Source organism: Phyllobates terribilis, unplaced genomic scaffold (assembly GCF_046119375.1).
Source record: "Phyllobates terribilis strain yellow unplaced genomic scaffold, ASM4611937v1 Scaffold_1__5_contigs__length_1240528914, whole genome shotgun sequence".
Classification (NCBI taxonomy): Eukaryota; Metazoa; Chordata; class Amphibia; order Anura; family Dendrobatidae; genus Phyllobates; species Phyllobates terribilis.
This window is the reverse complement of record NW_027362761.1, coordinates 1,157,451,995-1,157,565,935: the sequence shown is the minus strand read 5'-3', so window position 1 is coordinate 1,157,565,935 and position 113,941 is coordinate 1,157,451,995. Positions and strand designations below refer to the sequence as shown.

Here is a 113,941-nt window from a genome sequence, read left to right as displayed (position 1 = left end):
TGTCATAACAAAACCCAGAAAACAATGGTGGACTGGTGTTTTTTTTTCACCTCACTTGGATTTTTTTTCATGTTTTTCAGTACATCATATAGTAATATGAGTAAAACTACAACTAGTCCTGCAAAAAAAACAAACCCTCAAATGGCTACTTTGATGGAAAAGTTCTGTTTCTTGGGATAAGGGGAGGTAAAAATGAAGGCCCAAATGAAAAAGCGTTAAAGGGGTTGTTCAGGTCTATAGTCACTCTATATGACTGCAGACTTGTGAATCCTCTGCAGACTTGTGAATCCTCTGCGTACAGTGCACGCTGTCAGGATTTGTCGGTGCTGGGAGCGGGCTGGCGCGTGAGTGCAAGTAAGTGATTTGCATACATGTGGTCACGTGCCGACTAGTCGTGCACAGCCTCACTCAATACAAGGCCGGGCTCGTCTAGTCGAAATGTGGACGGTGAGTACCATCTGCTCCCAGCGAATCGTGACAGCGCACACTGTGCGAGCTGTGAGGGTTCACAAGTCTGCAGTCACACAGAGTGACTACAAACCAGAGCCCCACGTCTGGACAACCCCTTTAAGAGTGGGCGGTCTCAAAATGGCCAATTACAGGGCAATTGATGTTACACATTAATATAATATCACATTTTTAATTCAATATACAAACTACATCTTCCTATTTTAAAACCAACTTTATTAACACCTAATTCAGGAAAAAAACAAACAGGACAGAACCACGTGTTCCTACTTTCACCAATCACCGTCCTCTATATTTTCCGGTTGCTAGGGCGGCGATCAAACATAAGGATAGTAACCAGGCCGAGTTGCACTCTGGGAATAGTAGTTTTTCTCTTAGCAGAGAACCATTTTAGAACTGCTGCGCTGTTAACATTAGGACTACAATACCCAGCAGTCATCGCGCTGCATTAGAAACCGCTGTTGAAACTACTATTGGACTGTTCTGAGCTCCTAAAGAAGCAGGGAATGTCGCAGAAGGTAAGTGACTGCTTTACTGAAGACTAGGCTGCATTCTCCACATCATCCACGGGCATCAGATGCAGGGCTCACCACAGTGGGGTCTACTTCTGGGAAAGCTGGGTGACAAACAGTATCACTCTTCCTTATTGCACTTGTCACTCAGCTTTCCTATTATTCCTACATCTGCATAAGAAGCAAATTAAGAATGTGTTGATTTGCATAGAAAAAAACCCTCTTAAACTTGATGAGGCTGGTGTATTTACTTTGGGAAAAAATCCAGCTCACAATGGCTGTGTAGTCCTCTTTGGAAAGTTCTGCCCCATTCATATCCATATAGTCATATCCAGTTCTTAGCCTTTATCATACCATGAAGATTATACAGGCCATTCAGAAATGGGATTTTTCAAAGTAAATACACCAGTCTCATCAGGTCTAAGATCTTTTTAATAAATTATGCAGATCACCTTCCAAAAGGATCATTTTTGGCAGGATAATGTCACTTATTTCCATAGCAGAGCAAAAAATAAAAAAATCCAATTTTATGAGCGGGTCTGCTAAAAAAATGGCGGAAAAAGCGCTAAGAAAACAATCAAAACACTGATCCTCTTAATTTGTGCGGGAAAAATGACGTTCTGTCCGTATGTCCGGGCTTCCAAAAGGCGCCAAAGCGTTTAAAGAAGTGACGTCCGGCGGCTCCACGCCGATCCTCAGATTCTTCAGGTGTTTTCTGCCGAGAAGTCACTCGATATTTCACAGATGAAGTCAATGGGAAGGATAAGATGGCGCCCGGGCGTCTTATTGAACATTCTGTCAGCGTTTTGGCTTCATTGTCTTCATCGTTTTGTAGAATTTTAAAAAACGTCTGGAAAATATCAGTAAAGAGAAGCTTCAATTTTTTTTTAAAATAAATAACGACAGCGAAAATAAAACCCTGAAAAAGTGCTGAGGAAATGACTAAAAAACTCCAAAGAAAGGGGACAATTCCTGGAGCATCTTCTGCTTGAAAAAGGACCTGCGGAAAAAGACGCGGTGTGAATCTACCCTTAGGGTATGTGCACACGGTGCGTTTTTTATGCAGTAAATCCGTGCGGAATTGGCCCCAAAAACGCATTGGAAACCTTATCCCAGCATTTTCTATGAGATTTTGCAAGATCTGTACACATGATCAGGATTTTTCCTAACAGAATTTCATGTTCGGAAGCAGCATGTCCTTTCTTTGGGCGTTTTTGCTTGTCTTTTTCCTATACAATGCATTGGAAAAAACGCATGGCAAAAAACGCATTAAAAAAACGCTGCAGAAATTTCTGCAAAGCAAATCCTGATTGTGTGCACATACCCTAAGGCTATGATCTTTTGATGAGTTTTGTATGTTGCACTATTTGTGCTCCATTTCTGCACCTAGTATTTAGGTTACTTGTGTTTTCTTAGGGTGCAGACAGATGGCCGTATAACATGGACGAGGATTACATCGCAATGCTCGGACTGGCCGGCGGCTCTTCTGACCCGAGCGTGACAGCGTCATGTATTTCTATGCAGCTGTCACTCTCCGGTCAGTGATGCAAAAATATACAGCGTCAAAAACGCACCAAAAGCTCAGCGTGGGAACATAGCCTGAGGCTATGTTCACACATTGCATTTTTGCTTTTTTTTTTTGCTGCTTTTTTTTATGCAAATGTTCAGCTGCATTTTACAGTACCAGCAAAAGCTATGAGATTTCAGAAATCTCCAGCACACCACACACATTGTTTTTTTTTTTTTTTTTCTGACTGACTTGGAAAACTGCTGCGTTTTTGCAAAATGCAGCATGTCACTTCTTTCAGCATTTTTTCACCCATAGGAAGCAATAAATAAGTGCAAAATGCAGAAAAAAACGCAGGTATCAGGTTTTGCTGTGTTTTCGGTGCAGAAAACCTAAGGAAGTTGCATCATCTTTTTTTAGGGGGAACAAGGGACAAAAAAAAAAAAGTGCAGCAAAACCTGCTTTTTGTAAGCAGCTTCTTTCCTGCCAAGAGAGCAGGTTTTGCCTGCAGAAAAAAACTGCAGTAAAAATGCAACGTGTGAACATAGCCTTACTGGTACAAAATGTTGCAGTGCAGAAATAGACAAATTTCCTAAGCAGTAGAGTGGAAAATGTAGGATATGAGGACATGTTCCGTTCCGTCGCGTGAACTGATGCAGTCAGAAGGGGAGGAGCCCACTAATTCTTATGGGGGCCGCCTGGGTTCCATTAAAGGTGTTGTTATCACCTATGCACAGGATAGCATGCTGATCGCTGGGGTCTGACCTCTCGGACCCGCACTGATCGGCAGAAGAGGGATCTTTATGTCCCCGTTAGAATGGAGCATCAATGCCCATGTGCGACCGCCGCTCCATTTATTCCATATGGGGCTGCCAAGCCTTGTGTTCGGCTTTTTCGGCAGCCCCATAGAGCATGAGCGAAGCATCCAACTTGCTGCTCCATTTTGTAATAAAATTCCCCCCATCTAGGATAAATCTTCCCTGTTCTGCTGAATATTGCCGGTCCCAGCAGTCACATCCCCCTAAACAATCAGCAAGTTATCATCTATCCCATGGAAAGGTATTTCTTGTTTTTGATGGGTCGTTCCCTTTAAATGTCAGGTTTTTTTTGGAACAGAAGAAAAAAAATTCTGCATGTTGTGCTTTTATTCCTTTCTAAAAAAACGGACACTAAGGCTATGTTCACACTTGGCGTTTTTTCAGCGTTTTTTTTCTGCAGCAAAACTTGATCTCTTGGCAGGAAAGAAGCTGCGTCAAAATCACAGGTTTTGGTGCGTTTTTCTGGATCCCTTCCACCACAGAAGCATGAACACAGGTCACCAATGCAAGACATATGTGAAACCATATTAACCAGAATTACAAATGTAACAGTGGGGGGAGGTGTATTGGTCAGTATGGCCACAAGCCCACTATCAGTATTTGGTCAGTATTCGTTCAGTATTTTTTCTCAGGAGTGGGTGATAAATGTAGAATTGGTGACTTGTTTCTATTATACCTTTTCTCTGATTGTTCCTCACCTGGTTTTGGCTCCCACTCCTGAGAAAAAATATTGACCAAATACTGATAGTGGGACCATGGCCAACTAGTTTACCTAAGACACTGGCAGTGCATTGAGTTTGTAGGACACCATTTACTTTCACACTATGGTCTGCCATTGGGTTGCTCAGGCATTGTTCAATTTCACACCTCCCTGGGCCACAGGTATTGTTCAATCTCACACCTTGCTCAGCCATTGTTTACACTATACACATCTCTAATTTAATTACACTGTACTAATCCAAACTGCCATCTCACGTGACAAAGACAAGATGGTAAAATGACAAAAATAAATGAGTTTCACATACTGCTCTCCTTTTTTTTTTTTTTTTTTTTTACTAAAAAGGCACCAAAACCTGATAGCTATGTTCACTCTAGGCATTTTTTTCACCACTTATTACTTTCAATGGGTAAAAAGCTCTGAAAAAAATGCAGAAAAAAACGCTTAAAGACGTGACATGTTCTATTCTGCAAAATAACATGCAAAGCACAAAATACTGATCAAACAAAAACCAATGTCTGTGCAGGAGATTTCTGAAATCTCATCGACTTTGCTGGTACTGTAAAACGCAGCAGAAAATTTGCATTAAAAAAAAGCAGCAAAAAAAATGTTGAAAAAACACCTAGTGTGAACATAGCCTTAGTGGTCTGTTTCATTGGTACAGTAGTCATTTGCATCATTGCCAGTTGTCTACAAATTCCTGCACAGTCTGGAAAACTTCCCGATCACTGAGGGTCCGACCGCTCGGACCTCCACAGGTCCCGGGAACAAGGGCTCTTCACCCGATTGAAAAGAGCGGTGGTCGATCATGCGCTCTGTTGCTCAATTAATTCTTAATGGGAACGTCAGAGATAGCTGAGCACAGGAAGATTAGAGCGCTGATCGACCCACTCACAAGGGGCTCTCGCCATAGGTGGGAGTCCTAGTGGTCAGAGCCCCAGGGATCTGGACATTATTCACTATACCACGGTTAGGTGACGACTTCCAAACTTGGGAATACACCCTTAAAGAGAACGAGGTCAAAAGTGGGCAGTTTATTCCTGAGCATTTTTTTTTAATCTGCCATACTGTTACAGAGATATGGGCCTTTTTATTTAGTGCTCATTTTTATGGTCTTTTACTAAGGGGGTGTGGCCAACAGGCTAATTATGCAGAGCAAACTGAAGACACGCCCCCGAGGATCCTGTGAGCCGCGCCTCCTTGTAAAGGCCATAAAAATTAGCATTAAATAAAAAGGGCCATATCTCTGGAACCGTATGACGGAATAAAAATAATAATAATCAGGGGAGTAGAGGGAATAAAATTAGATCAAAAACTGGTCCCATTTCACCTGGTAACAAGTCCGTTAAGGCTGGGGCGACATTGAGATCGTGGTGCCACGCTGCGATATTACACCTAATGATTCCCTACGGTGTTACATTGTGACCAGTGACGTACCACAACATAAAGTCCAAAATGTTTCCAAAAGTGTTTGATCTTCAGTTTCTGGTCGCATGCGACTCACCATATACTAAACCCTTTACCGACATATGACGTACAGTTACGGTTATGTCATATGCCGCCTACCTTACTTTGACGCGGGCTCGCAAGCTGAGCCTGCATCTTTCCCGGCAAATGATGTCTGAATTATTCAGCCATCATCTGCCGCTAACAGCCGCGGATAGTTAATAAAAATATGCAAAAAATAAATAAATAAATAAAAAATATATATATATAAGTTCAAATCTCACCCTATTAAAAAAACCCACATATTTGGTATCGATGCCTTTCGTAAAAGCCCGATCTATTGAAATATAAAATAAATTAACCCAATCGGTGAACGGTGGAATGAGAAATTGGATCGAAACGGCAGAATTACTTTTTTTTTACAACATTGCAATAAAATGCAATTGAAACATCGTATCTACCCCAAAATGGTAACAGTAAAAGCGTCAGCTCAGGGTGCAAAAAAATAAGCCCTCACACTGCCCCAGATCCCGCAAAAAATTACAAAATTACGGTTTTGGACAAAGGCTTAACTAAAAAAAAAAAAACTATATGTGTTTAGTATCTGACCTGGAGAATCAGATTGCAAGGTCAATTTTACATGTAGTGAAAATGGTGAATAAAAATTAAAAAAAGATTTTTTTTTTTTACTATTTCGCCGCACTTGGAAGTTTTTTCCCACTTTCCAGGACTCACACAATAAAATGATGATTTCATTCAAAAGTACAACTCGTCCCACAACAAAAAAAACAAGCCCTAGTGCGCATTGTGGAAGACGGGGAGGAAAAAAGAAAGCGCAAAAAGAGATGGGGGGCACCGAAATATCAGTGCCTTCTGTAGAGAACTCCTTACACGCTGGGAAGACGATACCCTGGCAGCTTAGAGCGGGACAGACAGCGTGTGGGCAGCACGTGGGCACAATGCCAGCAAGGGAGAGATCAGATGTCACGCTGGTTGTCTGATACAATAGAAAGACACAAAACCAAACAGAGACCCCACAATACCGGTATAAGCGGGGTCAGAAACGCAACGGGAAGTCAGCGAAGAGGAATCATTAGATTGTGTGCACATCTATCGGGGTAAGAATTGCTAATGCAACTATATATATATCTCACTAAATTAGAATATCATCAAAAAGTTCATTTATTCAGTTCTTCAACACAAAAGTGAAACTCCTATATTATATAGAGTCATTACACACAGAGGGATCTATTATATAGAGTCATTACACACAGAGGGATCTATTATATAGAGTCATTACACACAGAGGGATCTATTATATAGAGTCATTACACACAGAGGGATCTATTATATAGAGTCATTACACACAGAGGGATCTATTATATAGAGTCATTACACACAGAGTGATCTATTATATAGAGTCATTACACACAGATGGGATCTATTATATAGAGTATTACACACAGAGGGATCTATTATATAGAGTCATTACACACAGAGGGATCTATTATATAGAGTCATTACACACAGAGGGATCTATTATATAGAGTCATTACACACAGAGGGATTCTATTATATAGAGTCATTACACACAGAGGGATCTATTATATAGAGTCATTACAGACAGAGGGATCTATTATTTAGAGTCATTACACAGAGGGATCTATTATATAGAGTCATTACACACAGAGGGATCTATTATATAGAGTCATTACACACAGAGGGATCTATTATATAGAGTCATTACACACAGAGGGATCTATTATATAGAGTCATTACACACAGAGGGATCTATTATTTAGAGTCATTACCACAGAGGGATCTATTATTTAGAGTCATTACACACAGAGGGATCTATTATATAGAGTCATACACACAGAGTGATCTATTTCAAGTGTTTATTTCTGTTAATGTTGATGATTATGGCTTACAGCCAATGAAAACACAAAAGTCATTTATCTCAGTAAATTAGAATACTTTATAACACCAGCTTGAAAAATGTTTTTAAAATCTGAAATGTATGTTCAGTAAATGCATCAATACTTGGTCGGGGCTCTTTGCCACATTGATGCAGTAATCGATGCGGCAATGTGGCATGGAGGCGATCAGCCTGTGGCACTGCTGAGGTGTTATGGAGCCCAGGTGGCTTTGATAGCAGCCTTCAGCTCGTCTGCATTGTTGGGTCTGGGGTCTCTCATCTTCCTCTTGACAATACCCCATAGATTCTCTATAATAGATTCTCTATGGGGTTAAGGTCAGGCGAGTTTGCTGCCAATCAAGCACAGTGATACTGTTGTGTAAACCAGGTATTGGTACTTTGGCAGTGTGGACAGGGGCCAAGTCCTGCTGGAGAATGACATTTCCATCTCCCAAAAAGCTTGTCGGCAGAGGTAAGCACGAACTGCTCTAAAATGTCCTGGTAGACGGCTGCGCTGACTTTGGTCTTGATAAACACAGTGGATCTACACCAGCAGATGACATGGCTCCCCAAACCATCACTGATTGTGGAAACTTCACACTAGACCTCCAGCAGCTTGGATTGTGGCTCTCCACTCTTCCTCCAGACTCTGGGACCTTGTGGAGTGTGTCAATGACTGCCTTCTGGACATCTGTCAAGTCAGCAGTCTTCCCCATGATTGTGGAGCCTACTGAAACAGACTAAGGGAACATTTTAAACGTTTAGGAAACCTTTGCAGGTGTTTTTTTGTTAATTATTTTAATTTACTGAGATAATGACTTTTGTGTTTTCATTGGCTGTAAGCCATAATCATCAACATTAACAGAAATAAACACTTGGAATAGATCCCTCTGTGTGTAATGACTCTATATAATAGATCCCTCTGTGTGTAATGACTTTATATAATAGATCCCTCTGTGTGTAATGACTCTATATAATATAAGAGGTTCACTTTTTGTATTGAAAGAACTGAAATAAATTTACTTTTTGATGATATTCTAATTTAGTGAGATGCACCTGTATATGGTGAAAGACAAATAATAATTCTGTAAAGGGAAAAAATCATTTGCTTTGTGTCATGTCATTTTCCAAGACCTTAGTAACTTTTGTACTTTTTGGTTGATTGAGGTGTGAGAGAGGTTTTTTTTTTTTTTTTTTTTTTTTTGCGCCCATTGGCACCATTTTGGGCTAGATACGCTTTTTTTGATTTTTTTATCACTTTTTATTTTATCTTTTCTAAGAATTGCAGCAAACAAAAAGGAACAATTCTGTAGTTGTGAGATTTTTTTTTGGTGATAGTACAAGCTGAAATAATTTTGATTTTAATAAATGGACACAAAGTTACGGATATGTTTATTTTTATTTGACTTATGACCTGGGAAAACTTTTTCTGTTGTTTAAACATTTATGCCATTATATGTATAATATAATATATATACAGTACAGACCAAAAGTTTGGACACACCTCATTAAAAGAAGTTTTTCTGTATTTTCATGACTATGAAAATTGTACATTCACACTGAAGGCATCAAAACTATGAATTAACACATGTGGAATTATATACTTAACAAAAAAGTGTGAAACAACTGAAAATATGTCTTATATTCTAGGTTCTTCAAAGTAGCCACCTTTTGCTTTGATGACTGCTTTGCACACTCTTGGCATTCTCTTGATGAGCTTCAAGAGGTAGTCACCGGAAATGGTCTTCCAACAATCTTGAAGGAGTTCCCAGAGATGCTTAGCACTTGTTGGCCCTTTTGCCTTCACTCTGCGGTCCAGCTCACCCCAAACTATCTCGATTGGGTTCAGGTCTGGTGACTTTGGAGGCCAGGTCATCTGGCGTAGCACCCCATCACTCTCCTTCTTGGTCAAATAGCCCTTACACAGCCTGGAGGTGTGTTTGGGGTCATTGTCCTGTTGAAAATAAATGATGGTCCAACTCAAACCGGATGGAATAGCATACCGCTGCAAGATGCTGTGGTAGCCATGCTGTTCAGTATGCCTTCAATTTTGAATAAATCCCCAACCGTATCACCAGCAAAGCACCCCCCACACCATCACACCTCCTCCTCCATGCTTCACGGTGGGAACCAGGCATGTAGAGTCCATCCGTTTCACCTTTCCTGTGTCGCACAAAGACACGGTTGTTGGAACCAAAGATCTCAAATTTGGACTCATCAGACCAAAGCACAGATTTCCACTAGTCTAATGTCCATTCCTTGTGTTCTTTAGCCCAAACAAGTCTCTTCTGCTTGTTGCCTGTCCTTAGCAGTGGTTTCCTAGCAGCTATTTTACCATGAAGGCCTGCTGCACAAAGTCTCCTCTTAACAGTTGTTGTAGAGATGTGTCTGCTGCTAGAACTCTGTGTGGCATTGACCTGGTCTCTAATCTGAGCTGCTCTTAACCTGTGATTTCTGAGGCTGGTGACTCGGATAAACTTATCCTCAGAAGCAGAGGTGACTCTTGGTCTTCCTTTCCTGGGGCAGTCCTCATGTGAGCCAGTTTCTTTGTAGCGCTTGATGGTTTTTGCAACTGCACTTGGGGACGCTTTCAAAGTTTGCCCAATTTTTCGAACTGACTGACCTTCATTTCTTAAAGTAATGATGGCCACTCGTTTTTATTTACTTAGCTGGTTTTTTCTTGCCATAATACAAATTCTAACAGTCTATTCAGTAGGACTATCAGCTGTGTATCCACCTGACTTCTGCACAACACAACTGATGGTCCCAACCCCATTTATAGGGCAAGAAATCCCACTTATTAAACCTGACAGGGCACACCTGTGAAGTGAAAACCATTTCCGGTGACTACCTCTTGAAGCTCATCAAGAGAATGCCAAGAGTGTGCAAAGCAGTCATCAAAGCAAAAGGTGGCTACTTTGAAGAACCTAGAATATAAGACATATTTTCAGTTGTTTCACACTTTTTTGTTAAGTATATAATTCCACATGTGTTAATTCATAGTTTTGATGCCTTCAGTGTGAATGTACAATTTTCATAGTCATGAAAATACAGAAAAATCTTTAAATGAGGTGCGTCCAAACTTTTGGTCTGTACTATATATATGTTACACACACACACACACACACACACACACACACACACACACACACACACACACACACACACACACACACACTATAAACCTTTTCCTGCTCTCCCATTTTAGGTCAATTAGGATTACCATCATTTTAATATTTGCCAAATGCCAGAATAATGAGAGAGAGAATGTTTTAAGGCATTTTTATTACTTACTGCAAAGTCAAGTTTCCATACATTTCATTACTATTTAGTACCGTTGCCCTTAATGACTTGGGTCACATGTTTGGGATATCCTTCCACAAGCTTCTCACAATATTTGGTCGGAATTTGGACCCATTCCTCCTCACAAAACTGATGTAACTGATCCAGGTTTGTAGCTCGCTTTGCTCGCAGCCTTTTCAGCTTTGCCCAATTTTCAATAGGATTGAGATCAGGGCTCTGTGATGGCCACTTCAAAACATTGACTTTGTTATCCTTAAGCCACTTTGGTACCATTTTGGCAGTTTGCTTCGGGTCATTGTCCATTTGGAAGACTAATTTCTGCCCAAGCTTTAACTTCCTGGCTGATGTTTTGAGATGTTGCTTCAGTATTGCCACATAATCTTCTTTTCTCATGATGCCATCTATTTTGTGAAGTACACCAGTCCCTCCTGCAGCAAAACAACCCCACAACATGATGCTGCCACCCCCATGTTTCACAGTTGGGATGGTGTTCTTAGGCTTCCAAGCTTCTCCCTTTCTCCTCCAAACGTAACGATGGTCTTTATGCCCAAAAAGTTCAATTTTTGTTTCATCAGACCACAGTAGATGTCTCCAAAAATTAAGGTCTGTGTTCCTGTGTGCATTTGCAAACATTAATCTGTCTTTTTTATGTTTCTTTTGGAGTAATGGCTTCTTCCTGGCAGAGTGGCCTTTCAGCCCATGTTGATACAGTACTCGTTTCATTGTGGATATTGACACAATCTTACCAGTTTCTGCCATCATCTTCACAAGGTCTTTTGCTTTTGTCCTTGGGTTGATATGCACATGTCGGACCAAAGCACGTTCATCTATTGGGACACAGAACCCGTCTCCTTCTTGAGCGGTATGATGGCTGGACATTCCCATCTTGTTTGTACTTGCGTATAATTGTTTGTACAGATGAACGAGGCTCCTTCAGGTATCTGGAAATTGTACCCAAGGATGAGCCAGACTTGTGCAAGTCCACAATTCTCTTCCTGATTTCTTTAGACTTTCCCATGATGCTACAAAAGAAGCAGTGTGTTTCAGGTGTGCATTAAAATACATCCACAGGTGTGTCTCTAACTCAGATGTTGCCAAAAAACCTATCAGAAGCTTCCAAACACATGACATCAATCATATGAGCAGTCCAGAATTCTTTAAAGGCATAGTAATCTTAGTGTATGGAAACTTTTGACTTTGCAGTAAGTTATAAAAATGCCTTAAAACATTTTCTCTCTCTCTCTCTCTCTCTCTCTCTCTCTCTCTCTCTCTCTCTCTCTCTCTCTCTCTCTCACTATTCTGGCATTTGGCAAATATTGAAAATTCTGGTAATCCTAAATGATCTAAAACAGGAAAGGTTTATTCTTATTCCATGTTAGATATTGAGATAAACCTGCAGATGTGTCTTTTTATATAGTGTGTGGAGACTTCTGCTTTCAGCTGTACCTGTTAAATATAGTGGTGCGAATTTTAAAGTCTGCAGCTTGTCAGCACTTTTTGTGGATTTAGCGCGGATTTCACCCTTTCATATGAAAAGGAATCTCTATATTTTACATATTTGGATGTGTATTTTTTAGCAGTGCATCTGCAGCCTATGGCCGTGTGCACACGTTGAGTATTTGCAGCAGATTTTTCTGCACCAAAAACCAGAGTGTAACAAAAATAACCTGAGTAAAATAAGTGCCTTTTATACTTGTTATGTGCATGTCTTATATATTTTTCCCCATTTATTTGAATAGGTGAAAAACGCTGAAAGAATTGACGTGCTGCAGATTTGATGGTTTAAATCCGCAAGAAAAAAAATAAGCAGCGGGTGCATGAGATTTCACAAAGGCATTTTTTACCTTTGAAAAATACACTGGAAAAAAAGCAGCGCGTGAACAAATCCTATATGCAGTAATATTCCCGCGGGTTTTCTTGTGGACTTGTTGCAGATTTCACTCTTTCCATTGTAAGGAGACTTATAGGCCTTGCAATGCTCCTTTTGGAAATTAAATATGCAAATTACAACTTCTAGTAGGTGGCACTAGAGTTCCTTTCTGAAGAGGCAATTTGCATATTTAATTCCCCAGAGGAGCATTGCATGGCCTATAAGTCTCCTTACACCAGTATGTCACTCTCCATAAGGAGAGATGTTACCCATCAGACTCCATTGTAATTGGTGAAATCCACTTGAATCTACACAAAAATATGACCTGCTGCAGATTTCAATATCCAAACCGCAGGTCAATTTCCTTGCAGAAATTCCCAGCAATGTGTAGATGAGGTTTGTTGTGATTTCTTCTACGTACAGTATATTACGCTCCCATTATTCTTTATATTCGCAGACACTTCCCTGTACGTTTGCAGGGTCTGGATAGTCACTACCTGAACATATGACAGCCTGAGCTATTTCACAAGGCGGAGGAAATGATGAAATGTCTTCATGGGTTCAACACAGTCACTTCATTGCAATTTGCTATGTGGTCACACGGGTCCATCTGCACCGCCAATTATTGCAGGTGTGGCGCCATTACTCACTTGCCGTTAAGTGTTTCATTCATGATCACGCCGTTCTGCAGTCTTATTAGCTGCCGTCCAGTATTCACAAGCAAACAGACACTTGGAAAATGCTCAAACTTCAGACTGGATCAGCAGCCGTGGCAGTCCTCATAGGTTAGGACTGTCATATTTACTGTGGACAGGAAGAGATGGAGTCTAATTAGACCATTGAGGACATCACGCTCAGTAGTGCGGAAAAACTCACTTATGTCAAACAGCCATAGAAGACACAAATCCTGCATAGGTTTTATACATATCACTTATTAAAGGCATGTGCCCACGGCGGCGTCTAGATGCCGGCGTACCCACAGAACTTTTGCAGTGGAAGACGTTATAGGAAAACTGTGAAGACCCGGGGTCTTCCGTGTGTGTAATACTACTCAGACAACACAGGGCGAGGGTAAAACTGTGCGGCAATACTTTATTGCACCACAAAACTGACAAAAAACACATAGAACAGTCCCAGCTAATACCCAAGATGGTACAACATTACACAGGCTCACCATTCCGCTGGCCCGCCTGGGATACAACAGCTGCGACTTTGGGACTTCCAGGGCCAACTACCTCAACCAGTGGCCCCCCGATTCTGGTAGGCCCCCACCGAGAGAAGATAGCGGCAAGCTTAGGAAGCTAGCAGTCCAGCGAGGTACAAGGCATGGAGACCCGGGAGTCCCACCCTGGCCTGTCCGAGAGTTTCCATGGAGCCAAATGACCAGCTGGTCCCAATCTGGCTTCTCCGAATGTCTCCATGAGTTCCAGGCGACCGGAGGGTCCCACCTGGCAACCCCAAAGAACATATCCATGGGGCCAGGTGACTTCATCGTCCCAACCTGGTCTCCCCAAATGTATCCATGGGATCTCTGATGGTCAATGGAGCAGATCCGGATCTTTCCAGTCTAGGCTATATACCCTTAGGCCAAAATCATGTAGAATCCAAATCTGTGTCTCTTTGGATGGAGCCGCCATGCTATCCATCTACTGTCCTGAAGGATGTCTCTCATTCTCCTTGTAAAGTCTTTCTGATTCTCCTTGATTCTGCTTGCAGCACTACAGACATCCTTGTTTACATTTACATCTGTGTAAGGTCATCAGTTACAGGTTGGGGGGAAAGGTAAAGTGCTCAGGTCTCATTGTTCGAGCATTTAATGAATTTACATAGTTTGTCCTCCTGTTTTGTGAGTCAACAAGCCACAGGGTCCACACAATGGTTAATCAACATATTTAGCAAACATTCATGGTTCACCGAACCAAGAGGAGACAACAGTCAGGGTTATACAAATAGTATGACCTTTTTGATGAACCACAGAAATACTCATACATTTACAAGTCAACATAAACACAATGGTGTATTTCTCTTGGCTTAACAATTCTAGACGTCTGGCTGATTAAGATTATAAGCTATGTCGTAACAAAAACGCTGGCTGTGTTTTTATTGAAGAAAGTCTTTGGCATTTTTCTTGTCTTGACTTTTCTTGTTTTCTTTATTTTGTATATAATCTTCTGGAAGCCGCCTGAAGAATCGCCGGGTCACTTTTAGCTGCTTTACGGCTTTCGAAGCTCAAAAAGACGGAACACGAGCGAGGAAGTCTTTTGACATTGCTGTGCCGTATGTTCGTTCTTTTTGCTGTTTTCTTTTAGGGCTTTTTGAGGCGAGATCAGAGCGGAATCTGCTTGAAAAAAGTCGTCATGTTCACATACCTGAAGAGTAAAAATAAAAAGGCCTATTAATGTGTGGCCCATGTTTTTCGGGTCCGATGCCCTAATGAAATATTGGCTAGGGATATTAGTCAGACAAAAGAAAACTGTGGCATGTTCCATCAGACTGAGGATTTCATGCTTCTGGGTAATGGGCTTGTTCACACAATGTGTTTTTTATATATTTTTCGTCCATTTTTTTGGACAGAAAAAAATGCAGCGTTTTACAATAGGGGAATCTGCACACGGACAGTATTTGGAGAATAAAAATCAGCTGGCAATACTGGAATGTTGGAAGGAAAAATATGTGCATTTTTGATGTGTTTTTTCTCTTGAATGGGTGAAAAGCGCTGCAGAAAACAGTGAAAAATAGAGGTTCATAAAAGGCCTTGATGCTTCAAATCTACAAGGAAAGAAATAGGCTATGTATGAGATTTCAGAAATCTCATTCACTGTGCTGGTACTATACTTTTTTTTTTTTTCCTGCAAATAAAAAAATGCAATGTGTGAACAAGCCCTAACAGAAAAATGAATGAAATTTCTGAAATCTCATGCAAACTTGTTTTTCCAAACAATTTTATATACCGTATGTAACATAAACAGAGCAGGCAGTCACCCTCCCAAATTGAACACAGGACATGACGGATTCACATGAAATCCACCTGAAAAAGCTCTTAATAAAATGCAATAAAAAATGAACATATAAATAACAATGTAAAAACGACTTGCTGTGCACATAGTCAGTCTTTTTGGAGCTTCTTTCTGGCTTCAAAATCCATGAAGCTGTTAAAAGAAGTAACTGGTCCATTCTTCTGGGGGCTTCTACTTGGAAGCCGCTCACTAGTTTATACAGTTAAAGAAAAAAAAAAAGAAAAAATTACCAAAAGGAAATGTTTGTACTGATACATACCTCAGCTCCGCTATTTCTCTACACAGTAACTGCGGAGATCAGTGAGGAGGGTGTGTTCTTTTCTCCCTTGTTTATTGTTGCCTGCTTGATTCGTCAGCCTCATGCAGGGGAAGAAGTACACGCCCCCAGAGGCAAAAACGAGCAAAAGGAAGTGAAATGTTTGTACTGATAAATAACTCAGCTCCGCTATTACTCTACACAGTAGCTGCGGAGATCAGTGAGGAGGGTGTGTTCTTTTCTCCCTTGTTTATTGTTGCCTGCTTGATTCGTCAGCCTCATGCAGGGGAAGAAGTACACACCCCCAGAGGCAAAAACGAGCAAAAGGAAGTGAAGTGTTTGTACTGATACATAACTCAGTCACACTATTTCTCTACATAGTTGCTGCGGAAATCAGTGAAGAGGAGGGTGTGTTCTTTTCTCCCTTGTGTATTGTTGCCTGCTTATGATTGGTCGACTTCATACAGGGGAAGAAGTACACGCCCCCAGAGACATCTATGGTAACGCTTAGTTGAACTACATGAATTACAACCTAAACTTTACACACTAATATCTCCGTAACGGAGAGGAGAAATTAAACAATAAAAACTACATTTTACTCAGCTCTGCAGCCGCTATTCTATGATGTGGCCCTCTTAACTGGTGAAATGTCCCCTTTAAGTGCTTTTGAATCTTTTTTTTTTCTCCGTTCATGTTTTTTTGCAGCCTTTTGATTGGATAGTGCTTAGTTTGGAGCGTTTTCTATCAGGACCCACTGACATGCATTTTCTTTTTTTTTTACTGCCAGGTGTTTTTCAAAATCTGAAAGCGCTAAAAAAAACACGCAATGTCATCAGAAAAGGGTTTTTTGTGTGATTTTTTTTTTTTTTTTTGCTGGACCTGCTCTAATAAACTCCTCAAAATGCTCAGTGAGCACAAACTTTTTAAGACCTAAACCCCAGGTGTTCGCCTCGTTGTGATGGTTGCAGCTACTTTTCTTAGTACCTACATAATATAATATCCGGGGGGGATGCGTTTAGCAGGGACTGTATTGTGTCACTGACAAGGTAAATGCATCCGTACTTTCTGTGATAATAGTGATTATAATGACTGCAATTATGTTATTACAATAAAAAGTGTGAAGACGTTATAGTAAAGTGTCACGTATCACGTAGAAAAAGATAGGAGTAATCACGTGTTTTAGTGTCCTGACGTCATAGCTTTCTTGTCGGACTTGTATGGTTACAGATGACTCATTATGGAAGATGCCTCAGCCTGATAATCCAGCTCCATAGCAAGTATAATCCGGAGGATCGGAGCCTGGAGCACTTCCTAGAAGAATCTATGGAGGACTTTCAGGTAAGAGAATGTGCTTAGTTATGCCTAATACTCATACATGCCAGAAATAGGGGAGACCTCACAGCTCACCTCCTCCCCCTCCTGCACAATGACTGATAACACCTCTATATACAGTAGATAACACAGGATCCACCATTCACACTATGTGATGTCACAGCTCACCTCCTCCTCCTCCTGTACAATGACTGATAACACCTCTATATATAGTAGATAACACAGGATCCACCATTCACAATAGGGGATGTCACAGCTCACCTCCTCCTCCTGTACAGTCATGGCCAAAAGTATTGAGAATGAGACAAATAGTAATTTTTCAAAAGTTTACTGCTTCATTTTTTGTAATGGCAATTTGCATATACTCCTGAATGTCAAAGAGTGATCAGGTTAACAGCAATTACTGTACTTGCAAAGTCAATATTTGCCCAGAAAATGAACTTTAACCCCCAAAACACATTTCAACATCATTGCAGTCCTGCCTTAAAAGGAGCAGCTAACATCGTTTTAGTGATTGATCCATTAACACAGGTGTGGGTGTTGATGAGGACAGGGCTGGCGATCAATCAGTCATGATTAAGTAAGAATGACATCACTGGACACTTTAAAAGGAGTCTGGTTCTTGGTATCATTGTTTCTCTTCAGTTAACCATGGTTATCTCTAAAGAAACACATGCAGCCATCATTGCACTGCACAAAAATGGCCTAACAGGGAAGAGTATCGCAGCTACAAAGATTGCACCTCAGTCAACAATCTATCGCATCATCAAGAACTTCAAGGAGAGAGCTTCCATTGTTGTCAGAAAGGCTCCAGGGCGCCCAAAAAAGACCAGCAAGCGCCAGGACCGTATCTTAAAACTGTTTCAGCTGCGGGATCGGACTACCAGCAGTGCCGAGCATGCTCAGGAATGGCAGCAGGCTGGTGTGAGTGCTTCTGCACGCACTGTGAGGCGGAGACTCTTTGAGCAAGGGCTGGTTTCAAGGAGGGCAGCAAAGAAGCCACTTCTCTCCAGAAAAAACATCAGGGACCGACTGATATTCTGCAAAAGGTACAGGGAGTGGACTGCTGAGGACTGGGGCAAAGTCATTTTCTCTGATGAATCCCCTTTTTGATTGTTTGGGACATCTGGAAAACAGCTTATTCGGAGAAGAAGAAGTGAGCGCTACCACCAGTCTTGTCTCATGCCAACTGTAAAGCATCCTGAAACCATTCATGTGTGGGGTTGCTTCTCAGCCAAGGGAATCGGCTCACTCACAGTCTTGCCTAAAAACACAGCCATGAATAAAGAATGGTACTAGAATGTCCTCCAAGAGCAACTTCTCCCAACCGTCCAAGAGCAGTTTGGCGCCCAACAATGCCTTTTCCAGCATGATGGAGCATCTTGCCATAAAGCAAAGGTGATAACTAAATGGCTCATGGAACAAAACATAGAGATTTTGGGTCCATGGCCTGGAAACTCCCCAGATCTTAATCCCATTGAGAACTTGTGGTCAATCATCAAGAGACGGGTGGACAAACAAAAACCAACAAATTCTGGCAAAATACAAGCATTGATTATGCAAGAATGGACTGCTATCAGTCAGGATTTGGTCCAAAAGTTGATTGAGAGCATGCCAGGGAGAATTACAGAGGTCTTGAAGAAGAAGGGGCAACACTGCAAATATTGACTTGCTGCATTAACTCATTCTAACTGTCAATATAACCTATTGGTGCTCATAATATGATTGCAATTATATTTCTGTATGTGATATAAACATCAGACAAACACTAATAAAAACCAGAGGCCAGCAGATCATGTGAAAATATAATTTTGGTGTCATTCTCAAAACTTTTGGCCATGACTGTACAATGACTGATAACACCTCTATATACAGTAGATAACACAGGATCCACCATTCACACTATGTGATGTCACAGCTCACCTCCTCCCCCTCTGATCGCAGTGACCTTTGCCCAGATGAGAGAATGCTTATTACATGGTGAGACAGAGCTAAGCTAATGTCCATGTAGCTTTCCTGAATGAACAGGAAGTGTGAATTGTAAATGAGGCCTAGTGGCCACTGTGAAAATTGCTTTCAATTTGAAATATGTGAAAAATAACAAGAAAAAACCTGCAAAAAAATTGCCCATCATTTTTGAAATAATACATTAAAAATAAAAACCTGATTTGGACAATCAGAAGAAGAGCAAAGATATAAAATGTAAAAACTACCCACAATCATTTAATCTGTGCTAACAGTTTAGTAGAAGCTTCACTACAGCCTCTCCAGGACCTTTCATACACTGATTTCTCAGAGCAGTTCATTAGCTCTTAGGAGGATGGCAATCAGAAGCAACCTGCGTTAAAGGGTTTGTCCATACTGGAGATTATTCGTTATTAGTCCTGGTGGTGGGACCTTCAACTTCAAGTGACAATTCCAAAAGGACACCATGATATTCACCACAAGGTCCCCAATGGATCTACTAAGTGGAGGTGCTGATATCCGGTTAAAGAGGCTGGAGAAAGGTATAAAACAGCGCTTGCCTGTAGTCTCTCTGACCTGACTCACTGTTTTATGCCTGCTTTCATCTGTGTAATCCAACGCAAAGACGTTGCCAAAAAAGGAGAAGCTTCACTACAGCCCCTCCAGGTCCTTCCACACAGAGATTTCTCAGGTTAGCAGATCATTGACTCTATGGAGTGTGACTATTAGATGCAACCCCCATTAATGTAATGCATGGAAGGGGACCTCCAGTTTTGGGCAGCCTCGTGTTCTGCTGTCCTTTGATACTGGTTCTGCTTCTGTTTTAATTACTGTGAGAAGCTGAAGGTAAAGGGACTGTAGATATTATTAATGACTTATTGATAAGGGAAAATACACATAAATTACCTTTGGTTTCAACAATGCTATGTGGTAATGAAAATTACACTCCTAAACATTCCATTAAAAATGAGGCTGACTATCGTTCCTTATCCCTTCACACAAGACGTGCAAAAATGCACAGTCTTGCTGCCCTCATCACCAAGGAGTTAAAATTTATTTTTGTTGTCATACCGGTCTAATATGTCCAGGATCTACCCCAGTTCTTATACTCTGTAAGTTGCCATCCACTCTTTTTTTTTGTGGTCAGTTTGTCATCATCAGCATTCTACCAGCACTTTAGATCCTGGGACTTCCTTTTTCTCACTTCTGAGCATGCATTGTGCCTGATACCTGCTTTGCCCCCAGGCTATGTGCCCACGATACAGAATTGATGTGGATTTTTCCTGAGAGTTTCTGCCTCTCCCTGGCAGAAAAAACACATGTGGTTTGTACATGCTTTTTTCTGCCAGGGAGAAGCGTTTTTTAAGCATTTCTGCATGCGTTTTTTCAAGCGCTTTACCAAGCAATTTTGAGCATCACTTGGAAAAGTGCTTGACAAGTTGGTCACACAATATTAATCCATGCGACCGGCATATATAGTGTGTGACCAACTTATGCTGCTTTAAATGCAGCATCAATTGTCTGTCCTCGGCGTCCGTGTTCTGAAAGGACCTTCCATGACGTCATTTAGTCAGCTGACAGGTCACGCGACCGCCGACGTCAGCGGTCGCGTGACCATCACATGACTAAATGACGTCAATGCAGGTCCCTTCAGAACACTGCGGGACGCCGAGGACAGAGGATGCCATCGGAGAGGAGACCGGGGGCCACCGGATAGGTACGTATAATGTTTTTTTTTTTACTTTTTAATTCTTTTTTTACTAATGGTACCCGGGTCGGATGAGAGTCTCCTCTTCTCCAGACCTGGGTACCATCCGCGCATTGAAACTCATAACATCCGCATACAGACATGTATACATACGGATGTTATGCGGTTCAATGCAAGTCAATGGCGGCGATTTTGCCGCGATTACGCACAAGAAATGGTTGTGCTGCGGATTTTTCCGCAATGATAATCAGCAGCGGAAATTTGCGCAGCATGTGCACAGCACATGCGGATTATCATTGGGAAACATGGCAGACAACTTAACAAGCGTTTTTAATGCGTTTTCGCGGCGGAAACGCATTAAATTCGCATCGTGGGCACACAGCCTTAGAGTAAACCCTACGTCTCTCATGACTATCTGCAGTTTCACAGACGGGAGAGCAGGAGCCGAGACACAAAGACTCGCTCCCAGCTTCCTGTCATTTGTCTCAGTGTCTCTGCTAACACTGATGAATTGCAACAGGCAGAGTTACGGCCCCACTATCAGTATTTGGTCAGTATTCGGTCAGTATTTTATCTCAGGAGTGGGAACCAAAACCAGGTGAGGAACAATCAGAGAAAAGGTAAAATAGAAACAAGTCACCAATTCTGCATTCATCACCCACTCCTGGTTTTGGCTCCCACTCCTGAGAAAAAAGACTGATCAAATACTGATAGTGGGGCCGTGGCCTAACAAGTTAGATAGCACAGTTTACTTAAATTGCATTTTGTTTCTTAGGTTTTATCCAGAATAAATGCTATAATTGAGTATTGGTATTACCAGTTAGTATTTAAAGGGCTTTTCCGTGATTTTATATTGATGACTTCTACTTCAGTTAGCTCTTTGTCATGCTAGGTGAGAGAAGGACCAAGTGTATGATGATGGGAAAAGGGGGAGAAGGCCAGCAACTAGGGAAAGGGAGAGTGGAGACCCCTAGGCAGAGCTTACAACACCCTGACTCCCCTATCGTCCCTAAATAGGTTCCGCATCTATCGCCGAGCAGGAAGCCTAATCCCTGACTGCCCCTAGCGATAGGCCCTAGGTAGGGAGGGGGGGTGAGCACCAGTCAGCCCCACTGCAACTAAAGACAAACAAGGGAAACAGACAAGGGGATACTCTTAGCTTGAGAGGACACCAGAGAGAAGACGACAATAATCCACCAAGAAACTTCAAGAAGACACTAGCCGACTGCTAGTACCCCAGGCCTGAGCAGGGGAAATAGTACTATCACCGGTGACTCTCTGGAGGCAATGAGGGTTTTTCTGTATCAAGCAAGGGTGTGTCAATTAGCAGCAGAAGATGGGTCCTAGCGAAAGAAGCATACCACTACACTCCAGAGATGAAAGGATCAAGAAGGTGTCTGAAAAGCCAAGCGCAGCGACCTTCTACAGCTGGATCCAGAACGACTGTCAAACCTGATACATCAGTGACACTGTTGGTTGAATGCTTGATTGGCCAAAAGTTATCCCTCCTGACTTCCATGTACACATACAGTACAGACCATAATTTGTATTATGGAAAGAAAAAAGCAACTAACAGTCTATTCAGTAGGACTATCAGCTGTGTATCCACCTGACTTCTGCACAACACAACTGATGGTCCCAACCCCATTTATAAGGCAAGAAATCCCACTTATTAAACCTGGCAGGCCACACCTGTGAAGTGAAAACCATTTCCGGTGACTACCTCTTGAAGCTCATCAAGAGAATGCCAAGAGTGTGCAAAGCAGTCATCAAAGCAAACGATGGCTACTTTGAAGAACCTAGAATATAAGACATAGTTTCAGTTTTTTCACACTTTTTTGTTAAGTATATAATTCCACATGTGTTAATTCATAGTTTTGATGCCTTCAGTGTGAATGTACAATTTTCATAGTCATGAAAATACAGGAAAATCTTTAAATGAGAAGGTGTGTCCAAACTTTTGGTCTGTACTGTATACTGAGCCGAGCTTCATGTATTCTCTAAAGGAAGGCGGCCATTGCTAGACGCCTCTGATGGTTTATCTGCATTAATAATAAAACAGTCATACAGGTTCACGTCCAGCATGCCCAATCCTTCATTAACCCAAAATGATGAGAAAAGTCTGAAGGCCCCCCACATACATTGGTCTTGCTAAAATCAGCATGCATGGCTGTGATTCATTTAATGTATATGGCCACCGTTAGTATAGGCCATCAACCAAACCCTCACTGAACTGCAGAATAAAGTAATTTCTGCAGACTAGACTTGCAGTTTGTGTGTGCACAGCAATCTAGGTGCGGGCTGGAGGACGTCTCCTGTAGATCAGCAGCTTTTAGTGCTTCTTCCTACTTGTCTGCAGCTTTTAGTGACTCCGGAGTTCTGCTGGCTACCTGTCCCTGGGTCTTCTGGACCTCTTCTCTGTGTACACTTGTTGTTTTCAGGACGTCTTCCTGGCTGTGTACGGCTTCAGTTGCTGACTTTCCCGTTACTCCAGAGGGTTACTGCTAAATGCCTGCAGTCTCCTGCACTCCACCTGCTTGCCTACGGTTTCCAAAAGTACTCCGCCTACTTGTGGTTTTCTGAACGCCACCTGCCTGCAGTTTCCTGATCTCCATCTACTTGGCTGCGTTTTCCTGAAGTCGTCCGCCTGCTTGCAGTTTCCTGCATTCCACCTGTTTGCCTGCGGTTTCCTGCACTCCACCTGTTTGCCTGCGGTTTCCTGAGGTCCCTGCTTGCCTGCGGTTTCCTGACGTCTCTGCTTGCCTGTGGTTTCTTGACGTCCTCTGCTTGCTGGCGGTTTCCTGTCGTCCTCTGCTTGCCTGCGGTTTATTGACGTCCCTGCTTGCCTGCGATTTTTGACATCCTCTGCTTGCCTTCTGTTTCCTGTCGTCCTTTGCTTGTCTGCGGTTTCCTGACGTCCTCTGCCTGCCTGCGGTTTCCTGACTTCCTCTGCTTGCCTGCGGTTTCCTGACGTCCTCTGCTTGCCTGCGGTTTCCTGACGTCCTCTGCTTGCCTGCGGTTTCCTGACGTCCTCTGCTTGCCTGCGGTTTCCTGACATCCCTGCTTGCCTGCGGTTTCCTGAGTCGGCATGTAAAGCCAGGCAGTATCATGCCACAAGAGCGTACGCCAACTTTCAACAGAAAAACTTGGCACTCAGGAAAAATGTTATTCAAGGTGTTCAACTAACAGACAAAAGCATAACGTTTCGGCCAAATCGGATGTACCAATTGCCGTGGAAGCTGAAGTACAAGGCAAAATAAAAAGAGCCCTGGTATGGCAGAGCATCACTGTAGGAATGGCTCCAGGAAGATGCTGATTCATTTTCTTTGTGTTTTCCACCACAATTGGTGCATCTGATGAAGGTCAAAGATTGGACCGAAACGTTATGCTTTTGTCTGTGGATTACACTTATGAATAAAACACCTTGAATCACATTTTTCTTGAGTGCAAAGTATTTTTATGGTAAGCCGGCACGCTCCTTTGACATCATGCTCCGTGGCTTTACAGGAAGGCTCAGGCAGCAGGACGCCGCCTGAGTATTCAGGTACTTGGCACCTATAGCTGGTCAAAGGAAAAAGCAATTCATCCTCAGATCATGAGCGGTGTTATACAGATCTTTGGACTTTCTATTGAGCCTATGCAGGATAATACGGGCGCCCCTACACTTTTCTCAGGACCCCCGTCTCCTGACCAATCAAAATAATGCCATTATCACAAAAAAACAAATGTATTAAATACCGATGTGGCATTTCTGCTGCTGCTGCTAGAAATGCAGCATGAGAATGTAGATGCATCCAACGTCCACCAGGCATGCGTCTCTCTGTATATACAAGTATGTGGTATGTAGGGGGTCCAACCTCCATGCACCGCATGATCCCCAACGTCCACCAGGCATGCGTCTCTCTGTATATACAAGTATGTGGTATGTAGGGGGTCCGACCTCAATGCACAGCATGATCCCCCAACGTCCACCAGGCATGCGTCTCTCTGTATATACAAGTATGCGGTATGTAGGGGGTCCGACCTCAATGCACAGCATGATCCCCAACGTCCACCAGGCATGCGTCTCTCTGTATATACAAGTATGTGGTATGTAGGGGGTCCGACCTCCATGCACAGCATGATCCCCAACGTCCACCAGGCATGCGTCTCTCTGTATATACAAGTATGCGGTATGTAGGGGGTCCGACCTCAATGCACAGCATGATCCCCAACGTCCACCAGGCATGCGTCTCTCTGTATATACACGTATGTGGTATGTAGGGGGTCCGACCTCCATGCACAGCATGATCCCCAACGTCCACCAGGCATGCGTCTCTCTGTATATACAAGTATGTGGTATGTAGGGGGTCCGACCTCCATGCACAGCATGATCCCCAACGTCCACCAGGCATGCGTCTCTCTGTATATACAAGTATGTGGTATGTAGGGGGTCCGGCCTCCATGCACAGCATGATCCCCAACGTCCACCAGGCATGCGTCTCTCTGTATATACAAGTATGTGGTATGTAGGGGGTCCGACCTCCATGCACAGCATGATCCCCAACGTCCACCAGGCATGCGTCTCTCTGTATATACAAGTATGTGGTATGTAGGGGGTCCGACCTCCATGCACAGCATGATCCCCAACGTCCACCAGGCATGCGTCTCTCTGTATATACAAGTATGTGGTATGTAGGGGGTCCGACCTCCATGCACAGTATGATCCCCAACGTCCACCAGGCATGCGTCTCTCTGTATATACAAGTATGTGGTATGTAGGGGGTCCGACCTCAATGCACAGCATGATCCCCAACGTCCACCAGGCATGCGTCTCTCTGTATATACAAGTATGTGGTATGTAGGGGGTCCGGCCTCCATGCACAGCATGATCCCCAACGTCCACCAGGCATGCGTCTCTCTGTATATACAAGTATGTAGTATGTAGGGGGTCCGACCTCCATGCACAGCATGATCCTGGTTTCCAGCAATCTAACAACTGTCAGAGCAGAAGAAATATTCTAATTGCTCCTGCGAGACGTCTTAATCATTTTACAGAAGGCTTTTGTATATCTGCCAGCGGTGGAGTGACATTCATAATGAGGCATTTAATTGCGCACTTGAAGCCTGCGCGCTCGTCTCACTTCCCGCGAGCTCCAGAGCTGCAGATCTGATATTACAATGTCAGACAGATGTCATTTGGAATCATAAATCTGTCTCCGGCAAATCCAGAAATGTAACTGAAATCCCGATGAACATCTGATTCCTCCGCTGCCTCCGAGAGATTCTGAGCATTTCGGATGTCAAAGTTTTAATCCAGGATTGAAGAAGTGAGTGATGTGCTCGCCGTACGCCGTGGCGTCAGCTCTCATTAGTCAGTGGTCTCCCGTGGAATTTCCCCCCGCCGTGGTCTACTCGTAACGAGCGCCAATCCTCAATCAGCGCTCATTTACACTCCTTATACACAGCCCGATGCACATTGTATTACTTGATGTTTATCTGATTGCTCCGCTGTATACATGGGCCCGAGAGTGGGAACGGCTGGTGGGAAAGGGTCTTAGTTATCCCCGATCTTTTGGATGGAAAGTAACTTTCATACTTGAGAATAGCACAGGCCTGAATGCTCCAGACCAGCAAACTGCCAGAACTTCTGCTGTTATACCGGTCACACTTACAGCGATCACACTTATAGCGGTCACACTTATACCGGTCACACTTATAGCGGTCACACTTACAGCGGTCACACTTACAGCGGTCACACTTATAGCGGTCACACTTATAGCGGTCACACTTATAGCGGTCACACTTATAGCGGTCACACATATAGCGGTCACACTTATAGCGGTCACACTTATAGCGGTCACACTTATAGCGGTCACACTTACAGCGGTCACACTTACAGCGGTCACACTTACAGCGGTCACACTTATAGCGGTCACACTTATAGCGGTCACACTTATAGCGGTCACACTTATAGCGGTCACACTTATAGCGGTCACACTTACAGCGGTCACACTTACAGCGGTCACACTTATAGCGGTCACACTTATAGCGGTCACACTTATTGCGGTCACACTTATAGCGGTCACACTTACAGCGGTCACACTTACAGCGGTCACACTTATAGCGGTCACACTTATAGCGGTCACACTTATAGCGGTCACACATATAGCGGTCACACTTATAGCGGTCACACATATAGCGGTCACACTTATAGCGGTCACACTTATAGCGGTCACACTTATAGCGGTCACACTTATAGCGGTCACACTTATAGCGGTCACACTTATAGCGCTCACACTTATAGCGCTCACACTTATAGCGGTCACACTTATAGCGCTCACACTTATAGCGGTCACACTTATAGCGGTCACACTTATAGCGGTCACACTTATAGCGGTCACACTTATAGCGGTCACACATATAGCGGTCACACTTATAGCGGTCACACATATAGCGGTCACACTTACAGCGGTCACACTTACAGCGGTCACACTTATAGCGGTCACACTTATAGCGGTCACACTTATAGCGGTCACACTTACAGCGGTCACACTTATAGCGGTCACACTTATAGCGGTCACACTTATAGCGGTCACACTTACAGCGGTCACACTTATAGCGGTCACACTTATAGCGGTCACATTTATAGCGGTCACACTTATACCGGTCACACTTATAGCGGTCACACTTATAGCGGTCACACTTATAGCGGTCACACTTATAGCGGTCACACTTATAGCGGTCACACTTATAGCGGTCACACTTATAGCGGTCACACATATAGCGGTCACACATATAGCGGTCACACTTATAGCGGTCACACTTACAGCGGTCACACTTACAGCGGTCACACTTACAGCGGTCACACTTATAGCGGTCACACTTACAGCGGTCACACTTATAGCGGTCACACTTATAGCGGTCACACTTATAGCGGTCACACTTATAGCGGTCACACTTACAGCGGTCACACTTATAGCGGTCACACTTATAGCGGTCACATTTATAGCGGTCACACTTATAGCGGTCACACTTATAGCGGTCACACTTATAGCGGTCACACTTATAGCGGTCACACTTATAGCGGTCACACTTACAGCGGTCACACATACAGCGGTCACACATATAGCGGTCACACATATAGCGGTCACACTTATAGCGGTCACACTTATAGCGGTCACACTTATAGCGGTCACACTTATAGCGGTCACACTTACAGCGGTCACACTTATACCGGTCACACTTACAGCGGTCACACTTACAGCGGTCACACTTACAGCGGTCACACATATAGCGGTCACACATATAGCGGTCACACTTATAGCGGTCACACTTATAGCGGTCACACTTACAGCGGTCACACTTATAGCGGTCACACTTACAGCGGTCCCACTTATAGCGGTCCCACTTATAGCGGTCCCACGTATAGCGGTCCCACGTATAGCGGTCCCACGTATAGCGGTCACACTTATACCGGTCACACTTATAGCGGTCACACTTATAGCGGTCACACATATAGCGGTCACACTTATAGCGGTCACACTTGCTGAAAAACAATTCATCAAGAGCATTTGATTAGTAGGACCCGGCTAAGTTACTACAAAGGCAGTAAGGGTGTACTTACTTTTTCTCTCACTGCTTTTGCAGTAAGGCCTAGTTTTTTATTGATATATAATGACGCGCTGTCATTTGCCAGGCGTTGTTCTCCATCCAAGGTTGTAGTTACCTAATTTTAAGACTTTTTTATGGGGCGTTTAGTGAAGAAGGAAACCTCTGTTCATTTGCCTTGTGATTAATAATATTTCCTCGTGCGTCTCGTCATGAATGCTGCAGGACCGGCGTCCAACTTCAGGGGATAATTTGCCTTGAAATCACAATGACGTATATGTGCAGAGGTTTCCCTGTTGACCTCGCTGATTGTATTCACACAGATGATGGTAATCAGTACTTGGTGAAATTAGTCAGCTCAATCTTCCTGGACTAAGAATAGAATGACGGAACTAAGTGAAGACTGACACAGCGTTTTTCATGCTTCATGCATTAAACTCAATTAAAATGGCGTGTACCTCTTAATGAATATGGTGCTTCTTGTACTCCGTCAAGACCGGCGTAGCATGAGCGTGTGCTAGTCGTGAAGAATCGACCCATTATCTAATACCTTGTAGTCAGACCACCGCAAATTGATATTTTATTAACTACGCTATTAGTAGCTCAACTATATAATTGTTTTAAATTGTCACCTTAGGCGCACTCTTTATGAGGGGCAGTGAAAGATTCATACAATATAAATATATATCCTGTTGAGACTAGTGTACTTACTATGAAAATCCATGTCTTAATGGCTGTATAATCCTAATATTACTATGAGCATTTTATGAGTCCAGCCAAAGTATAACAGAACTGATGAGTCAACGTGTATTCCGTCTCCACCCACCGAGCCTGTCAGCTGCAGCTTGTACTGAGCAGTGTGAGGTCTCAACAGCAGGTAGGAGGACAGCACAATGTCATTTGGGTGGAGATTCAGCAGCAGGGAGGAGGGGCACTGAGGAGCTCTCAATCAGGCCTGATACTCGGAGATTCAGCAGTAGCAGCAGGGAGGACAGGCACTGAGGAGCTCTCAATCAGGCCTGATACTCGGAGATTCAGCAGTAGCAGCAGGGAGGAGAGGCACTGAAGAGCTGTCAATGAAGCTTGATTCATCGAAATTCAGCAACAGCAGGTAGGAGGAACACTGAGGAGCTGGCAGTAGGGCTAGGTGGGCAGAGATTCATAACAAGAAGGAGAGGGACATTGAGAAGCTGACAATCAAATAAGGAAATTGAGTTTAAACATTCAAAAAGTATTGTACAGCCATTCTGTCACGCATTATCACTGTAAGTACACCAGCCTCATCAGGTCTAAAAGATCTGTTTACAAATGTATGCAGTTTTGTATTGTGAAATCTGCTGACAGAATGTTTAGTGTTAAGCACGTTCCTTCTATCATTAGTCCCGATACATTTCTCTTGTATCTATAGTTCATCCACCTGTAGATTTCCTGCCTTTTCTCTCCTAGATTCTTAATGATGAAGAAGAACAGTTTGTCCTTGACGTTCTTTGTGGATGTGTTCAATATAAAAATCTCCTGGACGTTGTTGTCCGAGCTTTCTATGCCCGGGACGGGAAGCATTATCTACTGTCAGTGCGGTCTTTGTTTGCTGGTAAGTAGGAGCTCCCAGCTATGAAAGTGAACAACGGGTCAACTTGGTGCAGGAAAGGGGTGGAAAGATCTACATTGATGGGTGGGAAAGATTAAATGTACCGTGATGTGATGACCCGAAAATCAGGGAAATCTTTGGAGACATTTTGATATTCCGCTTAGAACGCTGAACTGATATGAAAGAAAATCAGCAGCAGAAATCAAAAACTGAACCTCAGATTTCTGCCGTGGATTTTCGGTTTGCACCGCTGCGGATTCACATGGTGAATAGCCCCATTCAGTGGGTTAACCGCTTACCCGTGTGGCTACCCTCAAGTTTATATATACAGGTGCATCTCTCTAAATTAGAATATCATCAAAAAGTAACTTTATTTCAGTTCTTCAATACAAAAAGTGAAACTCCTATATTATATAGAGTCATTACAGAGTGATCTATTATATAGAGTCATTACACACAGAGGGATCTATTATATAGAGTCATTACACACAGAGGGATCTATTATATAGAGTCATTACACACAGAGCGATCTATTATATAGAGTCATTACACACAGAGGGATCTATTATATAGAGTCATTACACACAGAGGGATCTATTATATAGAGTCATTACACACAGAGGGATCTATTATATAGAGTCATTACACACAGAGGGATCTATTATATAGAGTCATTACACACAGAGTGATCTATTATATAGAGTCATTACAGAGTGATCTATTCCAAGTGTTTATTTCTGTTAATGTTGATGATTATGGCTTACAGCCAATGACAACACAAAAGTCATTATCTCAGTAAATTAGAATAATTAACAAAACACATCTGCAAAGGCTTTCTACGCGTTTAAAAAGGTCCCTTTGTCTGTTTCAGTAGGCTCCACAATCATGGGGAAGACTGCTGACTTGACAGATGTCCAGAAGGACATCATGCGTTCTCGTCTATAGCACACTGACCAGAGTGTATTATTATTATTGATGCTTATTAATACTGTTTCTTTCTTTTTTTTTTGCAGTGATCAGTTACATAGCCATATTTAGGATTGGAGATTTAGGTCTTCAGACCTTTGGTAGAATCATCAAATGCCAAGATTTCACCAAGATGGGCAAGGTATACCCCCTATATGGACCATTAGTTTCCTAACTTCTAAAAAATCAAAAGCATAAAACGTTTTATTTTAATATTATTGCTATTATTATTATATATTTTTTCCACTGCCGCCAAATTTTATTTTTGCACTTTTATTTTTTCCTCCACTTCTTTTATAACTTTCTTATTCTTCCGTCGTCACAGCCGTATGTTGGCTTGTTATCTGCGGGACGGCTTGTAGTCTTGATCGACAGCATTTAATTTACCATATAATGTACTGAAAAATCAAGAATTAATTCCAAGTTGAGTGAAAAAACAATTTCAATGTAGTTTTTGGGGTTTTGTTTTTACAGTTTTGGTGTATCAGTGAATATAATGGTCACTACATAGTTAGTGGGTCCAGTGTGAGCCCCCATCGATGCCGCTTAACCGTTTTAAATTTTTTTTAAAAATACATAAAAGTTTGAATTAAAAAAAAAGTTTTCCCAGTTCAAGAATTTAAAAAATAAACATTTGGTATTGTCGCATCCGTAAATGTCTAATCTATCAAAGTAAAAAAATTAATTAATCCGACTCCGAATGGTAAATATCGTAAAGAGAAAAAAAAATGAAATGCCAGAATTGCTGCTGTTGGTCTCCACATGTTGCTAAAAAAATAAAATAAAGAGTGATCAAAATGAGGTATGTACCCCAAATGGTATCATATAAAACAGGGGTGGGCAATTAATTTTCCCAAGAGGCCACATGAGAGCATGACTGTTGTGGAGGCCAAACCAATAGGCTGAAATTAATTCTGCTCAATATTAATATCAATATATTAATAATTATTTTATATTAATGTTGTATCACTAAATATTGAGCAGAATTAAGTATGCTGACATCCCCCCTATATGCTGTATGAGCCTGCAGACAGCTTTCCCCATATATACAGTATGAGTCCCCACAGAGCCCCTGTATACTGTAAGAGCCCCCACATAGCCTCCTATATACCGTAAGAGCCCCCACACAGCCCCTATATACCATAAGAGCCCCCACACAGCCCCTATATACCGTAAGAGCCCTCACATAGCCTCCTATATACCGTAAGAGCCCCCACACAGCCCCTATATACCGTAAGAGCCCTCACACAGCCCCTTATATACGGTAAGGACCCCTCACATAGCCTCCTATATACCGTATGAGCCCCACATAGCCCCCTATATACAGTATGAGCCCCCACATAGCCTCCTATATACAGTACGAGCCCCCCACATAGCCTCCTATATGCAGTACGAGCCCACACATAGCTTGCTATATACAGTATGAGCCCACACATAGCCTCCAATATACAGTATGAGCCCCCACATAGCCTCTTATATACAGCATGAACCCCACATAGCATAGTCTTAGAAAATGGCGACACAAGACAATATTTTTTATGTATTTTATTTTACAAATTTCGGATTTTTTTTCCCCCAGTTAAATTATAAAAAAAAAACTATACAAGTTTGATATCTCCATAATCGGAGTGACCTGGAAAATCATAATGTAAGGTCATCTTTTTACCGCACAATGAACATCATAAAATCATAATTTATTTTTCACCATAATTGGATTTCTTTTGGATGATACAACAAACGGTGTCATCCAAAACTACAACTTGTCCTGCAAAAAAAAAAAAAAGCAAGTCTTCATATGTAGATGGAAAAATTAAAAGTTATGGCTTTTGCTCCAAAGAGCAAAAAATGATCATTAGCTGTAGCAGGAAGGAGTTAAAAGATAGAAGTTCACTTTAATGTCATTTATGCCGGTAAGAACAGTGAGGTTTATAGACGCCATAGGTAGAGATTTTATTCAAGTCCTTACATACTATGGATTCAGTTCTGATCTGAAGGGGCCCGCAGTCCTGGCCGGATCAGCGGCTTGGCCTTTGGGCCCCGATGATGGTAGTCACAGAGGTAGTCACAGGCCTCTTGTGTCTGCAGTGATGACTTTGGGCTTGTCGTGTGCTGTGCATCCTCCATTACACAGAAGTATTATACGCAGCCCGCGTACTCCGGCTTCTCGCGCTCTGGGTGCTATGGCGGTCAGTAAAGGCGTGGTAGTGGTGGTGGTTGTTGCGTTGGAGGAGATGTCTGAGCAGAGCGCGCTCCCACACCTGTTTCTGTAGTAATAGCGGAGAGTATTGGCGCCCCAGGTGGGATGCGTCCCACTCACCGGTGACATCACACCCCGCACCACAACCTCCACAGTAATGAACATATGCAGCTCACAAATTAGCCGCCTATAATTAGATTTCTCTGCCTCTCGGAAAGTCTTGTTTGCTACCAAAATAGCTTTCGTCTGACAGAAGCCGAGCGCCGCTCCATCAGAAATCCACAGCCGTAGAGGAACATATATGAGGCCTCTGGAGCTACAGAATCACCATGACCATAGAAAGAGGAATAGGTCTTGTATGTACTGTCCTCATGGCATTCACAAGTGGGCTGTCAGGGGGCAACTAAGGGGTCCTAAGGGTCCCAGAGCAAACTCCCTTCCCACACTGCAGATGCCCTAATTTGCATTTACTATCCCTTCGCAGGCCGGCCGTGCAAGAGGGTAAATTCCAGATCCTGCCCAGGATGTGCCGCAGTCAGCTAGGGTCTCGCGTAGTGACCACTGCACTGCTGTAATGTGGCCAGTAGCCTGCAGCATCGGGCTCAGCACTGGGGTTCAGACCATTGTACACTCTGCTGTCTGGGGAAAACAAGATAGAAGAGAACCTCCTGACAGGTGGGGGTCCGACCGCTGGGACCTGAACTGATCGGCAGAACGGCGAATATTAATTTATTCCTGAAGGAGCACTTTTATCCCCATTACAAAATGGTCAGATGCCCGACCGTTGTTCCATTCATTCTCTTTAGGACTGCCAGAAAAAGCTGAGCGCAGCACTCAGCAGGCACATAAAGAATGAATGGAGCGGGCACTCAGCAGGCACATAAAGAATGAATGGAGCGGGCACTCAGCAGGCACATAGAGAATGAATGAATGGAGCGGGCACTCAGCAGGCACATAAAGAATGAATGGAGCGGGCACTCAGCAGGCACATAAAGAATGAATGGAGCGGACACTCAGCAGGCACATAAAGAATGAATGGAGCGGGCACTCAGCAGGCACATAAAGAATGAATGGAGCGGGCACTCAGCAGGCACATAGAGAATAAGTGCAGCGGGCACTCGGCAGGCACATAGAGAATGAATGGAGCCGTCAATCAGCAGGCTCTTAGAGAATGAATGGAGCCGGCAATCAGCAGGGACATGGAGGATAAGTGGAGCAGGCACTCAGCAGGTACATAGAGAATGAATGGAGCGGGCACTCAGTAGGCACATAGAGAGTGAATGGAGCGGGCACTCAGTAGGCACATAGAGAATGAATGAATGGAGCGGGCACTCAGCAGGCACATATAGAATGAATGAATGGAGCGGGCACTCAGTAGGCACATAGAGAATGAATGAATGGTGCGGGCACTCAGTAGGCACATAGAGAATGAATGAATGGAGCGGGCACTCAGCAGGCACATATAGAATGAATGAATGGAGCGGGCACTCAGTAGGCACATAGAGAATGAATGAATGGAGGCTTTCAGCAGGCACATGGAGAATGAGTGGAGCTGGCAATCAGCAGGCACATGGAGGATAAGTGGAGGAGGCACTCAGCAGGCACATAGAGAATGAGTGAAACCGGCAATCAGCAGGCACATAGAGAATAAGTGGAGCCGTCAATCGGCAGGGACATGGAGGATAAGTGGAGCAAGCACTCAGCAGGTACATAGAGAATGAATGAAGCGGGCACACAGAAGGGGCATAGAGAATAAGTGGAGCAGGCACTCAGCAGGCACATAGAGAATGAGTGGAGCGGGCACTCAGCAGGCACATAGAGAATGAGTGGAGCGGGCACTCAGCAGGGACATAGAGAATGAGTGGAGCGGGCACTCGGCAGGGACATGGAGAATGAGTGGAGCGGGCACTCAGCAGGCACATAGAGAATGAGTGGAGCGGGCACTCAGCAGGCACATAGAGAATGGGCGGGTTGTACAGGGCTTGGCATTCACAGCACTGTCAGATCTACAGCAGAGAAAACAGTTTTTGATCAAAACAGCAGCAAGTGAGTAACCACATCGTGCTGCGCTCAGATAGGGGAGCACAAACCTGGTGACAGATTCCCTTTTAAAAAAGAAAATAGTTTGTAAATAGCCTTTATTAAAAATGTGTCCCAGCTCCCATGCAGAGCTATGTGTCTCCACAGTAAAGGACAACACACAATCTTTGTAGTCTGACCCTGCAGTCACTCAGTTACTTTCCTCCACTACTTTTTCCTAACATCCATTTCTTATAGTAGCAGGAAGTAAGGAACAAATCAAGGAGACTGTCGGATCAGACTACACCGGGGTTATCTGCTGTCTGTTACCATGGACACACATAGATCCGTATAGATGACAAAACACTGAACACTATTTACAAAGTTGTTTTATTTCTTCATGGTAAATGCACTCAGAATCGTGAGTGCAGCTCTGGAGTATAATACAGGGTGTAACTAAGGATCAGTAATGTAATGTATGTACACAGTGACTGCACCAGCAGAATAGTGAGTGCAGCTCTGGAGTATAATACAGGATGTAACTAAGGATCAGTACAGGATCAGTAATGTAATGTATGTACACAGTGACTGTACCGGCAGAATAGTGAGTGCAGCTCTGGAGTATAATACAGGGTGTAACTAAGGATCAGTACAGGATCAGTAATGTAATGTATGTACACAGTGACTGCACCGGCAGAATAGTGAGTGCAGCTCTGGAGTATAATACGGGTGTAACTAAGGATCAGTACAGGATCAGTAATGTAATGTATGTACACAGTGACTGTACCGGCAGAATAGTGAGTGCAGCTCTGGAGTATAATACAGGATGTAACTCAGGATCAGTAATGTAATGTATGTACACAGTGACTGCACCAGCAGAATAGTGAGTGCAGCTCTGGAGTATAATACAGGCTGTAACTCAGGATCAGTAATGTAATGTATGTACACAGTGACTGCACCAGCAGAATAGTGAGTGCTGCTCTGGAGTATAATACAGGGTGTAACTAATGATCAGTACAGGATCAGTAATGTAATGTATGTACACAGTGACTGCACCGGCAGAATAGTGAGTGCAGCTCTGGAGTATAATACAGGATGTTACTCAGGATCAGTACAGGATCAGTAATGTAATGTATGTACACAGTGACTGCTGCAGCAGAATAGTGAGTGCAGCTCTGGAGTATAATACAGGATGTAACTCAGGATCAGTAATGTAATGTATGTACACAGTGACTGCACCAGCAGAATAGTGAGTGCTGCTCTGAAGTATAATACAGGATGTAACTCAGGATCAGTAATGTAATGTATGTACATAGTGACTGCTGCAGCAGAATAGTGAGTGCAGCTCTGAAGTATAATACAGGATGTAACTCAGGATCAGTAATGTAATGTATGTACACAGTGACTGCACCAGCAGAATAGTGAGTGCTGCTCTGAAGTATAATACAGGATGTAACTCAGGATCAGTAATGTAATGTATGTGCACAGTGACTGCACCAGCAGAATAGTGAGTGCAGCTCTGGAGTATAATACAGGATGTAACTCAGGATCAGTACAGGATCAGTAATGTAATGTATGTACACAGTGACTGCACCAGCAGAATAGTGAGTGCAGCTCTGGAGTATAATACAGGATGTAACTCCGGATCAGTACAGGATCAGTAATGTAATGTATGTACACAGTGACTGCACCAGCAGAATAGTGAGTGCAGCTCTGGAGTATAATACAGGATGTTACTCAGGATCAGTACAGGATCAGTAATGTAATGTATGTGCACAGTGACTGCACCAGCAGAATAGTGAGTGCAGCTCTGGAGTAGTACAGGATAAGTAATGCATTGTATTTATAATCTCCTTATGCTGACCATACAGGTGATGAGTTGCTTGTGTTCTTCCACTAATTAACTTGTCTTGTCAGTTTCTTAGATTTTTCTTTAATGTCCTAAACCTGAGCACTTGGATAAAAGATGAATGGAGTCAGATCTATGATTCAAATTACGTGAAGGAAAACTGGATTAATCCATTACTGAAGTGAGTATAATGTATCTTCTTGTAGCATGGAAGGAAGGGCTGGGCGCAGATTAGGGACACAAGCTCCTGTAAAGGGAACCTTTCAGGTGATTCATGCGGCCCAAACTTTCAGAGAAAATATACTGTGACGTCCCCAGATGGCTCTTCCCAGCGCTGCTGCAGGTGATTGATATGTCTCCCTCTCACTGTGGGAGAAACCTGTCAATCACCTCTAGCAGCGCTGGGAAGAGCCGGCATAGAGGGATCTGACGATTGTGGGGACCTAATATAGGCTCTCAGTCTTCAATCCTCCTACTACCTAGGACAGGGATGTCAAACTGAAGCACACAAAGGGCCAAAATGAAAAACTTGCACAAAGTCACGGGCCAACCAGTATACAGTATAATGGGCCCCACATAGTCCTCCATACAGAATAATGGGCCTCACATAGTCCTTCATACAGAATAATGGGCCTCACATAGTCCTTCATACAGAATAATGGGCCTCACATAGTCCTCCATACAGAATAATGGGCCCCACATAGTCCTTCATACAGAATAATGGGCCTCACATAGTCCTTCATACAGAATAATGGGCCCCTCATAGTCCTCCATACAGAATAATGGGCCTCACATAGTCCTTCATACAGAATAATGGGCCTCACATAGTCCTTCATACAGAATAATGGGCCCCACATAATCCTTCATACAGTCTAATTGTCCTCACATAGTCCTCCATACAGAATAATGGCCTCCACATAGTCCTCCATACAGTATAATGGGCCCCACATAGTCCTTCATACAGTATAATGGGCCCCACATAGTCCTCCATACAGAATAATGGGCCTCACATAGTCCTTCATACAGAATAATGGGCTCCACATAGTCCTTCATACAGAATAATGGGCCCCACATAATCCTTCATACAGTCTAATTGTCCTCACACAGTCCTCCATACAGAATAATGGGCCCCACATAGTCCTCCATACAGTATAATGGGCCCCACATAGTCCTCCATACAGAATAATTGCTCTACATAGTCCTCCATACAGAATAATGGGCCCCACATAATCCTCCATACAGAATAATGGCCCCACATAGTCCTCCATACAGAAAAATGGGCCCCACATAGTCCTCCATACAGTATAATGGCCACACATAGTCCTCTATTCAGCATGATGGCCCCACATAGTCCTCTATTCAGAATAATGGCGCCACATAGTCCTCCATACAGAATAATGGGCCCCACATAGTCCTCCATACAGTATAATGGCCCCACATAGTCCTCCATACAGTATAATGGCCCCACATAGTCCTCCATACAGTATAATGGCCCCACATAGTCCTCCATACAGAATAATGGCCCCACATAGTCATCCATACAGTACAATGGCCCCACATAGTCCTCCATACAGTATAATGGACCCCACATAGTCCTCCATACATAATAATGGCCCCACATAGTCATCCATACATAATAATGGCCCCACATAGTCCTCCATACAGAATAATGGGCCCACATAGTCCTCCATACAGAATAATGGCCCCATATAGTCATCCATACAGAATAAAGGGCCCCATATAGTCCTCCATACAGAATAAAGGGCCCCACATAGTCCTCCATACAGTATAATGGGCCCCACATAGACCTCCATACAGTATAATGGGCCCCACATAGTCCTCCATACAGAATAATGGGCCCCACATAGTCCTCCATACAGAATAATGGCCCCACATAGTCCTCCATACAGTATAATGGCCCCACATAGTCCTCCATACAGTATAATGGCCCCACATAGTCCTCCATACAGTATTATGGGCCCCACATAGTCCTCCTTACAGAATAATGGGCCCCACATAGTCCTCCATACAGTATAATGGTCCCACATAGTCCTCTATACAGTATAATGGCCCCACATGGTCCTCCATACAGAATAATGGCCCCACATAGTCCTCCATACAGTATAATGGCCCCACATAGTCCTCCATACAGTATAATGGCCCCACATAGTCCTCCATACAGTATAATGGCCCCACATAGTCCTCCATACAGTATAATGGCCCCACATAGTGCTGCATACATAATAATGGGCCCACATAGTCCTCCATACAGTATAATGGGCCCCACATAGTCCTCCATACAGAATAATGGCCCCACATAGTCCTCCATACAGTATAATGGCCCCACATAGTCCTCCATACAGTATAATGGCCCCACATAGTCCTCCATACAGTATTATGGGCCCCACATAGTCCTCCTTACAGAATAATGGGCCCCACATAGTCCTCCATACAGTATAATGGTCCCACATAGTCCTCTATACAGTATAATGGCCCCACATGGTCCTCCATACAGAATAATGGCCCCACATAGTCCTCCATACAGTATAATGGCCCCACATAGTCCTCCATACAGTATAATGGCCCCACATAGTCCTCCATACAGTATAATGGCCCCACATAGTCCTCCATACAGTATAATGGCCCCACATAGTGCTGCATACATAATAATGGGCCCACATAGTCCTCCATACAGTATAATGGGCCCACATAGTCCTCCATACAGTATAATGGGCCCCACATAGTCCTCCATACAGAATAATGGCCCCACATAGTCCTCCATACAGAATAATGGCCCCACATAGTCCTCCATACAGAATAATGGCCCCACATAGTCCTCCATACAGAATAATGGGCCCCACATAGACCTCCATACAGTATAATGGACCCCACATAGTTCTCCATACATAATAATGGCCCCACATAGTCATCCATACATAATAATGGCCCCACATAGTCCTCCATACAGAATAATGACTCCACATAGTCCTCCATACAGAATAATGGGCCCCACATAGTGCTGCATACAGAATAATGGCCCCACATAGTCCTCCATACAGTATAATGGGCCCACATAGTCCTCCATACAGTATAATGGGCCCACATAGTCCTCCATACAAAATAATGGGCCCCACATAGTGCTGCATACAGAATAATGGCCCCACATAGTCCTCCATACAGTATAATGGGCCCACATAGTCCTCCATACAGTATAATGGGCCCACATAGTCCTCCATACAGTATAATGGGCCCCACATAGACCTCCATACAGAATAATGGCCCCACATAGTCCTCCATACAGTATAATGGCCCCACATAGTCCTCCATACAGTATTATGGGCCCCACATAGTCCTCCATATAGAATAATGGGCCCACATAGTCCTTCATACAGTATAATGGGCCCACATAGTCCTCCATACAGTATAATGGCCCCACATAGTCCTCCATACAGTATAATGGCCCCACATAGTCCTCCATACAGTATAATGGCCCCACATAGTCCTCCATACAGTATAATGGCCCCACATAGTCATCCATACAGTATAATGGCCCCACATAGTCCTCCATACAGTATAATGGACCCCACATAGTTCTCCATACATAATAATGGCCCCACATAGTCATCCATACATAATAATGGCCCTACATAGTCCTCCAAACAGAATAATGAATCCACATAGTCCTCCATACAGAATAATGGGCCCCACATAGTGCTGCATACAGAATAATGGCCCCACATAGTCCTCCATACAGTATAATGGGCCCACATAGTCCTCCATACAGTATAATGGGCCCACATAGTCCTCCATACAAAATAATGGGCCCCACATAGTGCTGCATAAAGAATAATGGCCCCGCATAGTCCTCCATACAGTATAATGGCCCCACATAGTCCTCCATACAGTATAATGGGCCCACATAGTCCTCCATACAGTATAATGGGCCCACATAGTCCTCCATACAAAATAATGGGCCCCACATAGTGCTGCATACAGAATAATGGCCCCACATAGTCCTCCATACAGAATAATGGGCCCCACATAGTGCTGCATACAGAATAATGGCCCCACATAGTCCTCCATACAGTATAATGGGCCCCACATAGACCTCCATACAGTATAATGGGTCCCACATAGTCCTCTATACAGAATAATGGGACCCACATAGTCCTCCATACAGAATAATGGCCCCACATAGTCCTCCATACAGAGTAATGGCCCCACATAGTCCTCCATACAGTATAATGGCCCCACATAGTCCTCCATACAGAATAATGGCCCCACATATTCCTCCATACAGAATAATGGCCCCACATAGTCCTCCATACAGTATAATGGCCCCACATAGTCCTCCATACAGTATAATGGCCCCACATAGTCCTCCATACAGAATAATGGGCCCACATAGTCCTCCATACTGAATAATGGGCCCACATAGTCCTCCATACAGTATAATGGCCCCACATAGTCCTCCATACAGTATAATGGCCCTACATAGTCCTCTATACAGTATAATGGCCCCACATAGTCCTCCATACAGAATAATGGCCCCACATAGTCCTCCATACAGAATAATGGCCCCACATAGTCCTCCATACAGAATAATGGCCCCACATAGTCCTCCATACAGAATAATGACCCCACAAATTCCTCCATACGAAATAATGGGCCCCACATAGTGCTGCATACAGAATAATGGCCCCACATAGTCCTCCATATAGTATAATGGGCCCACATAGTCCTCCATACAGTATAATGGGCCCCACATAGACCTCCATACAGAATAATCGCCCCACATAGTCCTCCATACAGTATAATGGCCCCACATAGTCCTCCATACAGTATAATGGGCCCACATAGTCCTCCTTACAGTATAATGGGCCCCACATAGACCTCCATACAGTATAATGGACCCCACATAGTTCTCCATACATAATAATGGCCCCACATAGTCATCCATACATAATAATGGCCCCACATAGTCCTCCATACAGAATAATGACTCCACATAGTCCTCCATACAGAATAATGGGCCCCACATAGTGCTGCATACAGAATAATGGCCCCACATAGTCCTCCATACAGTATAATGGGCCCACATAGTCCTCCATACAGTATAATGGGCCCACATAGTCCTCCATACAAAATAATGGGCCCCACATAGTGCTGCATACAGAATAATGGCCCCACATAGTCCTCCATACAGTATAATGGGCCCACATAGTCCTCCATACAGTATAATGGGCCCACATAGTCCTCCATACAGTATAATGGGCCCCACATAGACCTCCATACAGAATAATGGCCCCACATAGTCCTCCATACAGTATAATGGCCCCACATAGTCCTCCATACAGTATTATGGGCCCCACATAGTCCTCCATATAGAATAATGGGCCCACATAGTCCTTCATACAGTATAATGGGCCCACATAGTCCTCCATACAGTATAATGGCCCCACATAGTCCTCCATACAGTATAATGGCCCCACATAGTCCTCCATACAGTATAATGGCCCCACATAGTCCTCCATACAGTATAATGGCCCCACATAGTCATCCATACAGTATAATGGCCCCACATAGTCATCCATACAGTATAATGGCCCCACATAGTCCTCCATACAGTATAATGGACCCCACATAGTTCTCCATACATAATAATGGCCCCACATAGTCATCCATACATAATAATGGCCCTACATAGTCCTCCAAACAGAATAATGAATCCACATAGTCCTCCATACAGAATAATGGGCCCCACATAGTGCTGCATACAGAATAATGGCCCCACATAGTCCTCCATACAGTATAATGGGCCCACATAGTCCTCCATACAGTATAATGGGCCCACATAGTCCTCCATACAAAATAATGGGCCCCACATAGTGCTGCATACAGAATAATGGCCCCGCATAGTCCTCCATACAGTATAATGGCCCCACATAGTCCTCCATACAGTATAATGGGCCCACATAGTCCTCCATACAGTATAATGGGCCCACATAGTCCTCCATACAAAATAATGGGCCCCACATAGTGCTGCATACAGAATAATGGCCCCACATAGTCCTCCATACAGAATAATGGGCCCCACATAGTGCTGCATACAGAATAATGGCCCCACATAGTCCTCCATACAGTATAATGGGCCCCACATAGACCTCCATACAGTATAATGGGTCCCACATAGTCCTCTATACAGAATAATGGGACCCACATAGTCCTCCATACAGAATAATGGCCCCACATAGTCCTCCATACAGAGTAATGGCCCCACATAGTCCTCCATACAGTATAATGGCCCCACATAGTCCTCCATACAGAATAATGGCCCCACATATTCCTCCATACAGAATAATGGCCCCACATAGTCCTCCATACAGTATAATGGCCCCACATAGTCCTCCATACAGTATAATGGCCCCACATAGTCCTCCATACAGAATAATGGGCCCACATAGTCCTCCATACTGAATAATGGGCCCACATAGTCCTCCATACAGTATAATGGCCCCACATAGTCCTCCATACAGTATAATGGCCCTACATAGTCCTCTATACAGTATAATGGCCCCACATAGTCCTCCATACAGAATAATGGCCCCACATAGTCCTCCATACAGAATAATGGCCCCACATAGTCCTCCATACAGAATAATGGCCCCACATAGTCCTCCATACAGAATAATGACCCCACAAATTCCTCCATACGAAATAATGGGCCCCACATAGTGCTGCATACAGAATAATGGCCCCACATAGTCCTCCATATAGTATAATGGGCCAACATAGTCCTCCATACAGTATAATGGGCCCCACATAGACCTCCATACAGAATAATCGCCCCACATAGTCCTCCATACAGTATAATGGCCCCACATAGTCCTCCATACAGTATTATGGGCCCCACATAGTCCTCCATACAGAATAATGGGCCCACATAGTCCTCCATACAGTATAATGGCCCCACATAGTCCTCCATACAGTATAATGGCCCCACATAGTCCTCCATACAGTATAATGGCCCCACATAGTCCTCCATACAGTATAATGGCCCCACATAGTCCTCCATACAGAATAATGGCCCCACATAGTCATACATACAGTATAATGGACCCCACATAGTTCTCTATACATAATAATGGCCCCACATAGTCATCCATACATAATAATGGCCCCACATAGTCCTCCATACAGAATAATGACTCCACATAGTCCTTCATACAGAATAATGGGCCCCACATAGTGCTGCATACAGAATAATGGCCCCACATAGTCCTCCATACAGTATAATGGCCCCACATAGTCCTCCATACAGTATAATGGGCCCACATAGTCCTCCATACAGAATAATGGCCCCACATAGTCATCCATACAGTATAATGGGCCCACATAGTCCTCCATACAGTATAATGGGCCCACATAGTCCTCCATACAGTATAATGGGCCCACATAGTCCTCCATACAGTATAATGGGCCCACATAGTCCTCCATACAGTATAATGGGCCCACATAGTCCTCCATACAGTATAATGGGCCCCACATAGTCCTCCATACAGTATAATGGGCCCACATAGTCCTCCATACAGTATAATGGGCCCACATAGTCCTCCATACAGAATAATGGGCCCACATAGTCCTCCATACAGTATAATGGGCCCACATAGTCCTCCGTACAGTATAATGGGCCCACATAGTCCTCCATACAGTACAATGGCCCTACATAGTCCTCCATACAGTATAATGGCCCCACATAGTCCTCCATACAGAATAATGGCCCCACATAGTCCTCCATACAGAATAATGGCCCCACATAGTCCTCCATACAGTATAATGGCCCCACATAGTCCTCCATACAGTATAATGGCCCCACATAGTCCTCCATACAGTATAATGGCCCCACATAGTCCTCCATACAGAATAATGGGCCCACATAGTCCTCCATACTGAATAATGGGCCCACATAGTCCTCCATACAGTATAATGGCCCCACATAGTCCTCCATACAGTATAATGGCCCTACATAGTCCTCTATACAGTATAATGGCCCTACATAGTCCTCCATACAGTATAATGGCCCCACATAGTCCTCCATACAGTATAATGGGCCCACATAGTCCTCCATACAGTATAATGGGCCCACATAGTCCTCCATACAGAATAATGGCCCCACATAGTCCTCCATACAGTATAATGGCCCCACATAGTCATCCATACAGTATAATGGCCCCACATAGTCCTCCATACAGAATAATGGGCCCACATAGTCCTCCATACAGAATAATGGGCCCACATAGTCCTCCATACAGAATAATGGGCCCACATAGTCCTCCATACAGTATAATGGCCCCACATAGTCCTCCATACAGTATAATGGCCCCACATAGTCCTCCATACAGTATAATGGCCCCACATAGTCCTCCATACAGTATAATGGGCCCACATAGTCCTCCATACTGAATAATGGGCCCACATAGTCCTCCATACAGTATAATGGGCCCACATAGTCCTCCATACAGAATAATGGGCCCACATAGTCCTTCATACAGTATAATGGGCCCACATAGTCCTATATACAGTATAATGGGCCCACATAGTCCTCTATACAGAATAATGGGCCCACATAGTCCTCCATACAGAATAATGGCCCCACATAGTCCTCCATACAGTATAATGGCCCCACATAGTCCTCCATACAGTATAATGGCCCCACATAGTCCTCCATACAGTATAATGGGCCCACATAGTCCTCCATACAGAATAATGGGCCTACATATGGGTTGTGGTTCTGGTGTTGCGGACCAAATAAAACCGCCCTGCGGGCCAGAGCTTGGCGTGTATAACCTAGGCGCATGGGCTATAGAATTACCACGTTAAAAAAATATATAAAAAGGGCACAAAAAATCTAAAAATAAATAATAAAATAAATATATACAGTATTTTTTTCTATTTTTTTATATTACTGTGTAGAAAGTTAAACCTGTCTCTGAAATAAAGTTAATGTTATTTTCATCTAATAGTGATCGCTGTAAAGCTATGTTCACACGCAGTGTCTTTGTCTTCAGCTAAACCTGCTCTCTTGGCATTAAAAATGCTGCAGATTTTAGTGTATTTTTGTGTTTTTTTATGCTCTTTTTAGCTGCTTTTTTCGAGCGGATTACATGTGATTTGTCTACAGGACATGTTTAATAAAGTTAGTTTCTTTCTACAAAAATCGCAATAAACGCTGCAATTTTTTTTGCACTTTCTCATTGCTTTCGATGGGTGAAAAAAATACTGAAAAATCTGTGAAAGAATTTATATATAATAATAATAGTAATAATAAAAAAAAAGTATTTGGGCCTTACTCACCATCCCCTGGTCCAGCACTGATTCTCCGCCTCTACTTCTGTTTTCTGTTATTGCCTGAAGCCCTGACGTCACATCTTTGAGTTCAGCTTGTCTGCCAGACATAACAGCATGAGCAGTGATTGTCTGCAGCGCTGTCGATCTGACATCAGTGCTGCAGACAATAACATACATTGGGAGTTGTAGCGGAGACTCAGCTCTGGACCTGGGGAGGGTGAGTATTTTTTTGACAACCTGCAGCCAGGGCACAGGGGTTTTCCTAAACTGTATTCATTGCTGATCGTCTCACTCTGTTATACACTGCGATGAGTGCACGTTTTTTTCTCCACTAGGTGGCAACCTGAAGTGCTGAACTTAATAGATTCCATTGATAGTAAGATGGCGGACGGTCCGGATATAATAAAAGGCTCTAAAGTGACGGAAGTGAAGGAGTTCAGTATAACAAAGCCGAAGCCCAGAACTCTGCCGCTGCCACAGAAAATACCCGTCCAAAAGCTTCACCAGCCGGTCAGTGGTCGCCCACTAGGGGGCGTTATACAGTGCGGGGCAGAAGATGGGACTGACACTCGCTGCTCCTGCTTTATAGAACAGCGAGGTTCTTCAGCAGCTGCAGTTGTGTATTCAGATTTGTGTCCCAGAACCTGTCTACCACTGTGTCTATTAACCCCACAGTCAGGGACTGCACTGCAATACCACGCACAACCTGTAGGCAGGGATAGCGCTGTTCTTGTTTTATTTCTAATCCTGTATAATCCTTTTAAAGGCTGATAAAGTGATGGCGTCTGATATCATTTGCCATCTCCTCCTGGTTGGGTCCAACGTCCCCATAATCCAGGGACTGAAGAGATCGCTCTGGTTTAGCGCTGCATGCTCATCAAAGCTTGCACGGATAAACAGTTAGGGGGCGCCACAGTCACTGAGTTCTGCTGAGCCTTCATTCTTAGGTTCTGTTTTAGTGATAGAATATCACCTCAGCTGCTGCAGAACCTCATAATACACCTCAGCTGCTGCAGAACCTCATAATACACCTCAGCTGCTGCAGAACCTCATAATACACCTCAGCTGCTGCAGAACCTCATAATATACCTCAGCTGCTGCAGAACCTAATAATACATCTCATCTGCTGCAGAACCTCCATAATACACCTCAGCTGCTGCAGAACCTCCATAATACACCTCAGCTGCTGCAGAACCTCATAATACACCTCAGCTGCTGCAGAACCTCATAATACACCTCAGCTGCTGCAGAACCTCCATAATACACCTCAGCTGCTGCAGAACCTCATAATACACCTCAGCTGCTGCAGAACTACAGAATACACCTCAGCTGCTGCAGAAACTCATAATACACCTTAGCTGCTGCAGAACTACAGAATACACCTCAGCTGCTGCAGAACCTCATAATATACATCAGCTACCGCAGAACCTCATAATACACCTCCGCTGCAGTACATCAGAATACACCTCAGCTGCTGCACAACCTCCTAATACACACCTCAGAAGTTGTGTGTAATGTGAGGTTCTGCAGCAGCTGGGGTGGGTATAATGGGGTTCTGCAGCAGCTGAGGTGTGTATTACAATAGAAAGTGTCTGCATCTGTAAATGATGAGGAATCATGGACCTGTATAAATCCCCGTTCTGGCCTCATGTTGACCCTGAGGGTCCTGACCGGTCAGAATGGGGTTGTGTTACTTTGAGCATTATTCATGAAGAAGATGGACAGGAGAACAGAAGGACGGAGGGAAAGGAGGACGGGGGCAAAGGAGGACGGGGGCAAAGGAGGACAGCAGAACCAGAGGAAAGGAGGATGGAAGGAAAGGAGGATGGGAGGACGGGAGGAAAGGAAGACAGGGGGAAAGGAGGATGGGGCAAAGGAAGACAGCAGAATGGGAGGAAAGGAGGATGGGAGGATCAGGGAAAGGAGGATGGGGCAAAGGAGGACGGGAAAGGAGGACAGAGGAAAGGAGGATGGGGCAAAGTAGGACGGGAGGGAAGGAGGACGGGGGGAATGGAGGACGGGGCAAAGAAGGACAGGAGGATGGGGGGAAAGGAGGATGGGGGGAAAGGAGGATGGGGTGGGGGGACAAGAGGTGCAGACATGAGCATCCTTATTATTATAAGGAATGTAAGTGGTGATGGCCGAGCCGCGGGGAATATTCACACACGGGAAGGGTCTCCTGTCCGCATTATGATATCAGTAGTTGTCTCAGTATTTGCTATAAATGTCCGCCATCTCTGCACACAGGTTCCCAACACCACGTACAAAAGTCCCAAAGACCAAGACGTTCTTCAAGGGAAGAAACTGAGAAACCGTAAGAAAGCAGAGGTGGGTTACATGTAAATAATCTACTCCCTCCAGGCGGGTGAGGACACAATGCAGGATAGATCATGTGGTGCCGATGAGGACCGGAATGGCGCTGAGACCAGGAGAAAGCGGCAATGGGAACGTGAATCAGTGCCAGCACTTCATACACAATAATCACTAAAATGGGGACAAAAGATTACATTTATCACCGGAGTGCTACTTTGCTAAATTTTCCCCAAAGTACATTCATGAGAAATTTGCAGTGTCAGCAATAACACTGGAGAGATCACGCAGATCCCTCCACTGCCACCAATTTGTCAGGGGACGCAACTCCTCCAATTATCAGGACAATTACGCAATTGACTGATGAGTGATGGATGAGGCTGCAGCTGCTTCCACTAATAAGGCCGGTTATTAGGAAACTCACAGTGAGCATATAGTATATACTCCTCTGATTTCAACACATGAAATATATATACACTACCGTTCAAAAGTTTGGGGTCACCCAGACAATTTTGTGTTTTCCATGAAAACTCATACTTTTATTTATCAAATGAGTTGCAAAATGAATAGAAAATATAGTCCAGACATTGACATGGTTAGAAATAATGATTTTTATTAGAAAGAATAATTTTCTCCTTCAAACTTTGCTTTCGTCACAGAGTGCTCCTTTGCAGCTATTCCAGCATTGCAGACCTTTGGCATTCTAGCTGTTACTTTGCTGAGGTAATCTTGAGAAATTTCCCCCCATGCTTCCTGAAGCCCCTCCACAAGTTGGATTGGCTTGATGGGCACTTTTTTGGTACCATACGGTCAAGCTGCTCCCACAACAGCTCAATGGGGTTGAGATCTGGTGACTGCGCTGGCCACTCCATTACAGATAGAATACCAGCTGCCTGCTTCTTCCCTAAATAGTTCATGCATAATTTGGAGGTGTGCTTTGGGTCATTATCCTGTTGTAGGATGAAATTGGCTCCAATCAAGCAGTGTCCTCAGGGTATGGCATGGCGTTGCAAAATGGAGTGATAGCCTTCCTTATTCAAAATCCCATTTACCTTGTACAAATCTCCCATGTTACCAGCACCAAAGCAACCCAAGACCATCATGTTACCTCCACCATGCTTGACAGATGGCGTCAGGCACTCTTCCAGCATATTTTCAGTTGTTCTGCATCTTACAAATGTTCTTCTGTGTGATCCAAATTCCTCAAACTTTGATTCGTCTGTCCATAAAACTTTTTTCCAATCTTCCTCTGTCCAATGTTTGTGTTCTTTTGTGCATATTAATCTTTTCCTTTTATTAGCCAGTCTCAGAGGTTGCTTTTTCTTTGCCACTTTGCCCTGAAGGCCAGCATCCCAGAATCGCCTCTTCACTGTAGACATTGACGCTGGCGTTTTGCGTATACTATTTAATGAAGCTGCCTGTTGAGGAGTTGTGAGGTGTCGATTTCTCAAACTAGAGACTCTAATGTACTTGTCTTGTTGCTCAGTTGTGCAGCGGGGCCTCCCACTTCTCTTTCTACTCAGGTTAGAGCCTGTTTGTGCTCTCCTTTGAAGGGAGTAGTACACACCGTTGTAGGAAATCTTCAGTTTCTTGGCAATTTCTCCCATGGAATAGCCTTCATTTCTAAGAACAAGAATAGACTGTCGAGTTTCACATGAAAGTTCTCTTTTTCTGGCCATTTTGAGAGTTTCATAGAACAAACAAATGTAATGCTCCAGATTCTCAACTAGCTCAAAGGAAGGTCAATTTTATAGCTTCTCAAATCAGCCAAACCGTTTTTAGCTGGGCTAACATACTTGTGCAAGGGTTTTCTAGGGTTTTCTAAACATCCATTAGCCTTCTTATGTGGCGCCCCTGGGGGTTCAGTCGCCACAGGGGTACTGCACCTCAGACCGAGGTGTGGTATCTCCTCTCTGAGGTAAGGGTGGAGCACCTCTCGGGACTCAGCCATCCATTCAAAACTACACCACTCCTGTCCTGAGGGGGCTTTAAGGCACCATAGTGCTGCCCCAGCCGGGATAGAGGAGATGGGGGGAACCAAAAGATAGGGGGAACCATGTAGTGGGTGAGGGTGGAGGACGCACTTTAGGTTACACTCATTCTATCATATTTAATCAATGGCCATCTTAGGTTCAAGGTCCTTTGATTGTGGTCTTCATCACTGAACGTGGTTTTCCGGTGGAACCTGCAGCTGACAGGAGATACACGGTCTCCGGCCTTGAGGCGAGGAGCGGGCTAGAGTTAACGGCTATCTCTACCCGGTCAAGGTCCCTACCTAAGAAGGCCTGGAGGGGAGCAGAGGAGACAAGCTCCACAGGTAAAAGGATCCCAGGGGATGCAGATGGAGCGGCATACCCCACCTGTCCTCACTATTCTGGCCTAGTCAGAGATTTCTGCTGCAAAAGGGGTACCGGCCCCCGATATCTGGCTTTGTTACTTCATGTCCTAGTCAGAAAAGCCCGGAGGCTTAGAGGATCCCACTGGGTAACGGATGGAGCGGAGTTGCCACCCATACCCTTGTTCTGTGTAAAGCCAGAGGGAGACCCAGCCTTGTAACACGCACCACATACGGACATGAGAGGACCTAGTGGGAAAGTCTAGGAACACTCTGGTGCAGGGGGTCCTGATTGATGCACCTGAACTACCCGGAGTATGCTGAACCACTTCCTGGTGGCCGCAGCGCGCCGTGAGGAGCAAGGAGAAACCTTGCAGCTGACACCTAACAACATGAGTAAAGCTTGGAAAACTGCATCCATTGCCGCCGGTCCCTTATTTTAGCGCAACACCACACCGTACCACCCACTACGACCCCCCTGATCCGTCTTCTCTGCCCTGAGGCCCTGCTCCGCCTGTGGGGAGTAGTACCATCTTCTGCTGCCACGACATCCCGCCTCAGAGGACTACCGCAGCGCTGGTGGCAAATCACCAGGCACCACAGGTGGCGTAGTCATTACATCCACTCGATTACCACCGTCCCTCCTGTCCCTTATTTTTACTGTGATGACCCTGGGCGACTGCATCCACCTTACACCAGGAGGCCCGGTTCCGAGTACCCCCGTCTCTCAGGGTAGGGCCAGCGAGCGGGAGCGAGGCGTCACACTTACACAGTTAGCAAACACAATGTACCATTAAAATACTGGAGTGGTGGTTGCTGGAAATGGGCCTCTATGCACCTATGTAGATACTGCAATAAAAACAAGACGTTTGCAGCTAGAATAGTCATTTACCACATTAACAATGTATAGAGTGTATTTCTGATTCATTTAATGTTAGCTTCATTGAAAAAAAATGTGCTTTTCTTTCAAAAATAATGAAATTTCTAAATGACCCCAGACTTTTGAACGGTAGTGTAAATATTGTGGTAGATCGGCTCACTCGGCTGCACATAGAGGTAGACACAGGAACACTGGTTCTTCAAATATTCCACTGGTTTTATTAAAAGTACAGCATAAAACCAGTGCAGAGTTAGCAAAACAAATACGGCCTTCCCGGCTTAACAGGAAAACAAAACATAACATATGGCATAGGCTTTGTTGCTACGGGAATTCGTCCGCTTCAGGAACAATCAACACAAGGTCTAGCTTTCCTTAACACAAAAACACAGCTCCAGAACTTTTACCTCCAGACTCACGCCACACACTGCTCTAGAAAGCTGGGTATTTATCCTCTGGACTCCTCCCACTCTACAGCTGCTCAATCATCCTAGCACTAAACATAGCTGATTAACTCCTCTCAGCACTTGTGCTGGATGATTTTTACTGAATATATTACTGTATATTACTGAAACTAACAACCTCAGTGCTACATATCTCCCCTTTAGTACTTTGTCAGCGACTTTGTCACAATATATACCCCCGATACGGTAACTGCCAACTCCACAATAACAAAATGAACTACTAGCTGCCACTACCAAAAGGTTTTACAGGCCGATTGGACACCCTTTACCGGAAGCGTATTGCTTAAGGGGTGCTGTTTCCATTTTCTAGATTTCATCTGGAAAAGTAGGCAGTGTTTTTAAAAATATACAAGACAATACAAAATGGGAACAAAACAATACGATATAAACAATTACATATAATAGAGATAAAAAAGTACTAAACCTGGGTAACAGAAATGACTCAGAGCTTAGCGGAGGTACTCCTTTAGGAAACGGGCATAACTACAGCAAGCTGTGCCTTCCAGGACTGACAAATGACCAAAACCCAAACTCTGATTTTTATTAGATCACGGTTACGCCCTCATGCCTCTCTTTGGTGAGCTCATATGGGGTCTGGTCATGGGATGTACTAGGTCTTTTAGAAGGTTATGAGATTCCCAACTATCAGGATATCTTCACCCCTGGAGGTCCCAGACGGTGATATTGTTGTCATGTTTCCTATTACTATTTTACCTTTCTATAGAGATGAAATATGGCATGGATAGCATCATCCATCCTGACGATTATAAGTTGGAGGCGTTTAGTCGCCCTTACGCTGATGTGAGTGATTGTGTTATGTTTGTCCTTTCACTACGATGGCGAAAATATATCTGTCATAAATATCGGATCAATGCAAATCCCAATATTCATCACTGACCACTGGCTCCAGAAAGTATGAGAAAATTTGTTTGAACAAAGAAAGCTAATTCCTTTGAACAGAGGAAACCCCTGTAGTTTTCTGCCTCTGAGTATACGAATCCTAGGTTTGTTGGCTAGTTCTCATCAGATCCCCTTGTGGTAATTACCTGTTCACGGCAGGAGGTCCTACTTCAATGGAGGTTCTCACTTCCCCTGTTATAAATAATAAAATATGTTCAATGTGAGAATGATATGTCCTCACTCCGGAGATGTCTTTATGGATTTTACAATTTTTCTCTACTACATGCGGTATCTATTGAAGGGGTGCCGGAATATTCACAGCCATAACTTGAAGCGTCTAGTCTCAAATAGAAAATATTTAATTGTGGAGACCCTCAAGCACCAGGGTCCAAGTGTTCCTACCTGTTTGGCCCCCCTATAGTTTTTCCCATGGGGATAGGTCATCCTCACGGCTGAAGGTGGAAGCTGCCCGTGGCCAATAATACCATAGACTAAGGTGCCGTGTCCCTCATCAGAATTGCCAGCGTTACTTTCCCTGTTAATTATTTTGGCCGGGTCTTGTCAATTCCTCTTTTGCAACGTGTCAGCATACGTGATAAACGCCGTCCTGACAGGGAACACTGCAAGGACGATTGTTCTCTGTATAAAAGCTGTTAAATCAACAGAGCAGCTCGTCAATAGGAACAGCCCCATTACTGCGATTACCGATAGACGGCAGAAAAAGCCTCCATACAGCACGATTCTGCCCACGTCTGACAATGGACAGGCACCTCAGCTATTCAGGGGGATCATCACTCCGAACACTGACCGGACCCACAACACCGTCCTCTGTACACAGCTCCCCGCACTGACACTGCTGACCTGGGAGAGATTGGATGGCAGCGCAAGGACAGGTAGACCAGCTGTATAGGCGTAGGTCAGAGACAAAACAGAGGTAAAGAGAGGTAGGACACAAGACAAAAAGAGGGAGCAGGGTAGAAGTATGTGCAGGGTAGCAGGAAAGGGAAGTGCAGGGTGGCAATAAAAGGACATGCAGGGTGGAAGTAGATGAATGTGCAGCGTGGCAGTGGAAGTATATGCAGGGTGTCACTAGATGGGTAACAGTAGAGAGGCGGGCAGGATATCAGTAGATGGACGCCCAGAGAGAGCAGTAGAGGGTCTTCTAGAGATAGCAGTATATGGACGACCAGAGAGAGCAGTAGGTGGTCGTGCAGAGATAGCAGTGTCTGGACGTGCAGAGATAGCAGTGTCTGGCCATGCAGAGATAGCAGTAGATGGTCGTGCAGAGAATGCAGTAGAGGGTCTTGCAGAGATAGCAGTAGATGGTCTTGCGGAGATAGCAGTAGATGGTCGTGCAGAGATAGCAGAAGGTGGTCGTGCAGAGAATGCAGTAGATGGTCGTGCAGAGATAGCAGTAGGTGGTCGTGCAGAGAATGCAGTAGATGGTCGTGCAGAGAATGCAGTAGATGGTCGTGCAGAGAATGCAGTAGATGGTCGTGCAGAGAATGCAGTAGATGATCGTGCAGAGAATGCAGTAGATGATCGTGCAGAGAATGCAGAAGGTGGTCGTGCAGAGAATGCAGTAGATGGTCGTGCAGAGAATGCAGTAGATGGTCGTGCAGAGAATGCAGTAGATGGTCGTGCAGAGAATGCAGTAGATGATCGTGCAGAGATAGCAGTAGGTGGTCGTGCAGAGATAGCAGTAGATGGTCGTGCAGAGATAGCAGTAGGTGGTCGTGCAGAGATAGCAGTAGGTGGTCGTGCAGAGATAGCAGTAGGTGGTCGTGCAGAGATAGCAGTAGGTGGTCGTGCAGAGATAGCAGTAGGTGGTCGTGCAGAGATAGCAGTAGGTGGTCGTGCAGAGATAGCAATAGATGGTCGTGCAGAGATAGCAGTAGATGGTCATGCAGAGATAGCAGTGTCTTGACGTGCAGAGATAGCAATAGACGGTCGTGCGGAGATAGCAATAGACGGTCGTGCAGAGATAGCAGTAGACGGTCGTGCAGAGATAGCAGTGTCTGGACGTGCAGAGATAGCAGTGTCTGGACGTGCAGAGATAGCAGTGTCTGGACGTGCAGAGATAGCAGTGTCTGGACGTGCAGAGATAGCAGTAGAGGGTCTTGCAGAGATAGCAGTGTCTGGACGTGCAGAGATAGCAGTAGAGGGTCTTGCAGAGATAGCAGTGTCTGGACGTGCAGAGATAGCAATAGACGGTCGTGCGGAGATAGCAATAGACGGTCGTGCAGAGATAGCAGTAGATGGTCGTGCAGAGATAGCAGTGTCTGGACGTGCAGAGATAGCAGTGTCTGGACGTGCAGAGATAGCAGTGTCTGGACGTGCAGAGATAGCAGTGTCTGGACGTGCAGAGATAGCAGTGTCTGGACGTGCAGAGATAGTTGTGTCTGGACGTGCAGAGATAGCAGTAGAGGGTCTTGCAGAGATAGCAGTAGATGGTCGTGCAGAGATAGCAGAAGGTGGTCGTGCAGAGAATGCAGTAGATGGTCGTGCAGAGATAGCTGAAGGTGGTCGTGCAGAGAATACAGAAGGTGGTCGTGCAGAGAATGCAGTAGATGGTCATGCAGTATATGATCGTGCAGAGATAGCAGTAGATGGTCGTGCAGAGATAGCAGAAGGTGGTCGTGCAGAGATAGCAGTAGGTGGTCGTGCAGAGATAGCAGTAGATGGTCGTGCAGAGGATGCAGTAGATGGTCGTGCAGAGATAGCAGAAGGTGGTCGTGCAGAGATAGCAGTTGATGGTTGTGGAGAGAGCAGAAGGTGATCGTGCAGAGATAGCAGTGTCTGGACGTGCAGAGATAGCAGTAGGTGGTCGTGCAGAGATAGCAGTAGGTGGTCGTGCAGAGATAGCAGTAGATGGTCGTGCAGAGGATGCAGTAGATGGTCGTGCAGAGATAGCAGAAGGTGGTCGTGCAGAGATAGCAGTTGATGGTTGTGGAGAGAGCAGAAGGTGATCGTGCAGAGATAGCAGTGTCTGGACGTGCAGAGATAGCAGTAGGTGGTCGTGCAGAGATAGCAGAAGGTGGTCGTGCAGAGATAGCAGAAGGTGGTCGTGCAGAGATAGCTGAAGGTGGTCGTGCAGGGAAACAGTTGAGGGACTTGCAAAGTTTTTAAAAACAAAACAAGTTAAAACAACAAAATAAGTTAAACCAATTAATAATAAAACTGAAGAAATATTATTTCTCTTCTACAGACTTACAATGACTCCAAAATATGCGACATATTGATATTTGGAATATTTGTGAGACCCATCGGGAGTGTTAATAGGTGTTGACCCTCAGGGTTGCTGCCCCCCAGCTTGTACTGTTCCCAGTTTGCCTCTACAGTGCATGGTCATCCATGCAGTAAATACTTTCATAGATGCGCCATCTAGTGGACAAATCATACATCGCAGGGGCGTAAGTTTTTTTGATTATTAAGTTATTATGATCCAGTGTAATGAAAGTTATTTCAGTAATAAATCATCCAAAACATACTTTGTGGTCAGTTCATATCACCTGTATTCAGCTAGATGTCTCTGTTTTGCTCAGAAGCCATGAAAAAATGGAATTTTGTGCCAAGTCTGCCAGTGCAGGAACTACCCTTTGCACGGGCTCTCCTCTCTGGCTGATACAAGGCACATCCTTAGCAGGGAGATTTTGCTGTGACGTCTGTATGCCCTTCCGTCTTTATGATGTGTATTATCTTCTCATTCTTCATTTCAGGAGCTGTTAATGGAAGCAAACATGGGGCAGTTCAATTGCGCCAACCCCGAGAAGTCAGAGAAAACCAAAGTAAGTGCAATGCCCCGTGGGTACAGCAGCGCCATCTTGACCTTTCCCCATCCATGAATAATCCCTATTGGATCAACAGGTAGGAACAAGCCCTGTGAAGGAGCTTCCCCACTGCTGTAAGTGCCAGCATTTCACTAGGACATCAGTGGAGTCTGATTGCTGGGACAACCCTTAAAGAGGACCATTATACTGTATGGAGGACTATGTGGAACCCATTATACTGTATGGAGGACTAGGTGAGGCCCATTATTCTGTATGGAGGACTATGTGAGGCCCATTATACTGTATGGAGGACTATGTGAGGCCCATTATACTGTATGGAGGACTATGTGGGCCCATTATACTGTATGGAGGACTATGTGGGCCCATTATACTGTATGGAGGACTATGTGAGGCCCATTATACTGTATGGAGGACTATGTGAGGCCCATTATACTGTATGGAGGACTATGTGAGGCCCATTATACTGTATGGAGGACTATGTGGAACCCATTATACTGTATGGAGGACTATGTGGGCCCATTATACTGTATGGAGGACTATGTGAGGCCCATTATACTGTATGGAGGACTATGTGGGCCCATTATACTGTATGGAGGACTATGTGAGGCCCATTATACTGTATGGAGGACTATGTGAGGCCCATTATACTGTATGGAGGACTATGTGAGGCCCATTATTCTGTATGGAGGACTATGTGGAACCCATTATACTGTATGGAGGACTATGTGGGGCCATTACACTGTATGGAGGACTATGTGTGGCCCATTATACTGTACGGAGGACTATGTGGAACCCATTATACTATATGGATGACTATATGGGGCCCATTATACTGTATGGAGGATTATGTGGGGCCATTATTCTGTATGGAGGATTATGTTGGGCCATTATTCTGTATGGAGGATTATGTGGAGTGATTATTCTGTATGGAGGATTATGTGGGGCCCAGTATTCTGGTTGAAGGACTATGTGGGGCCCAATATTCTGGTTGGAGGACTATGTGGGGCCCATTATTCTATATGGAGGACTATGTGGGCCCATTATTCTGTATGGAGGACTATGTGGGGCCCATTATACTGTATGGAGGACTATGTAAGGCCCATTATACTGTATGGAGGACTATGGGGGGTCATTATTCTGTATGGAGGACTATGTGAGGCCCATTATACTATATGGACGACTGTGTGGGGCCCATTATTCTGTATGGAGGACTATGTGGGGCCATTATACTGTATGGAGGACTGTGTTGGGCCCATTATACTATATGGAGGACTATATGGGGCCCATTATTCTGTATGGAGGACTATGTGGGGCCATTATACTGTATAGTGGTTGACCTGCGACTTTGTCTAAGTTTTTCATTTTGGCCCTCTGTGAGTTTGACATCCCTGATCTGGACCATTGCTTTCTATTGAAGTGGCGCACAGACAACCTCTTGTTATTGTGGACACCCCCTCAAGATATGACACTAGTTTTTTTATATTTGCAGTAGATTGTTACTACCAATCCATTACCTTTGGAACACTATTCATAGATGGAAGAATATATTATTACTCCTGACAGTGTGCTGAGTGACAGTCCAGCTGCCTAGTCAGGGCAAGGATGTGCCAGGCTGTAGTGCCGGCGTCCCTGCCCTCTGCTAGGCAGGGACGCTGCTCCTCTCACCGCTCTGCTCCGTGCCCGGCTTCCTCCCCCCGCTCTGCTGTCAGCGCGCGCTCCGTCCCGGCGTCCTCCTCCTGCTCTGCTCTCAGCGCGCGCTCCTTCCCGGCCCCTGTGCTTAGGGCGCGCGCGCGCGCGCTCCCCTCCTCTTAAAGGGGCCGCGCGCGCCGCCCTAAAGAGTCCCCGGCCAATGGCCGGAGGACTTCATCATATATAAGGCACCTCCTCCAAAATGGAGGTGCCCGAGCAATGTTGTTTGCACCTGTGTCTCACCTGTGCTTCAGCCCTCAGGTCCCGTTGCCAGTTTCCTGCCAGTTTCCTGCCAGTTTCCTGCCAGTTTCCTGCCAGTTTCCTGCTAGTTACCTGCCAGTACCTGCCAGTTACCTGCCTGATTCCTGCCTGAATACTTGTTACCTGTCTGCCAGTCTGAGGTCCGACGGTCTGCCTTACTACTCCTGTCAGTCTGTCTAAAGGACCAGCCTGCCCGCTCACCTGGGAGCGCATATCAGCTACCTGCCTGCTTGCCTGAGGTCCGACGGTCTGCCTTACTACTCCGGTCAGTCTGTCTATGGACCAGCTTGCCCGCTCACCTGGGAGCGCTTCTCCGTTATCTGCCTGCTTGCCAGCCCGGAGGCTCCGTTGTCACGTGCTGTGACCACCAGCTACTCCAGACTCTTGCCCGCTCACCTGGGAGCGCATCTCCGTTACCTGCCTGCTTGCCAGCCCGGAGGTCCCGTTGTCACGTGCGGTGACCATCAGCTATTCCAGAGACTCTTGCCCGCTCACCTGGGAGCGCTTCTCCGTTACCTACCTGCCTGCCAGCCCGGAGGTTCCGCCGTCACGTGCCGTGACCACCTGCTATTCCAGAGACTCTCGCTTGCTCACCTGGGAGCACACATCTACCACCTGCCTGCTAGCCTACCCGGAGGCTCTGCCATCACAGGTCGTACCTACCCCTTACCCAGAGACTGCCCTGATCACTTGCCGTAACTCCCTGTCCGTTCACCCAGAGACTGCCACCCGCTCCCTTACAAGGGCCGCCCCCTTGTATAGTAGCTCAGAGGTTCCGCCTCCCGGACCCGTTACAGTTTGCTCGGGCCATGGAACCCGGTGGCACCCAAGCTCCCTCGCTCTCGGACCTCGCTCTTGAACTGTCCCGTCAGAGGTCCCAACAGGAGGCCATCCTGGGTCACCTGCGGAATGTTAATACTCGCCTGAACACTCTGTCTGATCCACCAACAACCTCCGCCAGTGCCATATCTTGCAATCCGGCGGCTCCGCTGCTCACTAATACTATGGTATCCTACCCCGGACCCCGGCTTTCTGCACCTCCTCGCTTCGGAGGCGACCCCGTCCAGGCTCGGGGCTTCTTGAATCAGTGCACCCTGCATTTTGAACTTTTGTCCTACCAGTTTAACTCCGACCGGGCCAAAATTGCCTTCATCATGTCCCATCTCACCGGGGAGGCCCTGGCCTGGCTGAATCCTCTATGGGAGAGAGGAGACCCCCTGGTGTCCAACTTGCCTGCTTTTCTCACGGCTTTCCGGAAAGTCTTCGACGAACCCGGACAGAAGACCTCATCTGCATCATCGTTGCTACGCCTCCGTCAGGGGAGTCTCACCGTGGGCCAATATGCCATACGGTTCCGTACCCTTGCCTCGGAGCTGGCCTGGGATAACGACGCTCTGGTTTCCGTCTTCTGGGAGGGTCTGTCCGGCCGTATTAAAGATGAACTTGCCGGTCGGGACATTCCTACCACTCTCGATGACTTAATAACTCTTGCCACCCGAATTGACCTACGGTTTCAGGAGCGTGCCAAAGAGGTCACCCGTGAGAGAAGGATTCCACGTTTAGCTCCTACTTTCCAGAAACCCGTCATTCCCTCCATCTCTCCCCAGGTACACTCTCCTGAGCCTATGCAGGTCGACCAGACCAAGATGGTCAAAACCCGTCAGGACTCACGCCGTGCCGAGGGGAGCTGCTTCTACTGTGGCAGTAAGGAGCACCGGATCCGTGCCTGCCCGGAGAGGTCGGGAAACGCCTGTGTCTAGGTTCGCTCAGAGAGGTCCACCTAGACAAGAATAAATCCTCTCCATCCCTGCTGTTGTCAGTTTCGATCATCTACGGGGAGAACCGTTATTTCGAACTAGCCCAACTTGACTCTGGAGCAGCCGGGAACCTTATTTCACAGTCCCTGGTTGAGAAATACCGCATCCCCACCAAACCTCTGGCTGTACCCTTGTCTGTCGCTGCCGTGGATGGGGGCCTCTTACCTCGCCCCATTCAACTCATCACCGAATCCATTACCCTGCAGGTGGGAATGCTGCATTCTGAAAGTATCTCCTTTCATGTTCTGCCTGGACTCTCTCACGCCCTCTTGCTAGGTCTGCCCTGGCTCCAGAGACATGCACCCGTGCTAGACTGGCAAACCGGAGAGGTCCTTCGCTGGGGACAAGACTGTCATAAAACCTGCCTGGTTCCCGTCCATCCCGTCCGTCCCTCTCCTACCCCAGCTAATCTACCTGGACTTCCGATTCCTTATTGGTCTTATGCAGATGTCTTTAATAAAAAGGAGGCAGAGACATTACCACCACATAGACCATACGACTGTCCCATCGATCTGCTACCCGGTACTACTCCTCCCCGTGGGCGTATCTATCCTTTATCCGCTGCTGAGACCCGGTCAATGTCCGAATATATTGAGGAGAATCTGGCCAGAGGATTCATCCGGAAATCTACCTCCCCGGCGGGAGCAGGCTTCTTTTTCGTCAAAAAGAAGGACGGCTCTCTCCGTCCCTGTATAGACTATAGAGGCCTAAACCTGATCACGGTGAAGAATAAGTACCCCCTTCCGCTCATTCCAGAATTATTTGATCGTCTGAGGGGGGCTAGGATCTTCACCAAACTGGACCTTCGTGGGGCGTACAACCTGGTTCGTATTCGTCAGGGGGATGAATGGAAGACGGCATTCAACACCCGGGACGGCCACTATGAATACCTGGTAATGCCCTTTGGTCTCTGTAACGCTCCTGCCGTCTTTCAAGAGTTGGTCAATGACATCTTCCGGGACCTTCTCTACTCCTGCGTAGTGGTGTACCTGGACGACATCTTGGTCTTCTCTCCGGATCTCCAGACTCACCGGAGGGACGTTCGTCAGGTCCTGCTCAGGCTAAGGCAGAACCATCTCTACGCTAAATTTGAGAAGTGCCTCTTTGAGCAGACCTCGCTTCCGTTTCTGGGCTACATTATCTCTCAGACCGGCCTTCAAATGGATCCTGAGAAACTGTCTGCCATCGAGAAATGGCCCCGACCGGAGGGGTTGAAGGCCATTCAGCGTTTCCTGGGCTTCGCCAACTACTACCGCCTCTTCATACCACACTTCTCTTCCCGGACGGCCCCAATTTCTGCGCTCACCCGTAAAGGTACTAATCCCAAAGAGTGGCCACCCGAAGCAGAGGAGGCCTTTCTTTCCCTTAAACAGGCCTTCTCTTCCGCCCCGGTGCTGCATCGCCCAGATGGCAACAAGCAGTTCTTCCTGGAAGTTGACGCCTCCTCCTCTGGAGCCGGAGCGGTACTTACTCAAAAATCATCTTCCGGGAGGATGGTAACTTGTGGCTTCTTCTCTAAACTCTTCTCCTCCTCTGAGCGCAACTATTCCATAGGAGACCGAGAGTTATTGGCCATCAAACTGGCATTGGAGGAGTGGCGTTACCTGCTCGAGGGGGCTCTTCACCCGGTAATAATTTACACTGACCACAAGAACTTGGCTTACCTCCAGCATGCCCAGAGACTTAACCCGCGCCAAGCCCGGTGGTCCTTGTTTTTTGCTCGTTTTGATTTTGTCCTTCATTTTCGCCCGGCTAACAAAAACGTCAAGGCGGATGCCTTGTCTCGATCCTTTCTGGTGTCTGATCTCGAGGAGGATCCGAAACATATCATCGATCCCGCCAGAGTAATGCAGGTGGCTCCCGTGAGTCTAAATCGTCTTCCTCCTGGTAAGACGTTCGTACCAGTACCTGATCGGGAGAAGATTCTACACTGGGGTCATTCGTCTAAACTAGCTGGCCACGCCGATCAGAAAAAGACCCTCCAGCTTATTACTCGGCACTACTGGTGGCCTAACCTGCACAAGGATGTAATAGACTTTGTTTCTGCCTGTGTGTCCTGCGCCCGCAACAAAGTTCCGAGACACCTGCCGGCCGGCCGCCTCCTACCTCTGCCAGTACCTGCTGCCCCCTGGCAGTATATAGCGATGGACTTCATTACTGATCTGCCCGTCTCTGCCGGTTGTACGGTCATTTGGGTGGTCGCTGACCGCTTCTCCAAGATGGCTCACTTCATTCCACTGCCAGGTCTTCCGTCTGCACCCGAGCTGGCTAAAGACTTTATCCGCCACATCTTCCGTCTTCATGGCCTGCCCCGTCACATCGTGTCGGATCGTGGGGTACAGTTCACTTCCCGTTTCTGGAGAGCCACTTGTAAATTGCTGGACGTCACCCTGGACTTCTCCTCCGCTTACCACCCACAGTCTAATGGTCAAGTGGAGCGGATCAATCAGAACCTGACCAGTTACCTTCGGCACTTCGTTAATGCCCACCATTCTGACTGGGTGGATCTCCTACCATGGGCCGAATTCTCGTACAACAATCACGAGAGCGAGTCTTCCTCCAAATCCCCGTTTTTTGTAGTCTACGGTCAGCATCCTCGGATCCCGTTTCCCGTCTCCACCTCGGCGGACAATCCGGCTGCGGAATCTCTTGTTAACAAATTTTCCTCCATATGGGAGAGTACCCGGTCCGCACTCCTTCTGTCATCCGAGCGTATGAAAAGACACGCTGACAAAAAACGTCTGGACCCTCCTCAATTCCGCCCTGGGGATAAAGTCTGGCTCTCGTCCAAATATGTCCGGCTCAAGATCCCTTCCTATAAGTTAGGGCCTCGGTTCATCGGCCCACTGGAGGTCATCAGTCAGATCAACCCGGTGGCCTATAAATTGAAACTCCCGGCCAACTTACGGATCCCTAACTCCTTCCATGTGTCTCTCCTCAAACCTGTGGTACTTAACTCTTTTTCCAAGTCTACAGGTACGCCTCCTGCTCCGGTTTCTGCTGAGGACGAGTTTGAGGTAGAGAACATTCTTGCCACCAAAAGGGTAAGAGGAAAGACCTTTTTCCTGGTAGATTGGAAGGGGTTTGGTCCTGAGGAGAGAACGTGGGAGCCCCGGGAGAACATCCATGCCCCTCTCATCCTAGCTAAATTTCTGTCTGGCCTAAAAAAGGGGGGGCCTAAAGGGGGGGGTACTGTAGTGCCGGCGTCCCTGCCCTCTGCTAGGCAGGGACGCTGCTCCTCTCACCGCTCTGCTCCGTGCCCGGCTTCCTCCCCCCGCTCTGCTGTCAGCGCGCGCTCCGTCCCGGCGTCCTCCTCCTGCTCTGCTCTCAGCGCGCGCTCCTTCCCGGCCCCTGTGCTTAGGGCGCGCGCGCGCGCGCTCCCCTCCTCTTAAAGGGGCCGCGCGCGCCGCCCTAAAGAGTCCCCGGCCAATGGCCGGAGGACTTCATCATATATAAGGCACCTCCTCCAAAATGGAGGTGCCCGAGCAATGTTGTTTGCACCTGTGTCTCACCTGTGCTTCAGCCCTCAGGTCCCGTTGCCAGTTTCCTGCCAGTTTCCTGCCAGTTTCCTGCTAGTTACCTGCCAGTACCTGCCAGTTACCTGCCTGATTCCTGCCTGAATACTTGTTACCTGTCTGCCAGTCTGAGGTCCGACGGTCTGCCTTACTACTCCTGTCAGTCTGTCTAAAGGACCAGCCTGCCCGCTCACCTGGGAGCGCATATCAGCTACCTGCCTGCTTGCCTGAGGTCCGACGGTCTGCCTTACTACTCCGGTCAGTCTGTCTATGGACCAGCTTGCCCGCTCACCTGGGAGCGCTTCTCCGTTATCTGCCTGCTTGCCAGCCCGGAGGCTCCGTTGTCACGTGCTGTGACCACCAGCTACTCCAGACTCTTGCCCGCTCACCTGGGAGCGCATCTCCGTTACCTGCCTGCTTGCCAGCCCGGAGGTCCCGTTGTCACGTGCGGTGACCATCAGCTATTCCAGAGACTCTTGCCCGCTCACCTGGGAGCGCTTCTCCGTTACCTACCTGCCTGCCAGCCCGGAGGTTCCGCCGTCACGTGCCGTGACCACCTGCTATTCCAGAGACTCTCGCTTGCTCACCTGGGAGCACACATCTACCACCTGCCTGCTAGCCTACCCGGAGGCTCTGCCATCACAGGTCGTACCTACCCCTTACCCAGAGACTGCCCTGATCACTTGCCGTAACTCCCTGTCCGTTCACCCAGAGACTGCCACCCGCTCCCTTACAAGGGCCGCCCCCTTATATAGTAGCTCAGAGGTTCCGCCTCCCGGACCCGTTACACAGGCTTCCTCCATGTGTCTCCTGTTCTGAGTGATTACCTGGCTCCTTAGCTGGTTCTCTGCCTCCAATTACTGCCAGTTGTAGCTTAGCTCAAGTGGTATGTGTTTGCTCTGTGCTCCCTGTCTTGTATTCTGATCTTTGTTGCCCGACCTTGGATTTGCCTTTGACCATCCCTTTGCCTAGCCCCTTTATTTTGATCCGCTACCTTCCTGGAATTCTGACCTCGGACCATGACCTGACTACGCCTCTATCTTTCCCCTTACTTTATGATGAGCCCTCTTGGTATCTGACCCCGGACCGCTTGACTACCCAACCTCATGGCTTGTCCCTGAGCAGTGACTAGCATCACAGTACTATACAAAAAATGATGCTCTAGATATGTCAGGTCCTCTTCAAGCTGCCCACACTCCATAGATTACTATCCAAATCCATCAATTCTATCAGTACCAGCTAATAATCTAATCTAATACATATAGGGAAACCTCGAGAGCCCCTCAGTGACTGATATTGGAGAAACAAAGAATGGATATGTTCATGTGTTAAGGGTGCTTAACAATGATGTTCTCTCATGATTGAAATGGATTATCCCATGAATCATTCTCATAACAAAAGTCCCTAAAGGTTGGTATTAGCTGTTTGTGTTTTTTTTTTTTTAATAATTTTCAATGTTTCTAGAATAAAGAAAAACACTCTTTCTAATAGTTTCTACTTCCATTTGTCCCAAGTAGTGCTTTTGAGGGCAGGTCTGTATAAAATCAGTCTCCTTCCCCCTCTGGCAGCTGCTAATGTTGTCCCTTCTAACTACCCCTATAGAAGCAGTGTTCTCAGCTGTTCTGCTAATTACTGTGCAGACTGTGCTCCTTTCCTGACAACCAGAGAGAAATGTTTTTCCAATACCTGCTCTGGAGTGAAGAGGGGATGACTGTGCAGAGATCTGGCTGTGGGGAGAGTGACTGAGCATGTGCGTCCACCAGCTCTTAATAGGTGGATGCGCACGTTGCTATACATTATGAACACCAGGTGGCGCCATACTGACTGAATAAATGTCAGAACTCATGGCTGGATCGAGTTTTTAACATTTTCCGGTGTCTTTACAGCGCGTTTTATCCGAAATAAGGAAAGAAGAAGATGACAAATTGTCCTTTAACAAAACGAAACTCCAGCCGCCTCCGATAAAGAAGGTGAGTCTAGGGCTCTGTGCACACAGAGTCATTTTACAGCCAACTCATTTTCTAGTGTAACCACTTTAACCATTTCTTAAGTTTTTTCAAAGTGGACTCGTTTCAAAAGACTCTTCAAAGAAACTCTCCGTTCGCATACCTTTAGGGTATGTTCACACTACAGTTTTGCTTTTTCAATTTTCATTTGAGATTTTCGTACGGAAACCGCTCCAGGAAACTTTGATGCTTTAAGGAGGCATCTACTGTATTTTTTTAGCAGTTTTTAACCACTTTTTGGGAGACTATTTTCTGTCTTTTTTTAATTTTCTTTATATCCATCAAGCAATGAATAAAACGCGAGCATTTTCCAAGACGTGAATGCTAATCTAACTTTTATTGTATGTATGGAGCGACTTCATAGCGGAAATGGTCTTCAGAATGTACGCCGCTTCTGTTACCCATTTGACACTTTTGGAGACCTGAAGTGGTTAAAAAAATGTCTGAAAAGACAGAACATAAGACCCGCAAGTCGTTCTTACATAGAAAGTGGTTCTGAGGCTTCAAAATACTCTACGGCTACGGCCACACCTGAGTCTTTTTGCTGAGTTTTTGCAGAAAACCCAAGTTTTTGAGGAGTTTTGAGATTTGGAAAGTTTTCGCTCAGCTTTTGCTCCAAAACCTCCACAAGTGTGCACATACTCCAATTCTGTGTAACCCGTGGGGGATATTTGCTGTTTCCATGGATGAGTGACACATCTGGTCGCAGGATTCTCCATCTTTGCCATCTTATGGACGGCATAGAAGTCTTGCTTTGTGCCCACTGGTTGACTTGCAAGGATCAATGTTCTTCCAAACAGTCTCAGCTGTGCCGACAGAGAGTCCTGGAATATTTAAACAGGTTTTCCAGAGAATAAGTCATCAGTATGAGATCAGTGGGGGTCTGACACCTGACACCCCCATCAATCAGCTGCTCGGATGTTGGTGGCAACTTCAAAAATCTCCGCTCCTATTGGAGAGAATAAGAGCTGACCTGCAGTACCAGGAGTGGCCACTACAGTGTGTGGCGCTGTGCACTGCTTACACCCGACCACTGCACGTAACAGCTGATCGGTGGGGATGTCGGGTGTCGGACCCCTACTATTGTGATATTGATGACACCTATTGTCCTCATGCCTAGATGGCACGTGACCGGAAGTAAATGGAGACCGATGGGGACTGGTGGCACCGCGGCTTATCACATCACCTGCCTCTTAGAAAAAAATATACAATCCATTTTATGTAAAATTACCACTAGGGGGAGCTCTGTGCACACGGATGTATACAGCTAGTGCTGAGCTCTGTGGAGACAGTAGGCACAGATATGGAGCGGAGGTGGCCTTCTTTGCACAGGGGGAGACCTGGTGCCGGTGTGCAGGGAGCACCAGATTATGAATCCTAGCAATATTGATTGGAGAGCGTTTTCTTCCATATTATTCCCTCCAGGTGGACAATGTCCCAGTGAGACTGAATGCGGCGGCCATACTGAGAGAGGGCGCTCTATATCAGAGGCAGGTGGAGGACGAGCTGAACAGGTAGAGTACGCAGAGGAGTCTCATGTAGTGCAGCACACAGGCAGTGCCGCCCTCCGCTGCCTCCATTGTGAGCGAGCCATTAGAAAATGGCCGATTTACATTTGACCAATTGTCACGTACATATTATTGGGATATATGGTATTATACACTATTATATAGCCTGTAGAAAGCACATAGCCAGCAATTACTCATTTTCGACTACATTATTAATTTTTTTTTCTCATGCCAGTAAATGTGTCTGACCCGTGATTTGTGTCACCATCGGGCTCAAACGTCTGCAATGGAGGCACAGACAGTATTTTAGATTATTGAAATTGCATGCCGCCCCTAAAAAACCTCCCTCCCGGACAAAGAGAGGTACCGGGAGGGAGTGAGCGAAACGCTGAGCCGAGTGATTCTCGCATAGAAGGGAAAGAGTGGTACCGGGAGGGAGTGAGCGAAACGCTGAGCTGAGTGATTCTCGCATAGAAGGGAAAGAGTGGTACCGGGAGGGAGTGAGCGAAACACTGAGCTGTGTGATTCTCGCATAGAGGAGAAAGAGAGGTACCGGGAGGGAGTGAGCGAAATGCTGAGCTGTGTGATTCTCATATAGAGGGGAAAGAGAGGTACCGGGAGGGAGTGAGCGAAACGCTGAGCTGTGTGATTCTCATATAGAGGGGAAAGAGTGGTACCGGGAGGGAGTGAGTGAAACGCTGAGCTGAGTGATTCTCGCATAGAAGGGAAAGAGTGGTACCGGGAGGGAGTGAGCGAAACGCTGAGCTGTGTGATTTTCGCATAGAGGAGAAAGAGAGGTACCGGGAGGGAGTGAGCGAAACGCTGAGCTGTGTGATTCTCATATAGAGGGGAAAGAGAGGTACCGGGAGGGAGTGAGCGAAACGCTGAGCTGTGTGATTCTCATATAGAGGGGAAAGAGTGGTACCGGGAGGGAGTGAGTGAAACGCTGAGCTGTGTGATTCTCGCATAGAAGGGAAAGGGTGGTACCGGGAGGGAGTGAGCGAAACGCTGAGCTGTGTGATTCTCGCATAGAGGGGAAAGAGTGGTACCGAGAGGGAGTGAGTGAAACGCTGAGCTGTGTGATTCTCGCATAGAGGGGAAAGAGTGGTACCGGGAGGGAGTGAGCGAAACGCTGAGCTGTGTGATTCTCACATAGAGGGGAAAGAGAGGTACCGGGAGGGAGTGAGCAAAACGCTGAGCTGTGTGATTCTCGCATAGAGGAGAAAGAGTGGTACCGGGAGGGAGTGAGCGAAACGCAGAGCTGTGTGATTCTCGCATAGAGGAGAAAGAGTGGTACCGGGAGGGAGTGAGCGAAACGCAGAGCTGTGTGATTCTCGCATAGAGGGGAAAGAGTGGTACCTGTAGGGAATGAGCGAAACACTGAGCTGTGTGATTCTCACATAGAGGGGAAAGAGTGGTACCGGGAGAGAGTGAGCGAAACGCTGAGCTGAGTGATTCTCGCATAGAGGAGAAAGAGTGGTACCGGGAGGGAGTGAGCGAAACGCTGAGCTGTGTGATTCTCACATAGAGGGGAAAGAGTGGTACCGGGAGGGAATGAGCAAAACGCTGAGCTGTGTGATTCTCACATAGAGGGGAAAGAGTGGTACCGGGAGGGAGTGAGCAAAACGCTGAGCTGTGTGATTCTCGCATAGAGGGGAAAGAGTGGTACCGGGAGGGAGTGAGCGAAATGCTGAGCTGTGTGATCCTTGCATGCCGCCCCTAAAAAACTGCATAGAGAGGAAAGAAAGGTGCTGTGAGGGAGTGAGCGAAATGCTGAGCTGGGCTGTTAAATAGCTGCGACACATGCAGGGATTGACTAACGAACAGGCAATCCCTGCATGTGTCGCAGCTGTCTAACAGCCGCTGTGACTCGAACATAGTTGACGAGCATGACGAAAATATTCGGTCAGCACCCGAGTTTACTCGGTGAAAGGATGTAACTGAGCACACTCGCTCATCACTAGTAACAATGTTTTGAACTTTTGACTTTCAGGCTCCATATCTCTCCATCCACTTCTGCTTTGAACGTGAGACTTCCATCATTTTATAGACAATCTTCTTGGCTATCTCATACATTAATTTGACTACTATTTAGCATATGATTAGTTATGCAGATTCTTGTCATGTCGCTGCATTGTTACTGTTTTGCTCCTGATGGTGGAAAAATCTTTTTCTTCTTGTTTACTACAAATTACAACCTGTTCTCACATTCCCTAATAGCTCCGTGTGTTATTGGGTCGATTCCCAAGAGAAATTTCACTCAAGGAGCTTCCATGAAGAAGATTTCCCAAGAAAAGAGAAACTGCATCATCCAGCTCATCGATATCGGCCTCTCGGCCAAGAAAATTGCCAAACTGCATCATGTGAGCGCCATGACAGTAGGAAGAATGTGAAATGAAGTCCATCCAATAGCCAAGAGGTGACGTCCAGGCAAAATATCGGAGTGAACAAGTCGCTCATCACAAGGTCTATCAGCTCTGGTGCGACAAACACGACAGCGGAGGAGGCTCATAAGCTTCGTAATAGATCACAGACGTCCATGCGAGCACCGGGCAACGCACGTTACACAAGTCTGGAATGGTGGCCAGAAAAAAGGTGAAGAAGCCGCGACTTCAATATCCTCATAAGAAGTGTCAGCTCGAGTCTGAGAAAAAGTACGAAAAGTGAAAGATTAGAAACGGGAGACTGGGAGCGATGAGACGAAAGTCAATAGGCGAAGCTCTGATGGGTGCAAATGGGTCTGGAAGAAATAAGGGAAAAAGGGGCGAACGGGTGGAGAAATTGAAGGAACTGTTAAGTTTATTGGAGGAAGCCTGATGATATGGGGATGCTTCACAGCCAATGAAGTTGGATACTTGACCAGGATCGATGGTGGTCTCAATGCTGAGCTATATGTGAGTATCCTGCAAGACGAGTTACTTCGTACATTCAAGTACTATGGGTATAAAAAGGATGACATAGTGTTCCAGCAGGACAATGACCCAAAGCAGACATCAAGATTGGCCAAGAAATGGTTCAATGACAATGACGTCGAGGAGCTGGATTGTCCCCACAGTCCCCAGATCTCAAATGAATCTATCACTTGTGTGTAGAGTAGAAGAAAAAGCTGTATACATACCCGAGTGAGTCCAAGAGCATGCACCAACTATGGGAACGTGTAGAAGAGAGCTGAGATCAGATGTTGGTGGAGACATGCTGGAACCTGATAGAGAACATGCCCAGAAGAATTCATTCAGGCAGTGCTGAAAGCCAAAGGTGGATTTAAAAAATATGAAAAATTAAAATTTTAGACTTTTAGGAGCAAAACAGTAACAATGCAGCGACATGACAAGAATATGCATAACTAATCATATGCTAAATAGTTGCAAGTCACATTTATATATGAGATTGCCAAGATGATTGTCTATAAAATGATGGCAGTCTCATGTTTGAAGCAGTAGTGGATGGAGAGATATGGAGCCTGAAAGTCAAAAGGTCAAAACATTGTTACCCTTTTGCTTGTCAGTGTATAAAAACACATCACTGCCCCCTATAGATTGGAACATGGACCTGAATATTCTTTTTAGTAGTTATTTTCATTAGCATTTGAACCGGCACATCACACCATCATCCAGCAATCATAGTCACTGTAACAAAACCTATGATTTCCACCAAAAGACAACCACCCCTGAGGCTGTCTGTGGAGCTGTCAGAATTCCAGTTGTCCTTCTACAGTTTGACCACTACTGGCTGCTATTGTTCACCTTAATAATTTTTCTGCAATCCCACTCCTTACCACTGGAGGCTGCTGTTGTGTTCTGCAATTGCCTTTTACTAAGTGCTTGAGTATTGTGTCTAGCTGTTAGCCTAGTTTCCAGTCTCCAAGCTCCTGAACATTCTTACCTAGATTGTTCTTGCCTATCTACGGATTATTTCTATTGGTTTCCAGCAGTACTAAGCCAGTATCGTAACAGGAGCAGATCACTTGTCACTAGGGTTTATGAGGTTTTCTTATTCCCATTACTGAGATAGGTGATGATAGTTGGTGCTCATAAAGTTCTATGGAGAAGTGTAACTGTCCTTTCCGGAGAACTTGCAGCGGAATGTCTGTGTTCCTCTAGCTCCTCCTTCCTCCATATAATTTTAAATGCACCAACTGTCACCTCCAATCTCAGTAATGGGAAAGTCTGTCTCAATACAGATTTTACAAACTTGACCCATAAATTTGAGAATAAAAGATCAATCCAGGAGAAGAAAGAAGCAGATTTCTCTGATAAGACATAAAAGTTGCTTATTTTCATGTGTACTATTGATTTATTAAATAAAAATTAAGATGACGGTTTCTCTTTAAGAACAATTTTTTGTATGGAGAAGCCAAAGAAACCCAGTTGATCTTAAAGGGGTTGTCTAACAAGAGCAAACCTCTCCCCTGGCTGTTTGTGGCTGTGTGCTTCTGATTGATTGACATTTTGGGCTGGCCTGAACTATACACAGGCAGCTTTGTCTTTGCAGCATCAAAGGATCGCAGGGGCACTGAAACTGGCCCGATCATGTGATCTGGCAAGCTTCAGAGCAGCGCTTGCATACTCTATAGAAAAGGGTTGTAAGCACCGCACTCCTTGCTTAGGAGACCAGCCACCCTTTATACATAATACTCTTAAAAAATCCCACTATTAGGATTTTTAATCATGTTTTTATATGCACTTTGCAATTTTACCCATTAGAGATGTTGAGACAACCCCTTTAAGATTGCTTATCTTCCATAGATTGAAGACAATTTCAATATGCCTACTAGAAACCTCCAGCAGGGGGAGCTCAGGAGTTTAAGACCTAATAATTGACATGAAACTAAATTGTGATGGACATTCGGTTTTACAGTACTGAGCGACATTGGATATTTTATCTGGCCATCTTCATGTTCAGATCTGATAAATGAAGAAAAAGTTTAGAAAAAAAGCATTGTAATATGTCTTATTACAGAAAAATATTTCTTTCCCCACTAATCAGCCACGATTTTTCCCTGTACTGATCAATCATAGTACATGTACATGATCAAGCTCATAAACTGCTCAAATCTGTCTACAGCTCTGTCTTCAATAGCTATTTTTTATTGTTTATCATAAATCAACAGTACAAGTGAATATTAAAAACTTTGTAATATGTCTTAATAGAAAACAAAAGTATATTTCCCACTTATACTGTAAGTCATTTAGTGTCTCCCTGCAATTACCATTCACTCTCATAAACAGCTCTAATCTGTCAACAGATCTGTCTATGGTAGCTACTTTTCTATTTTTTGTATCATAAATTAACAGTACGAGTGAACATAAGAAACTTTGTAATATGTTTTATTAGAAAACATGTATATTTCCCCATTAATCAGCCACTTTTTTCCTGCACTGATCATTCAAGGTCATAAACTGCTCAGATCTATCTACAACTCTTTCTTTAGTAATTCCTCGTTTATTTTTTTTTATCATAAATGAACAGTAGAAGCAAATATTAGAAACTTTGTAAGATGTCTTATTAGAAAAAAATTAATATTTCCCATGTATCAGTCATTTCATCTCTCCCTGCAATGATCATTCACGCTTATAAACTGCTCAAATCTTTCAACACATCTGTCTACAGTAGTTACTTTTTTATTTTTTTGGTAAATCAACAGCACAAAGTAATATAAGAACCTTTGTAATATGTTTTATTAGAAAATATGTATATTTCCCCACTCATCAGTCACTTCTTCTTTCCCTGTAATAATCATTCACTCTCATAAGCTGCTCAAATCTGTCTACAGATCTCTCTCCAGTGAGGGATTAAACTATTACTGCTGCTTATAGAAGTCTATGGAGAGGAAAGAAGCTGGAGGGAGAAAGAGACACAAAATGAAACTGCTGAGACTTCTAGTTACTAGAGCCTACAGAGGGGATATCTGCTGATATAAGTCATATAGTGGCCAGAAATAATGTTATTCCTAATGTCCACACATGACCGCTTTCTAAAAAATAAAACCCTGGTGATCTAAGCTAAATTCTCTGGCGATCTAAGGTAGAAGAAGGTGGCAAATGTTAGGTACAGTTTGCCTCTGGTTGGTTCTGTGCTCCGCAGACCCCTTAGTGGATAGGGAGCCTTAGGCAGCTGCCTAGTTTGGCAACTCCTGACACAGCCGCTGCCTTTGTCGTTGCATATTCCCAACAGTTTCTGTTAATTTGCGTTACACTTTCCAGAATAGAGAAGCTGATTGATGGCGCCCGGGATCCGAGTGAGTTTCTAGAATGGCAGCGGCAAATGTTGGCAAAGGACCTGGAAAGGCAACTAGCCGATATAGAGTGCCGGCGTCTGGAAGGAAAACTGAGCCGTGAGGAAGCTGTGCTGGCGCGGCAGAACCTCATCCAGGAGAACAAGAAAAAGGTCCTAATGAAGAAAGAGGAGGTGAGAGGTGGAAGCGGGCAGATTTGTAAAGCTACTGTCAGCGCTGAGGCATTGGCAGCGCCGCCACGCAGACTCGAATTACTCCGAACCATCCAAGCAGGAAGGATTCACTTATCTGTATCTGTTGCCTTTATCCACCCGACATTAATCCTTATTCTAATTTCCTAGACAAACAGCCTCACTTCAAGTGTGACAGCGAGAAATGAATAAAACCCAGGCGATCGTAACCCGCCGGTCTCAATTGTTAATCCATTAGGGGTTTACCGCAACAATAAAGGAAGATGTCGGGGGGCATATGTGAATATAGGGGTAACAGAAAAATGAAACCTTATTTTGTCACTGGCGATAAAGTGAAATCATAAATTCTGTCTCCTTACAAAACTCCAGCTATTAATCTGTAGACTGTCTCTGTCAGGGGCTTTGTTAAAGGGTTATTACCATCCTCATAAATGGCTATATTCTCAGAAAGAGCTTGTAAATACAAGCAAGTTTACAATTCACCACTTGTTAAAATCTTCAACCGCTTTTGAGATATCAACACTTTTGTTTTCAGCTCATCGCCTTGGAGACCGACCACCGCTGCTAGACAAGAGAACATGTGCAGTACATACAAGCTCTTATCTATCAGATTTGTAAGCGCTACTTTGAAGCTGGCCGGGATCGCTGGAGATGTCTGCTTTGAAGCTGGTCAGGATCGCTGGAGAGCGCTGCTTTGAAGCTGGCCGGGATCGCTGGAGAGCGCTGTTACCTCCTAATCCCGGCTGGCTTCAGTTGCAGTGCTTACAAGCTAGACTTCAGCGGTGGTCGGTCTCCAAGGCAACGAGCGCTAAACAAAAGAAACATTTTAATGTCTCAAGAACGGCTGCAAATTTTAAGCAATAAATTGCAGAATCGCTTGTTTTTACAAGAGCAATACCCAATTAATGAAGATGGGAATGACTCTCTTATCGGACAGCCGTCGCCCAACATTCTTTCGTCAGACAAATATCTCAATAGCCCGGCACAAACATATACAGTACTTAAGTCTGCTGAGCATGTTTTTTAATAGAAAGAGGGGGATCATCCCCTTACCTGTCTTGTGATTAAGGCCCCATACACATTAGACTGACGTTCGCTGAACCCAGCGATATTATCAGGATCGGCTGACAGTCTAAGGCCTCATTCAGACGTCACTATTTTCCACGTAGGAGAAAAACGGACCAATTACTCTGATCAGAGTTTGATCCAAGTGTCATCATTTTTTTCATACGTGGAGAGAAAAAAGAAAAACTTTTTCACCTACTCCTTTCTGACAATCCCTGTAATTCGGATCGCACTTGGATGTCACCCGAGTACGGTCTGTTGTTTTTCATGGACGTGTAGACTTGCATTGCCGATTTTGATCAAAATCTGACATGTCTCAGATAATTTTTTGTGAACCTCTCGGTCCGAGGAAAAGTCAGACATGTACACAGCCCCATAGAATACCATGGGTACAAGTGCTATCCATGAAAAATATTCCCAGCACTCGTACGAGAAAATCGGACGTGTAAACGAGCCCTAATGTGTGTGAAAACTTCCTGACTCTCCCTTGATGGAAGATGTCGGGGAAGGAAAAGATTGGAATATTGTTCTAGGTTAGAGAACTATTTCGGCACCACACCATGTGCAATCCGCAGAAATTACCATGTGTGAAGGGGCTCTTAGATTATTTTGGTGGTGCAACAAGCCAAGTGCAAATGAATTCGAATGAAGAGCAAAGAAAGGCAGCACTCAGCGAATCTTCAATCTAATAGTCCATTATTCCTTTAGGTGGGACATCGTCGCGGTGTGCAAGGTGATAGGGGAGACAGGGGAGAGGTGAGATGGACTAAGGCCGTTTCGCAACCTTCTGGTGCTTCTACGGGACCTTGGACCTGTAGAAGAACCAGAAGGTTGCGAAATGGTCGTTGTCCATCTCACCTCTCCGCCACATGTCTCACCTGTCACCCTGCACACCGCGAAGATGTCCCACCTAAAGGAATATTAGATTGAAGATTGGAATATTGGATCCCAGTGGCCGACCCTTTTGTCCTGCGTGGAGATGGGACACCACTCGAGGAGTCTGGCATAGAAAACACAGGAGCACTTGGCCGAGGAAGTTCTGAGAGCAACACCCATCTAATGTGTATGGGGACCTTTACTCTCAAGTGAAGCCTGCAGACGTAGACGGAGGAGCTCCAGGCTTATGCATCATAAGATTATCGTCACTTTGCAATTTTTATAATCATCTGGTTGTTTGGTCTTTAGACGGAGAAGCTGATGCGGGAATACGCCGAGAAACGTCTGCAAGAAGAGAAGGAGATGAGGGACCTGGTGGAGCAAGTGTCTGAGGGACACAAAAACACTAAACAGGCAAGATTGAAGCTCCAGAAATACAAGCAGCAAATAGGTATGTGATAATAGAAGAATTGGGTCATAACTTCAGTCTCGCTTTAGACAGTAAAGTAAAAGAAAGTCTACCCAGAGGTGTTACCTTTACCGAAGACGTCTCCCTCCATGAGGTGTCGGTGGTATGTGTGCCAGGAGCTGGGTGCTCAGGAGAATCAGCAAGAACTTCTGCCTTAATGGGAGTGTTCAGATACATACAGCAATAAACTGCAGGCGCTTATATACAAAAGAGCAAAGCCAGCCATTGAGAACACATTCCACGGTCTGATCGTGCTCTTGCATAGCAGAGTCGGGAAGGATAGCCGTCGGGAAGGATAGCCGCTATTCTTTTGTCATGTCGCCTTCTTGGGGACCACTATCTGTTATTACGACCTGGTTTTATCCCTCTCTAGTACAAGAAGTAGCGGAGGAGAGCTGGGAGCTGTTACGCCAGGCCTTAGAGGAGGCACAGGAGGAGCTGAGGAAGAAATTTGAGCTGATCCGTGAGATACGAGCCATGGAGTCAGTGCCAATCATTAGACAAAAGTTTGTGGATCTAACACAGGTGAGTGCACTGTAATCCTAGATGTGTGGTATGCCGATAGGCCTTCTTAAGGGTATTATTCACAGGATTATTCTTTGCCTCGAGTAGCAAAAAATCTTGCCAACCAATCACAATTGTGAGATTTTTATATTGTTTGCATGGCTCACACATAAGGATCTGGCTGTTCATGGACACTAAGATATTGCTCTGTGGGTTACTCTGCTCTTCAGACCGCGGAGCATGGACTGAACTGTGAGATGTCAGTATTGGAGCTCTGGGAACGTCTGGCTTTACTAAAAGAAGCTCAGAGAAAAGCTGAGGAAGAAAAGAGAGACCAGATCCTTGAGGAAAAGCAGACAAAACAGCAGCATCTTTTGGACACTTTGGAGCAGATCTCTCTCCACAGAGCTGCCCAAGGCAAAGCCGCTCTCCTCAGGTCAGTGCGGTGTCCATCATTGTGATTTCTGCGATAAATGCTACTTTTTTGAGACACTGGGCATGTGGAAATCAGGTTTGGAGCTTGATCCTAAACAGTCACTTATAGAATCATGGAATGTTAGAGTTGTCCAACCCCCTGCTCAATGCCGGATTCACTAAACCATCTCAGACAGTTGTCCATCCAGCCTCTGTTTGAAGACTTCCATTTAAGGAGAACTCACCACCTCTCATAGAAGCCAGTTTTACTCATTGATCACCCCCACTGTCAAAAAGTTTTTTCTAATATCTAATCTGTATCTTCTCCCTTTCAGTTTCATTCCATTGCTTCTCGTATTTCCATATACAAATGAGAATAAGGATGATCCCTCTACACTGTGATGTATCGTCCGATATTTGTAGAAAGCTATTAAGTCTCCTATTAGCCTTCTTTTTTGCAAGCTAAACATTCCTAGATCCTTTAACCGTTCCTCGTAGGACATAGTTTGCAGACAGGTCACCATCCTGGTAGCTATTGTCTGAACTGTCCAGTTCTTGTCTTGTCCAGTTTTTCGATGTCTTTTTTAAAATGTGGTGCCCAGAACTGGTCACAGTATTCCAGATGGGGTCTGACCAAGGAGGACTAGAGGGGGTTAATTACTTCTTGAGCTAGACTCTAGGCATCTCTTATTACATCCCAGAACTGTGTTTGCTTTTGTTGCTGCTGCATCATACTGTTGACTCATGTGAAGTCTGTGATCTATTAGTATACTCAAGTCTTTTTTACACGTACTGTTGCTTAGTTCTATTCCTCCCATTCTGTAGATGTTTTTTTGACCTTGAGAAAGGCATGGGTCCGGCGCCGAACTGCCTTGGCACTAATAAAAACCTTATCTAAAGCTCCAATGCTCCTCGTTTCCCGCGCCTAACTCTATTCTCTCCATTCTGGTAGATACTACACAATAGCGTCTATCCTTTATAAGGATCACACCTGTTAATCGACACCTCCCTTCATAATTACTTAGTTAGTCCAGTAGAAAGACAGATGTCCATCAAGTTCAACCGAAGCAAGGGAAAGAATAAAGGTAAAGGGCTATAGATACAACCATAATGCATGATCCAGTCTGATCCCGAGTGTTGATCAAGAGCTTTACACATGTATGTAAGCATTTACAGTTGACTTGAAATCAGAATAAACCTTTCCCGTTTTAGGTCAATTAGGATTACCATAACTTTTAATATTTGACAAATGCCAGAATGAGAGAGCGAAAATGTTTAAAGGCATTTCTATTACTTACTGCAAAGTCAAAAGTTTACATAGACTAAGCCTTTAAAGAATTCTGGACTGACCATAATTTAGATTGTGAGCCCCCAATGGGGACAGTGCCGATATTGTCTGTGAAGTGCCGTGGAGTTAATGGCGCTATATAAGTGAGTAAAATAAATAAATATGTGTCTTTTTATATCGTGTATGTAAACTTCTGGTTTCCACTGTATGTGATTTTCTTCTATAAAAGCATCTAAGCTTTTTTTTTTAAACCATAAAGGTTCTTGCTGTGACCGGCTCCTGATATCGGCTGTTCTAGAGATGAATAGTTCTCATGGAATAGAAGCCTTGTGTCCTCTGGAGATTGAACCTTCCTTACTTCAGACGGAGGGAGCGTCCCATTAACTTTTGAGGGATTTTACATGAAAAAGCTTTTGACCATCTTTTGTACGAGCCATTTATGCACTTGTACAATGTTTCCCGTAGACGTCTCTTCTGAAGACTAAATAGATCTTTCCTAATAACTAAGACCCTCCATGCCCCTTATCAGTTTTGTGGCTCTTCTTTGTACCTTTTCTAGCTGCAGGTTTTCCTTTCTTTGAGCTGGTACCCAGAACTGAACTGCGTATTCCAGATGAGGTCGTATTAGCTCTTTGTGAAGTGGAAATATTACATCCCTGCCTCTTTTACTACATGACAATACCCTGCTGGCTTCAGAAGCCGCTGATTGACATCGCGCTGTTATTTAGTCTGTCATTTACAAGTTTACCCAGATCCTTCTCTACAAGTGACTCACCTAGTTTTACCCCCCATAGAACATATGATGTCTGCATACTATTAGTACCCACGTGCATAACTTTACATTTATCCACATTGAACCTCATCTAACAAATGGATGCCCAAATGAATCCTAGTCAGCCGGTAACTTCTGAACATCTTCCTCCTTTTATCATTAGATACCAAGACACAGACACAAAACTGACAAGTCCAAGTGCTGACCATCAAAAATGGGGGAAGGCCCTTAATTCCCAACCTGGGAATTAAGTGACACGGTTTTACACCTTGCAGGTCTAGACTTACTTATCTATGTGTCTGAACCATGAAAAGAACAGCATGCTCTCAGGCCTCCTTCACACGTCCTGATATTACCGATACTGGAAAAACCAATACCAGAGATATCCGTGTACCTGTGTGGTAACTGTATGCAGCTCGTGTGCTGCATCAGTATCACACTTACCGGCGCCTGGGAAACAGCGGTACTGTTCACACTGTTCCCGAGTGCTGGAGGCCAGTCTCATCATTATCCCCTGCTTGTGCTGAAATCCGCATTAGCAGGGGACAATGTTGAAAGTTGTATTCAGTCCCCACTTTCTACATCCAGTGTAAAATGAAAAATAAAATAAAAAACACATTATACTCACCTTAACACCTAATCCACTGAAGCCATTGTCCCCTGTAAAACAAACAAAAATAAAAAAAAATATCCCTCACCTCTCTGAAATGTAAAGAATCCTTAGTGTCCCACGCCGTAATCCATCTGTGCGACATTTCTTCATCAGCATGTGCGGTGGCTTGAGGCGACTGCTTATGCTGAAGAGCAGTGGAAAATGACTCGATTCAGTGAGCGGACCCCTGAACTGCGGTGAACTCAGTGAGGTCACTGCAGATCAAGGGCCCACGCTTGCTGCATCGAGTCATTCTCCCCTGCTCTTCAGCATGAGCGGTCGCCTCATGCTGATGAGCAAATGTCGCACAGATGGATTAGTCGTGGGACACTATGAATTCTTTACACTTCGGACAGGTGAGGGATATTGTTTTTTTATTTATTTTTTTACAGGGGACAATGGCTTCAGGGGATTAGGTGTTAAGGTGAGTATAATGTGTTTTTTATTTTATTCTTCATTTTACACTGCATGTAGATAGCGGGGGCTGAATACAACTCTCAACATTGTCCCCTGCTCACGCAGATCTCAGTGCACGCAGGGGACAATGATGAGACTTGCCTCCACCCGGCGCTAACTGTAGCTCTTTTTCCCAGGCGATGGTACGTGTCACACTGATGAAAGACAGATGTCATCCGTGTGTCATCAGTGTACACGTGTTCTCAACGTTTTGCCGCCCGTGCTGCATGCAAAAAACAGACATGTCAGCGTGTTTTGCCCGCGGACACAGGGTCCGGGGAAACACACTGACATGTGCACAGATCCATTGATTTGAATGGGTCTACGTGCGTCAGTGTCTCCAGTACGTGTGGAAACTGTCACCACACGTACTGAAGACTCTGACATGTGAAGGGGGCCTCATAGTAGTCGACTACCAAAGATGCCAGAAACCAAGTAGGAGGAATAGAAATCAGCAGATTCAAGCTTCCTCATCAGAAATAACAAAAGACAGTAAAAAAAAAGCTTTTTAAAAAGCAAAAACGTAATAGTTTGATTTCCCCCCTTTGCCATTATAAAAATAGAGATTTGAAAAATGTAAAAAAAGTATATTTTATGACATATTTGGTATTAACAATTGTGCAAGAGTCCGATCTACCAAAATATTGAATTATGTAACCTCTACGTTATATGCTGTAAAGCAAAAAATAAAAGTTCTAAACTTCAGAATTGCCATTTTTCATGTCCCCAAAAAATTCTGTAAAAAACTATCAAAACTTTACATGTATCCTACATTTTGTAATAATAAAAAAAGACCCATAGGGGTATTAAGAGAAACATATACTCACCTACCAGCACCTGCTCTCCTCTTGCAGTGGAGGACTTCATGTGACCGCTGCAGCCAGTCACTAGCCATTGATTGGCTGCAGCCTTCACATTCCATCTTAACCAGAAAATAATGAAACGACACAATATTCTATACACACTGGGATCTGGCTGGATATGCTGTATAGAGGAGTGTACACACACAGATCCCTATGTATGCTCCATATTATTCTATGTTTGTTGATTTTTTCCTCAGTTCATGTTTTATTTAATACGGAGCAATAATGAAGGATATGTAATTACCGCTTGCATGCCGGGAGGTGGCAGTGACCCAAATCTTCAGGTGGTAAATTGCTAAGTGCGTTACTTATGGTGAAAGGTTTTCTTAAAAAAAAAAAAAAAAACAGCTAATTTTAAAATATCCCGTAAAAATCACCCGATTACCTGATTTATGTAGCAGCGGTGGCGGCATAATTAGCTCGTTTTCTCGACAGCTCATTTACATGCAGACACGGTACAGCTGCGCTAATAAATACCGTTCAAGCTGTAGAGATTTACATATCGCAGCTGCAAGAGGCTCCATAGTGCAGAGGTAAAACGACGGCGACACCGGGACGGAAAAAACAGGGATCTGTGGTGCTCCAGTAAGGCTGCGGCAGCGTAAACTAGGACTTTCCCCATACACGCGCCACATAAACCATTAAAGTGCAAAGTCAGGGGCATTCATATATCGGAGGGGGCCACAAAGGATGCAGGGTCCAGAGCTCGCTGCCTGTTCCATTTCTTGACAGCACATTACCAGCAATGAAGATGGCATTTATACCATTACTGTAATCTATTAGAAAGTTGCCAAAGTGGTTTACAAAAAAGTTTGGAGAGAGACAAGAAATGTTATTATATAAAAACAAACAAAATCCCATTCTCAACTTTTAATTTCTTTGCTCTGGATCCCCACAAGTCTCTACTCTGGTTTCCTACAGTGGCTTGAGAAAGTATTCATCCCCTTGGCAATTTTTATGTTTTGCTACCTCACAACCTGGAATTTCACTTCTTTTTTTAAGGGTTTGCATCAGTTCATGTAAAGAACATGCCTACAACTGTGAACATTTGGTTTTCTTTTTATTGTGAAGCAAACAAAAAATAGGACAAAATAACTGAAGACTTCAGTGTGCCGAACTATTCAACCTCCTAAAGTCAGTGCTTTGTAGAGCCTCCTTTTGCAGCAATTACAGCCAGCTGCATGTCGCTTTGGATAAGTCTCTATGAGCTTTCTACATCTGGCCAGTGGGATTTTTGCCCATTCCTCAAGGCAAAACTGCTCCAGCTCCTTCAAGTCAGATGGTTTCCTCTGGTGAACAGCAATCATTTGGATTAAGGTCTGGGCTTTGACTAGGCCTCTCCAAAACATTTACACTTTTCCCCTTAAACCACTCGAGTGTTGCTTTAGCAGTATGCTTTGGGTCGTTGTCTTGTTGGAAGGTGAACCTCCGTCCCAGTCTCAAATCACGGACAGACTGAAACAGATTTTGTTCAAGAATATCCCTGTATTTTGCACCATCAATCTTCCCCTCTACTTGTATTTCTAAACAGCTTTTTCCCTGACTTGCTTGAAGACCTCTCCATTCTTTGGAGGTGGGAAAACTTGCATAATTGGCAGTGTATCAAATACTTATTTTCCTTACTGTATGTATCATCTGTCTATTAGTCTAAAAAACAGTAGAAAAAGATAGGTACAGACAATCAACCTTTCAATTGATAAAAAATAGAAAAGTAGGCAGCGCTCCATAAGTTGTAGACAAAGGTTGAGTATGTTTTGATGAGCTTAAATGTCACATAGTATTGATGTCGGTCTAGAAAAACCCTCTTTTTTCACTATAATTTAGGGGTTGCTGCCTACTCTTTCCTTTCCATCACAGGATGAATACACATTCCATCAGGTGGTCTCCAGACCTGTCTCCCGCTATCATTGTGTCCAAATCAAAAGCGAGACCCATCATTCCATTCCACCCTCCATTTCCTCTAGTTCTGCAGAATGATGGCCTTTGACAGTGGTGGTGTGAGGTCAATGGACACCTGTGGCTGGATATGTGGCTCACAGCCCAATGTCATCCAATTGCCTTCTAATGCTTTGTGTAGACACTGTGTGCTGCCTTAGGCTCAGTATGTGTTGTCCATTTTCTCTTGCCGTACAGAATGGATCAATTGTGGAGCCAGTGGTACTACCATCTCCATAGTGTTCCAGAAGCCATTTTTCAACACATCAACTCCAGGCCACATGTTGCTCGTGTTACCAGGAGCAGCCTGCGTGGCTTATGCATGCTCCCATGGCCTGCACATTTTCGGACTTGTCTCCCATTGAGCACATCTGGGACATCATTGGTCGGCAATTGCACAGGAGCTGCCAGCAGCGGATTTTGATGATTTGCCCAAGTGCATTCAGCGTTACAGAATATTCCTTAGACGACTATTAATAACCTCATTGATAGCAGACGAGGCGTTCATATTTGAAAATATTATTTCCATTCATCATTTGCAGATCAGTAACGTGTCTCCATCCTGTGATTTCCATCATTCCACACCTTTTACCTTGGTTTTACAATTTTATTGTTAAGGAGTGTATCTGTATGAGTGGGTGAAATAAACGTTAAAGCTCAGAGTTCGTAGAAGGAGCCTGCGGGACCTTCAGGATTTTAAGAGTGTTTGTGTGGAAAAATGGGCCAGAATCACCCCTGAGCAATGCCTGCGACTAGTTTCTCTATACAGGAAGCGTCTTGAAGCTGTCATCACCAACAAAGGCTTTTGTACGAAGTATTAATTCAATTTCAGCAAGTGTGTTCAATACTTTTTCCCTGTGTCATTTCTCATTATTACACATAATGTGTGGATTGGATGGGTTGTTTCCGACATCTGGTGAGCATTTCATGTTAATAGCACCTTTAGAAATATATTTACTTAGAAAATTGGTGACTTGTTCAATATTTATTTCACCCACTTTTATCTGGACAGTTTACGAAACAATCACTGACAAATAATATTTTTTACGGACACATTGGAAAACCACAATAAATCATTGTGTTGATAAGTGATACATGTCTGCCGCCCAGAAGAGATCGGCTGCAGTCACTGTGAACTTTAAAGTGATGATAATTACAGTCAACATAATCTGTATAGGTTTCTTCAGTTTCCAAAAAATCATGGACGTCTTACCTTTTTTTATGAACATGTCATAAAAGTGCCCTATTTTTAGGGACTGCCCTGGAATTTCTAGACAGTTGGCAACCCTGGCACCAGGGCATTACTGCAGCACCATGCCCAAACCAGACGTCTTCCTGTAGTCAATGTGCCTGGAATTTCCTATCTCTGTATTAGCCTCATCAGCCCCTAACGAGTCTGCAATCGCATGGACAACCCCCCTTCCCTTCATAGATCTAAGCCATGATATTATACAGTGGTGTGAAAAAGTGTTTTCCCCCTTCCTGATTTCTTATTCTTTTGCATGTTTGTCACACTTCAATGTTTCAGATCACAAAGCAAATTTAAATATTAGACAATGAAGGTCTTTATTATTAAGGGAAAAAGAAATCCAAACATACAGGGCACTGTGTGAAAAAGTGATTACCCCTAAACCTAATAACTGGTTGGGCCACCCTTGGCAGCAACAACGGCAATTAAGCATTTGTGATAACTGGCAATGAGTCTTTTACAATGCTCTGGAGGAATTTTGGCCACTTATCTTTACAAAATTGTTGTAACTCAGCCACATTGGAGGGTTTCCGAGCATTTTTTAAAGTCATGCCACAGCATCTCAATCTGATTAAGGTCAGGATTTGACTAGGCCACGACAAAGTCTTAATTTTGCTTTTCTTAAGCCATTCAGAGGTGGACTTGCTGGTGTGTTTTGGATCATTGTTCTGCTGCATAACCCAAGTGCGCTTCAGCTTGAGGTCACAAACAGATGGCCGGACATTCTCCTTCAGGAGTTTTTGGTAGACAGCAGAATTCATGTTTCCATTTACCACAGCAAGTCTTCCAGGTCCTGAAGCAGCAAAACAGCTTCAGACCATCACACTACCACCACCATATTTTACTCTTCATATGATGTTCCTTTTCTGAAATACTGTATTACTTCTACACCAGATGTAAAGGGACATACACCTTCCACTCCTGGGAAGGTTCACCACTGTTCCATGTTTTCGTCATTTGTGGATAATGACTCTCACTGTGGTTCGCTGCAGTCCCAAACCTTTATAAATCTCCATTACTTTATTTCTCATTTGTTCCTGAATTTCTTTGGATCGCAGCATGATGTCTAGCTTTTGAGGATGTTTTGGTCTACTTCACTTTGTCAGGCATGTCCTATTTAAGTGATTTGTAGATTGAGAACAGGTGTGGCAGTAATCAGGCCTCTGTGTGGCTAGGGAAATTGAGCTCAGCTTCCCAAAGATGTGATAAACCACAGTTAATTTATGGTTTATGTGGGTGGCAATCACTTCTTCACACAGGGCCCTGTAGGTTTGGATTTCTTTTATCCTTAATAATAAAGCTCTTCATTTAAAAACTGCATTTTGTGTTTACTTGTGTTATCTTTGTCTAATATTGAAATTTTGTTTTGTGACCTGAAACATTGAAGTGACAAATATGCAAAAGAATAAGAAATCAGGAAGGGGGCAAACACTTTTTCACACCACTGTATGTAATATCTATTTAACTATCTCTTTCTAATTCATAGCTATGTCTATTCTATCTACTGGTGCATCTCACTAAATTAGAATATCACCAAAAAGTTAATTTATTTCAGTTCTTCAATACAAAAAGTGAAACTCCTATATTATATAGAGTCATTACACACAGAGGGATCTATTATATAGAGTCATTACACACAGAGTGATCTATTATATAGAGTCATTACACACAGAGGGATCTATTATATAGAGTCATTACACACAGAGGGATCTATTATATAGAGTCATTACACACAGAGTGATCTATCCCAAGTGTTTATTTCTGTTAATGCTGATGATTATGGCTTACAGCCAATGACAACACAATAGTCATTATCTCAGTAAATTAGAATACTTTATAATAACAGCTTGAAAAATGTTTTTAAAATCCGAAATGTCCTACTGAAATGTACAGTGGGAACGGAAAGTATTCAGACCCCATTAAATGTTTCACTCTTTGTTTCATTGCAGCCATTTGGTAAATTCTAAAAAGCTCATTTTTTTCTCATTAAAGTACACTCTGCACCCCATCTTGACGGAAAAAAAAACAGAAATGTAGAAATTTTTACAAATTTATTAAAAAAGAAAATCTGAAATATCACATGGTCATAAGTATTCAGACCCTTTGCTCAGACTCATATTTAAGTCCCATGCTGTCCATTTCCTTGTGATCCTCCTTGAGATGGTTCTACTCTTTCATTGGAGTCCAGCTGTGTTTAATTAAACTGATAGGACTTGATTTGGAAAGGCGCACACCTGTCTATATAAGACCTCACCGCTCACAGTGCATGTCAGACCAAATGAGAATCATGAGCGCAAAGGAACTGCCCAAGAGGCTCTGAATACTTTCCGTACCCACTGTATGTTCAGTAAATGCCTCAATACTTGGTCGGGGCTCCTTTTGCATCAATTACTGCATCAATGCGGCAATGTGGCATGGAGGCGATCAGCCTGTGGCCCTGCTGAGGTGTTATGGAAGCCCAGGTGGCTTTGATAGCAGCCTTCAGCTCGTCTGCATTGTTGGGTCTGGGGTCTCTCATCTTCCTCTTGACAATACCCCATAGATTCTCTATAATAGATTCTCTATGGGGTTAAGGTCAGGTGAGTTTGCTGCCAATCAAGCACAGTGATACTGTTGTGTAAATCAGGTATTGGTACTTTTGGCAGTGTGGACAGGGGCCAAGTCCTGCTGGAGAATGACATTTCCATCTCCAAAAAGCTTGTCGGCAGAGGGAAGCACGAAGTGCTCTAAAATTTCCTGGTAGACGGCGGCGCTGACTTTGGTCTTGATAAAACACAGTGGACCTCCACCAGCAGATGACATGGCTCCCCAAACCATCGCTGATTGTGGAAACTTCACACTAGACCTCCAGCAGCTTGGATTGTGGCCTCTCCACTCTTCATCCAGACTCTGGGACCTTGTGGAGTGTGTCAGTGACTGCCTTCTGGACATCTGTCAAGTCAGCAGTCTTCCCCATGATTGTGGAGCCTACTGAAACAGACTAAGGGACCTTTTTAAATGCTTAGGAAGCCTTTGCAGGTGTTATTTGTTAATTATTTTAATTTACTGAGATAATGACCTTTGTGTCATTGGCTGTAAATCATAATCATAAACATTAACAGAAATAAACACTTGGAATAGATCCCTCTGTGTGTAATGACTCTATATAATAGATACTTCTGTGTGTAATGACTCTATATAATAGATCACTCTGTGTGTAATGACTATATAATATAGGAGTTTCAATTTTTGGACTGAAGAACTGAAATAAATTAACTTTTTGGTGATATTCTAATTTAGTGAGATGCACCTGTATCTCTCTTTCTCTCTCTATTTCTATCTATTTAACTCTCTATAATTTCTCCCATCCATCCATCCATCCATCCATCCATCCATCCAGTCGTCCTGAATGCAGAGATTTGCTCCTGATTCATGAAGTGATCTCTGAGGTCTCTAAAATGAGTGACTATTTTCCGGACAGATCTGGGCGGCCGGGGAAGCTTGTTCTGGGGGAATGTAATTTTCCTCTTCAGCTGCCGCCTTAACTGAAAGCTGCGGAGTCCGGGTAAAGTCAGTGCTCAGTGTGACAATGAATCCCCCACAATGTGCGGCTATTTCTGAGCCCGCACCGCATTAATACAACCTTGCTTTAATAGGAGCAGAAAAATACACTTTCTCATCTCTTTTTTCTAGAAGTATCTGCTGGATGTGTTTTATTTCATTTATCTTTGTTGACAGGCTGGAAGAGAAAAAGTCTAAATCTCAGTTTGGAAAAACTGCCGCAGCAAACAATGATCGAGTCACCGAACTGCAGCGGAAACTGGAAAAGAGAATAACCGAGCGCGAGAGACAGGCGGAGGCCTTAAAGCTGCACCCCCAGCGTAATGCCATCAAAGTAAGAGGACGGTATGGGACCGGGCCGCTGAGCTTCATGTGGGCACCACCTTACACTGTACCAGTCATTTCACATAATACCTGTAAAAAAGTATTGGCCTTACTGTCCTCATTCCCACCAATACATTGGAAACCGCTTTTGATGCACAATATGTCCAGTAACTATACCAATTCTCATGCTCTGTAACTTGCCCTCCAGTCTTTTGAGTGGGCGGTTCCTCTTATACTAGAGGCACTATATGTGCCGGAACATCCCTTCACAAGAATGTCCAGTGATTTGCTTGCCTCTCTGTTATGCCTGTATTCACTTTGATTTCACTTTAATTTCCTCTGTGGTGGTCCTCTAGTAAAAGTTAATGCTCACTTCAAGGTTTCCCCATAGATTAGAGCTGAATGCTGAGTGTCCCAACTGGGAGAACTTTGTGATCAGCTTTAAGGGCCCTTCTAAAAACTACAGTTTCTGTGTAGATCCTGAGAGCAGACTGTCCGTCATTACATGTCTCACACTAGTAACTCCTCCTTTCATCTAAAGTAAGCTCTGGAGGCAGATTCTCAGGGAGATCTAGGTCCCACCCATAGATCTTAACAGCTCATTTACATATTAAGAAAAATGCTGATTTTTCTGGAATAAAAGATCGGATCACAGATATCAAGGTATCATTTTATTCAGCTTCATATGACCTTCATGCCCACATAGACGGCTTAGGAGGGTTGATCCTACTGACAGATGCCCTTTAATACCTGTCAATGGTATACGGAGACAACTTCAGCACTGAGATAACAAGGAGATCATAGATTGATTTTTCATGAGGTGATATTTATTCATCCCCGACCAATGTGTACAGACAATATCCAACGTTTCGCCGAATTGGCCTTTGTCAAGGGTATCTGTAATGAGCGGCTAGTCCCGCATCTACTCTAACCACTCCAGTTTCCCCGACCTCCGCTCATTACAGATAATCTTGACAAAGGCCAATTTAGGTGAAACGTTGGATATTATCTGTACACATTGGTCGGGGATGAATAAATATCACCTCACAAAAAGCAATCCATAATCTTGTTATCTCAGTGTTGAAGTGGTCTCCGTATACCCAGAAGAGTAACCTGAGCCCTAAAGGGGGTACTCCAATTTCAGCCAATAAAGTTTATTCTTTTTTTATAATCAAAAGTTAAAAACTTAACAATACATTAATTACAGTTTTCAAGAGCTGAAGACTCTACTTGTAATAAATGAACCTCGACAGCAAGCAGAGATATTGAAATCGCAATTTGGAAGCGTACAGAATTTATAAAAATATATATATATACTGTATATTGTTAAATTGTATAACTTTTTATGCTACAATAAATCTTGTCTATTTGCTGAATCTAGAAGAAGCAGGTAAATATTTTACATTTATTGGGTGTTACACATTTGCTACTTTTGCGGATCTTTAGCAGTGAAATCCTCTTTCTTACAGGACTCCTATGAAGAGAAGCATTGGAAGGAACTGGAGGAGAGCAGGGAGCGCCAGGCGCAGCTGCTCCAGTGCGGAGTGGTGTCGAGAGAAACGGCGCACAGGATGGCGGCTTATGAGGCCGCAAGAAACGGGAGCTCACGAGCCTGCGTGATGCCATCATAAAATCTATGGACTCAGTGTTCTCCTTTATCCAGAAGAACAAAGATACTGTAATAAATAAGAAGATGCATGTAGGAAAGACGATTAGATAAAATACCCTTTTGCACAATGGTCGAGTCACGCGATCAGTTCTTTTTTTCTTTGTCAGTGTCATGAACAACACTCACTGCACACGTGATTCAGGTGTGAGTGTAAGGGGGACTACACTTCTCACACTCCCTCATCCACTCTCCTATCGAAATAGGATGACGCCTCACAGCCAGTTCACACTTATTTTTGCCACAACGCCTGGGTAACACAAGCCCCTGACAGGCTCTCTTCTTGCACTCTGGCATTCACCGGTTAACATAATCAAGACAATCAAGGAATACTTTCCCTCTTTGAGGTTGTGGGCACGTTTAGAGCTGCAAAGAACAAACGTGTTACATTTTAGATTTAGTGTACAAAAAATGTACAGTGCTTCTAAAAAACAAAGATTAAATAACAAAAGAAATGTACACGAAAGCAAAAAAAAGTATAAAATTGAAAGGGATAAATACAGAAACGTCTTACAAATTGGATCTTTGAGTGATTCTGTGACGCTGAGTCAGTTCTCACGGACAAGCCATAAGTTGGCGTAGTCAAAGAGCCTGAGGTCAAAAGCCAGGCGGGTACATCATAAACAGAAGGAAGAGACAAAGGCGTAGTCAGGTAACGGTCCGAGGTCAAAATACCAGGAAGATAGCGGATCAGAGCAAAAGGGTTAAACAGATGGTTGGTCAGAACGAGGTCCAAGGTCAGACTACGAAAGATCTACAAACAGAACACAAGGTACAGAGAGACAAATCACACAAAAGCTGAATGTACGTCTGGCAGAGGTCTGGGACTAACAGCTCAGTTAAGTAGCAGCGCAATTACCTGGGATAATGAACACCTGAAGACAGCCAGCACCTCCCAGTCTCAGATTGGATGTCTGAGCTGTCAATCAAAACAGCGATAGCTCAGCACGCCCCTGCACCAGACTGGACACGGAGCTGTCAATCAAAGTACTGACAGCTTCAGCACGCTCCTGTACCAGACACACTGAGGGGTGGAATCGTGACAGATTCTTTGCAGAGGAGACCACCATAGAAATTTGGACAGAACTGCAATACACATTGGCTCTGATTCATCAAAACCGGGGATTGTTCACACCTGTCTTGATAAGGAGGCATGTTGGAGTCAGATGCTCCTGATTCATTATGAGGTGCACACTCTTAATGAATTAGGAGTATCTTAAAAATCTTACTCCAGTCAGGCAGGGACTGGAGTAAGATTTGTGGAGTAAGGTACGCCACAGCTTGTCATAAATTTAATGAACAAGTGTCGCCTCTCCCCAGTTTTTCCCATTCTCCGTTCAAGGCCCCGGTCCCACTATCAGTATTTGGTCAGTATTTTTTCTCAGGAGTGGGAGCCAAAACCAGGAGTGGTGATAAATGCAGAATTGATGCACTTGTTTCCATTTTCTCTGATTGTTACTCACCTGGTTTTGGCTCCCACACCTGAGAAAAAATACTGATGTAAAATACTGACCAAATACTGATAGTGGAGCTCTGGCCTAAGGCCACGTTCACACGTTCAGTATTTCGTCCGTATTTTACATCAGTAATTTGTAAGCCAAAACCAGGAGTGGAACAATCAGAGGAAAAGTATAATAGAAACCAGTCACTTCTTCAGTATTTATCACGCACTCCTGGTTTTGGCTTACAAATACTGATGTAAAATACTGACCAAATACTCAAAGTGTGAACATGACTTACAAAACTACCATATACATGCCCAAGTCACTACATTTTTGTGCGAGCTCGTATTGCGCAAAATTTTTTCAACTTAGGAAATTTTTTTGGAGGAATTTTTTAATTTTTTTCGACTTAGAAAGAAGACATTATTTTTGGAATGTTTGAATTTTTTCGACTTTTTAAAGTGTTTTGCTCCAGAATTCTGAGGAATCGGGGGCCGTTGTCTCTCCTGCATTTGACAATGAGGTTTTCTAGGTGAAATATTACAAAAGGTCTCATCCACACCCACTCCACCCCACCTTCTGGTCAGGAGCATGACTAACTGTATGCACAAAAAGATGGGGCACACACATGATTCTAAGTCATGGCATATTCTCCCACAGGAACCTCTTAGTGGAATAATACAACCGCCATATTTCCGAGCATGCTCTCACTATCCTAAACACAACTATGATTTATCCATAATTCGGGTTTATGTCACATTTCTGTGCCTTCCTAATTCTGGTGCTTGATACTACTGTGTACTGTGCCATCTGTAAGTGCCTTACAGTTTGGCCTATGAGTAACCAATTATACCAAACAGGTGACAATCATCATCATTTTCATATGTAGATTGAAAAAATGTCATTAACTGAAATAGCTGTGTCAGAGGTTTAAAACTGGGTGCGGAACAGACAAACTCTGCTAAAAGGTGAGGCTGTGGAAGACAAGTCATACTTTGCAATGTGCAGAAAGCCAAACTATGATTGTGCTTAATACAGTGTATAGGAAACAAACTGTGTGCACATTGCAAGCACATAGCTCTGCTGTGCACACTGATGGTATCCTACACTGCTTTGCTGGCAGAATGTTTCTCCGTTCCAGCAGCTTGACCTGCATATTAATTTCTTAGACCCGTGCCGGCTTCCGCTAATGATGTAGGGAAGTCGATTGGAGACAGCTTTTAGGTTTGTGAAGGAGCCCTTCACCAGTCTGACGGTAGATACTAGAAGGCTGGGAAACAGAAAAAAACAATACCGCTCGCAACTTGCTCTTCTCAGATTTTGCATGTTTTGACAGTAGGAGAGAGGAATTTAGAGTGCAACTTCCCCTGCACTGTCTCCAGTCCACCAAAACATTATTGGTAATTAATATAGGCACTCACTTAAGTGGGACCAGTATTTTCAACAAACTTAGCATAAATTAAAATAAAGTACAAGTAAATATAAGAAACTTTGTAATGTAACTTATCAGAGAAATCTGCTTCTTTCTCCACTTAGTAGTCCCATTTTTCTTCTCCCTCCGGCCTTTTGAACTTATCCACTCTTAAAAACGGCTCAAATCTGTCTTGCTCAAGCAAGATCGTTCCAGCTCACTGATGGTGAGATGGAAGAGTGAGGAGGAAATAAGCAGAGGGAGACACAGAAAGATTGTGCTGAGCTTTCTAACAAGTCTTTAACACCACATCAGAGCTTGATTCACATTCACACAGCTCAGCACTGCTGTATAATTTACGTCATGCTGCTGCTTCTCTAGGTGCTCTAAAAGGAGTGAAGAGCAGAAATCCTTCTCTGTGTGCTGTGCTGTGTATGGGAGACATCTTAGTAGTTAGTATTTTTCCACCAGCTCAGAGTCAATAGTAAATAACAGATAGAGCCTGCAAAGAGAAAAACTGATGAAAATGCAGAATATAAAGTCATATAATGGCCAGAAATAGAGTTATTCCTCATCTACACACACGTGACAGCTTATTCTGAAATGCTAGTTGAAAGTATGATTCATTTTTAAAATATTAGCCAGTAGAACAGAAATCAGCCCAATCCATATAGAAAGTAGTCAGCACTGATCATCTCCCCAGGGAATTCAGCCCGCAATCAGTCATCCCTGGACTGGTCATCTGAGACTGCACAGCAGCCATCTAGGTGGTCTCCTCCAAATCTGGTCTGAGTAGTCTTCACTTGCTCAGCGTGTCAGTTGGAAACTGACTCACCCTGTCACCAGGCAGGATCGCTGCCCACCATAAGGAGCTGGATTTCAAGAGAGGACAAAGCGAAGAAAAAAGTCTGCCGCTCAGTGCCTGGTTGTGCACAAGAAGGAACGACAGAAGCGGGTAAAATAACTTGAAGGTGGCTTAGCTGCGCCAACACAGAATGTCTAGCCAGCAGCAGGAAGGATGGGGGGGTTTTGTGTGCTGCATACTGTAGTAAAACACTGAGACTTGCAGTATAAAAAAAGACAATTATGGAATTTAAAGGGCTTGGGACAGGTGGACCATTGTGGTGATAGGCTGTACGGCCTGCCGGGAAATTACCCGGTAAGGCACATTGCCTATCCAGTCCTGGATAGCGTGGCCCACCAGGTAACTGCCCATTACTGCACATTGCCAATCGGGGCCGGACTTTGATAGTGATCACACATGCGCATTAATGCTCCATTGAAACTTGAGATTTGGGGAAAGGCTGGGACACCCCCAGTGATCATATATTTGTGATAAATGTATTTAGTGATTTAGTGGCTTAACCTCTTTAAACTTTGCATGCTTCAGAGCTGAAATCTCTTAACATTCTTTGCTTAATTAATGTCTGCATATAGATTGGTCGAAATACAGGAGCTCAGATAAGAAGATAACAAGCTTACTGACTGTTTCCAACGACAATTAGCTGAACTATGATTGCAGCTCTCGACTACAATACAGGCCAACGGTCTGCAGTCCATGCCTGCAACATCAAGTGAAGAGTCCCTCTAATGGAGACAAAGTCTTTGGAGCCTCACAGTCGAATAATCACTTAGGATCACTGTGATAGCTTCACTAATTTTTATCTCGTCTATCAATGTATTTGCAGAGGACTTGGACAGGTAGATATACTAAAGCTATGGATAAGTGATGCAACCTAAGATCGCTCTGCTGTACTGCAACCAGGCAGCGGAAATGTGGCCACATTGCGACCCGCAAGTTGCTGCAGCACAACACTTTGCACAAATCCAAACTTGCTGAATTTGTGATCTTATGTTGCTTGGCCACAAGTCACTGCGCAGTGCAAGTGTATATTATCATTGGTGTGTAATTGAATGCGGTCTATTGTTCCCTGTTAACAGCAATTTCAAGTTGAGAACCTCCAGAAACCAATTTTCTTCCCTTCCTTCCTCCTTGTCCAGTATGATCCTCCATGACAGGCGGACCAGGCAGTCTTCACTTCTTCACTCTTCCTCCTCGGCCTGCCATCCTAGGTGTTTACTAACCGCCGAGACATTATAAGGCCTAGTCCTAAGCTTCACAAAATGCCATTATGTGCATTGTGCCGTGATGTTGTTACGGTGCGAGATCTAGTAAACGCCATAGGTACTAAGGATGCCACCGATTGAAGTGAAGACTGCCCTGGTCTAGCTGCCATAGAGGAGTGGATTGGACAGAGGACCGGATTGGTCAGTGGACCGGATTGGACAGAGGACCGGATTGGTCAGTGGACCGGATTGGTCAGAGGACCGGATTGGTCAGAGGACCGGATTGGTCAGAGGACCGGATTGGACACGGGATCAGTGCAGTGTGAATCATTTTGCTCAAATCTAATTACTAGACCCAACTTCCCCGGCTATTACAAAAGGATGACTGTGAGTTTCAGAAGCCAGACCCCTGATTGTGTCTTTATTTTCAGGTGGGAGTATTAACAACCGAAGAAGAAGAATCCACCTCATAACTAACAGCAAGCAGAGATCTTAAAAAGTATGTTAGAAAGTTGCAGAAACAAATCTGTTTTGGATAAAAATCATTCGAGGGTGATTGCTGTAACAAGTTGTCAAGAAATGAGACAAGTGGGCGGGGCGCACATAGTCCTCTACTTACTGTGGTAACATGGCCTTAGATCCCTCCTGTACTATGTCCTTTTGCTGCTCCTGGTCTGTGACCCTGATGTAAGGAGATGTCACCAGAGCCCTCAGCAATAACCCCTCATTATCTGTGTCAGGCACAATGTGGAGACACAGGCGGCACTGGCATCATCATCCTCATCTGTAAGCAATGTGCACTGGCTTTATACTCCAGGGGATAGGAGAGCTGGGATGAAGGTGACAAATGGTCGGCTCAGCTTTATGGCCGACTCCTAGCTTATCAGTATGGTCATTTTTATAGGAGGCTATTTTCTTTTGGACAATGGCAATTCACTGCTCATAAAGATAAAAGAACCAGGGACACGATGAGCTAATGTGTGTCAATGTGGGAATAATAATAATGGCAGCTGTGTACAAGAATATAACTGCTATAATACTGACCCTATGTACAAGAATATAACTACTATAATACTGCCTCTATGTACAAGAATATAACTACTATAATAATGCCCCTATGTACAAGAATATAACTACTATAATACTGCTCCTATGTACAAGAATATAACTACTATAATACTACCCCCTATGTACAAGAATATAACTACTATAATACTGCCCCTATGTACAAGAATATAACTACTATAATACTACCCCCTATGTACAAGAATATAACTACTATAATACTGCCCCTATGTACAAGAATATACTATAATACTACCCCCTATGTACAAGAATATAACTACTATAATACTGCCCCTATGTACAAGAATATAACTACTATAATACTGCCTCTATGTACAAGAATATAACTACTATAATACTGCCTCTATGTACAAGAATATAACTACTATAATACTGCCCCTATGTACAAGAATATAACTACTATAATACTGCTCCTATGTACAAGAATATAACTACTATAATACTACCCCCTATGTACAAGAATACAACTATTATAATACTGCTCCTATGTACAAGAATACAACTACTATAATACTGCTCCTATGTACAAGAATATAACTACTATAATGCTGCCCCTATGTACAAGAATATAACTACTATAATACTGCTCCTATGTACAAGAACATAACTACTAAAATACTGCTCCTATGTACAAGTAAATAACTACTATAATACTGCCCCCTATGTACAAGAATATAACTGCTATAATACTGCCCCCTATGTACTAGAATATAACTATTATTATACTGCTCCTATGTACAAGAATATAACTACTATAATACTGCCCCTATGTACAAGAATATAACTACTATAATACTGCCCCTTTGTACCAGAATATAACTACTATAATACTGCCCCCTATGTACAAGAATATAACTACTATAATACTGCCCCCTATGTACAAGAATATAACTACTATAATACTGCTCCTATGTACAAGAATATAACTACTATAATACTGCTCCTATGTGCAAGAATATAACTACTATAATACTGCTCCCTATGTACAAGAATATAACTACTATAATACTGCCCATGTGTACAAGAATATAAACACTATTTACTGCTCCTTTATACAAGAATATAACTACTATAATACTGCTCCCTATGTACAAGAATATAACTACTATAATACTGCCCCCTATGTACAAGAATATAACTACTATAATACTGCCTCATATGTACAAGATTAAAAAAAACTATAATATTGCCCCTATGTAAAAAAATATAACTATTATAAAACTGCTCCTTTGTACAATAATATAATTACTATAATACTGCCCGTATGTACAAGAATATAACTTCTATAATACTGCCCCTATGTACAAGAATATAACTACTATAATACTGCCCCTATGTACAAGAATATAACTACTATAATACTGCCCCTATGTACAAGAATATAACTACTATAATACTGCTCTTATGTACAAGAATATAACTACTATAATACTGCCCCCTTTCTACAGGAATATAACTACTATAACACTGCCCCTATGTACAAGAATATAACTACTATAATACTGCCGCTATGTACAAGAATATAACTACTATAATACTGCTTCTATTTACAAGAATATAACTACTATAATACTGCCCATATGTACAAGAATATAACTACTATAATACTGCCCCCTATGTACAAGAATATAACTACTATAATACTGCCTCCTATGTACAAGAATATAACTACTATAATACTGCTCCTAGGTACAAGAGTATAACTGCTGTAATACTGCCCCCTATGTACAAGAATATAACTACTATAATACTGCTCCTAAGTACAAGAATATAACTACTCTAATACTGCTACTATGTACAAGACTATAACTACTTTAATACTGCTCCTATGTACAAGAATATAACTACTATAATACTGCCCCTATGTACAAGAATATAACTACTATAATACTGCTCCTATGTACAAGAGTATAACTGCTGTAATACTGCCCCCTATGTACAAGAATATAACTAGTATAATATTGCTCCTATGTACAAGAATATAACTACTATAATACTGCCCCTTATGTACAAGAATATAACTACTGAAATACTGCTCCTGTATTCAAGAATATAACTACTATAATACTGCTCCTATGTACAAGAATATAACTACTATTATACAGCCCATATGTACAAGAATATAACTACTATAATACTGCCCCTTATGTACAAGAATATAACTATTATAATACTGCCCCCTATATACAAGAATATAACTACTATAATACTGCTGCTATGCACAAGAATATAACTACTATAATACTGCTTCTATGTACAAGAATATAACTATTATAATACTGCCCCCTATGTACAAGAATATAACTACTATAATACTGCCCCTATGTACAAGAATATAACTACTATAATACTGCTCCTATGTACAAGAATATAACTATTATAATACTGCCCCCTATGTACAAGAATATAACTACTATAATACTGCCCCTATGTACAAGAATATAACTACTATAATACTGCTCCTATGTACAAGAATATAACTACTATAATACTACCCCCTATGTACAAGAATATAACTACTATAATACTGCCCCTATGTACAAGAATATAACGACTATAATACTACCCCCTATGTACAAGAATATAACTACTATAATACTGCTCCTATGTACAAGAATATAACTACTATAATACTACCCCCTATGTACAAGAATATAACTACTATAATACTGCCCCTATGTACAAGAATATAACTACTATAATACTACCCCTATGTACAAGAATATAACTACTATAATACTGCCCCTATGTACAAGAATATAACTACTATAATACTGCCCCCTATGTACAAGAATATAACTACTATAATACTGCTCCTATGTACAAGAATATAACTACTATAATACTACCCCCTATGTACAAGAATATAACTACTATAATACTGCTCCTATGTACAAGAATATAACTACTATAATACTACCCCCTATGTACAAGAATATAACTACTATAATACTGCTCCTATGTACAAGAATATAACTACTATAATACTGCCCCTATGTACAAGAACATAACTACTATAATACTGCTCCCGTGTACAAGAATATAACTACTATAATACTACCCCCTATGTACAAGAATATAACTACTATAATACTGCCCCTATGTACAAGAATATAACTACTATAATACTACCCCCTATGTACAAGAATATAACTACTATAATACTGCCCCTATGTACAAGAATATAACTACTATAATACTGCCCCCTATGTACTAGAATATAACTACTATAATACTGCTCCTATGTACAAGAATATAACTACTATAATACTACCCCCTATGTACAAGAATATAACTACTATAAAACTGCTCCTATGTACAAGAATATAACTACTATAATACTACCCCCTATGTACAAGAATATAACTACTATAATACTGCTCCTATGTACAAGAATATAACTACTATAATACTGCCCCTATGTACAAGAATATAACTACTATAATACTGCTCCCGTGTACAAGAATATAACTACTATAATACTACCCCTATGTACAAGAATATAACTACTATAATACTGCCCCTATGTACAAGAATATAACTACTATAATACTGCCCCCTATGTACAAGAATATAACTACTATAATACTGCTCCTATGTACAAGAATATAACTACTATAATACTACCCCCTATGTACAAGAATATAACTACTATAATACTGCTCCTATGTACAAGAATATAACTACTATAATACTACCCCCTATGTACAAGAATATAACTACTATAATACTGCTCCTATGTACAAGAATATAACTACTATAATACTGCCCCTATGTACAAGAATATAACTACTATAATACTGCTCCCGTGTACAAGAATATAACTACTATAATAGTGCCCCTATGTATAAGAATATAAGTGAAATATTCCAGTTGCAAATCTTTATTCATTACATAGTGGAATGCATTGAGAGCAATAAAACCTAAAAATGATCAATGTAAATCAAAATTATTATCCCATGGAGGTCTGGATTTTTTAATGATATTCAAAATCAAAGTGGAAAATGAAATTACAGGCTGATCCAACTTCAGTGGAAATTGTTAGAACCCTCCTGTTTGTTTTTGTCTCTATCTTGTGTTTTGCGGTCACGTGACCATCTTCCTTTATATTCCAGCTCCGCCATTCTGGCCTTGCTGGACTTCAGTGTTGTTTAGACTGTCTTTCTAGCCAGGTGCTTTTGTGCCTATCTATCTCTAGTTTGCTTGGTCCTCTGGACCTCTAGTACTTTTGTCAGTTTATCTTTTGCTCTGCAACAACTTCTGTTAGGAGGTGTCCCATTTTTTCTCCCAGTCCTTAGTTCTTTTCGGGACCCTTCCCTTTCTCTATAGGTCTCCGTTCAGACTAGCCGAGGACGAAGGCGGGTCTGTCCACAAGGAACAGGTCGCCCGCTACAACGTAGGGACTCAGCTTAGTCTTACTGTAGGGACAGCTCTCCACTTCTTTCCCTAGTTTATGTTGCAGATCATAACAGAAATGCCTCAAGACAAGGAAATGAGGCTGAGTATTGTGTGTGGCCTCCGCGTGCCTGTATGACCTCCCTACAATGCCTGGACATGCTTTTGATGAGGCAGCGAATGTTCTCCTGATGGATCTTCTCACAGACCTCCTTGCACAAAGGAGGAGATAGTGGTCTTGCTGCTAGGTTGTTGCCCTCCTATGGCCCCCTCCACGTCTCCTGGTGTACTGGCCTGTCTTCTGGTATCTGCTCCATGCTCTGGACACTACGCTGACAGACACAGCTACCCTTCTTGCCTCTGCTTGCATTCATGCCATCCTGGATGAGCTGCACTACCTGGGCAACTTCTGTGGGTTGTACTGTAGACACCGCCTCATGCTACTGTACCTCTAGGGCCGAGAGCAATGACAAAATGCAAAAGTGACCAAAACAACAGCCAAAAAGGATGAGAACAAAGAAATGGTCTGTGGTCACCAACTGCAGAAGCACTCCTTTATAGGGGGTGTCTTGCTAATTGCCGATCATTTCTACCTGTTGTCTGTTCCATTTGCACAACAGCATGATGCAAATTGCCTCTTCAGAGAGGAAGTGCACTTAAACTCTATAGCACCACCTATTGGAAGCAGCAATCATACAAGTCACAATGGACACGTTACCCCTTAGACCACAACAGCAGGAGAAATTGATTCACAATCAGTGTTGCTTCATAACTCGACAGGTTAATTTCATCAATCAGTCATACTATCTGTAATCTCCTCTTGTTGTGCTGCAAACAAAAAGTTAAACTCATATATTATATAGAGTCATTACAGACAGAGTGATCTATTTCAAGTGTTTATTTCTATTATTGCAGATGATTATGGCTTACAGCCAATGAAAACACAAAAGTCATTATCTCAGCAATTTAAAATAATTAACAAAAAACACCTTCAAAGGCTTCCTAAGTGTTTAAAACATTCCCTTAGTCTGTTTCAGTAGGCTCCACAATCATGGGGAAGACTGCTGATTTGACAGATTGTCCAGAAGGCAGTCATTGACACACTCCACAAGGTCCCAGAGTCTGGAGGAAGAGTGGAGAGGCCACAATCCAAGCTGCTGGAGGTCTAGTGTGAAGTTTCCACAATCAGTGATGGTTTGGGGAGCCATGTCATCTGCTGGTGTAGGTCCACTGTGTTTTATCAAGACCAAAGTCAGCGCAGCCGTCTACCAGGACATTTTACAGCAGTTCATGCTTCCCTCTGCCGACAAGATTTTTGGAGATGGAAATGTCATTCTCCAGCAGGACTTGGCCCCTGTCCACACTGCCAAAAGTACCAGTACCTGGTTTACACAACAGTATCACTGTGCTTGATTGGCAGCAAACTCGCCTGACCTTAACCCCATAGAGAATCTATTATAGAGAATCTATGGGGTATTGTCAAGAGGAAGATGAGACACCAGACCCAACAATGCAGACGAGCTGAAGGCTGCTATCAAAGCCACCTGGGCTTCCATAACACCTCAGCAGGGCCACAGGCTGATCGCCTCCATGTCACATTGCCGCATTGATGCAGTAATCGATGCAAAAGGAGCCCGACCAAGTATTGAGGCATTTACTGAACATACAGTGGGTACGGAAAGTATTCAGAGCCTCTTGGGCAGTTCCTTTGCGCTCATGATTCTCATTTGGTCTGACATGCACTGTGAGCGGTGAGGTCTTATATAGACAGGTGTGCGCCTTTCCAAATCAAGTCCTATCAGTTTAATTAAACACAGCTGGACTCCAATGAAGGAGTAGAACCATCTCAAGGAGGATCACAAGGAAATGGACAGCATGGGACTTAAATATGAGTCTGAGCAAAGGGTCTGAATACTTATGACCATGTGATATTTCAGATTTTCTTTTTTAATAAATTTGTAAAAATTTCTACATTTCTGTTTTTTTTTCAGTCAAGATGGGGTGCAGAGTGTACTTTAATGAGAAAAAAAATGAGCATTTTAGAATTTGCCAAATAGCTGCAATGAAACAAAGAGTGAAACATTTAATGGGGTCTGAATACTTTCCGCACCCACTGTACATTTCAGTAGGACATTTCTGATTTCAAAAACATTTTTCAAGCTGTTATTATAAAGTATTCTAATATAGTAAGATAATGACTATTGTGTTTTCATTGGCTGTAAGCCATAATCATCAGCATTAACAGAAATAAACACTTGGAATAGATCCCCCTGTGTGTAATGACTCTATATAATAGATCCCTCTGTGTGTAATGACTCTATATAATAGATCACTCTGTGTGTAATGACTCTATATAATAGATCCCTCTGTGTGTAATGACTCTATATAATAGATCACTCTGTGTGTAATGACTCTATATAATAGATCACTCTGTGTGTAATGACTCTATATAATAGATCCCTCTGTGTGTAATGACTCTATATAATAGATCACTCTGTGTGTAATGACTCTATATAATAGATCCCTCTGTGTGTAATGACTCTATATAATAGATCACTCTGTTTGCAATGATTCTATATAATAGATCCCTCTGTGTGTAATGACTCTATATAATAGATCCCTCTGTGTGTAATGACTCTATATAATAGATCACTCTGTGTGTAATGACTCTATATAATAGATCCCTCTGTGTGTAATGACTCTATATAATAGATCCCTCTGTGTGTAATGACTCTATATAATAGATCCCTCTGTGTGTAATGACTCTATATAATAGATCCCTCTGTGTGTAATGACTCTATATAATAGATCCCTCTGTGTGTAATGACTCTATATAATAGATCCCTCTGTGTGTAATGACTCTATATAATAGATCACTCTGTGTGTAATGACTCTATATAATAGATCCCTCTGTCTGTAATGACTCTATATAATAGATCCCTCTGCGTGTAATGACTCTATATAATATAGGAGTTTCACTTTTCATATTGAAGAACTGAGATAAATTTACTTTTTGATGATATTCTAATTTTGTGAGATGCACCTGTATGTAATTGCAAATTGTAAACTTTTGTGAATTGTTTTGGGTTCTTTGTGCACTTTGTTCCCTTTGCTCTTATATTCCCCCCTTGGTGCTGAACCTTGTACTATAGATTATTCCCTTTTCTGACACACTTGGTGTAATGTTCACATGAGCGAATACAAATTGGCCACTATAGGCTCCTAATCTCTATATAAAGCTGTAATAATTATTCTCTATAGCTGGTGGTGCAAGCACTGTGACTTGTCTTTGAAGGATTTCTAATACACAAGCTTTTCATATCAATACAGGATCAATACTATAGTTCTGCTTAACCTGCAAAGGTTCTAGTAAAGCTGACAGTATATTGGACATTGGTCCTTTATGGTGCCTGTAGATCATACAACTCAAACTCAGGCCCGTGGGACAAATGTGCCTCGCATTGTATTATAAGTATTAACCTATGCAGAGATCCCCCCTGTCTGGTACAAACTAAACCTAAAAAAGAGAAGAAAACCTCTTGCCAGTATCTGAGCCGTAAGATTATAATGGTAGAACTCTCATAAGAAGAACCAGGAGAGAGAGAAATTTAATAACAATAGATATTTATTATGCAAAAATAGAAAAATATAACAATACAAAATATTACAAAATGTAATGCAAAACTTGTGGCTAAGGTGGGAGGTATGACTAGGAGCAACGGGAGATGTAGAAAACCCAGAAAAAGAGACGTGATCCCACACTGCAGCCCCCCACAGTAGCCACATACATAAATATGAATGGACACCAATAGGCTAGAATAAAACCAAAACTGTAATTCAAGCGTAACGGGAGAAAATTGAGCCGTGCATATAGTATAAGGCGGTATATCCTACAATTGCCTGGCTAAGCACCCCTAAATGTGGGTCTCCTTAAAATGACAAGCATCAATTATCAAGTTACAAGAGCCCCGATAATGAATCAAGAGTCACTATGGACTCATGCAGGTTAGAATGTTGTTAATGAATGACACTTGGGTGACCAAAAGTATTGGACAATTCTATCAAAAGCTCTTTAATTAGCTGCATGGAATTTTCCCTCAATAATCCGTCATCAATTAACCACTTCGCACCAGAGCCTGTTTTTGCCTTCGTGACCGGGCCAATTTTTTCTATTCTGACCACTGTCACTTTATGAAGTAATTACTCTGGAACGCTTCAACGGATCCCCCTGATTCTGAGATTGTTTTTTCGTGACATATTGTACTTCATGATAGTGGTAAAATTTCTTCGATATCACTTGCGTTTATTTGTGAAAAAATCTGAAATTTTGCGAAAATTTTGAAAATTTTGCAATTTTCAAACTTTGAATTTTCATGCCCTTAAATCAGAGAGATATGTCACACAAAATAGTTAATAAATAACATTTCCCACATGTCTACTTGGAACCAAAATTTTTTTTTGTTAGGGAGCTATAAGGGTTAAAAGTTGACCAGCGATTTCTCATTTTTCCAACAAAATTTACAAAAACATTTTTTTAGGGACCACATCATATTTGAAGTCACTTTGAGGGGTCTTTATGACAGAAAATACCCAAAAGTGACACCATTCTAAAAACTGCACCACTCAAGGTGCTCAAAACCACATTAAAGAAATTTATTAACCCTTCAGGTGCTTCACAGGAATTTTTGGAATGTAGAAGAAAAAAATTAATATTTAACTTTTTTCACAAAAATGTTACTTTAGACCCAATTTTTTTTTATTTTCACAGGGGTAACAGGAAAAAATGAACCCCAAAATTTTTTGTGCAATTTCTCTTGAGCGTGCTGATACCCCACATGTGAGGGAAAACCACTGTTTGGGCGCACTGCAGGGTTCGGAAGGGAAGGAGCGCCATTAGACTTTTTGAATGTAAAATTTGTTTGAATAATTAGCAGACGCCATGTTGCGTTTGGAGAGCCCCTGATGTTCCTAAACAGTGGAAACCCCCCACAAGTGACACCATTTTGGAAGCTAGACCCCTTAGGGAACTTATCTAGATGTGTGGTGAGCACCTTGAACCCCAAGGTGCTTCACAGAAGGTTATAATATTGAGCTGTAAAAATAAAATTTTCACATTTTTCCCACAAAAACATTTTTCATCCCTTAATTTTGCATTATCATAAGGGTAATAAGATAAATTGGACCATGAAATTTGTTGTGCAATTTCTCCTGAACATTCTGATACCCTATATGTGGAGGCAAACCACTGTTTGGGCGCACGGCAGGGTTTGAAAGGGAAGGAGTGCCATTTGACTTTTTGAATGTAAAATTTGCTTGAATAATTAGCGGACGCCATGTTTCATTTGGGGAGCCCCTGATGTGCCTAAACAGTGGAAACCCCCCACAAGTGACACCATTTTGGAAACTAGACCCCTTAGGGAACTTATCTAGATGTGTGGTGAGCACCTTGAACCCCAAGGTGCTTCACAGAAGTTTATAATAATGAGCTGTAAAAATAAAATTTTCACATTTTTCCCACAAAAAATGTTTTTCATTCCCTAATTTTGCATTATCATAAGGGTAACAGGATAAATTGCACCATGAAATTTGTTGTGCAATTTCTCCTGAGTACGCCGATACCCCATATGTGGGGGAAAACCACTGCTTTGGTGTACGACAGGGTTCGGAAGAGAAAGGAGCGCTATGTTGGCTGGGATAGGTTGCAGACACCATGTCACATTTGAAGAGTCGCTGACATGCCGAAACAGCAGAAACCCCCACAAGTGACCCCATTTTGTAAACTACACCTCTCAAGGAATTCATCTAGGGAAGTAGTGAGTATTTTTTAATTTTTAAATTTATACCATTGGGCAGTGAAGAAAACATAATTATATTTTTACCACAAAAAAATGTTTTACCCTCAGATTTTACATTTTCACACAGGGCAATGGGTAAAAATGGTGCCGAAATGTGTCACACAATTTCTTCTAAAAGTGTCAATACCCCATATGTGGCTGTATCGTACCGCTCAGCCATACGGCGAGATCTGGGGGGGACGGAGTGCTATTTGACAATTGGAGAACAAATTATTGTAGAATAGGCATTTGGATTTGGGAGCACAACATTTTCTGAATTTCTTTTGGGGGGCAAGGGCCATTTCGCTTTTCCAGAGCCTTTCTGCTACCAGTAACTTGGAAGTCCCTTATATTTTTAACAGATGACAGACCTGAGTGGGGACTAGCTTTTTTTGAGGACTGAGTTGAAGCTTTTATTGGGAACATTTTACGTAACATTTATCCGGCGCTCTAGGCTGAGCACTTACATCGGGGTTTCCATCTAAATTTCCAAGTGATATAATTCAGATGAAACCCCTGCGGGATCCATTCACTGTAATGAGGCAGCAGAGTTACTCTGGACTCCGTCTGGCCTTTGTTTAGCGGTGTCCTTTTTTTCAGAAATGCACAAAACTGTGGCCAACCGCACTTTTATGCACGCCTAAAAAAAATGACACCGTGGGATCACAGGCCAGACGGCATCCACAGTGGCCTATATCTGCCTCATTACAGGGAATCTTCCGTCATGGGTTCCGGCTGAATCACATATTTCAGAGATTTACACGGAAACTCTGGTGTAAGTGCTCAGCGCAGAGCACAGGATAAATGTGAGCTGAGCCTTACTGCGATCTTTGGGAGACATAATAAACAAATCAGTAGCAGGTGAAGAATTGGTTTTATTTATTTTTTACGCCGTTCCTCGTGTGGTATAACTGATTAGATTACTTTATTCTTCAGGTCGGTGCGATTACAGAGATACCAGACTTATATCGGGTTTTTATGATTGACAGCTGTCACACACTAAGAGACGCTTTTTTTTGCAAAATCTAGTTTTTGCATCGCCATATTTTGAGAGCTATAATTTTTCCATATTTCGTCCGACAGAGTCATATGATGGCTTGTTTTTTGCGGGACGAGTTGACATTTTTATTCGTACCATTTTTGGGTACGTGACATTTTTTGATCGCTTTCTATTCCGTTTTTTGGGAGGTAAAATTAACAAAAACCAACAATTCGGGAATTTTTTTTTTAGGTTTTTTTTTATGCCGTTCTGCATGTGGTAAAAGTGATAAGGCAGCATTATTCTTCGGGTCAGTACGTTTACAGCGAAACTACACTTACTGTATTTTTTTTATGTTTTGGCGCTTTTACACAATAAAACAATTTTATAGAAAAAATATTTTTTTTGCATTGATTTATTCTGAGCGCTATAACTTTTTTAGTTTTTGGCTGATGGAGCTATGTGGCAGCTTTTTTTTTGCGGAGCAAGATGACGTTTTCAGCGGTACCATATTTATTTCCATTTTGCTTTTTGATCGCATTTTTTTCCACTTTTTGTTTGGCGATATGATGAAAAAGCATATTTTTTTGCTCCGTTTTTTATTTATTTTTATTACGGTGTGCACAGAAGGAGTTAATTAGTGTGACAGTTTAGCTCGGCTTGTTTCGGACGTGGCGATACCAAATATGTGCACTTTTTTTGGTTTTGCATAAATATACGGATTTATTGGTTTAATATTTTATTTATTTATTTTTATTTATTTTGTAATTTTTTTTAACAGTTGAAAAACATTTTTTTTTACATTTTTTTTACATTTTTACTTAGTCCCTGTATGGGACATTAATTTTTATTTTTCTGATCACTGATCTCATGTAATGTAATAGACCTGTATTACATTACATGAGATCTTGGCTGACTGTTTCACAGTCAGAGTCTCCTGCCAGGCATAAGCTGCAGGCTGAGCCAGGCAGGACACCATATATGGCAGATCTGGAGGCGGTCATGTGACCTCCAGCTGCCATAGCAACGCCAGGTCCTGGAAGGTATCAGGGGTCGTCGGATAGGTAAGTAAGACGACCCCCTCTCCTCTGTCTATCTTCTATATGCCGCGATCACTATAGAGTGCGGCATATAGAACATAGCAAAGGGTTAACATCATTGGGACCTGATCCAATCAGGTCCCGATGATGTCCCCTGTCAGAGCTAACACTCTGCACTGGAATCGCAGCGCTTGCAGGACCCTGGGGGTCCTGAGCGCTGCGAGACCACCCACCGTTTTTAAACGTCGGCGCTGCACAGAGCCCAGCAAGCGCCGACGTTTATCTACAGTGGGCTGTCAGGAACCGGTTAAGAAGAACCATCATTTCTGTCCAGGCCTATTTCATGAGTTTATTTATTTTTTTAATTCTGTGGAAGCAGGGTTGAAAAGCAATGTCTGACTTTCATTTTTTAATTTTCAAAGATTTTTAATTTATTATTACTTTTTGTCAGATTCAAGTTATTTCTGTGACCATTGTGGGTTTTTCTTTCATTAAACGAGGGGTACCAACAATTTTGACCACGTGTGTAGTATAATGCACCCCCATAGGCAGAGTATATAGTATAATGCACCGCCATAAGCAGAGTATATAGTATAATGCTCTGCCATAGGCAGAGTATATAGTGTAATGCTCCCCCATAAGCAGAGTATATAGTACAATGTACCCCATAGGCACAGTATATAGTATAATGCACCCCCAATAGGCAGAGTATATAGTATAATGCTCCCCCTTAGGCAGAGTATATAGTATAATTCTCTCTCATAGGCAGAGTATATAGTATAATGCACCCCCAATAGGCAGAGTATATAGTGTTATGCCCCTCCATAAGGAAGGTATATAGTATAATGCCCCCCATAGGCAGAGTATATAGTATAATGCTCCCCCATAGGCAGAGTATATAGTACAATGCTCTATCATAGGCAGTCTATATAGTATGATGCACCCCTATAGGCAGAGTATATAGTATGATGCCCCCATAGGCAGAGTATATAGTATAATGCTCCACCATAGGAAGAATATATCGTATAATGCAGCCCCATAAGCAGAGTATCACGTATAATGCTCTCTCATAGGCAGAGTATATAGTATAATGTACCCCACAGGCAGTCTATATTGTATAATGCAGCCCCATTCAGACTATATATATGATGCACCCCCATAGGCAGTCTATATAATATAATGCAGCCCCATAGGCAGAGTATATGGTATGATGCTCCCCCATAGGCAGAGCATATAGTATAAAATCTCCCCAATAGGCAGAGAATATAGTATAATGCACCCCCATAGGCAGTCTATAGAGTATTATGCAGCCCCATAGGCAGAGTATGATGCTCCTCCATAGATCGAGTATATAGTATAATGCTCCCCCATAGGCAGAGTCTATAGTATAGTAGAAACTAGACGGTGAGCATCTTGAACCCACAGGTGCTTCACAGAATTTAACAACATTGATCTTTGAAAAAGAAAAAAAACATTTTCCACAAAAATGTTGTTTTAGCCCCAAATCTTTTCATTTTCACAAGGATAACATATTGATTCCACAGGTGTGTCACAGCATTTCATACCATTGGGCAGTGAAAAAAAAATTACATTTTTACCACCAAAAATTTGTTCTACAATTTCTGCTGAATGTAGAAATACCCCATATGTGGCAGTACAGTACTGCTAAGCCACATGGCAAGACTTAGGAGGGAATGAGCACTATGTGCCTCCTGGAGCACAGATTTTTCTAGAATAGTTTTTGGACTCCATATATTGAGCCCCAAAGTGCTAGAAGAGCAGAAACTCCCCTCCAGTGACCCCATTTTGGAAATTATACCTTTTTGGGAACTTATCTACAGGTGTAACAATGATTTTGACTCCATGGGTGTTTTTCCAGAAACAAGCATTAGTGGATGTTGCTGACTGAAAATTGCATGCTGCCATTGTAGTGACCAGTACATTGTAGTGCCCAGCTCGTGCTTCTGGAGACATGCACCCGTAAATTAGCATACACAGGCAGTCTAAATTGTATAATGCAGCCCCATAGGCAGAGTATACACTCCCTGACAGAAGTTATGTCGCTTATCCATGTTATGTAAATAAAAGCTTATAATCTGATGTTAAATTCATCCATTGGTTTTATAAATTGCTCTTTTGAAAGCTGAAACCCTCCCAAATTTGGTTTAGGTTAAGAAAATAAATTGGCATCAATGCTGAAATATTGTTCATCTAATGAACACAGAATGGTCAGATTTTGGCAAGACAAAAGTTTTGTCGCCCACAGAAAGTAATGTAATATTTAAACAAATAATTATCTTAAAATACAAATATATGTTGCATAACATTGGTGAATGAAGTTGTGGTGCTATTAGAGTCATATTTAATATTTTGCGTGACTTCCATGAGCTTGAAGGACTGCATCCATGCGGTTCAACAATGATTCATACAATTTTTAACGTCAGGTTATAAGCTTCTATTTACATAACATGGATAAGTGACATAACTTCTGTCAGGGAGTGTATATATGATGCACCCCCATAGGCAGTCAATATAATATAATGCAGCCCCATAGGCAGAGTCTATAGTAACATGCACCCCCATAGGCAGAGTCTATAGTAAAACGCAGCCCCATAGGCAGAGTATATAGTATAATGCTCCCCCATAAGCAGAGTATATAGTACAATGCACCCCCCCCATAGGCAGAGTATATAGTATAATGCTCCCCCATAAGCAGAGTATATAGTACAATGCACCCCCCATAGGCAGATTATATAGTATAATGCACCTCTAATTGGCAGACTATATGGTATAATGCTCCCCAATAGGCAGAGAATATAGCACAATGCTCCCCCATAGGCAGAGAATATAGTATAATGCACCCCCATAGGCAATCTATATAGTATAATGCAGCCCCATAGGCAGAGTATGATGCTCCCTCATAGGCAAAGTATATAGTATAATGCTCCCCCATAGGTAGAGTCTATAGTATAATGCTCCTCCATAAGCAGAGTATATAGTACAATGCACCCCATAGGCCGAATATATAGTATAGTGCACCCCCAATAGGCAGAGTATATAGTATAATTCTCTCCCATAGGCAGAGTAAATAGTATAATGCTCTACCATAGGCAGGCTATATAGTATGATGCACCCCTTTAGGCAGAGTATATAGTATGATGCCACTATAGGCAGAGTATATAGTATAATGCACCCCCAATTGGCAGAGTATATAGTATTATGCTCCCCCATAGGCAGAGTATATAGTGTAATGCAGCCCCATAGGCAGAGTGTAGCATATAATGCTCCCCCATAGGCAGAGTATAAAGTATAATGCACCCCCACAGGCAATCTATATTGTATAAAGCAGCCCCATAGGCAGAGTATATAGTATGATGCACCCCCATAGGAAGTCTATATAATATGATGCAGCCCCTTAGGCAGAGTATATGGTATGATGCTCCCCCATAGGCAGTCTATATAGTATAATGCTCCCCAATAGGCAGAGAATATAGTATAATGCTCCCCCATAAGCAGAATATATAGTATAATGCACCCCCATAGGCAGTCTATATAGTATAATGCAGCCCCATAGGCAGAGTATATAGTATAATGCTCCCCCATAGGCAGAGAAAATAGTATAATGCTCCCGCGTAGGCAGAGTCTATAGTATAATGCACCCCCATAGGCAGAGTCTATAGTAAAATGCAGCCCCATAGGCAGAATATATAGTATAATGCTCCCCCATAAGCAAAGTATAAAGTACAATGCACCCCCATAGGCAGAGTATATAGTATAGTGCAACCCCAATAGGCAGAGTATATAGTATAATGCTCCCCCATTGGCAGAGTATATAGTATAATTCTCTCCTATAGGGAGAGTATATAGTATAATGCATCCCCAATAGGCAGAGTTTATAGTATAATGCTCTCCCATAGGCAGAGTATATAGTATAATGCTCCCCCATAGGCAGAATAAATAGTATAATGCTCTACCATAGGCAGTCTATATAGTATAATGCTCTCCCATAGGCAGAGTATATGGTATAATGCTCCCCCATAGGCAGAGTAAATAGTATAATGCTCTACCATAGGCAGTCTATATAGTATGATGCACCCCTATAGACAGATTATATAGTATAATGCACCTCTAATTTGCAGACTATATGGTATAATGCTCCCCAATAGGCAGAGAATATAGCACAATGCTCCCCCATAGGCAGAGAATATAGTATAATGCACCCCCATAGGCAAACTATATAGTATAATGCAGCCCCATAGGCAGAGTATGATGCTCCCTCATAGGCAAAGTATATAGTATAATGCTCCCCCATAGGTAGAGTCTATAGTATAATGCTCCTCCATAAGCAGAGTATATAGTACAATGCACCCCATTGGCAGAATATATAGTATAGTGCACCCCCAATAGGCAGAGTATATAGTTTAATGCTCCCCCATAGGCAGAGTATATAGTATAATTCTCTCCCATAGGCAGAGTAAATAGTATAATGCTCTACCATAGGCAGGCTATATAGTATGAGGCACCCCTTTACCCAGAGTATATAGTATGATGCCACTATAGGCAGAGTATATAGTATAATGCACCCCCAATTGGCAGAGTATAAAGTGTAATGCACCCACACAGGCAATCTATATTGTATAAAGCAGCCCCATAGGCAGAGTATATAGTATGATGCACCCCCATAGGAAGTCTATATAATATGATGCAGCCCCTTAGGCAGAGTATATGGTATGATGCTCCCCCATAGGCAGAGTATATAGTATAATGCTCCCCAATAGGCAGAGAATATAGTATAATGCTCCCCCATAAGCAGAATATATAGTATAATGCACCCCCATAGGCAGTCTATATAGTATAAAGCAGCCCCATAGGCAGAGTATATAGTATAATGCTCCCCCATAGGCAGAGTATATAGTATAATGCTCCCCCATAGGCAGAGTATAAAGTATAATGCTCCCCCATAGGCAGAGTCTATAGTAAAATGCAGCCCCATAGGCAGAGTATATAGTATAATGCTCCCCCATAAGCAGAGTATAAAGTACAATGCACCCCCCATAGGCAGAGTATATAGTATAGTGCAACCCCAATAGGCAAAGTATATAGTATAATGCTCCCCCATTGGCAGAGTATATAGTATAATTCTCTCCTATAGGGAGAGTATATAGTATAATGCATACCCAATAGGCAGAGTATATAGTATAATGCTCTCCCATAGGCAGAGTATATAGTATAATGCTCCCCCATAGGCAGAATAAATAGTATAATGCTCTACCATAGGCAGTCTATATAGTATGATGCACCCCTATAGACAGATTATATA

General features: G+C 43.5%; 1 protein-coding gene across 4 annotated transcripts; it reads left to right on the top strand.

The window, feature by feature from the left end:
- Positions 1-860: 860 nt before the first annotated feature.
- On the top strand, positions 861-90,856 carry LOC141162527 (cilia- and flagella-associated protein 99-like). 4 transcript variants are annotated; one of them, XM_073648724.1, is made up of 17 exons: positions 890-986; positions 13,018-13,191; positions 17,061-17,171; positions 29,875-30,019; positions 31,030-31,124; positions 37,116-37,228; positions 46,731-46,905; positions 48,643-48,723; positions 57,001-57,069; positions 66,241-66,324; positions 67,786-67,874; positions 74,072-74,276; positions 76,545-76,686; positions 77,078-77,229; positions 77,439-77,644; positions 88,555-88,711; positions 90,171-90,853. In XM_073648724.1, exons 2-17 carry the CDS (start codon positions 13,108-13,110, stop codon positions 90,330-90,332), a joined length of 2,070 nt encoding a protein of 689 aa, XP_073504825.1. In that variant the 5' UTR covers positions 890-986; positions 13,018-13,107; the 3' UTR covers positions 90,333-90,853. The 4 variants fall into 4 exon arrangements, with proteins under 4 accessions (XP_073504833.1, XP_073504825.1, XP_073504841.1 ...); XM_073648740.1 differs by lacking the exon at positions 90,171-90,853 and adding an exon at positions 89,909-89,961; XM_073648732.1 differs by lacking the exon at positions 13,018-13,191 and having other exon boundaries at positions 861-986; positions 90,171-90,852.
- Positions 90,857-113,941: the final 23,085 nt, after the last annotated feature.

What these genes read in the sequence shown, in the direction of transcription:
- LOC141162527 (XM_073648724.1), top strand. Translation starts at nt 13,108, where the DNA reads ATGTCTTCATGGGTTCAACACAGTCACTTCATTGCAATTTGCTATGTG. An exon ending in ATTTCACCAAGATGGGCAAG is followed by an intron (nt 31,125 to 37,115) that starts GTATACCCCCTA and finishes TTGTCTTGTCAG; the next exon opens with TTTCTTAGATTTTTCTTTAA. An exon ending in GAAACCGTAAGAAAGCAGAG is followed by an intron (nt 48,724 to 57,000) that starts GTGGGTTACATG and finishes TCTTCATTTCAG; the next exon opens with GAGCTGTTAATGGAAGCAAA.